Here is a 101,773-nt window from a genome sequence, read left to right as displayed (position 1 = left end):
AGAACAATAAATAGGCTTGGCAGAGCAGCCCCTTCACTGTAACACGTTTAAGACTTGGCATTATCCCTCAGGCAGTATTTAATATGTCAGTACAAATGCAGGTGTAAACACTACCACACTTTATAGTAAACAGTGGGATGTTGAGCTCATAAATTCCATTGTATGTTATTAGATTTTAATTGGAGTAGTGAGTGTTGGCATCAGTCACCAAACCTTTAAACCTTTGTTGCTAAAAGGAAGTTAATAGATCACCGGTGAGAAGTGGTTAGCCCAGCAGCTGACAGGGGTCCAAGCCCAGCCACTAGGGGGACAATTTGACTTTTGATTGACTCCTCTGAAGAACAGAATTCATAACCATCCCAAACATTCAGTTGTGATGATGACATTATTGCATCTAGACAAATGAACATATTATGTATGCATGTACAGTCTATTATTTATTGTTTATTTCGCCGATTAATATGCAGAAACGATCTATCTGTATATCCATCTATAAAAGATAGATATTAGGTGTTTTAGTATTTTATAGTATCACAACATAATAGACGCAATGCATTTACAAAAACAAAACTGAAACAAGGTCATTGCAACACTGCACTTAATTTTATGTAAGGATGACCGTAAGTTAAATAACAGTCACGATCAAAGACACCTTGTGTTATATCACATTTTTATTAGAGTCAAGGAACTTTTATGCTTACGTGAATGATTGCGCACCAAACAGTTCACCCACACTGGCCGCACACACACTTGTATAACCGTTTAGATAACAGTCGGCCGTGCTGAGCCGCTGAGAGCCAACCATCGGCATCGCTTCATTCACCGGCAGCTGCGTCGTAGTGATTTGCTCTTGCCTCTCTCACGCCGGCAGTAGCCGTGGGTTTCCACGTGAAAGCGGTGACACCCTTATGTAAAGCGACTGGCGGCGCTGGATGCCAATCGCAGTGCGGAGCGGCACTCACCGGAACCGCCCTCTTGGAGGCAGGAGGCGTCGATTGGCTCAGAGCGCCTGGAGGCAGAGCCGGGCAGTTCTCTGGACCAATGGGCGCAGAGCTGGAGGAGGAGCTTGAGGAGGAGCTCGAAATGAGGTCACTGCCTCCGCTGGAGATGCAGGGCAGAGTCCCGGTGTGTGAGGAAACCTGCACGGGAGAGAGCGTTGTGTCAGACCAACCTGGGACCGGCAACAACCGCACTCTATTAAGGAGTCAACCACAAATATCTCCCAAACGAGGCTTTCGCGGAGACAGCGGAAACAATCGAGGATCTGTCTTCTGCGAGGTTGGTGGAGTTTTACTTGTATGCGCGATTTCTAGCGTGCCGTATCGGTGGTGTATGTTTTAAAAGGTGAGCTTTGAAGATAACATCGCAGTTAACGAGCTCAGGTCTCTATATGTATAATACTGTATTAACATGGAGCGTGAAAGTTGCATAACTGTGTCAGTGTGAGGGTCAATCCCGGTCAGTAGACTACAGTAGAATCTATTAGGCCACTAGTCCTGCCCACATGACAGCGGGGACGCGAGTCCATCCGAGAGGGAATAACCTTTACGAACTGTAGAACAAAATACCGCAGGTGATCCGTAGATTTATGTAAGGATAGTAAATGCTTCGTGCAGCGAAAATGACAGTATATCACGACGCTACAAAGTTGTTAGAGTTGGCAGAGATGTCAGAGTCACATATGGTGCATTATAGACGCGCTATCTGGTGTCACTGTCACATGAAAACTCCACCATAGCGCCTTACATAAAGAGTGTACTGCAGCAGCACATGGCACAAGTTCACACGCAGCACCGATTAGAGAATTTGTGAGATGTGAGCTATGGTTTTCCCCGGAGAGACTGTCATCGTGCTCTGATGCTTGAGTCAGGCGGTTTGCGTAGTTGTCTTGGCAATGAAGAAAAATCCTTACATAAAGGATGCCCTGCCTCTTGGAGGCATTCATTCATTACAATGAGCTGTGACAGTGTTTGTGTTGTCTATGGCTGAGGGAGTAGTCAGTATTTCCACTGTGTGAAAGTATACTTTTCACATGGATATTCAGATGTAATCTCACAGGGAAACTGGCAAAATAAGTAACTGCAGGCAAAGTAACAGACTACATTCTTCAAGCTGGTGTCCCATAAAAAAAACTTGTATCTCCAAAAACCTGCCTATTTATAGCCTGATGACACAAGGCTCTTTTACGTTATGTAAAAAACTTTGAGAAATGGAGCTTGGAGAATTTTCTCATCATGTGCAGCAAGGTCATAATCTGAAAGCACAAGTATCCCCTCAACACTGGAGATACGAGGTTTTACCAGACATTGACAATGTCAAACATTGCAGGGGTTTAAACTAAATAAAATCATTTACATCCTGTTCACTGGTCAGTGAATCAATCGTTTAACTCTCTCAGGGGAATACTTTTACTTTTGATACCTGTTTGCTTTTACTTAAAGTGAAAGTTTGAATGAAGTCACTATATTATTGGCACAATACTAAAGTTAATGGTTTATTTATTTTAGCTTATTTATTAATGGAGCAGCTTTGAATATATTTTTACATGGTTCCTGGTCACTAGCTGTAATTTTGCTTAGAGAAAATAAAACCAACTCAAGGAAGAGGTAATCCAAAGATGAGGTATTGGTGATAGAAATGTTGCTATGAACTTCAAATCTTTTTAGTAAAACATTCAGGATTTAGCACTGAAACATGGAACTCAATTTAAAAGTGATTCTCTCTGTGAGAGAGCAGTAGGTGGTCCAGGACCATGCAGTGTATCAGCAGCAAATCTGATATACTGAGAGACCTATCCAGCTATCCCTTCGTGACTGCAATGGGAGGAGAAAAGATGAGTGACGCATGTAAGGCTGGCGAGGGAGAAGTCATTTAGACTTGTTTATCTTACTGTTGCAATAAGCGGAAAGTTTGGCATTGCGCCGGGTACAAATTTCCACGCCCACAATTGCAGTACGAGAGGAGGCGCTCTTTTTTTTTTTTTTTTAAACTTATTGTCAGGCAAACTTCATGCAAGGATGGAATGGGTGCTCTCGAAACAGATCATGTTACGGGACAGTCTAACATGTGGGGGTTTTATAAAACAAATATTTTTAACTGTGGCATTTTTATTGCAGAAGTGGCACAGTGTCTGTACAGCAGTTTTTGCACAATATGTTTTTTTCCTGTCAGTCTGTAGCTTTATGTGGAGTTCTCTAACCGAACTATGGTGGGAACTGAGGAACAAAAGGAAACTTTACTGTCACTCTGTTCCTTCTCAATCTGAGCATTAAGGCCTCTGTTAGGAAAACTGGTGAAGCCTCAGGTGGTCTTGGAGGTCGCAGTACAGTGCAAGGAGTGCAGTGTGCATGTGATCCATTATGGCTTTTTAAGATATCATTGCAAATAGATGTAGGTCAACGAAGGAGGAAACAAGCCACAGAGCAACCTCAGTCATGTCCTTACATGAAAGAACTCCAAGTGCTTGTTTCCCTAAGGTTTAGTGATTAACAGCTATGTTTGAGTACAGGCAAGGACCCAGATTGTGTGAGAAATCACATTAGGATAGGAAAAAATAATAACAATGTGCAGCAACAGACTGATGAAACACCAGATTACACAATGATGGTTAGGAAACAGAGTTGCAAATAAACACTGAAAAATAAGGGTTCAACGATCAGTAGTAATCTAGTAACCAGGTTTCTTTGGCAGAAGTCTACCTATGTTGCCTGTCAGACTTGGAGCTGGTTAACATTTCTCAATTTATGCTGATGAGATACTCAAGTTTCCTGTCAAGACTGAAGCACAGATTTTTAAGCATAGGAGCACTTACACTATGACTGCTGTTTGAATAAGAAACATGAAAAAATAAAATTAGGAATGGTAAAAGGACATGTCTAATCGAAGATGAAGTGAAGCAATACAGAGTAAAGATACAGATAAAGAGTTTTTCTAAAGCCATGGCAGTTTGTGTAATTCAGGGCTCACTTACTAGCTTTGATTTCAGTGATATCTCAGTAAATGGACCTGGCACAGGAGTCATCACATGACCTAAGAGTTGCTGTTGTTTTGGGCTAACACACCACCCCTTTACCCTGCTATAATAACTGTTTATCAAACTGAAACATTGCACTCAAGTTCTCTCCATCTGAACCCACTCACTGTAAAGTTATGTAAGTCCCCCTGTAAACTGAATCCATTGTACAAGATGGTGACTACACGCTATAATTAATGAAATTAATGCCTCCAACATGATACACTGTTATAAAACTGCAGCTACTGCTGCATGGTTGTATAAGATGGTTTGGGATGACACATTAGATAATATGATCAGAGCACTGATATGAATATTTTTCTCAATGGACAAAAGAGATTCAGAGTATTTTATGATGTGGACTGAGAGGCTCTTTGATTTGGTGCAACTGTGTATACCCTGTCTCCTCCAGAGAGGGAGCTGTTTTTAAAACTTCAACCTCTTGAATCTACATCCTCTGTTTGATGTTTAATTTCTAACCAAACATTTGTAAACTACAGTTAAGTCTGGGTTTAAATTAATATGTCAATATTGAATTATTCATTTATTCATATAGGCACTAAAGAAAGCCTCAAGAAGCCAGATGATATTGACTATATGATGCTGAAACCAAATATTAACTCATTCATTTGAGCACAGACAAAATAATTTTTAAACAGTTTTAAATGTAAAATAATAATAATAATAATAATGATGATTAATGATGATTTTTCACCTTTGCCTTTTTTCTCTTACTAGCTGCAAACAGTGCCTTTTGCAACTTGTATCAGCAGCACTGCAAGGTTAAATTGTCTGGGTATGGAGGTGGTTTCAGCCCTAAATCTATCTAGAAAAAGTCTCTGGCAAGCCTGTTTCTTACGTGACATTTCACATTCCACATGCAAAGTGGTCCCAGGTTTAGTTTTGGATATTTCTTGTAGTCGTCATTTGTAGCAGTTATTGAGAACAGTAACAACATGGAAAATAAGAATGAGACAGATGAAGATCACAGGCTCTCTTTCCACCAGTGTAGGAAATTTGTGTCCTCTACTACAGCAGTGGCTAGACCCTAAGAACTTGAACAAATACAATCAAATTTTAATTTCGAATCATTATTACAACCTTAGCTTTAATGGCTGGTGAAGCTCTGTCTAAATCGAGTGTTCCATCTTTTTATAATGAAAAACTGATTTCTTTTAAATTATCTTTTTAGAAATCTCCTAAGATTCGGAAAGGCCAAGTGAGCAGTATGTTCCCGACAGGCCAGAATGATTCTTTGATTGCATTAAAATGACAGAAAGGGCCAAAGGAGGGTAATATATAACCTGTGATTGCATTATGTTTCTCTTTTAGTCTTGTTAGCCACCTGTTCCTCGATGTACCCTACCTCATTGTAGGATATAACTGTTTCTTAGACCTGCTACCAGCCACTGTGCACTTTGACAGGGAGAAGCATCATAACTGGCATTTGAATGTGTCACGGCCTGTGTTTATGGCTCATGCAAAACCGGTGAAAGTATATCACATGAATGAGAAGAGTGCGCGTCAAGTTCCCGGTGAGGTAACTAAGTTTAAAATGATGATTGGTTTCCTCAGTGGGGACACAGGAAGTCCACGCTATTCTTTCCTCCACTTCCTGCCCTGCAGCAGCTCAACAGGATGAAATAGATTTGGCCAATGACTGAACGAAAAGAGAAAAATCACTGATGTTGAACTACCCTCAGGTAACCCCTACTGTTAGAGGTAGACTGGACATTTATAGACTCATTTCAGAATAGTATACAGGTGTTTAACAAAAGATAAATGGTCAATATAAAACACTGTTAATGACTTTGCTGTTTATTGACTGCTCTTTTTAATTATCTTTTAAGAGAACATTTGAGCGAGCGCTCTATTTTGAGTAAGTTCTCTGCCTCTGTGTACACAGAAATGAAGTGGGTCTGTACAATAAATCAGCTCATGAATTTTTAAATGTGTGCAAGAGTAAATATTTGATTGTCCATTCTTAGTGCTGGAACATCATGTACTATGCACAATCAAATAAGCTTGGAGCTGTTGCTCTGCAGCTGCACAGATTACTTTTTTTCTCTCTCTTAGTTCAGTTCAACTTCTGTTTGTGGTTGATTTTATTGCTTTGAAACAATGTTGCCAAAGCAAAACACATGCATTTACACAAAAATCTTCAGAGTAACAATCACTATTAATGTATGTCACTGGGCTAAAATCAAATGTAGAATCTGTGTATAGTAGACACACATGCAAGAGATGCAGTTGTAATGACAGTATTGCGTTTTATTAGGTGCAGAAATTCAGTCATTGTCTGCAAAGATTCTCAGTCATCCAGGTCATCAAGGGCAAATAGACTTGGTTGTAGATACTCGAAGCCTCTCATCCAAGAGGCTTCTTTAGTTCTGGAAATTCAGTTTCTGGCCTAAAGTGAAGTCCAGATGGAGGTGTCTGTCAGTCCATACTTGCTCTGTTAAAACTGCTAATTAAGCCTGAATCTAGGCAACATCTGTCTTGGTATTTTATCTCTTAAATATCCTCAGCTCACGCTCTCTCTTTAGGACCAGATAGTGGCGGTGAAATTGCAGCATCATTGTACGCTCCATATTTAGAAACTCTTACTTCATCTCCCACCTCAACTCCTCTTACTGCTCTACTGTCTCTCTCTTTTTCTTCGTCTCTTCGCCTCTATCTCTCTCTCTGACTATCTACTGATGTCAAGCCAACAGATTTGGCATGGTAACAAGGTAACGAGGTGAATGTCTAACAGTTACCGTAGTTTGTAACTAGTTTGAACTCTTGGACTTTGTGAATATTGGGCACATTGGCAGTCGGCTCTTTAACTTTGGACCAGACTTTGAGCAATTGCAGCTTCCTCTGCAGCAGCACCTGCCAAAAAAACGCCTCTGTGGAACAAAATCCATGGTCAGCGGTTTGTACAAAATGTTCAGTATGTACACTATGCTGGCTGAGTAATATCTCCCAGTCAGACGGTCCACTGTGTGTAATAGGAGGCTCTCTACAAAGGGGATTTTTATCTTATTTTGCAGAAAATGGCTTTACCACAATGTCGATCTCAAGTGCTGCACTTTGCACAGAAGACAAGTCATTTCCAAACTCATTGCTCTATTTGTCTTACCAAGCAGTATCTTATGTCTTGATTGTCTTGTCACCATATGCTGACCCACTTCATGCAGCAGCAGGGGCAAAAAACCCTACTGTGTGGCAGGTCAGTGATAAGCAGACATGATTGTGAACTTACTGCTCTCTACCATCTGGCACAGGCCCATCGGATAAGTTAATCATTAATGGACTTTGCCATAATGTTATGACTATCGTTTAATTCATTGGCCGCTCTGAGTTCCAGATGAGACAGGTCATCAGCTGCACACAGGCACTGAAAGTTTCTGTTTAACTTCATGCAAGTGACCTTTTAAGACAAAGACAGGTGGGAACATCAACGCATGCAGCAGTGTCAGGCATCTGCTACATGAGGAGATAATGTATAGAGGAGACGAAACCTTTGGGTTTCCCCTTTCTGTATGTTACCAAGTATTTGCAAAATTGTCAGTTTGAGTCATTCTTGCTTTTGTGGTCCTCAAAGTTTTGTGCAGGTTTTTGCATGTATCTTGCTGAGTATGTTTCTAAACTGTGCTTTGCCTGTGAGTAGAGTGTGTATATATTGACCCATGCTCTTTAGTGTTTTTTAAGTAAGTAGACACAAATGGGGAGAGAGGGAGTGAGACCTCCCTGGTGAACTGCAGCTCTGAACTTATTGATCAGGTACACTATAAATAGAAATCAGGCGAGTATCCCAGAGAACATGACCTTTACCCTAAAACATTCAATAAAAACTTCTTTAAGATCAAACAAGAATGCTGACAAATGTGTTTGAGTGTTTTAAAATACTCCCATTATAAGGAGAGAGAGAAAGAACATTAAACATTTAGACATAAGTTTTTCAAGGCTTCTTGCATCGAGAACGGCTCCAGTTCTAAATCTACTTATTGAATCTGTATCCTTTCAAATCCCTTATCAAATCGTTTTAAGTAGCTTGTTTGGTGGGGAGTGAAGAATTCTGTTAAAAGATGTGCAGCACTAAACCAGATAAGCATGACACAGATACTCCTAGAAACTAGTTACTGTCAAACCTGAACCATGAATACTGCTCTGCTGAAAGATTGCAGGGCTTTCACCACATGCTTCGTCACCACTCTGTGTCATTCATTAACCTTCAGTTTCACTTTCACAGGTGATGGGTCACAGAATATACTGTAACACTTGCGATAGGCTGAGGCCGAGCACTTGCCCTTCTTATGTTTATTGCAGAAGTTCTTGCTCCAACATGCCAGACAATAGACATTTAAACAAAGGACTTGTGTCGTGACAACCCTCCTGCAAAGATTGCTTTTTGCATGTTTTGTTGCACCATGAGGCATTTAAACCAGTCCACCATGTCTGATGTTAACAATACTGTCACTGGGTTATCACGCGTTTGTTTACGTCATCTGCCTTGATTGAAAGATTAGACAAAGGATTCGTCAGCTGAGGACCTTAACGTACGCAGGTATTTTACCGACTTGGAACTGCATCCAAAATGGAAATGCCTGGAACATGCTTGGAACACACGCCTGGTTTGTGAAGTGTTTTCTGCTTTTGCAGCATAACACGCACACATACTGTATACACAGTCTAACACACAGCTTTCAACAGGTCATTAGTAGATCAACAGACAACACAAGCGTCACACTAGGTAAAGCCTATGGAACAAATGCTTTGTGCTTGCATGGGCCTGACGCTTAAGACTGAGTGGTGAGACTAAATAAACACACGTAAGCATCTCCATAGAGCTCAGGTGAATTAAGGAGGGCAGAGAGCATAGTGTGTCTGCAGAGTAGAAAATAGACATTTTTCCATTTCATGGTTGAGAGAATGGAATGCCAGGACCTTGTCAAGCTATCCCTGGAAAACATCCAAGCTAGAGGTTATACTTGGACACTATGGCTTTCGTGTGACCTCAACATGTTGCCCAGAAACAGGATTATACGAGTGATAACGTTTTTTTTTCTCTCTCTCTCTCTCTATCTTTCTCTGTGCTCTAAATCTTAAGTTTGAACATGATTAAAAGGTCAGACCTCTGTTCATATCTCTGAGTTGAAATATATCTAAGAAAAAAATTAATTTGGTGAGTTTACTGTAAATACTTCAAGACTAAAATGCAAAAGTACTTCACACAGAGAAGAAACATTTGGTTACTCTACATCATTATGGCATAATTCTATAATTCTGTATCATTATGGACTGAAGCAGCAAAAACTGCACTTTTGAGTGCATGTAACTCAGTCTGGTTCTTGCCTGATATGTTTTACTTTTCAGATTCTCTTGGAAAAAGTCTGTCTCTCATTTGCTTCCTTTGTTCTTTAGTTTGTCATTAACCAAAAATACGAACACACAGTCTTAAGTCATTATGGTAGTTTTGAGCTGCATTGTGTTTACGCTACAGTTCTGACACTGCTGTAATGTGTTTTTCCCATAGATGATCAGTTATAAGTTTCTTCCTCTGATCATGGTTACTTCCCAGTTTTCCTTGCGTTTATTCCAAACACACCACTGTTGACGCTCCAACAAATCAAACCTGCATCACCTGAAGTAACCAGAGGATCTTCCCTAGGAAAGATCTAACCAATACTGGGTGGTTTGAAAAGACAGTTATATATGAGATGGTATATGCCACTGCTGCTGTGCAGGACAGTGTATTTAAAACCCTGGTCGCTTGAGGCCTCAGAAAACAAGGCGAGCTGTTGACTATCATCCTGCGGTGGCCTTCAGATAAATGCTGCCCAGTCTTTTATGCGTTCCAGGGAGGATGATCCTTTGAAAGGATTGGAAAGCTCAGATGGGCCAGACCCACTGTTCTTAAAGGCCACGCTGTCTGTACCAGTGAACTTGTTCACTGTACATCAGAGAAGCACCTGCAGGGGGTCTTCAGAGGTCAGGGGTTAAACCCTGTGACATGCTCTGATATCGCACCAGACAAAAGACAGACAGACACTTGAAGGAGGTTTGGTGCAGCATTGATTTGTCTCTTTGAATTATTTTTGAATGCATATATGTGTGTGTGTGTGTGTGTGTGTGTGTGTGTGTGTGTGTGTGTACATGCAAATGAATGATTACATCTTTGTATTAAAGAACATTGACAGTGTTTTGCATGTTCTGTTCCAGAGTCATACAAATCATCTGTACTTTGCATAAAGTTCATGTCAGTATGGCATTAGAATGCTCTCGCTGGGACTTTAAACTTACTTCACATAGATGATTTGTTTTAGTCAACGCTCTGTTGCCTATCCAGACAGAGGAATGTTTGTCACTGTGTGGTTATGAAGTCAAAAGGATTCATGCAGTTGTAGTTAGCAGATCATTTTTATTTTCACTTGAAAACTAATTAACCAGGGTAATTATCTGCAGCAGTCACAAGATTCTATCATGTATCTACTCAATCATAAGTTTTCTAAGTGTTTAAATTATGCATAACTTGCAGTGTATGATGCTTACTTCATTACTAATATGTCTAACCCTCCTCTGTCAACAGATCAATCCGCCTCCACCCCTGTTCCCTACGGCGACACCCTTTCAAAAATGGGTTGATCGTGTTCTTTCATCATCCAATTAACTAACTTGGAACAGGCCTTGGGCAGCACACCTCCTGATGTCAGAAGATTCAGATTCCAAGCCCTATCGCTTCCCTGTTCTGGAAGACCAGGATGAAGCCTCGGGTTGCAGAGCGTCCACCTCATGCGGCTCCATGCCTCGGGGGGCCTCGGGGTGCAGCTCCATGGCACAGCTGCACCGAATGGGTGGCTACAGCCAAGGCGGGCCTGACCTAGGCCTCCCCTCAGAGGGAAGCGACAGCAGCAGCCAGGACCCTCCCACCTCGCCACACAACCATCGCAAGAACGCCCGCTCCCACTCGCTTCCCGAGGAGGACGTGGAGATGAAGAGCAGCGGGTCCAGCGGGAGTGGGACCGAATCACACGGCAATGAAAGCCACGGCAACGAGAGTCATGGCAACGAGAGTCACGGCCATGAGTCGATGGGCAGCTCCAATGGCAACAGCAAAGACTCGGCATTGCTGGAATCCTCTGAAAGCAACAAGAGGTCAGTGGTGTTTGTGCGAATGATGACGTCATTAGTGTGAAGCTATTGTTCTTGTTAGCATAAGAGCACATTTATCCTCCCTGTGTCCACTGATGTTTGGTTGGTCAGCAAACTCTGACTCACTTGGGTGAGAATAAATCAGATATTGATTCCTTTTTCAAGATAAAATTCTCCTGATCTAAACAATTTCAAAACTTTAAGTCAGGATGAGGAGTCAGCAGCAGGAGTTATTAAATGGTGTGAAGAGCAAAGGTCTCTTTAAAACAGGAAAGGCTGACACAGTTTATATCGCTGACAGAAAAGCTGTTTGTAAGCTAAGTACTGTCCTCTTTGCGGTCACCTGCATGAAAATGAGGTTTGCTGATTCAACCACACAATCATAAATCACCCTGAAGCACACAACCACTATAATCAGTACGAAGCATTAGATGTGCAGAGATATGTAGTGATTGTGATGCAGTGCCAACACATTTCTGAAGCCAGGCATATACCAGTAGGTCAGTATGAAAGATAGAAACAACAAATACAGTAAAACCAAATCACAGTAGTGATGACTCACAAAAAAAGGTCATAGCTGGTATCTAGAGCCCCTGTGAAAAATTACTCTGGACTTCACTTTTCTTCCTTTTGCCCTTGTAGTTAATCATTGCATATTCATGAAGACTGACATCTCTGGGGTTTTAAAGGATGAAAAACCATGCCCGTTTGGCTTTCCACCACCACAGTCTAGTCATAATGAATGCATGGGATGTGTTCGTCAGAGTTGAGTAATGTGAGCCAAGGCTCCAGTGATGGCCATCGAGCTTTTGGCCCGGAAGCGCGTTTGAGACATAAGTGAATCCTCTGTATCAATTTTCTCAACCATGAGAGTTCCCCCGCAAAACTAGAAATGTCAATGGAGATAGATTTGAATAAGAGCTTTTAAATTATGTTGCTTTCAATGGCACTCTCCCTGCCAGCTGAGCACTCCCTGCAAGTGACATGAAAGGAAACCTGCCCAACAGACATGTTGTTCGTCATAACAGTTTATTTTGGGTTTCATGCCCAGTGAGAATTAACTGAACGTCATTGCACTTTACCACAATTATTTGCCTTAACTGGATTTCATGTTAGCACGCATTACTTACAAGTGACTCATGTTTTGTTTTGATAGAGACAACATGTGGTCATCTTTAATGTCACAAACATAATCTGATTTGTATGTAGGGCACAAAACATTGATCAGGTCAGATTTTTTTTACTTATTTATATGATCAACCACAATGCTTTCGCTACACAAATGTAGTTCAGCCTCTCTGATTTTTATCTGTTGTGGCACTATTCAATGTCACGTACCAGGGCTGGATGATGATGAAGATTTATAGTGTTTTTATTACAATTCTGCTTTAGAATAGACCTGTTGTTCAGTCGTGGATAATAGCTGTACTGCATTTAACTCCAGTACTGAAGCGGGTACTTAGTTGAGTAACAAGAACAAAATAGTTCTAGATCTGCCAAAAATTTTATGGACGTGACTACAGGGTAACCAAAAATAGGTTTAGAACACAATGTTGTCTGCCCAGGAGACGACCACAGTGGGTCTTGAGCAGTGGGGGAAAAAAATAAAAAGACTGCTGTTCCCAGTTGGGAGACTGGATTGATGTCATCCGGGTGGCTGGAGGGTGTAGGCTGTAGGCTGAAGAGGCTGGCTTTCTCTTAATGCCATCTGGATTGTGTCATGCTCTCCAACTTCTCGTTATTGCCACGGTAACATAGTGTTTGTCTCTGTTTATATCTGGGCGGAGCGAGCAGAGTTGCGTACTCTCACGTTCTTTCTCTCTCACTCCCAGCCCTGTCTCTCTTACCTCACTTAACCTTCTGTATCAGATTTTTTTTATTTTTTCCAAACCACTCCCTCTTCCTGTCTGTATCGTACATCTGTCTCGCACACATACCAGCTCCCTCCCTCGTCTGCTGACGGGATGATTTTAACAACTTCTCCATCTCTCGCTTTGTTTCCCTCTCCTCACCCCTCCCTCTCCTGACTTGAACTTTCTAACCTTCTGTACTTTTTCGTAAACCACTCCCTCAATGACAAATAGACTATTTAGCACTTTTTTCCCCCCTTTCCATGTCTGTCTGTAACTTTCTTCTGCTTCTCCTTCCCTCTTTCTCTCTTTTTCTCCCACTCCACCTCATTCACTCACTACTGTAGAGGCAGCCTGTTTAAAAGACGAGCAATACAGGTTATTAAATGAAATACATTATACTATATGCACATTTACACTTGGATATTGACAATTTGCGATTCATCAAGTGACAATCTTCCAAGAGATTAACAGACTATTAAGACACCATGTGGAGTTTAGAATTTGTCTTGACTTTGGCGACACCTGTGGCCAAAAGCCACAGCGTCTGTTGTAAGCACCAGTTCCTCTTGAGTCAGATATCCCTTGTCTCCCATCTGTTGCACTCAGCTGTACATGTAGGCCTTATGTATGAGAGAGAAAGAGGTTGTTGTTGTGTTGGAACATTGGAACAACTAATATACCTCTTAAAGGAACAGTCCCACATTTTGGACAGAGTTGATGTTATGAGGCTTTTATGGCATAGAACAATAAAAACATAAGCAAAGTAAAAATGTATCTCCACAAATACATCACAATTTAAAACACAAAGGCACTGATTTCATTGGTATTTGCCCCCTTTATTGTGATAAATCATTAGCAGCTTTTTCACAGCAAACATTGACTTGCCACAACAAGAAAAGAACAGGTGTAACTAACAACATTAATAACATTTAACTGTCCCAGTGTGCCCTTCCACTGAGTGACTGCATACAATACCAGAGCCCCTGGAACTGGCTAACTGGCTGTAATTCATATTCACACCTGGACTTTTCCTGCTGTGACATGTCAACGTACACGCTGTAAAGTCCAACTGCTGGTTTATCAAACTGCCTACAAGAAACAGCATCATGAAGGAAACGCTGTATACAACCATTGCCCGGTTGCCTCACAGAACAGAACTTTATGACAAAAAGATATTTGGGCTAATATTTCCCAGAAGGAATGTGGGAGAGAAGAAGGTTCTGCACTGTGATGAGACCAGAATTGAGCTGTATTCGATGACAGAAGCATAACACTGTGAAGTATGGTGGCTGCAGCATCATGTTGATGGGATGCTTCTGTGCAGCAGGCATTTGAATGTAGCAAAAAAACTGATAAATCTGTAGTAAAAAAAAAAAAAAAAAAAAAAACCCTTCTGCAGTCTGCAAAAAAATTGTGACTTTGGGTCATTTTCCATCAGGACAGTGACAGTACTTGAAAGTTGCTGTTCACTCACAGCCTCTGTACAACTTGACGGAGCTTGAGCATCAGAGCAACAGATGCTGAACATGACATTGTACAGGTGTATCTCATAAACTGATAGCTCAGTGTATTCTTTAAAATTAGGTCCCTGGTTTGCTCGGAGAGGCTATTTGCGAATGTTTGTGTCTATACTAAGTCATTTAATCCTGTTATTTATAGCAACATGTTGTATCTGAGAGGTGAGTCAGCATCTCTAGAGAGCTGGTGATTTTAGTGTATTAGCGTACTGATAAGCTTGTAGGCTAATACAGTGGGCCACATACACAGAGCCCTGAGCTGCACTATGCAGTATTGCGAATTCAAAGACTAGATTATGTAGACTTTACTGGCAGATGCCTTCCTAAATTTGTAACATCATGTTTTAAATAAAGAAACTTGACCTAACTAAATAAATTTGTCTACTACTACTTCAATACATGCTTACTAGTGAAAATAATTAGTATATACATTATTTCATTCTTATTTATGTACTTTAAATTCATTAATAGGTGTATAGTGCGTTTACAGTTGAATGGAAAACACGCCAGACTTTTTGCCCACTGGAGCTCCTCTTTAACTCATTCATATACAGTTGATTCACTGTGTTGTTCATGATTCTTCAGTGTAAGAAGATATCCTAACCTACATGCAGTTAGAGGTCAAATGTTCACAGAGACCGTCAGTGGAAGGTTTCTAATTAAACAGGGCCACCTCGCCCAGAGACACATGCTACAAAGAACAGAAGCTAAAACAGAAACTCCTCTGCCTCTTTGAGCCACGCTCTTTTAATAACATGTTTCCACGACCGGCAGACCTACTGCAACACTGCAAATTAGCCTGCTGAGCACTAATACATGTTCAGTCTGCTCAGTCTAAAACCAGCTGTTGCATTCTTGAGTTAGACACCTGCTTGTGCTTGGAGAGGCTATTTGTAAAGGTGTTTTCTATTCTTAGCCAGGTAAGCAGGTTATTCATAGTAACCTGTGTTGTAGCTCAGGTGAATCAGTGTCTCAGACAGCTGTTAATAGTCTTAAGTAAAGCTTGCCGGCTAATATAGTGGACTACATACTCCGACTGCCGGCTTTTTTTAGGAGTACAGCTACCACTGATATGCAGTTCATGGCCTTGAATTAAATTGGCTAAAACTGCAGGTGGCATTCTGTGTGTTTGTAATTCTGTTACTGATTTCCTACAACCTTTGGATTGTTCTTGCTTTTAAATGGAAAAGCACAAACAAAAACAGATGCTGCCCACTCCCACTCATTGTGCAAGCTCAACTGTCGATGAAGTTGAAATTAGTACTGAAATAATCAGCAGATTGTTACTTACCACGCTGCTGTGAATAAGAGGCTGGGGAGTTTTTAGAAAAATAATTGTACAGCTTCGGGGTGAGACAAAATTTTACTTTAATTAAATACCCAGCCCTACTTAAGAAGAGATCTCCCAGGTCTGAGTGTGGTCCTAGGTCTTCGACCTTGGAAAAAAGATGGGGTGATACAACACATATACTGTGTACCATCACCTACAATTCAGTGGGCGTGTTGCCTACTCTGACCTACGACCTGTCCCTCCCTCCTCTGCTTGCAAACACCCTGTAATATCCTGATGTCTGCATGTTCTGCTCCTTTTCTTGTTTTATGTTAACTCATACATCTTGTGAGATTTTGACATGTTGCACTGCAGTCAATCAAGAAATAGCAGTAATGGACCTTTCTCATGAAAGACATTTTGACTTGTCATAGTAGGAAAAGCACAGGTGTTACTAATAACATAAACAATGGCTCTGTGTGTCCCAGTGAGCCCTGATAGTGTGACAGTGAGGCAGCATGAACACCAAGACCCTGAAACTGAGGCAGCTAAATGGAATTAAGACATCATTAATTTGATTAATTGCAGCTTTTCCTACTGTAACATGTCAAAATGTCTTCCCTGAAAAATGCCCACAGAACACCCAAATGAAAAATAGCCATTACTACTGTTACTAGTTACAGCTGTGTTGAGTCCCAACTCCATATCAGACACTAACAGCATACTGCATGCAACTGTTTTTTCAGTTAGTGTGCAATACATTATTGTAGTTTACTTTCTGTATTGACTGACTGAATTATCTATCAAGTTGTGATTTCGCAGCATCACTAACAATAAAGTTTATCCTTTGTGCATCACATTGTGGGACAGTTATGTACATCAGCAGCAGACTCAAAGGTTCAGCGCATTTGATAAACACTTAATTTTGTGACGTTCCTGCGTGAACACACTGCATACTCAAAGCTTCACCTCTTAAATTGAATCTCTCAGATGCAAAATAGGGCACAGATGGGTTTCATCATGAGAAAGGTCTATCAAGCCAACTAGTAATTACACAGAGCCTCCTTGCCCTTATCTTCACCTTGGACAGAGAAACACCATGCACATGCAGAGTAGAAACTAAAACAGAAACTTCCTCCGCCTCTTTTAGCATCGCGACGCAGTAACACATGTCCTCAGAGCGTGGCACACAGACTTAATACCACATAGCAAATTAGCCTACTGTGATAAAGTCTCACACTAATACATGGTCAGTCTGTCCAGTCTAAAACCAGCTGTTGCATTCTCAAGTAGTGGAGGCTATTAGACAGAATTAGCATCTCCTTGTGCTTGGAGAGGCTATTTGTAAAGGTGTTTTCTATTCTTAGCCAAGTAAGCAGGTTATTCATAGTAACCTGTGTTGTAGCTCAGGTGAGTCAGTGTGTTTCTAAGAGCTAACGATTTTAGTGTATTAGTGCAGCGTTAAGCTTGTAGGTTAATACAGAAGGTCACACATGCATACTCTTCAGCTGCATGCAGGCCGTCCACAGGTTCAGAAACAGGCATGACAAAGACACAGTACATGTTAAGTTTGGCAAAAAAATGTCGCCACAAAGTCCTCTCTCTAGCATTTGCCGGAACTTTCAAAGGAATCTCACAATCTCTCTCAACAGACGGAGGTTGTCATATCATGACCTGAGATTGAAACTTCAGTCATGTGAGAACAGGTTTTTGCCACGGTGATGGTTATCATGACACAGAGAAGTTATCATGCCAATCAAGCAAACTCCATCTGCTGATGAGGACGGTGAGATGAACACAGAGAAATTCTAGTAAATGGACCTCGAGTTATGATCACATTGCTTTTGTCAAAACTCCGGTTCAGGTCTTTCTCTCTTTACATGTAAATATTTACTTAGATTTGTTCAAATCTATTTTTAGTACAATGGCTTAAAAAATGAGGCCATCAGAGTGTTTTGTGTTTAAACCTTGAACAATTTCCTGAGGAATAAAGAGGGCAGCGCAAATATTGGGTTTTAACCAAAACGATATGAGAGCTGCTTATTATCTGCCTGTCCTTAAAGGAACCTACATAAGCATGAGTGAGATAGACTGTGTCATTAAAGTTGCCTAGTTCGCCAAACAGGCATTGCAGATATTTCCTGTTTCCGTGCTCCAAAAGAGCTGTTTTCTTGACCCCAGAATTTCCAGCAGCACCTCTGCTCCTAGTTGTATTTAGGTGCCTAATTGTTGCTGTACTGGAGCTCTCCTGCCGTGCACCCTTTGAGCTGCAGACTCTTACTCACTTACAGTCCTCTGGGAGGTGAGACTGACCTCAGACTTGGAGTGTGGTTTCTTTTGTTGTCTGAATCCCTAAATGAGAGGTGAAGCCACACGTACACTGGTCCTCTTTCACCTCCACGAGGGCAGAAGTCAGCTGATCTTTTTTCAGCTCACTTTAACAACACCCCGCACTGTGAAAATGAATATACCCTTTTTTTATTATTATTGTAGGCTAGGTACCTTGAGCATCTTAGCAGAAGCATGTGTCTCAGCAGGGTGAGAAGGAGTGTGAAATGTGTGAAAAATATCAGAAAATAATGGCAACATTTTGTCCTTTGCCTGTCAGTCACCCATTTGTTTATTTTTGTTCAACTATAATTTAGTGAGGGAGGAGTTCAAATCAGTTTGACTAAATTAGAACCAGTAGTGTATTTCTCCCTCTGTGTATGTGTGCCTCTTTGAGGTAATTTAAGTTTTGTTCCCCTATTTTGTTGCAAAATCTTCACATCTTTGCCCCCCCCCCCCCCCAACAGCTCGAACTCCCACAGTCCATCTCCTCCCAGCAGCTCTAACGCCTTCAGTCTGCTGAGCTCAGAGCAGGACAACCCCTCAACCAGCGGCTGCAGGTAAGTGCAGTGACTGCCACAGGACAACAGTCTCATCCTAAGTTTACCATCAATGCATGAAAAATACATTACAAACTATCCACTATTTCCATACTTCAGTCTTTTTTAAGAGGTGGTTTTCCTTGTCGCCATGTCTGACTTGCTGTTGTGCACGTGCATGTTCTTGTGCAATTTGCAGTAGTGAGGAGTCTGCCAAAGCCAAGACCCAGAAGGAGGTGATTAAAACCCTGAAAGAGCTGAAGCTTCACCTGCCTGCTGAGAAGAGACACAATAACAAGTCCTCCACATTGAACACCCTGAAGTATGCACTGCGCTGTGTCAAACAGGTGGAAGGTAAAGAGCACCTGGCATCAATCTTCTCTGTGCTTCTCACTACCAACCTGTGGTTTGTTCCTATTCACAGTTCATGAGGAAATGCATGAATGTGACTATTTATCTCACAAGTATGTCTTAGCAGCTAATGGTGAAGCAACAAATGCAATAAAGACTCACAGTAATTTGAGCAGGAGGGAACATTTCTGTAGGCAGTTCTATGGGTAATGGTCTATTAATGCTTGATTCTACCCTGTCTAAATGTTTACAGATGGAAGTGGGTGGGTAGAGGTTCAACAGCACAGTCTTCAGCTTGGTAGTTCAAGAATATTATGAAGCATTTCAGTGCAGCACTGAGATATTTTTCATCATTAAAAAATGTAAAAGAGTAGATCAGGTTTTTATCTGACTCTTTACCAGGTTCATCATGTTGTTTTCATAACAATATCAGCTTCCACAAAGCATCTGTTCTATATTGTGTCGATGTGTTGATCAGACTTTGATAGTTATTGTATCTGTTTTTGCAGCCAATGAGGAGTATTACCAGCTTCTGATGATCAATGACAGTCAACCTGCAGGACTGGATGTATCTTCTTATACGATCGAGGAAATAGACAGCATCACCTCTGAATACACCCTCAAAAATAATGTGAGTAATTAAATTATTTTCAAAATAAAACAGATATTTAAGTTCTTTATAGCTAAAGGTTTTGAGCAAAAATACTTTTATTTATTGTGTTTGTGCTGTTGTTTTTTTTTTTTTTAATTCATCCCACAATTTGGATTTTGTATCTTCTACAGGACATTTTCGCAGTAGCAGTGTCTCTCATCACAGGAAGGATCGTCTACATTTCTGATCAGGCTGCCTCCATCCTCAACTGCAAAAGAGATGTTTTCAAAAATACCAAGTTTGTGGAGTTCCTAACGCCACAGGATGTTAGCGTGTTTTACAGCTTCACAACACCTTACCGACTGCCGTCCTGGAGCATGTGCACCGGAGCAGGTACAAAAACTACACGGCTCTATGCAGACACGCTATCTGTAATACCACTGAGGGCATCTTTGGTTACAATTACGCTTATGAGAACAAGTCATAACACAACGTCATAAATTTGTCTTTTGACAGAAGACACCCTTTATCATTAGACCCTTAATTCAGATAAGGAAAAACAGTTAGAAACCTCAGGAAGCCCAGAGGGAATCTCTTTTCCGGGGACATATTCTCAACAGATGCTGTGTAAACAGAGGAAAAGGGGATAAGGGAGAAACAGAAAGTGCAAACATATGTGAAGAATGTTTATCAGACTGGACATCAGGCAACTTCCAGATGCTGCCAAGCACCGGTAACACCTGCACCACAAGACCTTCAAATAGAGATAAGAGGATCTTATTACCTCAAGTGCTTAGAAGTACTTTGTATACACCAGAAGAAACAAAATGACTGAGATTTTGGGATAGTATCAGAAATTTGTCTACTGCAAGTCAGCTGCTATCCACAGGTTCAGGTCGACCTGATCTTAGTCATTCATAAAACTGCCCCTTTCACTTAAGCTGCATAGAAGACACTCAACTGTCTCAGATGCTTAAGCAAAAAAAAAAAAAAAGGAAAGCTGCTTCCACAGGAACAGTCTGAATGAATTGTCTTGTTTCTTGCAACATCTAAGAGAGCTCACTTTTAAGAAAGCAGCACTTTTACTGTTGTGATTTATAAATAAACTCATTTATAGATAAAATAAATAAAGGGCTCAACTCTGTATAAATCCATTGCAGCCTACATGATGTTTTGATTGATTGAATTAATCAAAGCCCTGCCTGTGGGAGCTGAGATCCCAACTAGCATTTGGCTGGATCATGTTGCCTTTGAATTAAAACATTTTGTTTTTTTTCCCCCTTTTCAGAGTCGTCCCCGCCTGACTGCATGCAGGAGAAATCCTTCTTCTGTCGTATCAGGTGAGTGGGTGTTGGTTCAAACGCGGTGTCTGACCATCTGCTGCTCGTACCTGTTTGTGTTTTTTATTCATACTTTCATTCCACTCTAGATGCTTTTCAGTTAGTTTGTGACATCATAAGCGTGTAAACTGTAATCAGATGCTTTTTCCAGGCCAGTGTTAATGAATGTAGGCAAACGGGCGCCACACACACACACATTTAAAACACACACACCTGTAACTTACTGTATGTGTCAGGAAATTCCACTGTTTCTTTACAAACCTTAAATCTGATCTCAACGGTCACATGATGTCTGTAAAACATCATCACACTTTAGGTCTCAAACTCATAAGAACAGCAATCTAATAACATGTATGTCAACATTTACTCACTCTCATTAACTATACACAGATTAAGCATGGAAAATAGCTACATAGTGCCCCCTCTCCCTGTTTTCAGGTTTTTGAAATTCAAACTCCATCAATATTTGTGAATACTTGAATGGAAAAACAACATCTTCATTTAATTTGGTTTGATTTAACTCTTCTTCTGTCTAATTTACAGTGGTGGTAAGGAGTGTGAGGGTGACCTGCAGTACTACCCGTTCCGCATGACACCATACCTGATGAAGGTCCAAGACACAGTACATGCTGAAGACCAGTTCTGCTGCCTCCTACTGGCAGAGAGGGTTCACTCTGGCTATGATGGTGAGAACCTGATGGCAGCTTTTTGGAAGACAAGTTATGATTCTGATCTTACATATCTGCTTGTTTAATGGGGGTTTTCAGCCACTGCTACCTCTGTTAATCTGTCAAATAGCACACTCACTATTAGCATACACTGCAATTAAAATCTAAATAGACAGGAAGTTAGGGTCTAGGGAAAATATCATCTGTTGAAAGATAATAGACTAGTCCCAGTTCTATCTGAGACAACATACAACTCTTTAATTCCTTCTCTCTTCCTTAAAGCACCAAGAATTCCAACAGACAAGCGCATCTTCACCACCACACACACTCCAAGTTGTGTTTTCCAGGATGTGGATGAGAGGTAAGCTATGGCAGGAATCCTTCTCTTGCACAGAGTTCACTGAACTAAACGAGGAAAGTACAATGTGTACCATTTCCAGCTAATTAACTGAGATGATATGCGTTTTGTTCATATCAGGGCGGTTCCTCTCCTCGGGTACCTCCCCCAGGACCTGATTGGCACACCAGTCCTCCTCCACCTGCATCCCAATGACCGTCCGATCATGCTGGCCATTCACAGAAAGAGTGAGTCCACAGAGGCAAAAACACAAAGAAAGAATTTCCTGTGTCTGCACGGGAAATCTGTCCCCACAGTGTTCTGACTTTGTTTATTTTGGGTCTGTCTGCAGTCCTTCAGTATGCAGGGCAGCCTTTTGACCACTCATCCATCCGGTTCTGTGCACGAAATGGAGAATACATCATCCTAGACACCAGCTGGTCCAGCTTTGTCAACCCCTGGAGCCGCAAAGTCTCGTTTGTCATTGGGAGACACAAAGTCCGCATGTAAGTATTAGTATATAGTCTGTCAAACATGTTAATCGCAAAGACACAAACAAGTTTCTGAACCAAAGTTCAAAGCAGTTTTATGGATCTTCATCAACTGATGTTTGTTGTTGTCTAACAGGGGCCCTGTGAATGAAGATGTTTTCGTGGCCCCGGCCTCCCTACTCAGCGAGATGAAGACCATGGACTCTGACATCCAGGAGATCACGGAGCAGATCCACCGCCTCCTGCTGCAGGTGAGAGAGGATACGAAATGAGAGAAATTTAGTTTGTCAGGTATGGATTATAGGAAGTGACTCAATTTCTCCATCTCTTCCTTTTTAATCTCCTTCCTCCCTCTCTTTATCTGTGACCAGCCGGTTCATAACAGCGGGTCCAGTGGCTACGGTAGTCTGAACAGCAATGACCACCTCCTGGGCATGTCCTCCTCTAGTGAGAGCCTAAACAAGCCTAAGATGCGATGGGAGGAGGAGGAAGTGAGCAGCAAAGCCCGACCCGTGAGTAACCCCAAACACCTGCGGTTTAGTACAGTGTGGTCCAGCCCAGGTGGATGGCAGGATCATCTCACTTTGACCTCACAGTTAAAAATATTCACATTATCAAAATGAGTGTAACCAAGCTGAATTTGGTCTAATCAGATGTATATAACTGGACTGACACTGACTATATATACTGTTTTGTTGCTATTTTACAGCGAACTTTTCAGGAAATCTGCAAAGATATTCACCTTCAGAAAAGCCAGGAGCAGCAGATGACTAAATCAGACAACAAGAAGGGCAATGGCAGTAAGTCCAGCTGATAACTGCCTACATGTTTGTATGTTAGTAGTTGAAAAGTACATCTAAGCCACAGAGAGAGAGTAAGAAAGCTGATGTGTCTTTTTGTGACTCAGCTGTTGGGAAAAATATCAATGTTTTTGTACAAATGACTCCTTCCACTACTCATCCACTAACACCTGGCCTTTCTCCAGTAGAGTCTGTACATAAGTGCCCAGCGGTGGTGCGGCCCAAGGACTCGGCCGCTCCTCTCAGCTGGAGGGAGACCGGGTCAACCATGGAGGACAGTAGGGCGTCTTTCCAGGAGGAGCTGGCCTTCAATGATCAGACTGTCTACTCCTACCAGCAGATCAGCTGTTTGGACAGTGTCATCAGGTACGAGGCTCACACGATTTTGAAGAATGGTTGCCATGATCCTGGTTTTTCCTGTTTGAGAGACTACCTATATCAAGCCTGGTAAAAAAAATGCAGACACTCATCAGACTGTTGTTTCCTGTAGGTACTTGGAGAGCTGTAATGTTCCCATCACCATGAAGAGGAAATGTCAGTCTTCCTCTAACACCACGTCCTCTAACTCAGATGAGGACAAACAGAAAGGATCCAACAGCATGCAGGTGTCTGAAGGTATGTGGCGCTTCTTCAGGTTCACATTTTGAGAGGATACCAGACACTTATTGTCATCAAAGCTATGGCCTTCTAAGGCCTTCACACTCCTTTTTCTCTCAGACTCTACAATGCCACTACTGTGTCAGTATCTCTTGTTCTCTGTTCTCTTTGGCAGAACCAGCCTTGTTAAAGGATCAGTCTGGTCTCTCTGCTTTGGATGATCGAGATAAAAAGTCCAGTGATGCTGCCACAGCGGTAGTGGGCACTTCGCTGCCCCTACCTGTACCTAACAAACCAGAAAGTGTGGTGTCCATAACCAGCCAATGTAGCTACAGTAGCACCATAGTGCACGTTGGGGACAAGAAACCTCAACCAGAGTCAGGTACAATGTCCTGAAAAACTATTAACTTCCAACCTGATATCATCTATTGTTGCATATTTATTAAACTAAGGTATCAGATCTTCAGACAAATGTACTCTCAGACAGAAGGAAACTGAGTTAACATACTTTTTTAGCTTATTGTATTATTTATGGCAGTTATAGGGGTTATTGGGTCAGTTTGTACAGGTTCCTTCATTGAAAATATTGACTGTTTAAATTAAGTTACTGATCAAAATCTAGTGATGCATTTGCCTCACAGAAGTACTTCCTGTAAGCACTGTATTAATCACTGTAGCCATTGTGTGAAAAAGAACAACCACATGATGGAGTGAATATGTTGGGACAGAGTCTGTAAGTGAATAATATTGATTATACTATAATTCAATGGCTATGCAATTGTTTCACAGTGTTGTCATTTGACCACTGGTCTCTGATCGTCCTGAACATGGTTCCCACCTGTGTGATTGCCTGAAACTTTCCTCCATGTTTATTGTTAAGGAGTTTTTTTCATTGGCTTCCATTATGTTCCAACACCAGCCGCTACAATGTCTGATCAACATTGCTTTTGTCACTTTCACTGCAAATATATCACATTAAACCTTCACTTTTCATTACTTTACAGTATGTTAAGGTTGTTTCCCCTGCTGTCATCCATGCAGAGATCATAGAGGATGTACAAGGAACAGGAGAGACGGCAGAATCCAGCCAGATCCCTGGTGTTCCTCCTTGTGCTGTTTCACCTCCCAGTCAGGAGAGGGAGTCCTACAAGAAACTGGGGCTGACCAAGCAGGTTTTGGCAGCCCATACACAGAAGGAAGAGCAGGCCTTTCTGTTTCGCTTCAGAGAGCTTCGCGGACTCACAACACTCAAAGCAAACTGCTCTCAGTACCTGGAGCGCCAGAGAGAACAGACCGCCAGTGATGGTACCACCCAACACTGCACAAACACATCATATAAGAAGGATAATGGTTTATCACAAATTTTAATTATGTGGAATTTTCCTCATTCTCATACTGGCCTCTTACTGACACTCACTCACAAATTTTGCTCTTCTTGACCCTCTAGCTGTACCCGCTGCTCGATCCTGCAAGCACGGAGGACCAGGTGCAGAGCCCGCCACGCGGCGCGGCACACGGAATAAGAAGACCAAGTCAAAGCGAGCGAAGCAGATCGAGTCCTCCGACAGCACGGTGTCCCAACACAGACAACAGCAGCCGCGGCCTCCTCTTCTAAACCATGGCCTTAACCCGACCTCTTGGTCTCCCTCTGACACGTCACAGTCCACTTTTCCCATGGCCTACCCCGCTGTGATGCCAGGCTACCCCCTTCTGGTTTACCCCAGAGCCGGTTCCATAGCCACCCGCACAGACGCAAATCTAACAGGCTTTGGGGACAACCAGGCCACCCAAGCCCCTCCCTGCCCCCCAACCATCCACCCTGCTCCCTACACCGCCCCCATGGTCACCCCCATTGTGGCTCTAGTGTTGCCCAACTACATGTACTCTCCAGTGGCCCCCGGGCCTCCACCACCGCAGCCGGTGTTCTATGCAGAAACCGGGGGCTTCCCCACCCAAACACAGCCTTTCAGTCAGGCTGCCTTTCCAGGCCAGAGCACCTTCCCAGCTCAACCTACCTTCGGTGTTCAGAATCAGTTCAGCCCCCAGAACCATTTTGCTCCTCAAGCGGGTTACTTGACCCCGTCGTTGTACTTCCCCCCACCCTCGGAAACCCCAAAGGCCCCCATGGAGGGCCAGTCTCGCTCCTCAACGCCACAGTCCGGGGGAGGTGGAGGCCGGGCGTCTCCGCCGTTGTTCCAGTCTCGCTGCAGCTCACCCCTCAACCTGCTGGAGCTGGAGCTCTCCGTGGACAGGCTGGACAGCACAGCACTGCCCTCTGGAGGACAAGGGAATAACACAACTGAAAGGGAGAAAGGAGAGAGAAGTGGTAGCCAGGCCAAGGAGAGAGAGCTGAAGCAGGTAAACCAGGAATGAAACCTCTTTTTGTTCCTTCCCTCCTTCTCTTTCTCTTTCCTTTTCCACCCCAAGTCTTCCGATGCCTATGACTGATATATGACTGATATTCTTCACCTGTTACCTTCTTTAACTGTCAGGATAAAATGTCAATGCCTCGCAGAACTTTATCATTATGTGTTGTTTGGACCCCCGTCGGTAGGACCCCAAGACACTCAATCACATATGTCTTCCAGCCTTTTGGGATTTAATACCATCGTCACAGTGATTTCTCCACATTTCTCACAGTATTAAAGTGCAGTTTTTTGCTATTGTATTGCTATGTCATGTGTAAAGTCAAGTCAGTCTAGACTCCTTGGATACAATGTGGCCCAGGGTGTTAACACATGATGTTATTATCCCTTACACCCTTTAGCCATCTCTCAGTCTCCTTGGTCCACCTGGACCCTTGTATTGCGAGGGCACGCCCTGTGTCTGTGAGCGTTTGTCTTGGGATAAAGTGTGCTCTAGGCTGAGGGCTTACAGCAAAGAGGTAGGCAACTCATCAGAAAACCTCCACACTTCTCCAATCCCATTCCTCCCCGATTCCATATGTCAGTTATATCTGTAACAGTTTCCCTTTTTTCCTTCTCATGACATATGATTTCAAGTCTGCACTATTCTTGTCTCTTCAATAAAGCATATTGCATAGGGTGGCATTGATTCTAAAGTATGATACTGAGAAACTGCAGGAAAACAAGTAATGTACTGAGTTACTTAAAAATATCTACCAAATTAAACCAACACCGTATTATAGTACACAGTGGTACTATAGTAGTGCTGTATGTATGACTTTGTGCACACATACAGTGCATCCACTCTTTGATTTTGCATGTAGGGCCTCCAAAGCTTGAACCATACCAATAACATGCCAGTGGAAATCTGTTTAAGCAGCAATGGGGACATGTTATTGTTTTCTTTGTATTGTATGGTATTGTACTGTATTGGATGTGACCAGGAGCGCACAAAGTAAGTATCTTCTGTCACACGTGAATCTTTTCCCAAACTCTTGAATATACTGTACACGCTCCCGTTTATAAATGTAATGATTTGTGGCCCTTTATGTCAGCCGGGGAAGGTTCAGGATTTTTGTCATGCTTCTAATATAGCTCAACCTTAATGGTATGGTATCGTGTACCTGGTGATTTGTGAAATGGACAGTTTTCCATGCTCACTGCAGAAATACTGTATACTCCCAATAGAGACTTAAAATGCAGAAGCAACTAAAGACACTGCATCTGCCTCTATTATAAAGATGCACCAGATTAAGGGAGTACTACAGTCTGCTGGCCAAGAGCTGTGAAGTCAACCTCCTCTTTAATGTTATCATTCTGATGTTTTTTTGTTTTTGCAGGCGAGTTCACGTGGCGATGGGAACAACAGCGATGCCAACTCTTCCTCCAGCAACATGTTGGACATTATTCTCCATGAGGACTCCTGTTCAGGCACGGGTTCGGCCACCTCGGGGTCCATGGGCTCAGGGTCCAACGGCTGTGGAACTTCAGCCAGCGGGACGTCCAACAGCGGGACATCGAAGAGCAGGACGTCAGCCAGTGGAGCATCGGCTAGTGGGACGTCCGGCAGTGGAACAGGTCTGAACTTAACTTTCAACATCTTATGGATGCCATGGGATCAGGTCTTACCCACAGATGTTACTGTATACTCGCAGAATTACGCACATGAGCCGGGGCACAGTGTGGCAAAGCTTGGCAAAGCTTTGTAGTATTTTTGTATTGTATTTTTGTGTTTTTGTAATGAAGAAAAACTTTGTAGCAAATTTGTAATACTTTGCTGTTTGCCTGTTCTCAGGTAGCAACAACAGTAGTAATTACTTTGGCAGCGTGGACTCGTCCCAGAACAGCCAGAAGGTCAAAGGTCACTTGAGCGGCAGCGAGGGAAGGCCCATGGAGATGGAGCAGAACGAACAATTCATCAAGTATGTACTGCAGGACCCGCTGTGGCTGCTCATGGCCGACACAGATGACAAGGTCATGATGACCTATCAGCTGCCGTCGCGGTGAGTAGGACAGTGACATAGCCAATGAGGAGTAGGATAGTAGTGCCGTAGACACTACTGTTTGATAGTTTAGCAACCCTGTGTTTGATCCATCACGTTACTGAAATCCAGTACCAAGGCAAAAAGAGCTTAGAAACCTCTTATTGTATTCTCAGCAGGAGCCCAGTTTGTTGTCTCTGTTTCCAACAGCTGGAACCTGCCAAGTTAATTTTTTATACTTGGAAATGGGCACAAGATATTGCAGGTGCCAGAGCATCCCCAGCACCTACTTTCATTCATGTCTGTGCCCGGGGACTCGTGATCTCTTGGTCTCAGGTTTCCCAAAGTGTCATCATTGGGAAACCTGAGTGATGTAGCTGTAGTCCTGTCACTTCATTGGTGCTTCAGTTGAACTGTTTGGCATTTTGCTGTATTGAGGCTAAATATTGAATCACGCCCTCTTTACTTAAGAAGTCTTAAACTTCTGCTTCAGAAGACCACTGGGTACTATTACTGCCTTATGCGAACAAATAACAGTTGTACAGCCTGTGTTTGCAAACTGTTTGTATTTCTTTCCAGTTGCATTGTTTCTTTTGTACATGAGAGACAGCGCGGTCAGCTTCTCTGAGTAGAAACAAAAATCAGTGTGTGTGTCTCGCACTGGAACTCTGTGGGTGCAGTGACAGTTTCTATCCACCAGATGGCAGTCGTATGTTAACACAGTCAGTAGGTAGAAGCCAGACTGTCAGCAGATGACTGTAGATCGTTATCGGCAGTGTCTCTCAGACAGCTCTGTAGGAAGTGGCAGGGACAGACAGCTCAAGCTAAAATCTGCTTTTTTTGTCATCACTGGTTGTGAGCTTCCAGCATTAAAGGTTTGTCATACAAGCCACTTTATTTGCAAACACAATCCTCATAAAGGTTTGTCCGATGCGATTGTTGTGTGGTGTACTGAACGTGTCTGTGTTTGTCTGTTTGCCCGTATTTGCAGTGACATCCAGCAAGTGCTCAGAGAGGACAGAGAGAAGCTGAGGCTGCTGCAGAAGAACCAGCCGCGCTTTTCAGAGGAGCAGAAGAAGGAGCTGATTGAGGTCCACCCCTGGATCAAGAAGGGAAGTCTACCCAAAGCCATAGACGTCAAGGTAGAACCAGAATATTTACTTCAGCTCAGTGAAAAAACAGCATCCTTTATTGGAACGAGCGTTGATGAGCGTGATGAATCTTCAAGATGAGATAGTATTAGTTAATATGTCTGTGTTTTCCAGATGTGCTCCTGCTGCGACAGCACCTCAGAGGCAGCGCTGGCAGCAGAGGCGGTGGTGGCGGCGGAGGATCACCCAGACCTGGACATCGGCGACACAGAGACTGCCGACACAGAGGTTGGCTGCCAGCGGGGGCCCAGGGAAGAACCCTCAAACACTGCCGTCGTCATCTCCTGCCACGGCTCCTCTCCAGGCCCCGGCTCTTAGGCACAACCAGCCAGGCAATAAATTGCTCAAGACTTTCAGAGTGACTTTCATTACCCATAAGCCTCTTGTCCTGCACGACTGTGAGGAGCATCTTTTAAAGAAGGACCTACTTTGCATAAAGCATCAAACAGGCCTTTTGCTCTTTACACAGAATTCTTCATTACTGTCTCTGTCTTGTTTTATGAGTTGTTCCTGTTAAGATGCTGGGAGAAAACTGGCTCAAACGGTCAAGGCTTTTGTAGAATGTGAACATATGTAGTGGACATTAAATAACATTTCATTTTATTTTATTTTCATATACATTACAAGCTGCGCCAGGTAGGATTTATTGGTGCTTGCTGGGCTCCATAACTGCGTATGTTCTTTTCACTTTGTTCCTCTGTAGCACTCATCCATGCGCAGCGCCTAGACAAAGAGTTTTATGCACTGATTAGGAAATACGAATAAGGGAAATACAATACGTCCTTGTACACCAGACAAAACAGTAGAGGTCAAGCAAAACACCAACCCGAGCGGAGGCTGCTTCACTCACACGCCAGGATGTGGCTCAGTGGTGTTCTAACTGTTGCGTTCATGATTGATTTCAGTGTTTTTTTGTGGCGTCATTTCCTCAGTTACAACAACATTGGGCTACGTCAGCATGCGGTGAGAACAGGTGGAGCGGTTTCAGTTGCTCTAGTCACACACACACCCATCGAGCACCAAACTGAACGCACAAGTGCACTTTTGTGGGCTGCACTGGAAGAAGAGGGGGAAAAAAAACATGAATGAGACCAGACTCTCTGCAGCGTCTGCTCAGATTTGTGTCCGGAGCAGGCACAGATTCTTTGATGCTGTCTGGAGCTTTTCACCACCTCCATCCACAGCAGCAGTAGAGGATATAACTCAGATCCTAACTCGAGTAAAAGCAGTAAAATCATAATGCAAACATCAGAAGTTCTACTTATGCAGAAAGGCCTGTTTCAGAATGTTACATTGGATTATTTTTATTGTTGCAGTGACATGTACGCAGCATTTTGTTTGTAAGTTTATATTATAAACTCTTAGGCAGCTGAATTTATAACAATGTAACATATTTGTTATGGTATTTTATATAGCATGAAATGGAAACTCTTCTATAATATCACTGAACCCCAGGAGCAATGGAGGTGGTGAAAACATTGAGAAAAAAACAATCAGGTGCAACACATACGTGTTATATCATTTCTGAGGGAAAACTGAAACATTAAATGACATAACATTTACTCTTTAAATGTTCCCCCCTCTCTGTCTGACAAAAAAAAAAAGTTTGATTCCTTTTGCATAATTTCATTCATCTGTTTCTCACTAGATGTAGCATTTATCTCAGTCATCAGCTGTGAAGCTCTCTCTGACTTTTATTTCTCAGCTGTCTCTTGTTTAAAGAAACTGCTTATTTAATGCATTTCAGTTTTTGTGTGAATGTTTGTAACAGTCTCTGATACATATATATATATATTTTTACATAAAAATGTGTATCTGTATAAAAACGGATTTATGTGTTTTTAAGTTATGATGGAAAATCCAGCTTAAAGAGCAAGCGGGACCAAGATCATTAATATTGTTTTTTAAGAATGTGAGTTGTGTATTCAACATTAGTTCTCACCACAGACTGGAACATGGAGAATATTGATGTGTTTTTTTCCCGCCCTTTATTTTAAAAGTGTGCCACCTGACACCCGAGCTGGTCTGATGTCCTTCATAAACAGAGGAGCATCCTGTGGAAGAGACTGAAGCTCGTTACCGTTCAGAACAAAACGTGTGGTCACTTCAGAAAGGTTTTTTTGTTGTTGTTGTTGTTTGTTTGTTTTTGTTTTTGTTTTTTTTGTTTTTTTTTTTTTTGGGGGGGGGGGGTGTTAGGGTTATTGCACGGGTATAAAGCAGCTCAGACAGATGTCAGGTGACTGCGTGGAGAGCTTTTCCTTCACTTTGAAGCGTTATGCTGTAACCTGAGAGGAAACGGTGCTCTTTGTCGTCGACTTGAATATACTGTGTTTCCTGAAATTTGTCATTTGTCTTTTCTGTTAACTGAACAGACGCTGACAGCAATGCACCTTTTACTTTTATTTTTTCGTCTCTTTTTCCCCTCTTATTTTTTTAAATGGAGATTTTCTTTTATGTTTGTTAAATTTTCTCTAAAATAAAATATTGCCTAATTTACAGTGAAGTGTTTGGATGAATCAGTTTCTTTCACTCGCGTCTGACAGTTTACCGGTTTGAGATCGCAGCTCAAATATGTAGTTAAACACATTCATACGTTGTGTTTTTAAAAGAGGAAGATCGGCCTGATGTTTACAAAGATAGGCGATTTGTTCTTCCTTGTCCTAAAGTCATGACATTCACCTTCCCGATGCAAATGTCTGTCACTGGAACAATAGCAGAGACGTGTTCAGACAGACCATGGCTCAGCACGCCCGATCAAAGCGACCTCCTATCCTCCCCAACCTCCTCTTTCCCTTCCCCGTTCACACCTTCGTGCTTGTTGCAAGTTGAGGCCAAGGTGCGAAAATTTACAACCTTCCCTCCTGCAGCGGCCGTTGGCACCTCTAAATCCGGTCTAGTCACCACACAGACACGCATCTGAATCAAGTTCATAGTCCTGGATTAAGTCTCTTTGGTGTTTTTTTTTTTTTTTTTTTTTTTTCTTCTTCTTCTTCTTCTAAATAAGCATAGGAGTTTAAAACGGAGCTGGAGTTAAACCTGTAGTGATGGAAGAAGTACTCACATCTTTTACTTGAGTTACAATAGCACTTCCACAATATAATAAATAAATATATAATGTCCCCTTTCAGAAGTTTACATGATCATATCTTATAGTACTGGATAGATTTTCTGCATGTGTTGACATGTAAGCAGCATTTTATTTTCAAGTCTCTAAACTAACTAGTGAACCACCAACCATCAGATAAATGTAAAAAGTATGGTATTTCCCTCCTAAATCTAGTAGAGTATAAAGAAGCAGAAAATACTCTACTAAAATACAATTAAAAACTCATATATGTTTTGTTTGAATAGTCTTAATCTGAAAAGTAACTGGTAATTGTAGCTGTCAGATAAACACAGAGGTTGAAAGTACTCCAGTGTATTTACCCCTGAAATGTGGAGGGGTGTAAAGAACCATAAAGTACACATGTAAAGTATAAGTACCTCCAAACTGTACTTAATTACAGCACTTGAGTACTTAGTTACTTCCCAGCTCTGGAGATGTGACAGGTCAAACAGGAGAAATACTCCACACTAATAACCCCAGGGCTCACCATATTAATCTTTTTCCCGGTCATTTCACTAAAGATCCCTCTCAGCAGGGGTGTTTTAAGACTGCGGACAGTGTAAGAAACGACACTTGGAGTGGACATCACAGGAAAACCAGACGGGATGTTTGACTGGAGACAGATTGTTTGGGATTGCTGTCCTTTCTTATTCATTTGTAGCCGCGGGAGCTGATGGTTGCAGAGGCAGAATAGTGTCTGTGGCTCTCAACAGGACCACAGAGGTCACGTCTGAGGATGTAAACACAAGGTCTCATTGTCTCTGTGAATTAGGATAGGCCTCTTGACCCCATACTAATGCTGGTATCGGATGGTACAAAGAGATTTTTATATATTATTTGTAAATAAATTTTATTAGTCATATTCAGTGCTATTTGGTAAAATACTAGAGATTCTTATTCTCCTGCATGACAGCCCCATATATAGTATGACATAGCACCATATAAAGTAAAACTGATTTAAAAGGACACTGAAGAGCCCAGAGTCATGACTGAGCAAGTTATTTGTGCCTGTGTTATTTTAAATCTAACATCAAAAAGCTGAAGTTATAAAACCCATTTGTCAAGTCCTCAGCCAGGCCTATATAAGGAGTGTGTGGATTACTCATTTCACACCTCACAAATGCCTACGATGTGCTAAGGGATCTTGGAGAGAGAAAGAGAAAGCGCACACAAATGGCCCACAATTGCAGAGTAATAACTAACATCTTGAAAACAGCCGTGGGCAGTTGGTTAGTGGGATCCTCGTGTGTGAAATGTCTTTTTTGTTTTTTGAGAAGAAGCTGCTGCACAAACAGAATTTAAAACAATTTGTCAAAAAAAGATATTTATTGAGAAGTTGAAACTTAGGCAGATCAGGTGAGGTAGCTCACTAACAGCCATTTTACATGTATAAATACAAAGTTAAAGACAGCCTAAACAAGGAATAATTTACACATAGCTAACAATGCATCTCTGGTGAGACACCTATCGTCTATACAGCCCAGTCATATTCAACAAGTAAATATTTACATATGCATTTACCCCCTTCACTGAAGGCAGGCCTATACAAGGCCAATACACTTCCAAATGAAGACCCTACTGACTCTGCAAAACAGATTTAATTACATACTTTATTTATTAAATACATTTTAGTTTAATTGTAGTTCCAGAATAATCTTACAAAGAGCTTCTCAGATGCCTTTTAACAAGTTTCATCGCAGCAGTGTTTTTGTCATGTACTGAGGCCTATCCCACACAACATCCTACCACAAATTGTCTACTTTACTTTTAAACATGCTACTCCTTTTTTAAATGGTCTACCAGGGTCTCCACACTGACTTGGAGTAAGTTAAAGATGGCGAGCTCAACATATCCTGGCCGTCAGTCTCCTCTGAAGAAGAGACGTGACTCTGCTCTGAGTCTGTCTCATCCAGGTCAGAGCAGAGGTCATCGGTGGAGGTGGTGGAAGGGGCTGGGGACACCAGGGACGTGTACATGCGGTCAGACGGGGACCAAGTGCTGTTGCTGCCGGGGTAGTCCGCCACGGTGTCTGGCAGCATCACCCGGAGACGGTCCTCGTCGTTCAGGGGCATGCTCTCCAGGAGGTGGTTCAACAGCTCCGCGGCCTCTGTTGGGTCGATACCTGGGCAGTTGGACACGAAAGTGTGCACGTCGTGCATACACTGTATGTAGCCTGCAGCAAACCGCTCACACGCCTCTCGGTTCACAGCATCCACTTCTATGGAAAGAGGAAGGTAGCACAACAACCGTTAGCTCCGGAGTTAGTTAAACTCAACCGTAAACGGTCAGACAATTACAAACGCCCGGTTCTCTGTTCTGATTGGCTGACCCGCGGTTGAAGATGCACACGCGCACCTGGGGCCAAAGTAGAGTTGATTGGAGTATTAATACGCTTACCGTTATAAACTAATTTTAAATGTTAAGTTTTGAAGAGCTACATTGCTTTTCGGAAGAATGACATATAGGTAGTATGCTACATTTAACAATTAGGTTCATAGTTTCTGGTTAAAAGTAAAATATTTATTGAACCACTGCTTAATGGCGTACTACCGAGTAAACGTGAACATGAAGTGTTTACCTTGAGCCCGGTTTTTCAGGATGCTCTCCACTCGTTTCACTGTCATCTCCAGGACCTCAGCATTCTCCATCTTTGATTGTAACTACAACGGGGGACAAAAAGAGTAAGCAACAAGCGCACACAACACAACTAGCTACATTAAGATTTACTAATGTGGTTCATTGTCGGGAATTACACTACATAAAGCCCAGAAATGCATCCGTATTGTCTTACATCCGCGTCCGCGACGAGAACTCTGAGTTCTTGTAAACTTTCATTGATGCGGGCTCGTCTTTTCTTCTCGACCAGAGGTTTCCTCATCTGCCAAAACAGTAAGGACAATTGGAGTACACTTGGTCAGTTTGCAGTCAAGCTAAAATAGAAACGTTAACATTAAGTGCTAGCTTAGGTCCCTTACCTTTCTGTCAGACTTGACCCCACTGCAGTTATCACCTCTGTCCATTCCGTTTGTGTTGTTGCGAATGGGGGCCATGTTGTTGGAGTTTAACCCAAGCGCTGCCAGAAGCCCACCGGACGAGGAGGTCGGTGTGTAAATCCAAAGAGCCGTTACAGCTCGTCAATGGGGGACAGATGGCCGGGCGATCCCAGCGGCCAACAAAGCTTGCAGAGTGGCTGGGCTCGTTAGTGCTGCTCCAAGGGGGCATGTGCTGGGTATATACGACGGCTCATTTACATGTGAATAGGTGAACTGGCTACGAGAGCATGATACATCGAGGGCGCGCAATGCTCGTACCCGCCACTCACCAGTGGTGCTTTTGTCCCAGTTTCTGCCTGAGCTATGCAGATCTTGACACAAAGATGAAAAACATGAGGTAAAACTGGGCCCAAATAATGTGAGACGTCTATAGCTACAGCTGGTAGCACATAACATGGGGTAACACATAAGATGAGTATGAACAGTAATCAAACACTAAATGTATATACAAACAAACTAGTCTATGGTCCAAATTTGTCTTATTTTACCCAGCTCCTTTTGCAAAATGACATTTAAGCATTTGCCCTTTAATGTTCAAATCCCTAAGCACTGCCTTTTGAAGAGTTCTCATCACTATGGGCCATATATCTGCCAATTCTCACATGGCGTCATTAGCTATCATCAGCTAGGCCTATTTCATGCTTGATTGTGAGCCATCAGTCCACCTATGAGGACGAGGCTAATGCTCCACTTCTGTGGGGGGAAAAAAGTGAATTGGAAGATAGGAGCCATTTGTCAAGTACATCACTCTCATGTATAAAGAGCATAAAGAGCCTGAACCCTGTTGAAATGAACAAGCAGCCTGAGAGAGTGTCAAGCCTATTGCAGTGGCAAACAAAAAAGATATAATCCCTGTATTTAGAGGGTGTGATTACCTGTTTCCATTGCTTGTTATAGTTCTACAATAATGATATGATCTAAGATACATCATTAGCTCAAATATTCTATATTGTTCAAATTCAGCACACTGTGCGGCTTATGCCTGTAGTGAGTCATATGGACACGTCGTCATCACTATTCACATATGGCAAGAAGAGCTGTGTTTATGTCTGTAAATTTGCATGTGTTGTGTAATTTGCATTTGGAGGTGGGGTGTGTACTGGTACATGTAGTTTGGTTTGCAGTGATTTCCACTGTTAAACTTGTAGTGTAGTACACTTATGATGAGTGTTAGGGCATGAATGTGGCTGTAAGGTTTTAGCTAGTTAAAATGAATAATTACATGTGATTATTTAACCGCTGACTTTCTTAAATCTGTAAATTATCTACAGCCACAAGCCCACCTTATAACCACAGCCAGTGACTTATTTAAGAAATGTAAGATTTAATGTAATATCTGCTTAAAGGTTTATATCATAAAAAACACTTCAAGTACATTGTATTACATTATACTCCACTGTACATGATTCAACTAGGGCACACATAATTAGTAGTATTGTACAATACTGTGTGCATTACATGCCTTAATGAGCCCATTAATAATTGAACATCATTATTATCATCATTAGTATCAGTAGTAGTGACCTAGTGTCAACTTTATTGCAGTCTAGTAGCTGGCTGAGAGTTTGAAACATCCCTACATTTCCGGATGATAGTGTTGGGAACATGGTTGAGAAAAAGAGATGCAGCTTTAAATAAAACACGGAAAGCACTACCATATCTGGCACTTGCCTTCATAATAAAAGTTAAATATATTGTACTGTCAACAAAACGGGATATAAAGTGGGGATTTCCCGTCTTAGATAGTTCTAAATATTGAGTTATATTTATATGTGTGCCAAAGAGCCAACAAAGTGCGCAATTCGTTTTGAATTCAAGCGTTTTATCCGAACGGGGACTCTTATTTTGACAGCGGCGAGGCGGCTTTTCCTTCAGACCCACACAGTGCTTGTTCGTCAGAGAAGACGCTCTTCTGAGGTCACTGGGCCCCGGGGGCGAGACTGCACCGTCGGTATATAATCTTCCCGGCTCGGTGGATGAGACCAGCGCACTGAAATCAGAAACGAGACAAAACAAACATACACTCAACAAACAATCATGGTGAAGATCACTTTCCAGCCAGTTTCGGCGCAGAAGCCTGAAAAAGAGAGCGATGGAGACAAGATCATTATATCTCAGGCTCATGTGAGTTTGCACACTTTCTTTATTTCACGTTTGTGGCGTTTGTCTTGTGTAGTAGCCTTTACTCCTTTAGCTAAACTGCTGTAGCTAGACTGTTTTCTCTTATCTGTGATTTATGATTTGTTTGTTAATGCATCATCATGTCACTTGCTGAGATTTAATTTCACCGTCTTTTTAATCAGGCAAAAAACCTTGTATATGAACAATAGCTATAAGCTTTATGCGATTGAATGGATTAACATCCCATGTACTGCAGTTTATTATCCTGCCTTTTGCGGGTGCAGTTTTTGTAGAGCAATATTTCTGACAGAAAATTAATCTTATTGTGGAATTATGTCATAATAACAAGGAAATAGACCCAGTATTGCAGACCACCACAGCCCAGCCTAGGGATGTTGACATTACGTCACCTTGTTTGGCCACCGCGAGGACACACTGCAGAGGGCTGTCCAGTGTGTGCCCCCAGCAGAATATGACACCATCACTCTTAAGTGGTTCATAAATTATTCACGTTGAAAAGAAAAACTCTCCACATTTCTCTGTAGAAGAGGCAGCTGTGGAAATAACCTCACTTTTTTTTTCCCACCCCCCGTTTTTGTTAAGATGGTAAAACAACAGAGCTGTCAGACGCGGTCACTGCAGCAGTCAGTGACGTCACGAGGTGTTATACCCCGTGGATCCTGCAGGTAGCGCCTGAGAGGCAAACGCCTATGAGAGAGTAGTAATCCAGGATTACTATATATTGTGTGTAAACAGTGGATATGGTCCAAAGGCAGCTTAGCGTTTTTGTTCTTTCACAGAATTGGCATTTATTTATTTTTTTTAAATCAGAGGTTATAGTGTAGTTATACTTAATCCTGTACTTTACAAGTGGGCTCTATAGGAACAATTGAGTATATTTGTGTTAATTTGAGGGTACAATGAAAACTGATGCCCTGAACCTAATCTGCAATACGGCAGAATCCAGGTCTTTAGTTCTTATACTCGAGTACTCAAACAGGGCTCAACCAGTGTTAGATTAGATTAACCAGTTAAGATTATTAAGATAGATAGATAGATAGATAGATATAGTTTATTGTGTGTAAGTCTTAAATTAGCCCGATCATGTTATCTCTGAGTTGAATTTGAATTAATTGTTAAGGAAGTCAGGCTTGTAACCGTAAGTCCATCTTTTCTTAGCCTTCTTTCTGGACCACCTCCCAGGAGTTATAGATAATTAGATATCTGGCACATAATCTCCTGTCTAAGCCTCATCTATTTTCCCACAACACTCTGTACACAGTGAACATCACCTGATGACGCATCCATCACTTATACAAACACATTTTTTTCACCTGTTTGTTACGTCAACATAAGTATAACACATGATCATCTCGAAGGCTGTATGAATTCTGATTGGCTGCGACACTAGTCTCGGCGTCAGAGCCAATGTGTGTAGATCTATTAATATGTCCGCCTCTGCTGAGGGACTCCTGCTCCACGTAGTTGTTCTCATTATGACTCCCACTTAGGGTGCTAGAGAACTATCTGCAAATATGGAGCGTGGAAGTAGGCCTCCAAGAATAGACCCAGACGGCCACGTGCCAGCGTCTTCGTCAGAGCCTGGCACAATCTGCTCTCCCTGCTTCCGCTCACCATAGCAACAGTAGTAAGGAGAGGCAGCAGATTGACTGAGAGACTGTGGGTGGGCATCTGGCATGCCTCATTCCAGTCCGTTCCTACGTCTACCAGATTTCCTCGCTTGACTAACGACTTGGCAGCAGCCTTTCCTCAGAATTAATTCTGTTACGATTTGGACTTTATATGGGAACGCATTGCAATATGACGGGACATTACGTCCACTGATACTGAACTAAATATGATTCATTTCAATTTAACAACTAAGCAGCATCATTAATAGTACATCAAACTAAATTGTAAATCTACATGTCCTTTGCATCATTTTACACATACTTTGTATTATTAGAAAAATTGTTGACCCTCACCTGTCCTCTAACCAAGCAGTTATTTCTCTTTACAGGAGCAGCTGGTTCTTCCTGTCAGGTCCAAGAAGCCGTTTCCAACTGGCCTGTGCTGCCTTACCTTTGGTCTGGTGGTTTTCATGTCAGGACTAGTGTTGGCCTCTGTCTACATCTATCGCTACTACTTTATACCTCAGGTCAGCTCAGTCTACCTCTTCCTACTTCACCAATAGTAAGAAGTATACAATAAGCATGTAAAAACCTGTTTACACAATGCTAACTCAGCTCTGTTGCGTCCCATTAGCAGATCCCAGAGGACAGCTTGTTCCACTGTCGGGTTGTCTATGAGGACTCTGTGTACGCTCCTCTAAGGGGGCGGCAAGAACTCGAGGAGAATGTTGGCATCTACCTTGACGATAACTACGAACAGATCAGCGTACCTGTGCCACACTTTGGAGGCAGTGACCCCGCTGATATCATCCACGACTTCCAGAGGGTAAGTTAAGACATCTGTATGTTGACTGGTTTCCTCTCTTTACATATTCTTGTTAAAAGATTTTAAACGTGGCTCAGGTTTGAACCCTTTTCCTTTTGTTCCAGGGCCTCACAGCTTATCACGACATTGCTTTGGACAAATGCTACATCACCGAGCTGAACACGACCTTGGTGATGCCTCCACGTAACCTGTGGGAGTTGCTCGTCAACGTCAAGGTGAGACACTCACTCACTTACTACATTCACTGTTAATGTCACTGCTGAAGCTGTTGTAAAAGCATTGTTAGAGATAAATGGCTGTCTGAGAGAGTGAAGGACAGCGTGTTCCCATCTTCCTGTCTGCAGTTTTCCTCCTACAGACAGATCAAACTGAGTGATTCATGTGTGTCTCTTTGCCACAGAGAGGGACGTACCTTCCTCAGACTTACATCATCCAGGAGGAGATGGTGGTGACAGGGAGAGTGAGGAACATGAGGCAGCTGGGCCCATTCATCCACAGGCTCTGCTATGGCAAAGAAACTTACCGCCTCAGACGCCGCAACCAGCGCAGACGTGAGTACACACACTTTTCACACTTCACATTTCTTTCTCCAGTCTACTCAATATGAGATGCTAAATAATGAGCAATGAGTGCTGGGTGACTTCCGCTAATTTATCACCTTCTTTCACACCAATTCTTATGAGATGTTGAGTCATGTGACACGTGCTAGGTCACTGTGATTGCTCTGTACTCAAGAGGGAGGAAAAGTATTCCTCCAGTGAGTCACAGGGAATCCAGTGTTCAGTTTTAGTGTGTAGGAGCAAACTGTAAGTGAGTGGCCATGCAGAAATAAGTACAACCAGAACCAAGTAGGGACTTCCTGAATATTTCAGACAGTGTGTCTGCATTGTAAAATCCTCCCCTAACAGCCTAGCAGGCTGTGTATGTGTGTGTGTGTGTGTGTGGGCACTGCCTGGGAACTTCCTGCTACTTGTGAGTCACTTGTAGTGCCGTGGACACATCCACACACTGTGGAGGTGGTAGTGATGCGCATTGAGTGATATCTCTTTCGTTGCTGCCATTGATTGGCGTGAGAGCTTCAGAAATGATGCAACAAACTTCCCCTGAGTACATATATGGATGCAATTTGAAGGGAATCACTTCTGCTGATTAAGAATGTACAATGTAGGCATTGGTCGCCGTAGAAACAATATGAACACTGCAGACCTTGACTTTCAGTACTGAACAGATTTTCTAAATGTGCCTTCTCTTCCAGGTATTGAGAGGCGTGAGACAAAGAAGTGCCACAGCATTCGTCACTTCGAGAACACTTTTGTGGTTGAGACCGTCATCTGCGACAGAGTCTAAATCTGAGGCGGAAATCACAGCCATCCAACACTGAAGCCAATTTCAAACCATACCTCTTGAATTATTTAGGCTTTTAACTGCACTTTAAGAGCAAGTATTTGTCCAAAAGTTTCAATTTCAGTTTTAATGTCTGTTTTTTCATTTTCTTTGTTTTTTGTTTTTTGTGGTTTTTTGTCTGAAGTTGGAATATTCTTTTATTGTTCCGGTGTGATGTTAATGTCTTTTTTATTCAGATAGTCTGTATATTTGGATGATGTTATAAATGTGTTTGGATATCTCTGTAGCTTGTCATGTGCAAAAGAAGTTAATGTTTCTGTGTGTCAGTTTGTGACATTTTCATCAGAGGACTTGATTTTATTTTAGACTTGTCCTTATTGTTATTCAGTACCACAGTGCACCATGGGTGATGGTACAGATAATTGGACGCTGCTTGCACTGTGCACTTGTGTGAATTATTTGTTTCTTGGTTTTTATTTTATTTTGTTAAAATGTCAGAAAATGGCAAAACATACCTCATGTAGTTTAGATGTTTATTTGCTGGTTTTTATCATTAATGAATGGTGTACATAACTTTGATTGTTCCTAAGCAATATATACTGTAAATTGATTTTCTTCTGGATTTCATATTGTTACATGCATAGATTTATATCTGAAATCAACTCGGTTTGTGAATGATCATTTCTTTATGGTTTGTCTCTAAATTTTCTTTGGCATCACACCTTCCTGCTCCTTGGATATAAATGGCTTTGACTGTAATTAGTAGCAGTGCTTTAGAGGGACAAAAGGAACCAAAGTCTGCAGTCAGCGATGCTATGCTTAGTGTTAAGGGTATATGAAATAATTAGAAAGAATGCTTTATAGTCTAGATCACTTACTGTAGATGATATCAAAGGCTAAAACTCTCTTCCTCCTCTTCACTTGGATTTGCCTGTTGTCTTCAGCTCTTGCCAGCTCCCAATCCTTCCTATCTTGCCATTATTATCTCTACGATGTTGATTCGTCCCAACTTAAAAAAAATTTGGGATGTCTTTCTAAATCAAAATCAGTCTCTGTTGAGAGAGACCTGTGATATGTGCTCATATTTCATCGTCTTGGATACCTTATTTTGCTGTACAGTCGATTTTTCTTGTAATATCTTGCTGCTTTAAGAATAAACGATCAAACTTTTTTTGTGTTTTTGTGTGTTTATCAGTAACAGACAAATTCTTGTTTATAATAACTAGAGGTTGCTGCCAACAGTACTCTCAACATTAACACTGTAAAAACAGAGCTGGTCTTTAGAAAGGTTGAGGTTTATTTTTCCTATGTGAACTTCCTCACAGCTTTTATAGACAAAATGTAACTGGAACAAACACAGCTTTGATCAGTTCACATTTTTTCAAATGCAGCTTCATCGTGGTAAAAGTAACATATCACAAGATTAATCTTTTGTGGTTTGTTACATTTCACTTCAAAATTGAAGAAGAAGATTTGGTTTCAAAATGCAAAATAATAGCTGAACTGTGGAGTCCTTATCTCTGCCAAGGAAGCGTGCTTTCACCCAAGTCTGTTGGTTTGTTGGTTGGTTTGTCAGCAGGATTATGCAAAAAGTACAGATCTGATTTGCACCAGACTTAATGGGCCAGGGAAGGACACTTTAAATGTTGATGCTGATCCAGTTAAAGAAACAGATTCAAGAATTTACACTGCAAGATATGATATATTCTTTTAACACTTTGGCCTTGGCGGAGGTATGCGCTTTGCTGAGTGCCACCTCTGCGGAGTGCCACCTTATTTCTGTAATTTTCTTCAAAGGCCTAATTGACCCATGAGTCAATGTGTCATGTCATAACATTAATTTGAGCTTTGTGTTTCAGAACAGACATGCTTTAAGACATATACGTAACACTTACCGTATTCAAATACAAAAAACTACAGTATCCCACTGTCAAGGGTTTTGTTTGGATAAATATTCAGTTTACATTTACATCATTGTATTTTTATCAGGGTTTACTGAAGAACAGAAAAAGGCCTGACAGGCAAACTTTTGCTCATATCACGCAGACAGAAACTGAAATGAATGTAACAGAAACTAAACAAAACTGGGCGCAAACCAATAACACTGAAAGAAAAAGGAGGCAAGTACAAAAATGAAAGTACCAAGTCAAAAATAATGCAAGTCAACCAAAACATCACAGCTTCATATCTTATTTCTGGTTTTAGTAGAGAGCTTTTCACAGACTACACTACATCATAAAAACAGCATTTATGTACAGTAAATCCCCCCCACCCCCTCCAAATCTACCACAAGGTAAACGACCTTCATGTACAAAGGTAGTTTGAGGTTCAGCTTTGACTGCATTCACGAAAGTCACGTCCCTCTGTAAACATACTAATATCGAAACAGTCCTATCAGCAGGTTTGTAATACACAGGTCAGACTGACTGCCATTAATAGCGGCCCTTTCATGATTTCACATGACACTATTGCACATGTATGAAGCTACATTATATTACTAAGATAAAAAGAATTCAAATAAAAAGTACATGTGAAAATTATATTTACATATTTCACAACCAACATGCATGTCAATCTAAATAAGAACAAATCAAAACAAAACACGGTCAGTTTCTGTTCAAAAAGCACAGACTTTCTGTCCACTTATTTGCCTCGTCATTTATATAAGGATTATTTGTTATGTGAATATTTTTTTTATTTTGCATTAATGTAAAATCTATACAAGTAGAAATTCTTTGTCAGACAGCTGTAGGATTTATTTATATATAATGACTTACAGGATGGGTCCATAAATGTAAACTCTCTCTGCTTCAAATTCTCAAAAATAAACATGTTAGATTACAGAGAATTAATGGGTTAAATATATCTCTGATGTTATATTTACAGTTACTTGTAATGGTTATTTGTTCTATGACCAATAGATCACAATGTGCTGAAGAACAAACTGAGAAAAAGTCAACAACAAAGATAAAATGTTGTAAAACATCACTGAATCACTGGTTTATAAAAATCTGTTTTTGTTGAAATACAAGAAACTGATGACTAATGACAATGAATTAAATTCATTAGTTTCAAGATCACAACTGGTTGATGTTTCTGAGATTTACGGATTATGATTTATTCATATACTAGATAAATGAACATGGAAAGTAATATTTGAATTATTATGTAATTAATACAATTAATTTTCTTTCTTCAGTTTTAATTATTTTATCATTTCAAGTTGACTTATTACGTAAATCTGATATTTTATGTATGAGATACTAAAAAAACCCACCCTATTAACCTATGATTATTATCATGATAAGTTTCATAATTTAGTATCTACATCTGTTGAACCAACTTGATGCAGAATGTGATTGTAAGTGGTTGATCTTGTTTTTTTTAACATTTTTAAGTTTTTGAGATCTTCAGTAAATGCAAATTTTTCTCTCCGCATGTCTGTTGTTGCTTCTTGAGAAAATAGACGATAATGCTCTGTAATATGCCACCATTTTAAAATGAATCATGCCCCACATCATTTTCTCATCATCAGTGTGTGTGTGGGGGACTGAGGGCAACCTGAGAATGCTTTCAGCCATCTCACAAGTTTGTCCCTTAAATTGTTCTAGAAACATGTCAGGTTGTGGCTGGTTGGTGGATTTTTCTTTTTGCAGCCTACATTTGGGTATCAGTGCTCTTTGAGGTTACTGAGGTGCCAACCGTTTCCTGTCACTGGACCAAATCATATATCAGTGTTGGCAGTTGTTTTCCTGTACTAATTGAGATTGCACTCTGACCTTGTTCTCTGCCACCCATTCTCTCACTACATGCCACACTTGCATGGAAACATCGCTGGCACTTCTTTAGTTTCGTTGACCTGCTAAAACCCAAGAAGCCAGATCTTGTATTCACTACCAGCAGCCCTCTAAAGACAAATTAAACTTTAACTTGAAGTGTCTTTGACTCATGTTCAGACCTCTGAAGTGCTGAAGGTGGGTCTCCTGCTGATCACTGACATCCTGAAGGAGTTTCTGGTGCTCCTCACCTCATGGGCGATGAAGTAGTAGCATGCAGCGTCCAGACAGCAGGTGATGTTGGACAGACACATTGCTAACTGTATGAACAGGCTGATCCTTTCCTTGGCGTCGCAGTCCACAATCACTTTCTGGTGCACCTGGGGTTATGTGAAGGATTAGAGGAACATTAATGTACCAACCTATATGAGACGTATATTAGACTAATGGTTTTTAAAGTCTTATGATGAACACCAGAGGTAACAAAGTAGTGTGAACTCTGCTGTAGTTTTGCATGTTCTTATCAGACTTTTTTGAAGTTGATCTTTCCATACATCTGCTGTTACATACTGTTATATAATCCAGTCTCTGCTGAAATAGAGATGAGTTCTTATGTCTCAACATTTAAAAACATTAAACACCATCAGTATCAGGACTTGAAGTACTGTGTACCCATGAGAACACAGAGGCATTAGGGTTTAAACAACCTATGATTATGTGTTGCTTTTTATTCTGGATTTGTGTTACTACAACCTTGAGTCACAAGAAATGTGTCTGAAAATTATCAAATTGTATTTTCCTGGTCAAAAATATTATTCATAAATTATGTCAGTATTTCTAAAATCCTGGTTACAGCCTGTCATGTATATCTGTTGCTAAAAGTAGTTTCTTTGCTTCAGTACAAAAAAGCGCTACATGGATCTGACTGTGATTTAGCGCAAAGCGGGTGCTCCTGATGCACAGCTGTGCAAATATGTGTACTGTCCATGAAAAAACAAATAAACAAAAAACAAAAATAACAGCACACTGCTGAGGTGATATTGTTTGGGGAATCTATTCTTTTTTTGTAGACCTGATTTAAAATGACATACTTATTTAGATCATTTGTTAATTACAAAATGATTTAGGATCATTAGACCTTGCCTTATACATTTTTTATGGATATGCTATATTTTGAAATGAAACTATTCATTTGTTGAGTCAACACCATCAAGAAGAAATGGGAATTTAAATAGCTACAATTTCTTAACAACTGTGCAAAACCCTATCTGCTGATGAAGACTGTGTAATATGTACAAAAGCTCCAGAACAGCTACTAAATGGACTTTGAGGTAAGACTGTTTTGTCACCTTTATTTGTTATCTACTTTAACCTGTTTCACTCTTTCACTTCACAGTTCAGTTTACTCAAAATTAACTTGCTTCTTGTTTCTCTCACCAGGAACTGCAGGAGGATGCCGAGGTGGCTCGGGGTGAACGGCAGCAGGAAGGCACTCAGACTGCTGTAGATGATCTTCACGCAGGCCTGGCTCCTAGGGCTGCGCTGGCCAGATCGCTTAAGCACCCAGATGGTGTGAGCCGAACAGTAAATCACCACCATTGCGGGCACCAGGAACCCAAACACCTGCAGACAGATGATGACCAAAGGGCGCCAGCCTTCAGCCGAGAACTCATGGAAGCAGTGGAAGTCTTCTTGCCTGCCCTGCCTGAAGCCGTGGGTGGTTGAAGAGATCACAAGCACTACCAGAACCCACACCCCCAAGCAGGCCCTCCGAGCCACTTTGGGTGAACGCAGCTGCTTGGCTTTGAACGGGTGACAGATGGCCACCCACCGGTCCGCAGCTATACACATGATGGTGTAGATGCTGCCATATATACCGACAAAATATAGGCTCTCCAGGGCAGAACAGAGAGATTGGAGGTTGGCAGGCCAGCGGTGATTAGTTGCATGCATTTTAAAGGGAAGAGGGAAGAGGAGGAGCAGGTCCATCAGAGCCAAGCTGGTCATGTAGATAGTTGACTCAGTCCATTTTCGCAGAAAGATGCAGAACACCAACAGAGCTGCAACATTCAGGATCAGACCAATGACGAATATGGGTACATAGAAGACCAGCTCCAGAGATCTCATCAGGTTATCCACATAATCAAATGAACAGTTGTTCGTCATGTTGTCACTGCAGGAAAATAGTTTAATGTGATTTGATTTCAACAGCTCTGCCAAGATTCCAAAGCTAAGTTGAAGGAGTGAAAATCTCTGTGAAGTGAAGCTTAGTTTCCTGCCATTACTCTTTGCTCCCACACACCAGAAGCATATGAAAGATATGCCACTGTACTAAGCCTCTTGAAACCTCTTAGTTGTGTGGGTACAAGAGCTGTGAACTTGTTTTTTGTTTCTACTTTCTCATGTAAAGGCCAAAACACAAGATAGCAACATTAAATCACATGCTCTTTATGCTCAATATATATTTGGTAAATTTGTAAATTATTTGGACCTTTAATGTGACATGAAATTGTTTAGATTTGGAATGACAGACGTACGATCATAACTTTTGATCTGTCAGATTAGACACCTGCAGCAACACAGTGTTTTCACTTTCTACACATTTTGACATGCTTGTCTGTTTGTGGACTGTGGTTGCAGTGCACCTGTCTTTTATTAAACACTAATATAAAAGTCCCATAAGAATCTGAGTGTTTAGTGATTCAAACACAACTGAATACAAAGAATCAGGTCTTACTCTGAGTTGCTCTGCAGTCGTCACTGCAGGCAAATGTCAAACTAAACTGAATATATCTCTGGGCGGATGGATGTGCATGTGATCTAGGTTATTAAAAATAGTCTGCTAGATATACTGCATGTTAAAAATTACATGGACAGCTGATAAACATCCTATACATACAATGTGAATATACAATATACGTACACCATGTAATTTAAGTGTCAATAAAATAGCTGCACTCACTTTCAGTTAATCGTGAACATTTAAAATGCAACACAACTAAACTGGTGTTGTGTAATATAAGTTATCTTGTAAAGCAGAAAATGTGAAATTGTGTCTTTACCTCATGGATGCCAGTCTTTCTACTAAACGCTCAGTGTGTCTGCCAGACTCTCTGTGCCAGACGTACTTCTGCTTTCTAAACCTTTGTTGTTTCATCACCACTTCCTGAGTCATGCCACACATGCATATGTGTGCATTACAGTCGTTAAAATCAATTTGTCCAGACAGTTTTACTGTTAATCTATCTTATTTGCTTTTTTGAGATAAACATTTGTGTAAACGCGGCAAACTGCTGTAAGAGTAGATTTCACTTTTATCTATAAACTCCAAAATACGTCAGAAATACTTACATACCTTTTTTTTTTAAACATACCTTTCCTCTGTATTATATGATTGTAAACTGAGTATTATTGGCTTTTAAACTGTTATTTGGACAAAACAAGATATATAGAGATCCAAGATCACCTTGAGTCCTGATTGAGATTGTGATGGGAATCCTTTACCATTTTTGACATTTCATAGTCTAAAGAATTCATTGATTAATTTAAAAAAAAAAAAAACATAACTGACAAATGAATGGATAATGAAAATAATAGTTAATTGCAGGCCTGATAATGATATTAAAACAAAAGATAAAAAAGGCTTGCAAAATTCATACAATCGGCAAGAATTATTAGACCAACAACTCTCAGATTTTACAGCTACATTCTGAGCTAAATGCTAGCATCAGTGTGCTAACAGTGACAATGCTAGCATGCAGATATTTAGCAAGTACAATGTTCACCATGTTTACCATCTTAGTTTAGGTAATGTCAATAGTTTTACCTGGTCATAAACCAAAGTATTAGAGCATTTAAATGCTAATCGATAAATAGCTAATAGCTAATGGCTAAAGACATATGGTCAAGATGGCACCTAAAGTTAAGGGAAGGATCACCACTTTGCCTCAGGCCAGACCAAAGTGGTAAACCGACCGGTTGGCTTTGTGCCATGTTGCCATCGTGGCTAATACACTTAGAAGACAAAAGCACAACCATTACAGACTAATTTCAACAGTGAAAAATGAAAATAAAATTGAGGAAATTGCAGTGTTGGCTAACACCACAAGTCTCTCATTAGTGATTCTGTAAGATTGTGGTTTCCTTTCACTGGAATTTCCATTAACAGTATAAAAATTAAGTCACTCAGGTTTGAGTCACTGCGCCTGGTAAATATAGATGTTTTCTAAACTTGTGTTTAGAAATGTTTGGTTTATTACACGTCTGTGCTCAGTACTACAGTTAGGATTGGTAAAATGAAACATGTATAAAGAAAAGGCTTGGACCAGGTGCCTTTATACTCTTGTATGTATTGACTTCGTAAGTTTTAGACCAAAGACTGGGTTGTTTATGGGTAGATTCCCTTGCTTTACCAAAGTATAAATCTAGCAGTGATAGCCTGGTGACTCTAGTACTGTGATTTCAATATTGTTACTAGTACTGCTATTAGTCTGTGTGTATCTGTGGAAATTGGTCTTCCTATCTCAGAAACAGAAAGCACTGAGGCATTCAAACTGCTCGTTCTCTCATGTCTGTGAGAAGGTGCAGCGGCAGATTTTGGACTGTGATTATGTCTGAGGGTTTCCTGGTTTCAGGTGCTGAGATGACTTAACTGTATTCAAAGTGTGGGAAGATGCTTTTGTGCCCCATTTATCAGATGTGTTGATGAGGATGATGTTTGAATTTAAACCTCATCAGTCAGCAGTGGGATATTTCTGAGCTGGAATAACACACAAAGATTTTGTGTACAATAATGTGATGCTGCTTTCATTTTTGGAGAAACCGTTGGTTTTTCTGTAAATGTAAATGAAGCTGTTAGCCACACTGCCACCTACTGCTGAGAAGGAGGTAAGGGCCAGTGGTCGCAAATATCTTCTCATTAAAACTGGCATTTTCCTCTGTATTTTGGAATCACAAGAATTTGGATGTGCTTTTGTAGAGAGTTTTTGGTGTAGTTTACATTAATGAATTTATTCAAGTCAATTTGAACAGAAAACAAACAGCAATAGAATAAAGAGATCTACAGTTCTACAGTATATTAGTATAGTAGTAGTAGTAGTATAGTAGTATAGTGTGGGTATGACTTGTAAATACATGCAAACATTATAAACTGGAGAAAATGAAAAATGAATGTGAAAGCAATTTAAATACTGACACAAAAAAATTATAATGACATGGTTCTAATAATTTTAAAAAGAATCCTCCATAAATATCATTCTGTGTTGACTCAATGGTCATGTGTTTAAAAAAACCCAGTAGTCACAGACATTTGGCACCTGATTTATTGGATTTATTTATTCAATTTAAATCTCATAATAAAAACACCGGGCAGTGAAGTTACCATGGCAACATGGAGCCATATGGCTGAGGACTCTGAGGCAAATAGAAAAAGACAAAATAATTTTACTAAAATACATTTTTCCCCCCTGCTGAATAAAACAACAACAACAAAAAAAACAAAAAACAAATTAAACACTCACTTGAGTGCACAACATGCATTCATCCACACTGTAACTTCATATTTGCTCTGCAGGTAAAACAAACAACCCAACTACCCTGTTTACATTCATTGAAGGAGCCTTTTTAAAAAATGTTTTCCTCTTATTTTGACTCTACAAATGTTTGTACATGGTGCAATACAAACTTCAAAACTTGAACACGGGTGACACCGAGGGAATATTTTAGAAATTATTTTTGGCACATGGCATTGTGAAAGACTAATAAAAACCTCATATGTAGACACATGAATCTCAAATGTCTTTCATATTGAATGGAAAAATAAGACACACATTAGCAAAAAGCACACACACACACACACACACAGGCGCACACACACTTGACAAAAAACAGCTCACAACCATTAAAAACCATTTAGAGCATGCATGTAAGAAAAAGAAAAATGACATGGACGTGTTACGATTTCCACTGGAAGAGCCAGCCAGTTTCTAACATCATACCTTGAGGGTTAAGTGGACAAGTTGAGTAACAGTTTACAGGAGGAGAGTGTAAATCTGTAAATAGCCAGTCGAGGGACCTGCCACAGTTTTCAGCATCTACAGCGAAGCAAAAGACACGACTTGTCTTTGAGAGAAAGATGAGGAGAGAGTTAGGAGTTTTCGTTTGGACGATTGAGGCGAGAGGCGAAAAAGACACGCAAACACTCAACACCCACCCACACATCCATGCACACACGAGATGGGGATGCATTCACTCTAGGATGCGGTGAACTTTCTGAGTGTAATGACGATGAGGGCGAGGAGGACAGACGCTCCCAGGAAGACTGCTATAACGATGGCTGTGATGGCCCCAGGCCCCAGCACCCCTGCAAACACACACACACACACACACATAGATATAAATATAGTCTGAATGCATTTATAAAATTTTTGGTTGAGCTCTGTAGATAGGTCTTTTCAAGCCTCACCTTCTTCCTCGTCCATGGCCTGGGAGTGTGTGGTGTCCTCGTAGTCGCTGGTGAAGGACTGCTCTGTCATGTCCTGGAAAGGGTCCTTTGTGGTGACGTCACTGGGCGGCTCTCCAGACATGGTGTCCTGGTTGTCCCTGGTTGTTGAGGCAGAGTCTGAGACCGTTTCTGCAGAATCGGAAAAAAAAAACAACTCACCACTTGTGCTTCTGTTTAACATGGACATAAAATCACTTAATCCCTGTACTAACAATGATTGCCCGCTGCGCAGTATCGACTTACTGTATGTTTTCTCAAGCCAGTAATTTCACTGATGAGGCGCTGCTTTGCTAATGGCTCTGTTTGACTTTTCTCTGGATGCTGAGGCCTTGGGGATAGGGAGGCATGGGTGTGCACATGGCCCCGTCTGTAGTGACTCCAACAGCCTCTCTCTTGTCTCACTGGGTTAACGGCTCAGACCTGGGCATAAGGATGTCTTTGTGGAGGATGAACATTTTGTCCGTTTGGGCTACAGGTAGCCTCTCAACATGTTGTCCTCTTTTCCACAACTGTTCAACCAAGCTCGTCTACCACCTAAAAGAAAATCCTTCAGCCAAGGTTTGGTTGATGATTTGTGTGCAGTAGTAAATGTTTTATGCTTGAGCACAAACAGCTTCAGTGGAGGCAGTGATTTGCTGGCTGTTTACGAGGCTTGGTTTCTGTACAACTCTCTGCTCTCTTGTCCTCTGCCAATCAATCGTCTGTTCTCTTTCCATCCCAAATTGTCCTCTGACATTTCTCTCATCTGAGCATGAAGTTGGCCTGAGACTTTTCACACCTCTGCAGTAGCCAGAGAAACAAGGGCTCCCTCTCTTTCTCTCTCAGGGCCACAAATCTGTTTCCTAACGCAACTCAGGAAATGCTCAGTTGAAGAGTCTAAACCGGCAGAGTGCCTCTGCGATTGTGGCCGTGCCTGTTGGTGTCTGCCGTGTCTGTTGGTAATTGAACAGCTGTACAACTTTTCGTTTGAAATCCAGAGGAACAGGGGGAAAATTTGATCCCCGTCTCCCCTGAAAAAACAAACTCTTCACTCACAAGCCCACCCATTCACACACTCACTGATTCACTTATCCTACCCTCAACTCTAAGCATACCAACAAAACCGTAATCCAAACATATTTACACTCAGCTTATTTAACGCTACATATTTACTTTGTAGCCTCTGACGCCCTCAGTAAACTCCTTGACCTCGTTTCATATCTTTCCTCTGCTTTCGTTTCTCTGTCATCACCAGACGCCTCATTTTATTGTGATAAGCAGAAAACGCGACAGGATTGCTAACAAACCTCCAAATGTGATTTAATCTGAGTTTTTAATTTAGTCAGCTCTGACTTCTGATATGCACGTCTGAAGTATTTCGATGCTGCTGTGTTGACTCTGAGTCGTGTGCAGCTTCCTGTCCTGTAGGTGGCTGAAGGTTCGGAGGCACGGGCCTCTGGCCAGCTCAGCCATCAATGAGGCCTTGAGCCGAGGGCACAAAAGGCAGCTTGTGCGGTCACGCAGGGCGGCGGGCTGCAACCAGTAACAACCGGTCAGGCCCAAACCAGGCACCGGCTGGGCACTGGATGTCAAACAAACTTGTTTATTAAATAGTCCCTGTGTGTTAAAGGCTGTGCCTTATGGACAGCTTGATTTAATAAGAAGGCAAAAAATAATAACATGATGTTTTCCATTGGTGTTTGTTTCCACAAAGATGGGTTTACTCAACCTTGTAAAAGTTCTGTTAAATGTAATTAAATAACTGGAGACTTCTTATCCACTATACCAGTGGTTCCCATCCTTTTTAAAAATAATGTACCCTTATAGCCCTGTCAGATGAGGTCAAGTACCCTCCTCCATCAGCACCACCCATCATGTTCCATCATGTTCTTCTGCATGTATTATAACCCAGATTTTACTCAGCACTGTTAGTAACATAAAAGTGATTATTGCTACAATATTTTTTTCATATATGATCTGTTTTGAGTGGCAAAAACTGGACATTTAAATTATTTTTAACAGTTTTAACTGCTTGTTCTGTTTATTAATTAGTTTTAGCAAACTATCTTAAGTGTTTATCCATTATTTTTAACTATTACAACTGTGAATTCACTAGTTTTATGAATTACTTTTAGCCAAATATTTTAACTAATTATGCTTTAAGCTAACTATTGTACTATTGATTAATATTAGCTATTTCAACTATAAACTCTTTACTTTTATCTTCTTCAAATTGCTTGTAGCTATTTCAACCTCTCATTTGCATAAATGTGTTACAGCTGACCTGGATTCATTTTGAGCTCACTGGTTATTCTAAATTAAGTAAAAATTGGCATTACACCAATTTGTAATCCTATTTGGCTGTTTTATTTCCATTAACACAAATATATATATATATATATATATATATATATATATACACACACACACACACACACACATTTTTACTTAAGTTGAATTAATTTGCATTAGTTGAGCCTTCTCCCCCTGGTAACAGCAGAGGTACCTCCCTGGTTGGGAATCACTGCACTAGGTCACACTTTTTAAAGACATAACTCCAGATGTCAATCAAGAGCCCTCCTTCTCTTACACCACACAAGTCCAGACTCATAAAAGCCCAGCAGACTATAAGTAGGGCCCAAAAACACAGAAGGCCATTTATTTGTACCTCTGACCTCCTCGGTCAGGATTTCACACCAGACAGAGAGATGACAAAGCGCGTACACGGGTGTGTGTGAAAAGCAACCTGTCCAAGCACTGAAACCACAAGCAATGCAGCCCAAACACGACATTGGCGGTGTCGTGTGTCCTCGCTTCACCCTCGCTAACTACTACAGGCGGCAGCTGCATTTTCCATAAATGGAGAAATGACCGCTGAGTGTGCTGCATTTTGTAGAGTGAGGGTTTGGTTGCTAGAATCTGTCTCCATGTCTAGGTACAAAACTAACAATTACCCCCTTTTCCTGTTTTGAAGAGCAAGGCTCAGAGACTCTCACACCTTCAGATCAGTCATTTTGAGGAGGATCAAGGAGCTAGTGTTTGAGTAATTATGGCAGTCTTGCTTAAACTTCTGATTTGACACATCTCAGTTTGTTTCCCATGGTGAGTCAACCAATGAGCCTGCATGTCACACCACGCTTCAGTCGCTGCAGCGGTGTTGTAATCAAGTCTGGTGGTCTGAAAACAACACGCTGTACATCAAACAACCACATCAGTCACAACAGATACCTATGATAAGATGTGGCTGCAGAGCAAAGACAACCTCATTAACATTTCTCTCTGCTGTGTTTAAACTTTCCACAACTGTAAATTTGTGGAAAGTTTATTTTCCAGATTATTGTTTTTGCTTATAAATATCTCGAGTCCTCCTAGATTAAAAAAAAAGTTTATCACTGAGTGTTGGCAAGACATTAAAAATATGTTTTCACTCCAGAGCGAGAAGAGGAGGCTGCAAGATATTTTTAGGAAGGTGTAGGCAAGTCAACACCGCAGTGTTAGAAACCATGACATGGTTTTTGGGTCACAGCCTTTTTTTTTAAACAGTAGGTTTTATGTTGAGATGACATTTCACAGCTATGTTTTTCTCTCTCTCTCTCCACAGGAAAGGATGGTCACCTCGCTGTAACCCCTCTGCCCTCTTGACCTCAACTCTGACCTCTGGGCCTGAGAGCTGCTCTGCTGTGACCAAAGATTTTTTTTTTTTCCAACTTGAATCGAGACGTGGAACAGGAACAGAGAACGAACATAGAAGTAAGTGAAACTAAAATCAGACTAGTGAATATGCTAATCTGTTGATGTTGGGAGTAAAAAGTTTCTACATCCCCAAAAAAGAAAAAAAGCAAGATTCTCATTTGAGGATCAAATCATTTAATCTGCGGCTGCTTCTTACTATTATCTCTTAAAAAAAAAAAAAAAATCTCTTCACACATGTGATTTGAACCCAGCACTTGTGGACGTTTCACTACCTCAAACCCAAACCAATACTACACAGAATCGCTTCAGCTTAGCTGGAGTCAGAGGGCAGCAGGGTTTTCAGTTTCATACAAACATCAGACATCATGAAAGCAACTGAGTCATCCTGTTTGTCAAAGAGCAGCTTTCACAGCCCTCAGAGCTTCAACAACTGCATCATTTACATCAGGCTGTAGACACACACATCCAATCCTGAGAGAGAGAGAGTTTGTGTGTATGTGTGTGTAGGAAAAAAGGCTAAAAATAATATGTATACACACACAAACCTTTGATTTGATAAACATTTAGAATATAAAATGTTCTAAAATGTTCCACAAATTTAAGGACACAGAAACTTTTTTTCTTCTTTTGCAAGAAAATAGCAGCTTCATTCAGAGGCATTCGTCATACAATTTGCTGTGGCTGTATTTATTAAAAACAGCTTCTCTCGCGTCACACCTTCCATTTCAAGCGTGACAGCCAGGTGTCTCAGATCAGACTGTGGTTTTGCATGCTCTGTCCCCCAATTCTACTACCATTAGTTTCAGCAGAAGCAGGCGAGGTTGCATATCTGTCACCATAAACCACTAAAATGAAATTAGAATATTAGTCACACTCAATGGGAGGTTTACCTGTGTGTACAAAGGCTACCAAGAAGCCGATGAGCACCAGAAGGAGCACTCTGCAGACACTGCTGCTGCTGTGGACCATGGTGGCTGTGAGGGATGGCGGCAGGACAGAGCGAAGTGTCTCCAAAAACTCCTTGAGCAGCGACTTCAAACAAGTAACTCACTCTGGCAGAAGAGCAGGAGAGGAGTACAGGCAAGTGCAAGAGTGGTGGGAAAGGGTGGGGTGGGTGGGTGAACACGAAGGTGAGGGGTGAGAGAAGGGGTGGGACTAGGTGTGCACAAGATTGTCTGGACAGAGTGGACTTTGTGAGCACATCATCGTAGGCAGGGCCCAACCCACTCCAAACTCCTCCGGCCACATAGCTGGGTGTGAGGGGTAAACATTCGGGAGCTGCTGACCTTGGCCAGGTTGCATCATGAAGGTCTCTTGCTGGGTATTTTACACCTTTACTCTTGGAGGGAACTGACAGCAAAGAGTCAAAATGTTAAGTTGGCAGTGGTGGAAGAAGTATTGTACTGTTTTAGTGAAGTACAAATATCAAGGTATAAAAGTACACATGCAAGATCTGCCCTCAAAGCAGAGGCACAGAATCCCCCAAGAATGCTTTGTCCTACATTTCCCATAATGCATCTAGACAGATAGTCAGACTGAACTGTCAGTGATTCAATTCATTCATTCAGCCTGACATTGCATTCATGTTACCTGATTTCTCGTTGGGAGGGCTATCCCAGCTGACAGTGGGTGAGAGTTGGGGTACACCCTGGACCTGATTAAAAGAAACAGAGTTGAAGAGACGTCACTTGTGTAAGTCTGCTTGGGGTAACTTGGTGATGAGCTGCGTGCTTAGAAATACTATACTAAATCACTACAGGGAATTGGTGAGTTTCATTTCTTCTTTGTGGATAGAAAAAACATGAGTAATGGCAGATGTGCATTACAATAAGTGTTTTTTACTTCCTGAAAAGTCATTAAGAGTTACATTTATGAGGGACAAGACACCAGTCTCATCTCGTGTGGGAAAAATGTGTTTTGCCTGTGTGGTACAAACTGTCAATATCTAAGAAAAAAGAGAAATCACTGTCAGCAGAATATATGCAATAAGCATACACTATTCCAGTCTATGGCAGCAGATTACCAGGAAAAGAGCCTGTGATGCAATTACTCATTTTCAATTTTGAAAACTAAATTTCCACGCTTAAAGGTATTTAAAATGCTCTTTAGTTTAATTACGTTGTAAATCCTGATAACTGGCTCCACACTCTTTGACACCTGGCAACAGCTAATTTGCATTTACGCATTTCCAGCTCCTAATAGGATATCTCGCAGATGTGATTTTCTGTGGTGTGACCGCTTGAATACACGTGGATCCAATGAATTTGCACATTTTGTGTGTGTGTGTGTGTGTTTTTAATGGTTCAGACACAGGTGTGAACAGCCCACACATCAGACTGTTTTATTTTTTCATACCGCAATAAAAAAGTATGACTCCAGCAGATCATTTTCATATATTATAATACAGATGCAGAGTTGAAAGTTTATTCTTTAAACAGCCTAGTATTTTACAAGAAATAGATAACTACTTGGAACTTTTGAACATGTCCTTAAAACAGGACATAAGTGGGCACGAATCCTTGGGCTCTACTTTGCCATCATTATCCATGAACACCCAGCAGAAAACAGGGAGGGGAAAGAGAAAAACGGGGAGGGGATTAAAGTGTAAGGGAAAAACTTTCAATAAATAAAACAAAAACAATGGATATAATCTCTCTAATCTTTCCCATAATAGCCCCACAACCCTACCCATATATCCAAACTTTAAAAATCCCAGACAATTGAGGCCAAATTTGAAATTTGCTGTCACTGTGAATGTGAGGCTGAGCTGAACAGACATCATTGCCTCTGCAGACTCTCTCCAGAAACTCGGGTTCATTTGGTGACTGCTCTCTTGGCTGGTTTGACGTTCCCTTGGCCAGTTTGTCCCAGTCCATTTCTCTCAAGGGTTAGCAACAGGAAAACACCCCCTGCCTCAAGAGATCCCTGTTTGTTCACAATTTAGAATTTATGGAGGAATACCAGAGTATGTGTCTGATGAATGGGGAAACTGAAAATAAAAAGGTGAAAGTCGTGGAAGCAGTCGGGGGCTGGGGCAGGAGTTTGGGTAAAACAGCTGCTGTTCAAATCGGATACAGTCAGTGGGGGGGGTGGGGGGTTGAGGGAGGGGTTTGCTTGGCTGCAGTCCCTTAAAAGTCCTCCAAAGTCTCAATCTCTCCCATGTTCAATCTCTCAGATGACGCATTCACAGAAAAACCTGAAAATTGACAAAGGCACAAAGATCCAATTAGCAGATGAGATATGAAAGGCAGCAACACATCGCTGAGGATTTCCCACATTTAGGAGATGCGTTTGCTCTCACCTAGAAGGCTGGGGTCTGCGCGGACCATCTTCTGCTTCTTTTTCTTCTTCCCTGAGGTGACGGTCTCGAAGCGCTGCTGCTGGCCACTCGTATGGTTGGACTGGTAGAGCGACGAAGAACCTGTCCCACCCCATACAGAATCCTGGGCGAGGGAGAAAGGTGGATTCAAAAGCTACTCTGTCTGGTCTACATGAATGTGATCCTGGTCAGGCAAACATGACCGTCATGTAAGATGGAGACAAAACATACCTAAACACAGTAAACCAGAGATCAGCTGTAACATTCAATTAAAGCTGAGAAGCTTGAACCAGAGAATGTGCTGCAAGTTTGCTTACTAAATAACTTAACTGATTAAAACAATTAATATCTAATTGTGTTTCAAATTTTGAAAAGAACACAGTGATTGAAGTGGCTTTGGACAAATTTCTGGGAACAACTACTGGCAAGTTATTTTGCCAATAAATGGTGTTTAGACAAATTAAAAAACTTTCCCAGCAGAAAGAAAAGCCCAGACAGTCTGAATACCCAACATAAAGACGATGCTGCCCTAAAGAATTACAGTGCAAACACTTAGGTAACACAAATACAATCCTCCTGGCAAACACTTGGTATCAATTTTGATATGTAGCTTTAATAAGGCAGACCAGTTTTGCAGGAGGATCATATGGACAGATTTGGTCTTCATCCTCATGGGGAAATGAGGAATAAGCAGTGTGATGACTTCTTTTGGGGCTGATCCAAAAGGAGTGACGCAAGTTAGACTCACACCAGAAATGTAAATAACAGTGGTTGGTCATGGAGTTATGACGGCATCAGCTCTGTCAGATGACTTGCTCTGATTGGTTTTAACATGCCAGGCAGAAATACCCCCCGAGTGAAAACTATTTCAGGGAGAGCAAGAGGGACAGATGTATCTCTTTTTGATCACATTACAAGACTTGCATGTCTTCACAAGGCATGGGACTAAACCATTTGGTGCCCATATGCCAAGCCTTTAAATAACTGGCACCACTTCAGTTGCGCTCACCTGCTGCTGTTTGAGGGCTTGCTGTTGGTTTTGCGGTGCCTGTTTCTGTTGGTTAGCGTTCTGTTTGGCACGACGTTCCAGGAACTGCTTGGCAAAGTCCTTGGCCTCGGGAGTGTCCCCCAGATAGGCCCTGATGTAGTCGTGCACCTCGTATGGAGAGTCCACTTCTTTCAGGAAGGAAGCAAACGTGGGAACTGGCAGGGAAACAGATGGGAGAATATTTTAGAGTCTGGTGATCCAGAAATGGTCCATCAATAGTTGTGGGTGGAGTGCCTTTTGCGAAACATATTTTTGAAGACGTACCATCCAGATTGTTGGCTGTGTTGAGGGTGTGCAGGGTTTGCTCACACCATTGCATGAAGGTGTCCTGCTGGCTCTTATTGACCCCCTGGAACAACTTTAGCAGCTTCTCCTCCTCCTCTACTTTCTTATTGGCTCGCCCACTCAAAGAGTTACTTTATGTGCACAAACAAGTGCAGGAAGAAGACAAAAAAAAGTCATTACAAGCCGTGAATTACTCATATCCTTCATGTGACAAGTCATGCTTTTCATAAGAGGTCGTGACTAAGACATACTTTCTTAATAAATACCTGAGGTTGGCGTTGCCTTTGTTGTTCTTCTGTGTGCTGCCTTTCCTGGTTTGAGGAGGTTGCTGAACAGCCTCCTTCACAGCCTCATCCCAGAAGCCCATGTTAGAGTTGTGGGTGTCACCCCAGATACTGCTGGAGTCTGAGCCCCAGTTAGTGCAGGTGCTAGTGTTGACAGACCCCCACACCGAGTTACTCAGAGATGTCTGTGAAGAGAGCGAGATACTATTACTATACTATTAAAGTATTTTTTTTGTCTACTTTTCATTTTAGCTTTTCGTTCCCCAGAAATCATTTGAATTGAATTTTTAGATGTAAAGAGGTAACTTGAAAAACAATATGGCCTTATTGGCATTTTTACATGATTATTTATATTTGGATTTGTGTTAGTTGGCAGTTGTTGGAATTGAAATTAACGTTTAGAGCCAGAAATCAATCAACTACTCCTAGGGTTTTTATAAATTGCGCAGATTGATTGAGCTTTCAAGCTGAAACGAAATAAAAACTTCATTAAACAATACCTGGATATTAACATTGATTTTTGAATCTCAACTCTGCAGCACCTCGTAGCTTTTATCCTCTCTCAGCAAATAAGAAAATTAGCATCATATATGTCACGTACAGTTCTATTTTGAGAGCGGGTCTGTTGGGTGATAGTGGGGTGGTGTTGTTGCTGCTGCTGCTGCTGTTGCTGCTCCTTCCGCTGTTTCATCTGCTGGGCTTCCTCCCTCTGAATCTCCAGCAAGGACTTGGTAACAACTGGCTGTTTGGCCACATTACCCCAGCCAGACAGCTTGGCTTGAGGCTGCTGAGACTGTTGCAGGGCCTGCTGCTGCTGTAACTTCAGGAGCTCTTGTTGCTGACGTCGCTGCTGTGGGTCGAGGAGGGTCGAGCATGACGTGAATTAGGTGGTGTAAAGCCAAAATGATTTTAAAAAGCACTGCAAGAGAAGCACTAAAACATTGCTGGTGACAAAATAACCGAACACAACCAAATGGCCAGCTGTTTGCCGTCCTTACCTCCTCCCGCACTTGTCGCTCTCTCTCCTCTTCCAGTTTCTGGATCTCGGCCAGTGACAGGGCGTTCTGAGTCTGGTTTATAGCGTTGGCCGACTGCTGACCCCACTTCGAAGAGGATGGAAGCTACAAAACAAGGTGAAGAGTTTTGTCAAAGTCAAATACATTTTATATTGTCAATTTCTGCTTAATAATCCTGTTTCCTTACCTTCATCTGTGCAAGCTGCTGCTGCTGCTGCTGTTGTTGTTGAAGTCTCCTGAGGGCCTCTTGTTGCTGCTGCCTCTGTCTTTGCAGCTCCAGCTGTCTTTGGGTCTCCTGTTCTCTCCTTTTCTGCTCCTCCTGTTGCTGTTGGGCAAGAGCAGCTGCAGCTGCAGCGGCTGCTGCCTCCTCCTCCGCTCGCTTCTCCTCTTCACGCCTCCTCAATGCTTCGAGTTCCTCCTGCTTTCTGCGCTCCTCTTCCTAGTGAGGCAGACAGCATTACAAATTAAGGAGACATTTCACAAGTCCAGTGAGGAAATGAGGGCATGGGACATGTTGTTATTAGCTTGCCTGTTTCCGAAGGAACTCTTCCCGTTTCTTCCTCTCCTCTTCTTCCCTCCGCCTCTCCTCTAACCTTCTGAGAGCTTCCTCCTGTGCCAGTCTCTCCTCTTCTTCTTTTTGCCTGCGCTGTGCCTCTTCTTGCTCTCGCTGCCGCCTCAAAGCCTCCTCCTTAGGATTTACAACACTGGATCAGTCTCAGTGCCATCAAACAAAAGTCATTCACAACAGGCTTTAAGTGACAGACTGCTATTGTTCAAACACTCAACCTGTTTTTGCCGTGCCAGCTCCTCTTCTTCCAAACGTTTGCGTTCCTCCTCCTGTCGAGCCCTCAGGGCCTCCTCCAGTCGTTTCCTTTCCTCTTCCTCCCTTTTGGCTCTCATTTCTGCCTCACGCCTCTCCAGCTCCAACTGGTGGATGATGACAATAAAAATACACTCATGTTATTATCTATAGATATACTAATCTCTGGCAAATCTATTTGTTATAATAATTAAAATATAGAACGCCAGATTTAGTTCCACTAAGACAAAGAAAACAGAAAAATAAGCAGAAATACTTTTTACCTTTGCAGCCTTTGTCTTCTCTAACTGCTGCATCTGCTCGATGGTTGGAGCCTGTGCCATGGAGTCTATAGGTAAATCCCACACGCTGCTGCCATCCCATGCTGTTGACAGAATGATGAGAGTCACAGAATACAATGCATTAGAGCTGCTATAACATGATATGTTTTTATTCCTTCTCTCTCTATGTGATTCAAACAGAAACCAAAGCTGCGGGACACTGAAGGCTGAAACTCACTGCTTGGAGCAGCTTGTTGGAGGTTTGGTGTGCAGGAAGCCTGAGAGGATGGGTTCTGCATTTCCCACACAGAACCAGAGTCTGGTACAGACAGGGACCGGGTAACAGGAGGTAGGAGGCTCTCAGACGCTCTACAACACCACAAACAAAAATGCAAAGTAAGATTTCTATCTCTAAGGAACCTAAATCAACACAGGCAGTCGCAGATATACAAGTAGGGCAGACATGTTTGTGCAATAATGTGAATGTTATCAACCTTATCTTGAGTGCCTGGTATTGCTGTAGAAGCAGGTTGATCTGCTGTTGGTGTTGCTGCTGCTGTTGAAGAGGAGCTGAGCTAAGAGCTGCAGCTTTCTGCTGGGCCAGGGCCTGAGCATACTGCTGCCTGAGAGGAGGAAGACAAGTGGATAAGAGAAATTAGAGAAAAAGACAAAAGGGAGACCGAAGTTTTAAAGAGTATGAGTGGGTCCTTTATTTAGACTCAATATTAGACATTTAAATCCCATCCCATCAACACCTGTAATTTACTGTTTAGTGTGTATTTTTGTATTAAACTAGTAATTAGTTACAGTAACAGCTCCAGGAAATGATGCAGTGTATGAATGTCAGTATTTGGATATTTCTATCTTGACATAAGGGCAATCAGCTGCAAATTAAAGGTGGACCTATTCAACAGAGTCTGGTCTTAAAAATTTTGATTACATATGTGAAAAAAAAAGTTGCATAAATCCTTTAGTTGCTCCAGAAGGAGCCCTATGAAATCTGATAAACTGCCTCAAGTAATATCACTTCATGAAATTATCAGATCTGGGACTTACGTACCTGAGGAGGTATTGATACTGGAGCTGCTGTAATTGGTAAAGGTTGAGAGCAGTGAGCTCCTGCTGCCTCTTCAACCTCTCTTGATCACCATCACCCTGAATCACATGAAGAGACACAGAGTCAGAATAAAATCAGTCAAACAAGCAAAAGGTAGCTACAAACTGGACCTTGAGACTACAGATTACTCAAGTCTTTCAAATACTTATAATAAATAATTTACTATACTACATTAAATAGTTATCTATGAAAATGCAGAACAACAACTTCCATTAAGATCTTCCAACTGGTACATGAAGGGATCCTTTGACATGGCTTACTTGTAAATAGAGTGGAGTATGACACCACCTACAGGTCAGGGATAGCACTAACAACTAGTACTGACTTATGAAGCAACCCCTTAGACATAGGAAATGACTCAGACTACATTTTGCAAACACATACCTGTAGAGGTGGGGGTGCAGGCCCTGGAGTGAACGGTACCCTCCCCCAAATCTTCATGATCTCCCCCAGTGGTTGAAATACTTCATCACACCCTCTTTTGACTAACAGAGACACTGTGAAGTAACCAGCCTGAAACCACTCGGTCATCTCCTGGTTACTGAATGGACCTAAAGGAGCACAGAGAACATAGAAGGTTTAAAGGAAATCCAAGCCACCTGAAAGTGTATTTAAGTCACGTTATGACTTAACTCACCCTGTATCTCCCCCTGGGGATCCTTGTAGAACCACTTGAGGGCAGCTTCATGGGTGAGCGGAAGGCCTGCAGGCTTTGGCTTCTCTGAAGTCTTGGCTGCAAGTCTGTCATCATCCACCACTCCATCCTGCAGGTATGCTACCATCTTTTCTGCCTCCTGGAGAGGAATTTTAAAAAGGTTATTCATTGGTCATAACCCTGTTTAGATCAATACAGCCCAAACAGGGCTGACTGCCATCTTGGCTGATTAATCAACTAAATGATTGTTGGATTTTAGATTAGTTCAGACAAATATTTTTTGACAACTTGTTTTATGGCCTTTAAAGGGAAATTAACGGTTAATCATTTACTAGAGAAGGGAAGTCACTTCTGAACATGTTTTCCTCTTTAATGAGCACAAGATTTTAAGAGGTCCTCATGAATCAGTCACAGAAATCTTAGGACTTTTGGTGGAACTGCAGTTGAGGATTTTCATCTTAAAATTTTACTAACTTACCTGCTCAAAGTGTTTCAGTCCCTCATCTTCATCTGTGTCGTGTGGCACAGAGGTGGGCCTGCCAATAGGTGCCATTACAGTTGAAGAGAAAGGCAAAGGATTGTTCATCGCCATAGGAACCTCCATGGGTTTTTGCTGCGGTAGCTGGATGCTGGGTGATGGGGCAGATACTTCTGCATGGAACAAGAAATTGATATTAGTCAGGTTTCATGGTAGGTGGAGCCAAATGCTACACAGGTGCATGCATTTACTATGAACTGGAGGAAGCAAACCCCACCTGCAAGGGTGGTAGAAATGTGGGTCATGGGTAGGGACTCCAGCATGCTATTAGACATAGGGACATGCAGGGGGACTTTGCAGGGCTCTGGTGGGAGCTCCAGGGGTGGCTGCCGTTCAGCTGGCCTCTCTGTCTCTTCTGTTCTGCTGGGCTGGTTTGGGGACAAAGACTGGGCAGGGGCCTGAGGCTCTGAGACTGGGGGAGCAACAGGCTGAGCAACAGGTTGAGCCTCTTCCGACACTCGGGCCAACTCTACAGAAAATAAAAACAGTGTTAAAGTCATTAGATGGGATTTTAACCGATACTAACAGTTTGTAGTCACAGTATAAAATTTTCATTTCAGCACTTTGAGACAGGTGTTCAGACAGGAGAATGGTATTCAGCTAGAGGGCTATGGTCAAAATCCCAATGTCAGTACGCTTAGGTTTCCCTGAATAAGTCACTAAAGTGGCCTCAGTGGTGCTTTCCCAGGGCTGAACTTACAACGATGTAGAAAAAAGGCTGAGCATCTTTTGCACACTGTGTTAATTTTTAAAAAGTGTTTTCACAGTCAGTTTGATTTCATAGTCAAGTCTGTCAGAGCTGTCATCTGGTGACTGACCTTTCCTGTCAGCCTCTCTCTTGGCCTCTGTTTCTGTTTCTTTGGTCTCCTTAGGCTGACTGTCCTCCTCCTCCAGGCCCTCTTCACACTCCTCCAGTGGCTTGAAGTCGAGCTCTGCCTCTTCCAGGATTGGTTCCTTGGAGGCTTTCTGATAACACAACAGAGAACACAGTTACAGAAAATCTAATCGTGGTATCATCCTATGAATCTTTCCATCTTAGCAGGCAAGGGAATTATTTGCTCCATAATCTATAGCGAAAACAAGCCATTTATATATAATTATATGCTTAATTTCATTGATTTATTCAAAACTCTCCTCAGGTCACATCTTACCTTGAGCGAGAGAAAGGCCCCTGATGAGTCGAAGGTGCCCGCCTCCTCGTCTGCGTCCTCCAGACACCACTCTGGCAGGCTGTCTCTCTCATCTTCCAGGCTGCCGCTGCCTGACCGTGGCCTCCTGTATCCGCGCTCATCTTCTCTTGCATCAAATGGGAAACGTCGACGCTGGTCTGGGTGTTCCCGCCACCCTGCTGACCGAGGCCCATCTGAAGAAAAGAGGAAAATAGTTAAGGTTGTATAACTAATCTTACTCTCTTAAGCTAATACCTTAGCTTCATTCAGATGAACAGCAAACTTTTTGGCATCCACATACAATAACATATAATAGTATGATTTTTGAGTGTATGAAACATCAAAAATACAGGGAAAAGAAGAAAATAAGGCACCGGTGTACCATTCAGTTCTGCCTCTTATACAAAACACATGCTCTTAGTGGGTACCTGTTAAATGTCATAATATTCTGAGAGACACAAACCAGAAAGAAATCGCGGAGCTGGAGAACACCTCTTAATTCAAGTTGGTCGTATGGTAAAATTTCTATTGTCCTGTGCGCTACAATGACAAAAATAAACCCCACAAAAGTTTACAGGCTGTGACACACAAATGGACCTGATTCTGAAAAAGGCCATAAAACAAACATGGCAGTACACAACAAATACATTTATCAAAGATAATTTATCTGAGATAAATGTATCAGTAATGTGGTCAGTGCAGTGCCCACCTGGGCTCGGGGGGCACCACCGGTCACTGTCCCGTCGAGAACCCGCCAGTCGCCAGCCCCCCTCATCATCCTCACCATTCTGATCGTCACGAGAGGTACGCCAGTTCTCACTCTCTGAACGCGTGAAGTCGTGCTTCCTCGGTAGGCCTGTCCCGCCGTCCTCATAGTTTCCTCGGACTGTAAAGAGAAGTAGGTATGAGGATGATTAAAGGTGAAACCATCATCATTACATTAATAAAAGCCACATTCAGTCCAAATCAGCAAACTCGCTTAATGCTGTCAATCAATTAAACCAAAAACTTGCATTACAAAAAACTGAACTTTTTATTGGTTAATAATTAAACAAACTTACTGTGATTCATCTGAAAATGTCCTGGAGCAGCATCTGTCAGGTTCACAGAGAGGAACAAGTAGTAGTAAGTCAGTGTATTTGCCAAAGAATATGTCTTTTATTGATTATTTGATAAACAAAATTTAACACAAACCTGGGTCTTTTCGACCTGGCTTTTCAAACCTTCTATCTCCCCTGGAGAGGAAAAAAAACACCCATTATGTAAAGTCATGTATAATGATGATATCTAGCTGCTGTCCCTCAAAAATTCATATTAAACATGGAACATGGTCAAAACAAGGCCAGATTTTTACTGTCAATACCTTTCTTCCCAGCTCTGGGAGCGATGCATCTCCCTCCCTCCACGACCAAAACCTTCCACATCATCAAAACTTCTTTGGTAAAACCCTCCATCTCCTCTCCCCCGGCCTGAAAGCAATCACAGGTTGAAGTGACCTAATATGACCTCATAAGGTCCAGTTGCTCATTAATGAGTTCAACTGCGACGAGACTATAGATTGGTTATTTAACATTATGATCAAATGCAGTTCAACCATTGGTTGCTCCACAAAACAGTTGAGATTTTCCACAACAGATGATAAGAAAGTCTATACCCACCTTCTGTAAATAGAAATGATGGCTGCATGGGTGAGTAAACTGGCTGTATTTTAAATTGTCTACATTTTTTTCCATTAACAGTAAAGTATAAGTGATCCACCATGATCCATTCCACATAATTTGCTGAATCATGATGCCGTACTCTCCCTCTCCTTTTTCATCCACAAGATGTACAACCAGCCCGCTCCTATGGCTTTTAATTCATCTGCCCTCTCCATGATTCATGGCCAATTTTCATTCAACAGTGATAATATAGTCTGATAATAGTATACTCTATTTTCTTCTGATTCCCCTGGAGTCAGTTGGCAAACAACAATATTGTGCACATCGACATCTGATTTGTCTTGACAACTTGACTATTTCCTGTGTAGAAAACAAACCTCTATAAAACATTCTGTCTCAACAAACCTTCAATTTAGGTAGTTCAGAAAATGTTCAATGAATGACCGACATGGTCAGACAATGTATCTGTTCATTTGGATTTGTTCAGCCTGCATATAATTGTTGAGGCTGCTTCTGATTAAATCTGAACTCTGAACCACAGTCTGGTCCTAAAGAGGTGTCTGAACCTAGAGCTGTGTGAATCTAACACAGAGGTCAAAAGTACAGAGAACAGGATGTGAAGTGATGAAAAAAACAGGTGTCAAAAAAGTTTTTGAGCTGTAAACTTCTGTTAACTTCACAGCGGAGAAAGAATCAGTGGTTATTATGCTTTCACCTTTTAAATTCTGAGTGGCGTTTAGCTCTTTACCTTCCTAGAACTGCAACTCTAAGGTTTGATTACAGACTTTTGGCTAATGAGGCCTGGCTAGTAGTTGCTAACATGCCTGAAAAGTCTAAGCTGACTCTGCAGTGACAAACAGGAAAGATGCTGCTCTTAAGGATCATAAGGTTTATCTCTCCTCTGCTGCAGAGTGCAACACAGCAGATCAGCCCACTGATAACTACATATAATTACTACTTCCCTAAACATTTAGGGTGACTAACTATAACTTTCCCACTGTAAAATACAGAGTGCAACTTTAACTGCCTGGGGGATGTAGGTGTCTGAATGTGTGCATGCAAATTGCACTCTGATTTCAAACAGGGTTTTCCATGTTTAAAGCACATCAATTATAAGTTCAAGCAGCTGCGGTCAAAGTATGCTGAGTAGACAGAACACCTACAGAGTGCTAATATTAGATCCCTTGTCTCAAGCTGTGGCTAAATTGGTGGGATGCTACAAAGGCATCTTAACTATCTGCAGTTGTTATGACTCTGAGACTGCATAGAAAGAACATATAAATAGTTAAACATTTGAAAAATGAAATCCACCACATGGCTCTGTAAACTCCACCTGCAGCTATTACCTTGACATGAGAAAGGAAGCATGACAGATCCACATATGATCTTGGTTAAATTCTTACCTCTACCCCTTGAGGTACTTCGGCCTCTTGGTGCCCCTGCTATTGGACCGCCTCCTCGGCCTGTCAGCCGAAGTACAGCTGCACTGTTTACAGACATGGAAAAATTTCTCTGCAAATACAAACGGGGGGAGGGGATTGAGGGGGATGAAAAGTCAGCTCTCAGCTCTCTGTTTGGCACCTGTTCTGTATCTGGTTGCTTAATTAAGTAACGTTTATTCCAAGAAAAGACAATAACAAGATGTCTGGCCTGATAAGTCAGAGACAGTTTCTGATCTTACCATCAGTCAGAGATAGTGACCTGAGATTATGACAAGTTCTCCTACCTGTTCCTCCTCTGTAAAAGACACGAGTGCCAGAGGCGGCAAGGGCTCCTCTTGCAATATAGGCAGGAACTCCTTATCGTGTAGGTCTATAGGGATCTAAAGGAGAGAAACAAATCACAGGCTTCACTGTTAAGCATAAGGCTTTGACAGAATGTGCTATAACACACCAAATGAGGAAGATGTAAATATAATCTTGGCAGTACCATCATTTGCATGCGCATTCTGTTGACTGCAAGCCTTCAACAACAGCTATGGTACAGATGTTATACCCACCTTGTTATCCTTTACATAAAGTGCTAACATTTCTTCTCTCCCGTAGCGATAGTCTGCAAGTTTATACTTTGGCAATGCAGGTGAGAGGGGTGGAGAGGCAACAGCGTTGCTGCTTCCACCACCACCGCTGCCACCACCTCCAGACAGGGCACGGAGCCTGCAGAGAGAGGAAGGTTAGTAAAAGCAGAGGGGACAGAGGAAGGAGAGACAACACTAAAGCTGAGGTAGCAATTGGCATGTCTGAACATGTACAAAGAGGCCGCATCAAGCACCAAAAGAAAACCAGTTTCACAACCTACAAATCACTGCCCTCAGACAAATCATGAATTCATGCCAGTTCAATTACCATTCTGGTCCAAAGTTAAGTGTCTGGGTTTCGGCCATTGTTCCTTGAAGTTCTACAAATAGGAAAAGGGAGGAAAAGCATTAGGACCACTCAGTAGATACCTTTAAGACATTACCAAAAATTACATATTAACTGTGCCCATTTTGCATATCATATATTTACCCATGTCTTTGATTTAATGGTCTAAATTAATGCTCTTTACAAGTTCTGACCACTGAAGGTGACAATTCAAAATGTTTTGTTTTGTCCAACCAACAGTCCAAAACCCACAGATTTAAAATTTTAAATAAAACATATAAAAACATAAACCCTCACACCTGAGAAGCTTCAATATACGTAACAGTTAGTTGTGCTAACTGAACCCCTTCAAAAATACTTTACAGATGTTTTGTTTCAGAAAACTGTTTGCAACTACTATATTAGACTAACTGAATAATCTCAGATACACAGGAACCATAGTTCTTCTGGAGAGAATTTGGTAAATTTTTGTTACCTACTTTAATTGATGTATTCCAACTCCTAAGTATATATTGCCCATCCCACTAGCACACACAACCAGTGTACAATTTCAGTCTGCTAAAGCTATTTTAGGAAGTCTCCCAGCCAGCAAGAAGCGTATGTCAGACACCTGTAATTGACAACAGGGATGGACCTTACTGTAGCAAATAAAATAATGAAAAATACACATCTTATGTCAATAAGATAACAAGTTTGTTGACGTTGGTGTCTCTACTGCCAAGACTTGACTTGGCCTGAGAGCATGATTTATTACACAGCGGTGCTTTCTCAAATATCGGGCACAAAAGGCGACCAGGCTCACAATACCACTGACCATATGGAAGTCAGGGTAAGCCACGTGTAAGTTGGTTGGTTAGTTAAAGCAAACTCAACTGAAGTGAGCAACATTTCTGACAACTTTCTTGCACGTTTTAAACGGCTGCCAGAGTTACAATAAAGTGAAAGCCAAATGCCTGGCTGAGTTTACGTTATGTAATTGTACGCAATGATTGAAGGGCTAACCTGTTCAAAACAACACAACTTATTATGAGATTAGTGAAGGCAAATTTACTCTTGTGATAAGAGGGGGGGACCGCTAAAGTCAGCGGAAACTACTGATCACCAAGTTCTTGTGAAGTTGTCCGGAGTATTACCTTATGTAAAACGCTGAGTTCACGGTGTAGTGTTAACGCTGGTAAAAGGGAAACCAGTAGTACACAGCACACAACAACACACGGTGGTCAGGCCGACCCATCCCGAAGCTAACGTTGGCAACACTACTGAATCATGCTAAAGGTTGGCTTACAATACTCCCCAAGAGCCGCGACGATCGCTCATGATGGTTAAGTGGAAATCATCCCCGGTTACCAACATTGCGTTAGCAAAGGCAGCAAGCTAACAAGTCAAATAAACAACTTACATGGCTATTCCACGGGATATTAGTGACTGACATTAGCCAGCACATCTCATAACGGTTAATAGGTGATAGTTGGGTTATAGTTATGGTGAAATGTGGCAGCAGATGTGTGGTTTAAGTGCTACTTGCTACATGCTGGTGCCACACCAGGGTATTTTCATCAACCAGCAAGACGATAGCCAACGGTGGTTGTGCCAATGCGTTAGCTAGCTAGCAGCGTTTTCTCCCAACGTAGCTCATGTATCTGTCGTATGTGAAGGTACACGCGTGTTGACAGTAAATTAGTTCCCCATGGGAGGAGAGGTCTTGTCATATATTCTACTTAACTATCATAACACGGATCTGGCACAAGTTAACCCCTATCCTCAACACTTGCAGCTAGCACGCTAACAGGATAGCCACCTAGCTACACGCGGCCTTCCGAGCAGCCTGGATCCACAACAAAATTTCCTCGTCAGGCCGTCCCGCACTTCACACGGCCCGGACACGCACACAGATACTGGAGCTCGGTGCTGCAAGGCCAAGTAAACATGGTGGTTTAACAACAGTCCAAAGCACCCCAGCTGGCCAGAATATGACTCTCTGACATGGCACTTTACTTAAATGTACTATTTTTTCTTTGCTAGTGTATTAAACTTTGGCTGTCTTACCTCTGCTTGTTCTGACAGCACAAGGTTTGTATGCGAGTTGTGTGGCTCTCTCTGGGCTCTCTCTCTCTCTCTCTTCGTTTTCCACAAGATGGCTGAGTGTGGGTCACATGACAGCAGATAAAAACCCGTATGCCGTGGTAAGATTTGCTGACTGGTACGTACTCACAAAACAGCGAGGTGAATGTACATGACCACTATACTTATCATTCTCATTGTAGATGCCTGTGCTGTGTACAGTGCACTCAGCTATATCTGTCATGTCACATAAAATGCTGTTTTAATGAACTGGTATTACTTTGTTTTTACTCATTCAAGTATACAGGAAGGGACATGGTACCTGGTCCATGCCACCCCACCCCCCTAAAAGCCAATGTACATCTCATACACATGTACAGAATAATAACTAAACTAAATAATAATTTACAAAAAACACAGTTTGCAGAAGTTGAATCTTAATCAACTATTTTTCATGTTATTTAGATAGCTTTTAAAATATTATTTTGTTTTTTGTTGTTTAATTAGTATGGTCGTTTTTTTCCCCCTGTGTTTATTTGTTAAAGAAGTATTTCAACGTTGCTTTCCATAATAATAATTTTTAATTCACTGATGTCTTATTCTTACTTTCTAATTTTAGTGTATATAGAACAATTACATTGCTTTTTATGTAGCTGGTGTCACTTCTGTTATAATTCACCTACAGCTTATCTGCAGCCCATCACCATCATGGGCCAAAGGTGGATAACCAACCAGGCTCAGAGGGAAACTGCCTCTGGGCCTTAAAAGGCTTCAAAAACCCACTGTTTACTGCGCTTCAGGTGGTTTTAGTAATCTAAAGTAAACCAAACTACTTGCACTAAAACAATATAAACTAAGGTGGGTCCTGCATTTTTAGCTGATTTATTTGGGGCCCTGTGTCATAATCTAACACCGTTACTATTTTTGGTTTATAGTGCCCTCACTTTATCCATTTTGCTGGACAAAGCTGTGTTTAATCAAATTACCACAAGTCAGTTGATACAGGGATAACCAACAGTCTGATATTATTCCTACACATCAGCATGTGTTTGAGTTATTCTCTAGGGTCATGTGCACTCTCCTCAGTGGGAACCTTGAGGTGACTGTGTACAAATACATACAAATATGAACAGGTCCCAACATCACTGTGCAGTTGTTTCAACATCTTTACACAATATAACGAATTAACTTTTAAGCTTACACAACTCTAGAGCTGTCAAAGTGGCAATTTACATAATATATGAGTGGGCCTCCTGCTATAATTCAGGTACAACCAACCAGTGTCGTCACAGAGCCAGGTGTGGCGGGCCTGAGTGTCCGGCTGTCTGCGCTGCAGTCACAGCAAGTCGTCAAGAGTCTTTGCCAAAACTTTACCTTGTGGATTTAGGTATGTGATTTTGCTAATAATGCCAACAGGACCTAGTTAACACAATATGCTAATAATTAGCTAATGCTAACAAAGTTTCTACGACTGAAATTGATTGGTTAAGTTCGCTAATTATAAATATTAAATCATTCGTTATGTAGGAAAAGACACAAACGAGGGCTCTCATGAATAAAAAATTTTTCTGGTGTTATGGCGTCAAAAAGACATAATTTTTCTCATTTCGTTATAACGTACTTTCAATGTACAGCGAATTCACATTGTCATCGGATTGATTATGAAAAGTACTCCCGGTCCTAGGAGACTGGATTGAGTTCTGCGTTGTTGAAGATTTGGGAAACCCTGGATTGTAAGAGTTATTACTTAACAACGAAGATATCAAGCATTTGGAAATTTCCTGAAGCCTTCAGCGGGTTTTGTGAGCCAGCTGGCTCGTTGGTCTAGGGGTATGATTCTCGCTTAGGGTGCGAGAGGTCCCGGGTTCAAATCCCGGACGAGCCCTCCTTTTTTGTTCTTCCCTTAGGTGTCGGAAAACTCCCATTTGATTTTTAACAGCTTAATGTTTATAGCTCTGAGACTCTGACAGTGTGCCGCAGGTAAATGTTATGTAAGTGAGTGTGAGTTATTGCAGACTTTACTCTTCCCCTGTCACCTGGTTGGATTTATGGGTAGCACTAGAAATCCGCGCGCGTATGTGTGTGTGTGTGTGTGTGTGTGTGTTTTTGTTTTTTTTTTGTTTTTTTTATAAATTTCTATATAAAAGATATGCATCTTTTGTGTCAGTCAATTACTGCTGTCTATAACAATTAATTTACATATAAACAATGACAAAAATGGTTCAATACTAGTGTTAAAAGGTAATTAACATTTTGATATGTCATGAAAAAGGTATAGCTAATCCTAACCTACTGCATAAACACAATAAAGACGGATTTTTTAAATATACCATACACTACAAGAACATTGTATATCCATTGCAGAGAGAAATGCGTGTAATACTTGCTAGTTAGTGGGAGGATGTAGGGTGCATTAGAGGTGTTAGAGACTGGAGAAATAAATCTTACTAACTGAATATAAAACAGGAACAAAACAATTGACCCCGACGTGATTTGAACACGCAACCTTCTGATCTGGAGTCAGACGCGCTACCGTTGCGCCACGAGGTCTTATATTCCTCGTGGGGTAGTCATGGTATATAAACGGCCACGTCTACGTCTACGTTTTCTTTTTTCTTTATTGAATTGCTCGCTTTTCGCCACGAATGCGCTTATCACCTCAGAAAAAGAACGAGAACAAAAGACATTCAACGTTAGAACAGAAGGTTAGTGATATATGCATTTGAGATATCGGTTCAAGAAGTGGAGGCGTCAAAAACAATATATGGTTCAATGAGGAGGTTCTTCTGTGTATCGTCTTGTTGAAAGCAGCAAAGTACTGCTAAAAGATACCTGTGAGTCTTTTGTCATATGGCAATGCTACCCATTTAGCTAACGACTGGCCGGTTAGCTCAGTTGGTTAGAGCGTGGTGCTAATAACGCCAAGGTCGCGGGTTCGATCCCCGTACGGGCCATCATCCCTTTTTGTGAGTTGTCTACTACAGTAGTTATGTACTATGAAAAACTGTATTTTGCATCCTCAGTACAGATGTAACGTTGTGCAGCAGTGAGAACATACTGTCAGTTATTACTTTCCATTTTTATCATGACTCTGTCTCCCATCAACCGAGATCATTATCTGAGGTGCCCTTGGGGCGGTGGTTTTGCAGCGTTTGGACACAAGGGAATTTAAAAAAAAAAAAAAAAATGGAATTTCTTCTCATAAATAAAAAAAGTAACAACTCAAAATATGTGATCCGTGGGTGTGAGATGAAAACAATAACGGGTCTTCAGAGGGGCTTTTTCAAGGCGTTGGTGGTATAGTGGTTAGCATAGCTGCCTTCCAAGCAGTTGACCCGGGTTCGATTCCCGGCCAACGCAAAACTTTTTTTTTTTTTTTTTTTTTTTTCCCCAACCAGATAAAGCAGCAATCGTGAAAGGTAACTGCTGCATATACAGATCTGTAGCTGTTAATAATGTCTTGTTATTTTACAGTGGTAACATTGTCTCCTGCCATTACTAAAGGTTATATGATGAGGTGTGATTAATGGCTTTACTAATGGTTAATAAATTATTTACTGATGCTTTACACAACAGTTAGCCATTAACAATAACAATTCTTGGGTAGCCAGGTTGTGGAAAATCATTGTTGCTTTTTCAAATACATGAAATATATCAGTTAATATTTTTGCACAGTTGTGCATGATGGCTGTCACTGCATTAATGTTTCAGTTGTGTATTCGGTATTGCTGCAGAAGTAATTAAAAATGGGGTGACAAGAGATATTTGATAAAGTCTTACAGACAGATTGCAACAAGTGATATAAAATTATGCACCAATTTCATCAGATCTGTTTTTTGTACAAGTTAAATGTATCCTTAGTTTATCTTTAAAGTTATGTGCTCATCCCAATCATATTTCTTTGAGCAATCAAGAATCCCCAGAGACCCACATCCCTTGAAAGAATACTTGTGTTTGCAGGGTGCTAGTGACCTCAAAGACGTTAGAGAGAAAAGTTAAATTTGTGCCATTAAAAACATTTGGGGTCATTGCTTCACGTGTTATTATACCACACTGATATCTCAAGGTGAGGTGATGGAAGGAAACTGGCCATTTACTGTGTTCATCATGTGAACACTGGAAATAGTATGTCACTTCAGTACAAGACATCAAGGCCTGTAATAACTGAATGGTCATCTCATATTGTTGTGTTCCCTCCCAAAGTACAAGGCCACAGATTTCTTTTTAGTTGCCCAGAAATTTTCCTAACACCAATTTTGCTTCAAGATTGTATCATCTCCCAGCTCATATAGCCTCAAAGGAGGTGTGCTTGAATTTCTGATAGACACTAAAGAACATATAATGACTTAGTAAAAAGCAGGACCACTTTAGAGTACTGGATGTGCAGTTCAGATTTTATTTCATCCACACCATACCTTCCTCAGAGACTTTGAAGAAAGCATGCTGCAGCATCAAACAAAAAACAGACAGCTGTGCTTGCTCTCCATCATAGTGAATGGTCAGGTGTGCATAGGCATGAGAATGTACTGAGCTCTGTTCTACCTGTTCTGGCCTTATTGCAATTGCTTTACTTTATTGACAATGTATTGTTTGAACTCATTCTGAAAAAATCTGACTCTGACTCTAGCAGCTTATGTTTTCTTGTTTTTTTCCTCAAAACCTTCATCTCACTTAGCATCCTGATAGAGGTATCTGCGTGACTTCTACCCCATAATCCCCAAAGTTTTTTTTTTGTTTGTTTTTTTAAAAGTTTTTTATTGTTTTAAGCAACAGTACACACACACACACACACACACACACACACACACACACACAGACGCACACAAACTGATCAATAATAGATTTAGCCATGTGGCTCTAGAGAAAGATGGAGGGAGTTTATTTGTTGAGCAGGAAATATGTCACTGTTTTTCCTCCACCCAGTAAATTCATTTGTTATCCTATTCACCGGTGTTAATCCTGCTTACTCTGTTTTTCCCTCTGTTGCCATGGATATGCTATTCCTATGGCAACTGCAGGCCTTTGTGGATGGCCTCGGGCCCCCACCGTAGAGGACTCTCTGAACCTTTCATTACACATTCCCTTCAAGCTCGCCGACAAATCACACAAGTAGCACATATTCTCCTTCTCTCTCTGCCCTCCCACCTCTCTCCTTTTTGTCTCTCTGCTGTTCTGCCCTTGTAGTCATACTACTGTGTCTTACTTTTAAGTCCTTGACGCACTGCACGTGTCCAAGCCAGCAGCACAGCTGTTGCTTTAATGTTCACATTTTTTTGTAAATTACACTCGAGGCGTTCACTGATACTGGATGCCAGTGCTGGTAGGAAGAGGGCTGTGATCAGATTTGTGGCACGCGTATCGCTGTCATGAGAGTCAACGCCTCGAGCTTTCTAATTTTCGGTGGCAATGGAAACCAGAGCTCCGTCTTTAAAGATGCATGAGACGTCTTGAGCAACAGAGAATGGAGACGGAGGCTCAGGCAGCGAAAGTGTCTCTGTGTTGGAGACAGTGAAACACGGGAGGGGTGAGGCTCATGCAGATGACAGTAAAGTTGCCAGTGGCAGGTGCGGGTGCCCAAGTCATAGTAGAGCACGGTGTCAGGACTGGTCACTGTGTGTGTGTGTGTGTGTGTGTGGGGCAGGTGGGGGGGCCTCCACCTGCTGAATGAACCCCATCAGCGTCGGGGAGTACCATGGGCTACGGGTGGGTTCATCCCTGCTCGGCATCGTGGCGGGCTGCATCATCATTGGGGTGTCCAGGGAGTGTGATGCTGATGCTGTAGGAGGTATCTTCCTGGGAGCAGGAGGCCTCGGTGAGTGTGTGTGCGTGTGAAACGCTTCTTTTTTTTAGGAATGACTGACCCAGTTGTGGGGAAGGTATTGTTTAAGTTACTGATTGTCTTGATTGCTTTTTGACTGAATATTGTGATAAGATTTTATAGTGTGATAGTGGATTAACCATAATATCTTGACTGAGGTTCTGGAGACCCTGGGTCCTCTGTAACAGCTTAAAAAAACATACTAAAAACAACATTATGTAACTGTTTGACCTTAAAATAACAGCCTGATCTTGCGCTATATAAATTTATGACTGGACAAACTGAGTGATAGTCAGAGGCTTCAACCACTGGAATCAGGCTTAGCAAATTCAAGAGTAATACTGGACAACAGATGAGTTAAAAAGACTTAGAAGTCATGAAAATATCAAGAATCCTGAACAGAGTTTGGTGTGTTTGTTACAGCGACAGCACTTCTGGCTCTGTAAACTGGATCATGAGGAATTTACACTGTTCAGCCATGTTTCAGTTCAATGAGAGGGATTACACAGTCAGAGCTCTGGAGCAATTGATAGGCTTTGCTCTCTATACAAAGAAAATAAAAATGCTTGGACTTGAAGCCCAGCAGAGTTAATTACCACTCATGGCTGTTCATCAAAGTTTCATTTTGTTGCTTTAACAAAGCATCTTATCATCTTGATACTTGTACCCTTGTTTGTGAATGAGTTTTATATCATGGATAATATAGAACATGAAATATTTCCTTTTTTGGTGTGATAAAGTAAGTGCTTAAATACTTTACTGCATATTGAGCTTTAATGAGGTCAGATGTGAAAGTGTGCATTTGAAGATTGATTTTGCAGATATTATTTTTACATAAATTCATAGGGATCTGTGAGACCACATACAGCAAAGAGGTGAAGATAGTGTCAGTAACAGACAAGGGTTCAAAAGTGCTTCCTGGTTCAAGGAGGACATACTTGACTGACAGGAAATTTGTTCTTAAAAAATGCTAAAAACAAAGATCTGTGGCCTGTGACTTTTTCCATCAACCGTTCTTGAAAAACACACCATGTCATCATCTGATACAACAGTGTAACTGGAACCCACTGATAGCCGGAGTACTTGCACTGCCAAGATAAAGGAGTGCTATAACTGCTTTCGGGGAGAGAGAGACAAAAAGAAAGAGCAAAGGACAGGGCTTTTGATCTGGGAGGAAGACAACATCGACATGCATAGTTAATGTGAAATACATTCTCACTGACAATTTGATCAGCTTTCAATAATTAATCTATCTTCCTAATGTGCACAAGAAGTTGGCAAATCAGAACTGTGCGCAGCAGTTTGACAGAGACATTCACTCTGGCAGCACTTGTGCAGCTAAGTAGCATCTAATTATGTGTTTTGGGGCTTGCGTGCCATCATGATGCCTCCTCCAACACATAGGCTGACTAATGAGCATGAACAGAGTGTTCTCGGCAGATTCTTTTCACTCCTTCTGCAGTTTCATGACATTTTAAGCACAGACATGCATCACAGCCACCCTCAGGACCTGCCAGGGTTTAATGCCAGCTCTTCTGGCTCATAAGGGAAATCAATAACTGTGTTGAATTGGAGCCGAGTGCCACTGAGAGGCACACAAGCCCTGTGGTTTCAGATATTACTGTATACTTGGAGTTGAGCAGGGAAAGAAAACATCACACACTGTATCTGTGAGATACACTAGAACTAATCTGAAGGCTTTGTCAAGACAATTACAGTCTGTGAATAGATATCTCATCCAACAATCTTATCGGTGGTCGTGACGTCTGCAAGTATGGGAACTTGAATGAACTTCCTGTTAGCTTGGTGTGGCTCACAGGCAGTAGCAGCAGGTTGTATTTCAAACATTTGGAGAAATGAAATGAGCAGACTGTCATAAATTAGACTGTGCATGTGCTTAGATTTATGGTTTTATAGCACAGTGACATTTTATATCCCGTAATAATGAGATTTTTCTCAGAGTAAAACCAGTGTTACTTTATCATTTATCAAAGTAATCATGGCCTCTGCTCTCCAGGCCTGCTCATATCGATCTACCCCTTCATAAAAGCCTGGCTGAACATCAACCATATTCTCCCATCCTTTGGTAAGTCTTTATTCCATTATTTAAAAATTAAAGATTTAATTACACTTAAACATCTTGTTGCTCCATCACACAAGCCATCATGTAGTGATAAATATGGCAGCTTAAATTTGTCCGCTACGTTGATTAAAGAATAACATTTGCTCTATCCAAGAAACCTTTTGGCTCAGAATACTTCTTAACCTCTCAGGAAACTTCAGAGTGCACCCTACGGTTGCCAACCCCGCTCCCGAACAACCGATAGATACGCTAAGACGAGAAGGTGAGTGTGAGCGTCTGAGGCGGCCTTTTCCTAAACCGAAAAAGCCACTAATCAATAGACCTATCGCGTAACATTCAAAGGGATAATGTTCAGCTACTTGATACTGAGCCATTCAGTGTGTGTCGGATATTTGTTAAAAACAAATCTGACACTTGTCTGTACACTGGATTAACGCCAGTGAGAGAGATGTTGTGTCTATGAGGTAATTGCAGAGCATCAGCCATCTCTTTTAAAAAGAGAGATAATAATAGTTAAAAAAGATAATAATAATTACACACAAATCATAAGACATGGTTTTAGTGCTGAGCAACCAGACCATATGAAATGCATTAAAAATGTTTCAAAAGAAGAGCTAATGAAAAGAAAAAAGTAAAAAAAAAAGAAATGAGATAAAGTAATATGTATATTCAAATTAAAAACTGTGTCCCCCATAGAGGTAACATAGAGGTCATTCGTAGGTACATGTGGTTTTTTAAAACTGAAGTGTGGGACTTATGTTAAGAGACATCAGGTTTAACTCTTAATCATATTAAGAGTTTTATGGTCATTTTATCTTTGGAGACGTTCCTGCATAAGCACACAGGTTTGCCTGAGCTGAAGAAGGGAGCGACTGCAGTTATATAAAAGTTATACTGACTGTTGCTGTGTGTTTATGTGTTCTCTCATGGTCTTACAGGGACTCAGAGTCAATTAAATCTGGAACGTTCTAAGAGTCGTATGGGAACCTTTGTGGAGGGGGGACCGATGGCAGAGACCAACCCAGATGAGGGGTATGAGATTGAAACCAACACTGTCTGTCTCAGTGCAAATCATGTTCATATTCAGCAGTGAGACATCTATGTAGTGCAGTTAAGGATGGGCAGGATGGGGAGGTAGATGGTGACCTAAACACCAGACAGTCGGGTTCACAACCACAGTCATTTCCAAACCTTAAAGATCATAATGTTTCCCTCTCAAAGTGCTTTAATAGACTAAATTTAACTATACTTTATTCAGGTTTTTCCACAGTTGTTGTAGAAAGAACAGTGAACAATTTGCAGATATATTCATTATCAGTGTTCTGTCGACATGTTGATTAAAACATAATATATGCAGCATTACATGTCCTTACATATAAAAGTAATCCAAAATATTGCATGAAAAAATAAGACGCACACTCATACCTCTAAAAAAATACATGCACACACAAATACATGCCCAAGATCATTCAAAGAGGAAGTGTCTAATTGACTGATTTACATGATCTGCGAGACTTTACAATCTGCATACCCGACCTAAACACTGGGAGAACCAGCAGGTGTAGCGTAGGAGTATAAATTATACGACTTCTGCTGATCCCTCAGGGGTCAACTCTGGGCTCAGTTTTATCCATAATTTACTTGTTGCCTCCTATCCCAAATCCTTACTTACAGTATCAGTTTCCAGTTTATGCAGAATATGCATTTATTTGAGCTTTGATCCAAAAAGCGATCTGTCGTCAGATCGACATCAGTCGGAACATAAATCAGTTATTTTAATTTAATAATGTTAGAGTGAAAAAGAAAGGTTTTTTTCTTTTAGGAAATGAATCTTGTCTGTCAACATTTCTACATCTGCTCCACTTTGTTAGTCTATAGTTGAAAGAGGACAGGTAGGTAGTAAACTTATTATTTTTGCAAGTTCGAGACGTTTTTTTGATATGAACAAAATTGTCTGTAGAACAGCCAAAACACCTTACATAAGAGCATGTGCTCCTTTGTTGCTTGTCCGAGCCATTTAGAGAAGAAAAGAGGGACTTTCAAAAGTGAACATTATAATGTATCACCTCCTTTTGATAGTCAAACAATCACTTTGGATGCAGTTGCCACAGTAACCCAGGACTTCACAAACCTGTGAGTGGCAATTGTTAAAAGAATGTCATTTTAATGCTTAAAGCTAGAAAGGTGCATTTTTTCATTTATGTTTATATCATCCTGGGGAATAATCCATATAACTACTTTGGTTATTTAACTAATGCTCTAAACAGTCTACTACTGATTTCCAGTTTAGGCATAAAGCAACAGCTTAAACTGAATATATTTGAAAATAGCCACAGAGATTTTAAGTCAGGCTTTGCTGTCTAAAGCCTGACTTACTATTCAAACCAGCCAGACAATGTATTAATATGCTATTTATGGTTGTTGAGTCATTTCATAGCTCTGTAAAATGACAGAAGCGCGGATGACTTTGGGGAATAAAGTAATATAGGTTGTCTCAAATGGAAGGAAGACATATTACCTATGTGACTCATGCTTTGGTCTATTGCAGGACGTCTTCAGACATGCCAGACGTCTTATCTAGGCGGAAACAAAAGCAGTTGCCTTCTGATCAAGACCTGCCTTGACGTCATCAGATGATCTGAGTGACCAATATTATTCAACTTCCTAGCTAATTAGTGTCATTTGGTTTCTTTCTAATGTTAGACAAAAGATGTTAGATCATTGTTTTTCTGTAGATTTCTTGTATCAGCAGTACTATCTGTTTAGATCATGATATTGTACTTCAGTGGTCTGATAAACTGAAGATTAAATAGTGATTGTTGGTGAAGTATTTCCATTCTTCCTGACACTGAGTGAAGAAAATTAAGCGCTGTAGTCCCACTTGCTATCAGCTCATCTCATCATCACACAATGTTCTCAGCCACCAATTAAGAAACTATTATGGTCGTTATGAGATGATGGGACTCATACACAATTTAGCTCAAGTTCCCCAGCTTGTATTCGTCATGAGCAAAACAAATGGGAATACATGTTATACACACACACACGCACACACACACACACACACACACACACATACACGCATACACAAATAGCTGTGTCTGTTGCATGCACACAGTGAACTGCACCCCTGCAGTGAAACATAATACATTGATATTCAGGACGGCGCAGGCAGAACGGCTGCTGCATGGGAAGTAGCACAGGGAAGAACGCTGTGCTCTGACAAAAAGCTTAACGTGCTGTGAGGCTGAATAATGCCAGGCTGTGTTGATGGGTCTCAGCAACAGGAGCCTGAGGAGTCTGCAGAGCCTTGATGACAACCAGCAGTTTGATTGTCAGGCTTCAAATCACAATGCCTCGCCACAGTCCCTCTGTGTCTGCATGAAGTTTAAAACTGGAGGGACACATAATGAACACTTAATTGAACATCATCCAGATTGGGGTTAAAGGGCCTGACAAGTGAAACATGTGGATATACATATATATTTACAGAAACCACCCGAATAAAAACAAGATTGAAAACCAGAAGGTATAAACAATTTGAAATATTTTCAGGCATCCAGCCATACACTCTAACCTATCCCAGCACAGAAAATATGTTTAGAGAAACATAAAAACAACATGTCTTCCCAAAAACAATGTCCTGGTTCCTCTGGATAATCCACAGACATCCTGAATAAATTTCTGGAACAAAATTCTTCATAATATGTTAAACTGACCCTTTGATATGCCACAACTACAGCTGGATGCAAACCACAGGTGTCAGTGGTCTCTTTCTTAAGATGAACACAATAACAGAATTTAAACTGTGTGAACAGCAGCCAACAAAACAATCCCAATTTAAGATTCAGTAACTCTTGCTCCTAAGCTTTCAAGACTTGCTGTACGATTTCCAGGGTTGGTAATGTCCGCTAGACAGTAACCAGACCATGATTTGGGATTGTTTTGACAACATAGAAAGTTTTAATAAAATGACTTCTATATGGAACTTGAGTTTTAGAAGGAAAAAAGGAAAGTGGACCTCGAGTTAAGATGTTTTTGTCAAACTGCTATTTCCAAGGTTAAGAATGAACTTTTACTCTCAGCTTTTACGGTTTTATTAGTTCCACTCTTTAAAAAGGCACGTTATATAAAAGAATTCTAACTTAGGTTGTTACTAATTTTATCAATTAATCGATAAACATTTTTTATATATCAATTAATTACCTAATTGGGTTAATTACCTTTGGTGTTGCCAGGGCTGCAGGACAGTTCATGACTGACTACAACAGAGTCACAAATAACATATTTACAGCTGCAGATTTGGGTTGTTGGATTCACACTGCACTCATTATTTATGAACATAAATAATAACTGATATTTTAACTGTTGTATTAATGAATCAACTGGCAGAAAATGGGGACCTAAAGCTTGTTTTTGTGAACTCCTTATGATTTATTGATCATCATTATGCCCACTTACTGCCTGGAGAGTTGCATCATTTAATTCAAGGTTATGATAAAAAGGCCATTAAATAGAGAACTGCTGTTCATCAGGCTCCATCAAGCAACTATAGCCTGACAGTGATAGTAAATAATATACTTTTAATGCAAATTTCAAAGGGAAATTAGTGTTTTCAAAAGACATCGTTACTATTGAAAAATCAGCAACAAGTAAAATAAAAGTAATAGCCTTCACCTTTATCATCCCCTACACACACACACACACACACACACACACACACACACACACAGGTTGAAGTGGTAAAGGATGGATCAGGATCAGTAAGGAGGCGACAGGAGAGTCACATCCAGAGAAGAAGAAGAAGAAGAAGAAGAAGAAGAAGAAAAAGAAGAAGAAGAAAAAGAAGAAGAAGAAGAAGAAGAAGATCTGCGTGGCCGATCAAATATGGAAAAAATGAAATATGACGATTTCACACCGACTGCCGGAGAGAAGCTTCGCATACATTAACCCACCCCACTCCCACCCACCCATTTCCGTTGCAGGATGACCTGTCAGGTGCTACGTGCTGCGTCTCGGTCCACATCAGGAGCAGCGCGCGGCGTCGCGTCCGCGTGTCAACTCAGAGGAAATGCCATCTCACCTAAGTGATCTTCTCCCTCCTCTCGGATTTTGATCTTCCTCGGCAGGTCGCCTCGCCTCGCCTCGCCTCGCGTTGCTCCCCGTGGCCGCTGATTGAATGGCTGTCATGACTTGTGCCCTCAGGACTGTAAAGCTACGAAAGCGGGACGAAAACCCTGCTCTGTTTGTGGCGTCTGCGTGTCCCTTCAACCTCTCAGTAATCACACCCGGTAATTAAGGCTGAGGATCGCGTTGAAAAATCTACTCATCAAACAATGGACAGACCCTCAGTGCGTCGACATAAAGGGTAAGATGCGTTTTACGCTTTAATTTTTTTTACAGGAATGCAACACATTAGTGCAGTGAGCATGTGCATTTAAATGTCCTCTGAGAAAAAAACAGCTCATACTTCAACCTGCTGTGCTGTTTGTAATACAGTCACCATCACAGATTTACTGACACACACATTTCCCCCCTCAGCATCCTGCATGCTCTTGGATGTGTGTCTGCTGCGCTGATTTGATTGCAACTAAATAATCAAATGCTGTTCCCCCAGTGGCCTAGCTGGCATGAATGGAGCAGCTGCAGTGGCATTTCACACATTTAAATTCACACATCAAGAGAAAAGAAACAGGGGTTCTGATCAGTCATGTTCAATTTGAATTCACACAGAGGACTTGGTGCTGCGAGTGTCACGGGGTGCATGCATCTCATTTTATACTGAGGCTTTGTTACCATGTAATTATGCTTTATTATGCTACACTGTTAACAGTGGAAGTCCCAGTGAATGTTCCCACCAGTTCCTACTACTGCTAATTTTCATCATACTTACCATATGTTTTTTTCTGCCATAGTTACAGAGGGTGCTCTGTACTTTTTACGTTTTAGATCATGTGGGACAGGCTTCAGGTGTCACCAACATAGACTACAGGTGTACTATAACTCTACCCCACACAGTGTCTCTACCTGTGGTTTATCAGATATTTGTCGTAATGTGTCAGAGCACAACCTCTCCAGATATTAGAAATTTAGAGGAGTAGCAGAGCAGAGTGATGAATGTTCAGGGCTCGTTGATGGATTACACAGACTGTCTCAGGGAGGACACTCCACTGTGCCCACAGGGATCATTAGATAGCTGATACCAGTGCACGCAACAAGAGCAGTGTGAGCAGGTTGTTTTCTGTCAATGTGGCTGTCAACGTGACATCTGTCATGTGTTGTCGTTTTACAGACAAAGATATTTCCAGATGCTGTGAAGTGGACGCAGTTTGTTTAAACTTTGCCATGGGGAGGAGTTCGGACTGAAACACAGGGAGATTTAATCACACAGAGGAAGAGAGAAAGAGCGAGAGCCCGGAGGTGAAGTCATGGTCATCTCTGACAGAAACACCGGCACCCCTGTACCTAAAAAGGAGCCCCAGAAGAAGAAGAAGAGGAAGTCTCGCCCTCATGGCCTGCCCTCTCCGGCACTCTGCTGTGCCTGTGGCCTATGCATCATGCTGGCTGGACTCAACATCACCCTGGTGGGAGCGTTCGCCTTTAGCACACTGGTGCCTTCTGCCAACCCCCCGATCATCATCGGACCTATCCTACTGCTGGTGGCCTTCTCCTTTTTCGGGGCCTGTTGCGTGTGCAGCCGCCTCCCCCCTCCCCACAGCTCGCGGAGGTCAAAGGTGGGCGGCAGGGGCGCCGGGTTGATGGGACACGGCGGGTTGACCGGCGGGGCGGCATTTGAAATCGAGACCAGTGAGCACACCCTGCAGGATACTACGGCCGTGCAGCTCAGCCCCACGTCCTCCCCCGGATCCTCCCGGGCATCCAGCCCGGAGAAGGACCCTCCCTACGCGGCCCTGCCGGGCTCCTGCAAGCTCTTCACCATGGAGACCAATGGCCCTTCTCCTGTCTCCGCCAGCGCAGTCTACTCAGCCTCCACAGCAGCAGGAGGGGAGGTGAAGCTCAACCTGCCACGTGAAGAAGTGGTCACCTAGCAGAGCAGAAACTCTTGCAAGGCCAGAGTGCCAGTGGTGTAAATATCCTTCTGGGTCGAGGGCTTGCTGAGTGTGATTGTGTCCTCTAGTTTATGTAGTGCCATATTTCTGGTTGTGACAAGTTTTCAGCAGTATGCTTTTGATTTATCTTGCTGTGCAGCCAACTGGTAATTAGCATGCAAAATTAATGAAACATCAGAGTATTTGTGGATTATAGGTTTTGGAATTCAAATTCCTACCTCTCTTGTGCTGTTTTTTTTCCCTCCTGGTCTCTGTTTTTATCTTTTATTTTTTTAACGTGGGGCATTATGAACAGTTCTCATGTAGAAATCAAACTAAGTGTCTGAAAGCATAAACATTTCTCTTTCACTGTTAACTCTGATTAGTGGAAAAGTCAGTGGTCAGCAGTGGTCTGAGAGGGCTCTCCTGAAAAATGTGATTTGTTCTGAAACTTCAAAGATTACATATGAAAGGTCGATGGTGAAAAGTTGAACTGTACAGGTAGTTATGTAGTGACATTTGGCATTTTGTATGCCGTCCTCAGTGCTGAACTTGTTTTGGGGGCATAAAATATTATAGGTCACAGGGGTCCCAAAGCAATATCGTCTCACCTGAGATCAAATTCTTGGCATTTACAGTTGCTCCCACAAGTAAGTGATTACACACACTGCTTGTCTACAGCCAATACATTTATAACAAACAATGGTGCATATAGAAAAGTATGTTACAGTATATTTACATGTAACTGTTCCACTGCTTGTGGAAACTTGTAGTTTGACAAGCTTTTGTCATCACACAAACATAAACACTGTGAGTCACATGTTTTCTCAACACGGTCTTGACAGTTTCTGATTTCACATGTGCATTTTTATTGAAGGTAGCCGCTACTCAAACTGCAGTTTTAAGGCCACATTCATCACAGTTTGTGTTGCAGGTGGAGGAGAGACTTGCCTCACCTTAACGCATAAAAATGTGTCATGATGACAAAGTCGTCATCATGAATTCAAATTTACGGCGTGATGTGACACAGAGAGAGCATATCGTTAGACAAATGTGAACGTGTGAATTCTCGTTTTTCATGTCTGATAGATAGGACAGACTTTACCTTGATATTCAGCAGAAGTTGACCTCACTGGACCTAGTGCACACAATATGGGAAAGCCAAGGCAAAGTTTAGATATTTAGATCGCATAAAAAGTATTTGTTCCCCATCACTGTGATGTCCTCATGTCAGTTATAAACCTGACTGGTCAAAAAAAAAAAAAAAAAAAAGACATTCAAACCCTGACTTCCTTTGAAAGGAAAGTTGCCTTAGACTGAGATATCAGGATCAAACTAATGAGGGCTATATAAAGTGCACAATTGCAGTTTTCTTCAGAAAGCCTTTGTTTGGCTCTGGATTTCTATTCCATATTGTTAGGAAAGCCTCAACAGCTCTGTTTTTGTCAATATAACAAATGCATGCAAATGGCTTATAAATGTTCCATCTCAGAAATTTATATGAAGCAGCAGAAACTCGTGTATACAGACACACAGCCGCTGACCAGCGCATTCCCTTATACAATATTAGCCGTCATTATTTGTGACAAAGCTCCTTGAAAGGACCGGTTTCTCTGTCAAAGCTCTGTCTCAAGCCAAATTAGAGGTGCTGAGCTTCATTTTGCATGTTCAGAGAGCTGAATTATGGAAATGCAAACACCCTGTCGTGAACTATTGGTGTTATCTATGTGTTTTGATTTGTGTGGCATACAACAATCTGAAACATGTAAAGGATAGAATATTTTTGTGAAGATTATAATTTTGTTTATTTTAACAGCAACCGATCCAAATTTGAATCCTTGGGAAGATATAAATAAAAAAGGCTCTTTCAGTAGAACATGAAGTTGCTCATTATGTATACGTGGCATGACACCATGTACTTGCTACATTGCATTTTGTGTCATCATGAAGTGAAATGAATAAAAATGTTCAACTGGATTTGTTTAAATATTAAGATTTCTAGCAAGTTCAGAGTGATCTTGTAGGATAACAGTCGCTTCTTGGGGCTGGGCGATCAACAGAGTCTATAAAGATTATTTCAGAGCAGTTTGTGGGAAAACAACAAGACATAAAGTGTAAATGGTTTCCCAGATGGTGAGAAAACAGTTGCTGAGTTTATACTTTAGCACATCTTTCCATGATATACCAGCTCCCTGTACACCTGTGGAAAGGCTCCTTCTAGTGCTGCATTTGAGGATGTAACGAAATATGATTTTCCTTATTGGTTAATTAGCTTATTATATTCTCAGTTAGATGTTTAGTTCATCAAAAGATAGATAGATCAACAAATCTTCACATGTGAGAAGCTGGAACAAACAACTGACAAAACATTTAAACACTGAATTTTTGCTGATTAATATTTTGTAATTTGACTAATGGAATAATCGACTGATTGTTTCACCTCTGCTCTCATCCGCTCTCCTTTTAAAATGTAAAGGCTGACTGGTTGAGAGGCTGGTGTGAAGAACAGAAACATGTCCTCCCATTCTTTAACACATCACATCAAGATGGCCTTGAGTAAAGTACTCAATATGAGCTCCATCTGCCTCCTCCACAAGTGTTCATGTGCATGTTTGCACTTGTTGCCACTGGATGGCGCCAGAGCCGCACATATGACTTAAAGTTATATAAAAAGGTGGCTGTTGTTTCACCTCAAACCAGTAGTTGTCAGTATATCATAACAAGTGTCCGATGGCCATTGTTTGGACTGTCAGAAAACAAATGGTGCAATCAGATTAAATTTGAGTGATACTGATGACACTGCAAACTGTACATAGATTATTGATGTGAATAAGAATCATTAGAGATTGTTGGCTGTTTTCACAAAGCATTTTTTAGATAAGTCTGAGAAGCTTACATCACGTCTGTAGATTTCTTATCACTGTGTGAAAACATGATACCAGGTTGTGTTAGGCAATCTTCATCTGATAGCACTAATTACACTAATGTTAAGACAGAATCAATTTCAACAGCGACAATGCTGATAAAGCTCCCATGTGTTCACAAGATGATGAAGGCACAGATCTGCTGTGTCCTACTTTCTGAGGCAGGTCACAGATGACTGGACCTTTTTTTCCTATTAAAGAGACTCCAAAAAGATGTTCAATGTCACTGGTGAATTTCTGATAAAAGATTACATTTAGGGTTGCATTGTGAGTTTTTGGTTTTTGTGTGTCTTGGTTTGCAGTACAAAATTGAGACACTATAAGGATTTAAATGTATTCATTTATTTACAAATCCTGTTTACTTTGGTTTTATGCTATAAAAACACAACAAGATTATGTCTGACCTTTTACATAAGTTTACAGTAGGAATGAGGGGGAAAAAAAAAAAACTGTCAGTACGAGTTTGAAGCAGCAGATGGTGAGAGAGATGGTGGGTTGGGGCTGGTCACTGTAACTGGATGAGGCAGGCAGGGAACTCAGCCAACACACTGAGGCTGTCATATATCAGCAGCATATAATGGGATCTTCTGTGATTAAGTCTGCACCAGAACAGTTAATATTGTGGGAAAACATGAAAACTACTGAGCCCCTATTCTGCTCCCTCCCCACCCTCCACCTTTCAACTGCTTCCAGGTTTATGCTGCTTTACAGAAAACATTTCCCATGGGGTCCACCTGTCAAACAGGGCCACTTCCTGCGTTTTCTTGCCTGTTGGCCTTGAGTGAGGAGGCTCATAAAACATATTAAATGTTAAGCCAGCTGAAGGCTATGAGATTTACTGCCTTTTGGAGGTGAACGGGTTTGTAGGTAAGCTGCGGCCTGAGGAGAGTCTTTACATGTTTATGCTCTTGGTGAGCAAAGGTCAGGGTGAGAGGTCATGGTTTACCACTGCAGTTTAGCTTAATTGTTAAAAAAAAAAAAATGGAAATGGAATGGAAAAATGGAAATCGACCTCTACTCCTTGAACCTTCATGTCTCCATGTGTCCTCAGGCTATTTTTAAAATCAATTTTATAAGCACTTCAGGTGAAAAAAAACACTTTCTCTTAGCCTTTCCATTCCCTTTAACCAATGTCCAAAAGGCTGTTTTATAGTTCCACACTAGAAGCATGCAGACTTCCTTATTACTAGAAATCAAATTGCTCGGTGTGGCTGATAAACGCTTTCAGCCGGCACACTGTCTAATCATTTAACCTGAATTTCTTTTTTATCACAGCGGTGATCGAATGCACCCTTTGACTGCAAAATGTTGCCCTTTGTTGTTTAAGAACAGAGCAATGTGTTTGATTTTCTGTCAGAAAAATCAAAGAGAAAACCATTTAAAGGGGGCGTAGACACACTGTAAACAAGCAGTAGTAAATGCTGACACTCTTTCATAACACTCTCTCTTTGTATGTTGCATCCATATTGATGCATTGCAGGAACGCCTCCAGTACCAGCAGTCTCCCCTCAGCATCACTGCATGTTACAAAATCAGTGTTGATGTCTCCGAGCAGGTTGTAACATCGCTCTCGTTCGTGCAGATATCAAGCTGCAGTAATGACTGAGCCTGATTGTTTTTGTGATGCTGAGATACAGTGCAAGTGGAGAGGTCTGGCGGAAGCTCGGCGAACATGCACAACCACAACCTCAGATGGAGCCAACGTGGTCTTCCTGTTTGTCTGATGCTGCACGCTGACAAAACACTAAACACTGCTGCAGCCCCCCCCCAACACTCAATCACACACACACACACACTCACACCTGCAATCACAAGCATCCCATCCGCTCTAAACCGGCGCATGGCGGATCCTGACGGTTCTGTTCATGTGCCCCTGTGCAAGAGAGAGAGAACACTCTCAGCTGAATGAGTCGGCAGAGGAGGGGGATGGAGGGTGTAATCAAGCTGAAAAGATTAGGGGAAGACGAGCTGCTGAGGATCTATGAGAGCAGACACTGGTTATATAACCCTAACCCAGTTCACTCCGCTTCCAAAGACAGACTGGGGAGGGGGTGGGGGGTGGGGGAGGATTTACTGAAGTGGGGTGAATCCTTGTTGTTTGGACTAAAAAGATTCAGGCCATTGGTTATCTGCATGCATTGCTGGATCAGATGACAATAGGTGTCAAATTTGTATTCAAATGCCTTTTTTTCTCCAGGTCAACAAAGAGGTTACATTGATTTATTTAGTGCAGGAGAAAATGCTAATGTTTCAGTTGTTACTGACCAAGTGTCCACCTTTGATTATTGCCTCATTGTACTGGTGAGTACAGCAGCATATTTCAGTCACTCCCTGCAACTCCCCTGTAAATGAAATGTTTACTCAAGATTGGTGTGTGAGTGCCTTTAAACACACAGTTTCATCAGAAAACATATCAGACAAAAGTTGGCTTCATTCTAAGACTTGATAGGGGTGTTTTGGTCCGCCATGTGCCAAGCATGGGCGGGCCTCGTGACTGCTGTGCTGTTTTCCTGCTTGGTCTCTGTGACAGGAGCAGTCTGAGGGCGACACGGAGAAGAAAGCTCTTCTCAGATTGTTTCGGGGGGGGGGGGGGGGGGGGGGGGGGTGTATGGTAAAGATACAGTGGATTTCCCTTAAAACCAATGAGCTTCCCGATCGTGATGCTGCGGTGCCCTGCATACCAATGACCACCGACAATAGGTCCCCCTCGTCATTCTTAACTCCCTCCATTCACCCACAGTTAAATGGCAGTTTATTCAAGTGGCCGGGGCTGTTGCATAACCTCGCTTTTCACAAGTCTATACGTGGGCCCTAGGAGAAGGAAACATACACAATATAGTGTACAGGGACTGAATCCCAGGGCTGTTCAGGAGGAAAACATAAAGGCATGAGAAAAAGTTGCGACCAATGGGACCCTAAGCTTAGCATGGATGGCATTAATGCAGAGGCGGTCAAATCAATCACTCTTTGCTATATTCAGCCATTAACTGAGCTGATCAATGCTGCTTTCAGTTGCTTCAGTAATGCCACCATGCACTCAGTGTGGATGGTTACCCCTGTTTCTCTATGCCTCCACTCTGTGTCTTTGGCCTGTACTATGAGTGTTGTGCTGCTGCACGTGGCCCACTGTTTAATCAAGCTAATCAATACAGAGTCTGAAAATAGAACAGTGGTGTGCTAATATTTAAGGATGACCGCTGCTCAAATATTTAACTTGTGAGTCCAGCAAGCCAAAATAACATCTCATGGTGGTGCTGACTACAGTAAACCCTCCTGAGGGCACTTACACGTGATTTGTAGAACATTACAAATATCATGTCCTCATATCAGGATGCTGTGTACAGTGAGCGTTATGGTATGGATTATGTTTGATGTGACGGCCGCATGCCACGGTTACAGGACATAATGAGCCAAGTGAAAACAGTATTGGGATGTCCTGGGGTACAAAACGGTTGGTAAACAACATGTGGTACCACTGGATTCCAGCAGAGGCCCCCCTTCTTCAAAGAAACTTGGGGACAATGAATTTAAAAAAAAAAAAAAAACACTTCTCCGCACACAGGCAGACTGCTTCAGACCGGTTTCTGCGCTCCACATTTGAGGGGAGGTTGTCATACTCTGAAATTCAGCATTACACTGATGTCAGCTGTTTCTGTGTGTCTGCCTTTATCTCATGGTTTAATGGTTGCTGACCATTTATGAATCTGCAAGTGCATCACTGTCTGATTGTTTTATGTGCAGCAGTTGAACTCGCATAAAGGGAAGTCCCTTGATGTGTTTCTGCAGACTTCTGTCATTACAATGCAGCGCAAATAGCCACTTATTGTACCTTTGTCCCGGTGTGCTGTTACGTCTGCTTTTGTGGTTTTGTAATGTCATGATAATGGCCTGTTGTGTGGGTCATGTCAGTGGAGAAAGGATGATAGGTAGTTTTACACTCACCTGTGAACTGTTCAGTTCACCACTTAAATATATATTACATGGAATAATAATGATATGATCAGTAAGAGGAGACAGTTGAGGAGTAACCTTTGATTAAATTAAAGGCCTTATCTCAGCATCACTAAGAGCCATGTGTTGCGTATCAGGTATTCACTAAGTCCCCTTTGCATGAATAATGACAGGCCGATGTTTGGAGCACATGACGCACCACCAGCAGGCCACCAAAGCGAGTGAAAGTCCTTTTCCTGCAGGAAGAAAAGATCTGATTTAGTAGTTTGCTTGTAGACACTGGCCACCTGTGGAAGAGAGGAAGCTCTTCTTGCTCTGCGTCCGACAGGCCGGTTCTTTTTTTTTTTTCCACATACAACCAGTTTGCCATGGCAGCGGCTATCTGCACACACGGCACTGTGGGGGTGGCCGGTCTGTGTCAGCACTCATTACCATCCACCGCCTTAGTGGATGCCTCTTCCAGGAGTCCTTTAGAAAGAAATAAAAGAGAGATGCTTTACACTTTAATGACTTTCCCACAGTGGCTCTCCAAAACAACAGCTCCCCTTAAATTGCTTTGCCCTGGCTGAGACTGGAGGAGAGTCCCCACTGCTCAACAGAGGAAGGGAAATACTGAGTCCACTGTCTGTCCACTCGGCAAGGCCAGCCAACAGGGGGGGAATAATCAGGTCTTTATGTGGCATGGGGCCTACAGCGGACAGCCTCGGTATTGTCCCCGCAGTCCCTCCTCCCTTATCCCGGTTTGATTGTTCCTCTGGATCCAACACACGGTCACGTTGAGACACCCCCGCAACCCAAATTGGGGTTTTGTGCATCTACTTCCACCCAACAGACCCTGACCCACCAGCCACTGGACATCCAGTTTAAAGCAAACAGATGAGGCAATGTGTTCTCTCGCATGTAATTTAACAGTCTTTTTCCAGGTACTTGTTCTTGTTTATATCTTCTGTTGGCAGGTTTATAAAAGTAAATATCCAGAGCTTTGATTTAAGTGGCTTACTATGATCACATGGTCACTGTCTCCTTTAAACAAGCTTCTCTGTTTTGTTGGAGTTGACTGTTGACAGAACAAATGGATGATTACCACAGTCTGACAGTGCCAGTTTAACGCTGCAAACTCTTGTACACATTTGTGCTAAATGGAAACAGGAGAGTAATGTCAACAATAGTTGCTCCAAATTTAACATTAAACACACAATCCACATGTCAGATCCACAAGACAAATGTTGATTTCAAAGCCAGTTATGTAACCACTGAGATGTATGAAGTGGAATGCTCTGCATGGTTGGTTTCTTTCTCCAACTTTAATCTCCTGAGACTTTGTGGAAATAGATGATTACGTTGCTGTCTGTGGACAGTATTTGCTGTGATCTTTATTAAAATGTTACACATTTTCTCTAAATTATGCAAAGCACCATGTAAAACCTGGCTAACAAGACACAGAAACATTTCCATTTTAGGGACACTCAGTCATTCATTCATCGATTCATCAGTGTACAGTAAGTATTTATTCATTCTGCAAAGCTACAAAGCAACAACATTACCATTAATTGAGATGAGGAAGTTTTTATATATCAGTACATCTGAGACCAAATAAGATGTGAGTGGAAGGTTGGCAGGAAAACAAAAAGCTTTGTTTTGTTGCTTTATTCAACCCTTAAACTCTGGGTTTGAGATATGACAGTTCCTCCACATGCACTGGTGGTGACTCAGCTTGAAAAGTCCACATTTTTGACATTTTTGCGTTGTCACCTTAAATGACGCAGGGGTCAGGCTTTCAGATTAACAATGCTAATTTCAGCCACGACGGAGTGAGTAACTCCCTCTCTCAGTTGTACATCCTATCTGCAACATGTCAGCAAACAAGGCCCCGTTAAACTGGATTACAGCAAGTGATGGCATGTGTAATAAAATATAATCCCTGCTGTAAATCCTCACTGAGCCCGTTGTGTGTGTGTGTGTGTCTGTGTGTATTATAACCAATCATGAGGGTATGTATGTTGAGTGTTTCTATGAAGCAACAGTGACATATCATTTCCAGTATTGTATTAAAATGCTGAAACATAGAGTTGCCTTATGTCTGCGGCTACAGTAACTAGGTCATTTAATCTTGTGATGTTCTGTAAAATCTCTTATCTAAAAACTTGTGATGGAAAGGTGACCCGTCCAGAACATTGCCCTGTTATCTTCCTAATGCATGCTGGGAAAGGCCACGGCCCCGATATCACCCCAAGTAGGAGTAGAAATAAGAATGAATGGCAGTGTGGTGAAATGATGAACTACTGCATATACATGTTTGATTGTATTGTATTTTCATTTTTTAATTCTTTGTTTTTTCGGTTAGTTTCACTTAGATCTGTGCATATTTTAAGTTTGGCTTTTTGATACCTGCTAAGATTAGAAAACGATATAATAAGTTCAGCTAAAGAATGAATTAATTATTGTGTCATATATTTCTCTGAAGCTTATATCTAAATATCTAAACACTAGTGAACTCATTGAGGTTCACTAACTTTTCATTTGGCCCCATCATCACTGTCCAATACTTCAATTTATGATTAGACATTTGCAAAAACAAATGACATTCCTATCAGCCTCAAATATACTTTGTGTGTTGTGCTTTTTAGCACGCTAACACACTAACCTAAAATGGTGAACGTGATAAACATCATACCTGTTAGCATTGTCTTTATGCTGCAGTTGAGCTCAAGGCACAGCTGTGGCTGAATACAGGCTCACAGAGCTGCAAGCATGGCTGTAGACTTTTAATCTTGTATTCACACTGAAGCATTAGATAATGACGGCGTGTGGGAAACAGTTTTCTTTTTAGTGCAAAGGAAATATGTGCATTTCATTACTTCATGGATGGTTTCTCTATGACAATCATGGTTATCTCCTTCTTATCATCAGTGGGAGGGAGCACAAAAAATAGGGACTAAGAGAAGAAATGACCACGAGAGTTGATAAGTTCATCTTTGAACAACAGGCTGTGAAATCAATTCCCCGGTCAGACCAGTTATTGTGTGGTTCAAATTAGTTTTGAATAGGTGTTTGCGGTGACCCACCTGGGACTGAACAACTCCTCCTCTCTTCCTGATCTGATTACATGTACTCACCTGTTGGTATCGGAACTGTAAAAAGGCTGAGAGAAAGAGGGAAAGAAAGAATCACATGAAACTGGAAACCAGACATTTGTATGTGTAACTGAGAAGGTGAAAGAGAGCAAGAGAAAATTCAGACAACCTAAAAAGACTATTGTTATGAACCTGGTAATTCAGAGGTCAAATTAAAGTCCTCATTGTTTTTTCTTTTCTTGAGATCCAGCTGCCTCCAAATAATTCAAAATATGATATGTGGTATTACTAAAGTAAATGACTATATGGCAGACCCTACTGAGCAGGAATTGTGTGCTTATAGCTTTACAACTAGGTCAGGTTCACTGGTTCACAGTGGAAATTAAAAAAAGTCAGGCGACACAAGGAAGCAGCTGTTTCCTCAACTTCTCCTGACTCGAGACTTGACGTAGCTGACTCATGAAGAGCAAAGTCACCCTCCCTTGCATAACGCCTACATACTGCTTACCTAGAAGTTTGACACTGTGAAGATACTTTAAACACTGCATGTTGTGTAGATGTCATTACTGTAAAAGTGCAGACTTTGAAAAAAAGGGGAAGGTTGGGGCAACTCTGAATCTTGATGTGTAGTTTGCACAGATATCGGACATTTGAATTGGAAATCAAATGGACCTTATGGTGCAGAGGACTAGCCAGGGTGACAGGAAATGAGATATAAATACAGAGAGAGAGAAAAGAACAGCTCTTACAGATGTGACCAACCTGAAAGCAGCTTGTGTATAAACTAATTTAAGTAATTAATGTGGTTCAAATATATTATTTTATGTATTTAAATGTGCTAATCATTGATTCTATAAGTGTGGGTTTGAATGCAGTTTAGCTCTCCTTCATGTAAACAGAGGCAGGACATAGTTAACAGGGCTAACAGGTGTTCTCATTAGCAGCAGGAATTATTTGTCGTGAGTTTGGGCAAAAACAGACTCATTTTATTTTATTTATTTATTTATTTATTTATTTGTGCGTGTGTGTGGGGGGGGACACTGGCTAAATTTTTAAATTAAAAGAGGTGTTTTACAACTTTATGGGGCTGACGACCTCAAAACAAGCTAATAGATTCGTGACCATTTTAAGTTGTTACTGGAACAACTGTCGACTGCAGCAGAGATGAAGCTACATTAGCTCTCAGTTACTGACCACCTGATAAACGTAAGTTGATATTTCCCTCCTCTTACCCCTCTAACTCTCACCTAGCATTACTCCTGCTAATGTCTCTAACCAGCTGCTCCCAACTTTGTTTGTTGTTGGTTTGCCAACGCTAGCTAACAGCTGTGGTGAGCAGTGAGCTAGTTGTGATCCCCAGTAACCCTCCATAACTTCAGCATTGTGTGACGTTTTTGTTGTTGTTTATGAGATGTTGTGTTGAAGGTTTATAGTCATTTCACGTCTTTGTGTTCGGTGGTTAGACGGGACTTGTTAACATCAGCTTAGCTGTAAGTGAATCGCGATGGTTGTTTAGTGTTGATGTGATGTGTGGGCGTGGAGGCCTTGGATTTGTACGGCGTTAACAAGAAATGCAACATTAACAAGTTTGAAGAGAGGGTTAAATGTGCTGCTGTTTTACTAAATCAGCTGACTACAAGCCAAACCCCTTTTACATTAGTCATTAAAAATGAATAAAATATAAGTGTGGATGAAATGGAAACTAGAAACTTAAAAGCATTATACTGTGAGATGAATGTGACATAAGTAGTAGTAAGTGGAATACACATCAAATGCTTTGGTCTTTACTATAGTATGGATGGAGTATATTCTCAAACTATTTAGAAATAAATATATTTATTTGTCATTTAAAGACAGAAAAAATAAAATCAGTGTACATTATCATACACAGAATTGGATTTACAATAAGCACTGAGTATATGGATGTTTCATTTTTCAGTGTAAGCCAATTTAACACCTCAGTTAGCAAGTGACATCACTTCAAAGTAAATTCTCAACATTTACTTATTAGTTTAATATTTTTAAGAAAACTCTTCAGCTTCCCCCCTGGCTGAGCGGAGGGAAGCTGAAGGGCTTTGTGAGGTGCCGGGATAACTAGTGCCCGGTGTCAGTGTCGCTTACCCAATGGTTGGCATATGGCTAGCCATGTGACTCAGGCAGCATGATGGTGAGATCAGCGTAATCAAGACGGCATAAAGAGACACTGCTTTCACACAGCCAGGCGATGAATGGCTGCTGTCATTTCATCCTCAGATCTATGGCTCCTCTGGCAACTAACACAATATTACAAAGCAAATAACTTGACAATATCATAAGATTAGATTAGATGAGATTTGATACATTACACCAGCAGTGATGATGCTACACCAGAGCTTTGCCCTCTTGTTCTGTGCAAGAAAATCAAACTGTTAGAACAAAGAGATTTTTGAGAGGATCAGTGTATGAGGATTATGTCCTTTTTTGGCATTTAGTCGACTTTTCTGGGAACCAGTTCGCTCTGTGCTCAGGGAAACAGGATGGAAGTGGCCTTTGAGGAGAAGAGTGTGCACAAGGAGCACTTTCTCTATTTACAAACTTCCTCAGAGAGCTAATCCTCTAGCTTTTGCTACAGTGAATAGGGGATAGGTATTGACCTCTCCATTCGCAGTGTAACAATAAATCTTGTACTGCATATTGATCTGGTGTTGGAACATGTAGTGCCACAGATTTTGGTCACATCCGTACGGGGGCTGTTGTTTTTTTCTTAAACCAGGATTTGAACATGCAATTTTCTGTGGTTTAACTGTGCTTGCTACACTCTACCTGGTTCAGTGTCTGCTGGTGCAGAGAGTACAGTCAAAGAGGCTTACAGCCCTCCGTTCTTAATGGGGCTTTACACACACTACAGCCCCCCCCCATCAAGAACAATGACCCAGCTGTGTGCGGTCCTTTTCTCTTTGGTCTCGTAGAACATACAGAAAGCTCTGTTAACAGGTCAGTGGAAATGTAATGAGTCCTCAGCCGTTTGTATTTACATTTCCGTTGCGTTATGGCCACAGATGAAACATATCTGCATGTTCATTAACTGCACAGGCTACATCAGGAACATGGCATGCACAGGTGTTTCCCAGACTGTTCAAAGAAGAGTAGAGCTTGCGTAACGTTTTGGGACATGTTAATGGAGGCCTCATACATCCACATTTTCTCACCGTTCTGCATGTTGCTGTATATGCAGAGTGATTACATTTCAGTTTTTGCAGATCACCAAGCCCATTTGCCCAAGTAGGAGGCTTCTTATGTTTGAAGTTTGAAAGAGGCTTTAACCACTCTCCTAATAATGGAGCCATTGAGATCCAAAGGGGCTTTCGCACAAACTGAACTCACTTTGAATAAACAAGCCCCTCTTACATAAACAGCTAGCGAGGCCAGCTCTAATTATCATACAGCCACGAACAATGGGCTTCCGAGTGAAATTTCATGGTGTCAGAATTGGTTTGGACTATGTTTTATGATGGGTTTGGACATTTAGTAACATCTCCCTGTCAGTCACTGCAGTGTGATACAATCAAAGCTGTGGATGATATCTGTCTGTAAGGAGGTATGCATGCTCTTCACTCAGTGTTAAAAAGCAATGGTAGGATTAAAAAGTATTGATCTGATTTCAAAGCATTTCCGATTTCAAGGGGTTTTTAAGGCACATGCATGTACCTCCCTGCACCGTCGTACAGTACAATGACCACAAGGTCATTATTCATTCTGCTGCTCAGTGCAGGTCATTCCTCTTGCAGGTAACACTTAGGCCAGTGGTCCAAGAGCAAGGTTATTGATTAGGCTTCCTTTATGTTCAGCCCTGATCTCTCCCTGACCCTGTGACACATCAGCCAGGGTGCACACAGTCAAATGAGGACAAAGGTAGCTCCAGAAATAGACCACAACCTTTTGCTTTGGTGTTTCATGCACAAATAACACTCATTGGATATATAAAATGTCAGAAAGTCCTGAGATGAAAAATGACTAATTAATGATAACTGCTAGTTGCCACATTAAATGCAATTATCAAATGATAAATGGCATGTAAGTAAAGATGATGATGATGATTATTCTTCAGATTAATCTGCAACTATCTTTTGATTACTCAAGTAATAGTGTGGTCCATGAAATGTTGAAAAATAGAAGGTAATTCTAAAGATATTTAATTTAAAATAATGTAGTAGTCTGCGAATACTAGAACCATTTTTTCTTATAATAAACATGGCTGCTGAATAATTTTGCCTGATGGATTCAGGGATTTATTGTTTTATATATTATATAAGTTATACTTTAATAATGTGTCGGTTACGCCCAGTCCTGTGTGAGATCCAGCAGTGATACAGATCTACAACCTCACATTTTGTAACTGATCACGCAGTTGAAAAGTTCAAAGTCATTGTCCATAAAGATAATGATCATTATAACGTGCTGAGTAGTAAGCTGACAATAAAAAGGAAACTGAAAACAAGGCTGTTTTTATACACATAAATCCAGACTTGTTCCATCATAAAATGCTTTACTCAGTGGAAACTCCAGTTGACTCTCTAGTACTGTATATAAAAAGACTTGATGTCAGAGAGTCACTGTAAACTTTAACCTGATGGTGGCTCCTGTTGAGGAGATCTTCAGTCACAGATCTGGAAACATAAAGAGGCCATTTGTTGTCTTTGTGTTTAAACTTTAATTAAGATGGCTCAGCTAAATGTCTCTGTCAGTGAGTGCATGTGCTGCACTGTAGCAGGCTAGGGTTGAATAATAGTGCCTTCAGTCTGTACTCACTGTTGCACCCCAGAGAGGAACAATCAGATGCTTCTAGCCTGACTCGGTTCGGGTGATGTTACAGGAACAGGCCGCTGAGTGCCAGCTGG

General features: G+C 41.5%; 8 protein-coding genes and 4 non-coding genes across 17 annotated transcripts; 7 read left to right on the top strand and 5 right to left on the bottom strand.

Moving 5' to 3' along the window:
• The first annotated feature begins 1,093 nt into the window (after positions 1-1,093).
• On the top strand, positions 1,094-31,873 carry per2 (period circadian clock 2). Of its 4 annotated transcripts, none has more exons than XM_018676633.2 (24): positions 1,094-1,278; positions 10,587-11,152; positions 18,585-18,677; positions 18,856-19,010; positions 19,517-19,638; positions 19,791-19,992; positions 20,888-20,939; positions 21,483-21,625; positions 21,890-21,968; positions 22,086-22,192; positions 22,297-22,450; positions 22,572-22,686; positions 22,807-22,947; positions 23,145-23,235; positions 23,424-23,601; positions 23,726-23,850; positions 24,008-24,214; positions 24,874-25,137; positions 25,280-26,190; positions 26,600-26,716; positions 27,578-27,815; positions 28,033-28,240; positions 29,211-29,361; positions 29,485-31,873. In XM_018676633.2, exons 2-24 carry the CDS (start codon positions 10,704-10,706, stop codon positions 29,686-29,688), a joined length of 4,506 nt encoding a protein of 1,501 aa, XP_018532149.1. In that variant the 5' UTR covers positions 1,094-1,278; positions 10,587-10,703; the 3' UTR covers positions 29,689-31,873. The 4 variants fall into 4 exon arrangements, with proteins under 4 accessions (XP_018532149.1, XP_018532150.1, XP_018532148.1 ...); XM_018676634.2 differs by having other exon boundaries at positions 23,421-23,601; positions 28,033-28,159; XM_018676632.2 differs by having other exon boundaries at positions 23,421-23,601.
• Positions 31,874-33,779: 1,906 nt separating this feature from the next.
• Positions 33,780-35,795, bottom strand: LOC108883458 (transcription cofactor HES-6). The gene is made up of 4 exons (XM_018676631.2): positions 35,452-35,795; positions 35,268-35,354; positions 35,055-35,136; positions 33,780-34,694 (listed from the first exon to the last, which is right to left on the bottom strand). The coding sequence occupies exons 1-4, from the start codon at positions 35,524-35,526 to the stop codon at positions 34,273-34,275; spliced, it is 666 nt and encodes a 221-aa protein (XP_018532147.1). The 5' UTR covers positions 35,527-35,795; the 3' UTR covers positions 33,780-34,272.
• A 1,604-nt stretch (positions 35,796-37,399) lies between these two features.
• On the top strand, positions 37,400-42,621 carry itm2cb (integral membrane protein 2Cb). Its single transcript, XM_018676630.2, has 6 exons — positions 37,400-37,653; positions 39,671-39,808; positions 39,916-40,107; positions 40,212-40,322; positions 40,508-40,658; positions 41,363-42,621. Exons 1-6 carry the CDS (start codon positions 37,567-37,569, stop codon positions 41,452-41,454), a joined length of 771 nt encoding a protein of 256 aa, XP_018532146.1. The 5' UTR covers positions 37,400-37,566; the 3' UTR covers positions 41,455-42,621.
• On the bottom strand, positions 42,536-48,349 carry LOC108883456 (G-protein coupled receptor 55). The gene is made up of 3 exons (XM_018676629.2): positions 48,290-48,349; positions 46,665-47,400; positions 42,536-45,607 (listed from the first exon to the last, which is right to left on the bottom strand). Exons 1-3 carry the CDS (start codon positions 48,292-48,294, stop codon positions 45,404-45,406), a joined length of 945 nt encoding a protein of 314 aa, XP_018532145.1. The 5' UTR covers positions 48,295-48,349; the 3' UTR covers positions 42,536-45,403.
• Positions 48,350-50,530: 2,181 nt separating this feature from the next.
• snorc (secondary ossification center associated regulator of chondrocyte maturation) lies at positions 50,531-56,510 on the bottom strand. Its single transcript, XM_018676624.2, has 3 exons — positions 56,292-56,510; positions 51,691-51,858; positions 50,531-51,588 (listed from the first exon to the last, which is right to left on the bottom strand). Exons 1-3 carry the CDS (start codon positions 56,368-56,370, stop codon positions 51,479-51,481), a joined length of 357 nt encoding a protein of 118 aa, XP_018532140.1. The 5' UTR covers positions 56,371-56,510; the 3' UTR covers positions 50,531-51,478.
• A 1,521-nt stretch (positions 56,511-58,031) lies between these two features.
• Positions 58,032-72,126, bottom strand: gigyf2 (GRB10 interacting GYF protein 2). 3 transcript variants are annotated; one of them, XM_018676617.2, is made up of 30 exons: positions 71,983-72,005; positions 71,735-71,844; positions 69,919-69,970; positions 69,573-69,729; positions 69,300-69,395; positions 68,977-69,085; positions 67,276-67,381; positions 67,107-67,147; positions 66,974-67,006; positions 66,622-66,798; positions 65,895-66,106; positions 65,562-65,709; positions 64,961-65,212; positions 64,684-64,856; positions 64,188-64,344; positions 63,935-64,101; positions 63,494-63,588; positions 62,928-63,056; positions 62,672-62,802; positions 62,437-62,537; positions 62,140-62,280; positions 61,883-62,041; positions 61,541-61,792; positions 61,336-61,458; positions 60,939-61,187; positions 60,320-60,522; positions 60,033-60,184; positions 59,730-59,923; positions 58,703-58,844; positions 58,032-58,597 (listed from the first exon to the last, which is right to left on the bottom strand). In XM_018676617.2, exons 3-30 carry the CDS (start codon positions 69,954-69,956, stop codon positions 58,530-58,532), a joined length of 4,005 nt encoding a protein of 1,334 aa, XP_018532133.1. In that variant the 5' UTR covers positions 69,957-69,970; positions 71,735-71,844; positions 71,983-72,005; the 3' UTR covers positions 58,032-58,529. The 3 variants fall into 3 exon arrangements, with proteins under 3 accessions (XP_018532133.1, XP_018532131.1, XP_018532134.1); XM_018676615.2 differs by lacking the exon at positions 71,735-71,844 and having other exon boundaries at positions 71,983-72,126; XM_018676618.2 differs by lacking the exon at positions 71,735-71,844 and having other exon boundaries at positions 66,697-66,798; positions 71,983-72,126.
• Positions 72,127-73,810: 1,684 nt separating this feature from the next.
• trnap-agg (transfer RNA proline (anticodon AGG)) lies at positions 73,811-73,882 on the top strand. The gene has a single exon. It is a non-coding gene; the product is annotated as a tRNA-Pro (tRNA).
• Positions 73,883-74,475: 593 nt separating this feature from the next.
• trnaw-cca (transfer RNA tryptophan (anticodon CCA)) lies at positions 74,476-74,547 on the bottom strand. The gene has a single exon. It is a non-coding gene; the product is annotated as a tRNA-Trp (tRNA).
• A 330-nt stretch (positions 74,548-74,877) lies between these two features.
• trnai-aau (transfer RNA isoleucine (anticodon AAU)) lies at positions 74,878-74,951 on the top strand. Its single transcript has one exon. It is a non-coding gene; the product is annotated as a tRNA-Ile (tRNA).
• A 334-nt stretch (positions 74,952-75,285) lies between these two features.
• Positions 75,286-75,357, top strand: trnag-ucc (transfer RNA glycine (anticodon UCC)). Its single transcript has one exon. It is a non-coding gene; the product is annotated as a tRNA-Gly (tRNA).
• Positions 75,358-77,040: 1,683 nt separating this feature from the next.
• Positions 77,041-82,809, top strand: kncn (kinocilin). The gene is made up of 5 exons (XM_018676621.2): positions 77,041-77,809; positions 79,833-79,901; positions 80,089-80,160; positions 80,837-80,930; positions 82,447-82,809. Exons 1-5 carry the CDS (start codon positions 77,662-77,664, stop codon positions 82,520-82,522), a joined length of 459 nt encoding a protein of 152 aa, XP_018532137.1. The 5' UTR covers positions 77,041-77,661; the 3' UTR covers positions 82,523-82,809.
• A 1,862-nt stretch (positions 82,810-84,671) lies between these two features.
• tmem275a (transmembrane protein 275a) lies at positions 84,672-88,924 on the top strand. Its single transcript, XM_018676614.2, has 2 exons — positions 84,672-85,266; positions 86,191-88,924. Exon 2 carries the CDS (start codon positions 86,327-86,329, stop codon positions 86,945-86,947), a length of 621 nt encoding a protein of 206 aa, XP_018532130.1. The 5' UTR covers positions 84,672-85,266; positions 86,191-86,326; the 3' UTR covers positions 86,948-88,924.
• The last annotated feature ends 12,849 nt before the right edge of the window (positions 88,925-101,773 follow it).

Source organism: Lates calcarifer, linkage group LG4, assembly GCF_001640805.2.
Source record: "Lates calcarifer isolate ASB-BC8 linkage group LG4, TLL_Latcal_v3, whole genome shotgun sequence".
Lineage (NCBI taxonomy): Eukaryota > Metazoa > Chordata > Actinopteri > Centropomidae > Lates > Lates calcarifer.
This window is presented reverse-complemented; position numbering and strand designations above follow the sequence as displayed.

Coding starts and splice junctions, on each gene's coding strand:
- per2 (XM_018676632.2), top strand. CDS start 10,704: ATGTCAGAAGATTCAGATTCCAAGCCCTATCGCTTCCCTGTTCTGGAA. Junction 19,639..19,790: donor AATACACCCTCAAAAATAAT/GTGAGTAATTAA, acceptor TATCTTCTACAG/GACATTTTCGCAGTAGCAGT. Junction 19,993..20,887: donor GAGCATGTGCACCGGAGCAG/GTACAAAAACTA, acceptor CCCCCTTTTCAG/AGTCGTCCCCGCCTGACTGC.
- LOC108883458 (XM_018676631.2), bottom strand. CDS start 35,526: ATGGCCCCCATTCGCAACAACACAAACGGAATGGACAGAGGTGATAAC. Junction 35,137..35,267: donor TTCTCGTCGCGGACGCGGAT/GTAAGACAATAC, acceptor CCCCCGTTGTAG/TTACAATCAAAGATGGAGAA. Junction 34,695..35,054: donor CCTGAAAAACCGGGCTCAAG/GTAAACACTTCA, acceptor CTCTTTCCATAG/AAGTGGATGCTGTGAACCGA.
- itm2cb (XM_018676630.2), top strand. CDS start 37,567: ATGGTGAAGATCACTTTCCAGCCAGTTTCGGCGCAGAAGCCTGAAAAA. Junction 37,654..39,670: donor TCATTATATCTCAGGCTCAT/GTGAGTTTGCAC, acceptor TTCTCTTTACAG/GAGCAGCTGGTTCTTCCTGT. Junction 40,108..40,211: donor TCATCCACGACTTCCAGAGG/GTAAGTTAAGAC, acceptor CTTTTGTTCCAG/GGCCTCACAGCTTATCACGA.
- LOC108883456 (XM_018676629.2), bottom strand. Junction 45,608..46,664: donor GCATCCTCCTGCAGTTCCTG/GTGAGAGAAACA, acceptor ACATAACCCCAG/GTGCACCAGAAAGTGATTGT.
- snorc (XM_018676624.2), bottom strand. CDS start 56,370: ATGGTCCACAGCAGCAGCAGTGTCTGCAGAGTGCTCCTTCTGGTGCTC. Junction 51,859..56,291: donor GGTAGCCTTTGTACACACAG/GTAAACCTCCCA, acceptor CCGATTCTGCAG/AAACGGTCTCAGACTCTGCC. Junction 51,589..51,690: donor GGCCATGGACGAGGAAGAAG/GTGAGGCTTGAA, acceptor GTGTGTTTGCAG/GGGTGCTGGGGCCTGGGGCC.
- gigyf2 (XM_018676615.2), bottom strand. CDS start 69,956: ATGGCCGAAACCCAGACACTTAACTTTGGACCAGAATG. Junction 65,710..65,894: donor GGGCCTTTCTCTCGCTCAAG/GTAAGATGTGAC, acceptor TTGTGTTATCAG/AAAGCCTCCAAGGAACCAAT. Junction 63,589..63,934: donor CTGCACCCCCACCTCTACAG/GTATGTGTTTGC, acceptor CATGTGATTCAG/GGTGATGGTGATCAAGAGAG.
- kncn (XM_018676621.2), top strand. CDS start 77,662: ATGAACCCCATCAGCGTCGGGGAGTACCATGGGCTACGGGTGGGTTCA. Junction 79,902..80,088: donor CCATATTCTCCCATCCTTTG/GTAAGTCTTTAT, acceptor TTAACCTCTCAG/GAAACTTCAGAGTGCACCCT. Junction 80,931..82,446: donor GAGACCAACCCAGATGAGGG/GTATGAGATTGA, acceptor GGTCTATTGCAG/GACGTCTTCAGACATGCCAG.
- tmem275a (XM_018676614.2), top strand. CDS start 86,327: ATGGTCATCTCTGACAGAAACACCGGCACCCCTGTACCTAAAAAGGAG.